Source organism: Canis lupus, chromosome 7, assembly GCF_048164855.1.
Source record: "Canis lupus baileyi chromosome 7, mCanLup2.hap1, whole genome shotgun sequence".
Classification (NCBI taxonomy): Eukaryota; Metazoa; Chordata; class Mammalia; order Carnivora; family Canidae; genus Canis; species Canis lupus.
Genome location: NC_132844.1, coordinates 71,817,234 through 71,956,733, shown reverse-complemented (window position 1 = coordinate 71,956,733; position 139,500 = coordinate 71,817,234). Strand labels below are relative to the sequence as shown.

General features: G+C 46.8%; 6 protein-coding genes, 2 long non-coding RNA genes, 1 other non-coding gene and 1 pseudogene across 31 annotated transcripts; 5 read left to right on the top strand and 5 right to left on the bottom strand.

Moving 5' to 3' along the window:
* Positions 1-7,488: 7,488 nt before the first annotated feature.
* On the bottom strand, positions 7,489-7,623 carry LOC140637444 (small nucleolar RNA SNORA42/SNORA80 family). The gene has a single exon (XR_012034558.1). It is a non-coding gene; the product is annotated as a small nucleolar RNA SNORA42/SNORA80 family (small nucleolar RNA).
* Positions 7,624-22,898: 15,275 nt separating this feature from the next.
* On the bottom strand, positions 22,899-25,686 carry LOC140637353 (uncharacterized). Its single transcript, XR_012034522.1, has 3 exons — positions 25,255-25,686; positions 23,746-23,894; positions 22,899-23,261 (listed from the first exon to the last, which is right to left on the bottom strand). It is a non-coding gene; the product is annotated as an uncharacterized lncRNA (long non-coding RNA).
* Positions 25,687-25,725: 39 nt separating this feature from the next.
* Positions 25,726-42,974, top strand: DDR1 (discoidin domain receptor tyrosine kinase 1). 11 transcript variants are annotated; one of them, XM_072833818.1, is made up of 20 exons: positions 28,836-28,992; positions 30,720-30,875; positions 31,601-31,739; positions 31,828-31,930; positions 32,124-32,352; positions 33,261-33,422; positions 33,746-33,893; positions 34,116-34,224; positions 34,637-34,823; positions 34,928-35,174; positions 35,693-35,788; positions 35,906-36,057; positions 36,930-37,095; positions 38,180-38,290; positions 39,413-39,657; positions 39,829-39,956; positions 40,219-40,437; positions 40,929-41,163; positions 41,712-41,861; positions 41,974-42,974. In XM_072833818.1, the coding sequence occupies exons 3-20, from the start codon at positions 31,643-31,645 to the stop codon at positions 42,112-42,114; spliced, it is 2,925 nt and encodes a 974-aa protein (XP_072689919.1). In that variant the 5' UTR covers positions 28,836-28,992; positions 30,720-30,875; positions 31,601-31,642; the 3' UTR covers positions 42,115-42,974. The 11 variants fall into 11 exon arrangements, with proteins under 11 accessions (XP_072689914.1, XP_072689917.1, XP_072689916.1 ...); XM_072833817.1 differs by lacking the exon at positions 28,836-28,992 and adding an exon at positions 30,246-30,597; XM_072833813.1 differs by lacking the exons at positions 28,836-28,992; positions 30,720-30,875 and adding an exon at positions 25,726-25,879.
* Positions 42,078-53,642, bottom strand: LOC140637352 (uncharacterized). 4 transcript variants are annotated; one of them, XR_012034519.1, is made up of 3 exons: positions 47,458-53,642; positions 47,193-47,361; positions 42,078-43,646 (listed from the first exon to the last, which is right to left on the bottom strand). It is a non-coding gene; the product is annotated as an uncharacterized lncRNA (long non-coding RNA). The 4 variants fall into 4 exon arrangements; XR_012034518.1 differs by having other exon boundaries at positions 47,467-53,642; XR_012034520.1 differs by having other exon boundaries at positions 47,695-53,641.
* GTF2H4 (general transcription factor IIH subunit 4) lies at positions 47,925-53,522 on the top strand. 3 transcript variants are annotated; one of them, XM_072833826.1, is made up of 14 exons: positions 47,925-48,145; positions 48,684-48,826; positions 49,069-49,173; positions 49,527-49,658; positions 49,944-50,040; positions 50,132-50,220; positions 50,413-50,524; positions 50,711-50,734; positions 50,933-51,016; positions 51,394-51,526; positions 51,730-51,860; positions 52,494-52,541; positions 52,694-52,772; positions 53,250-53,522. In XM_072833826.1, exons 2-14 carry the CDS (start codon positions 48,687-48,689, stop codon positions 53,420-53,422), a joined length of 1,347 nt encoding a protein of 448 aa, XP_072689927.1. In that variant the 5' UTR covers positions 47,925-48,145; positions 48,684-48,686; the 3' UTR covers positions 53,423-53,522. The 3 variants fall into 3 exon arrangements, with proteins under 3 accessions (XP_072689927.1, XP_072689925.1, XP_072689926.1); XM_072833824.1 differs by having other exon boundaries at positions 47,926-48,145; positions 50,666-50,734; XM_072833825.1 differs by lacking the exon at positions 47,925-48,145 and adding an exon at positions 48,254-48,400 and having other exon boundaries at positions 50,666-50,734.
* Positions 53,643-53,655: 13 nt separating the features above from the next.
* VARS2 (valyl-tRNA synthetase 2, mitochondrial) lies at positions 53,656-66,106 on the top strand. 8 transcript variants are annotated; one of them, XM_072833807.1, is made up of 30 exons: positions 53,656-53,773; positions 54,022-54,231; positions 54,323-54,404; positions 54,525-54,625; positions 54,917-55,038; positions 55,154-55,220; positions 55,317-55,414; positions 56,122-56,203; positions 56,340-56,459; positions 56,870-56,981; positions 57,801-57,889; positions 58,397-58,487; positions 58,705-58,832; positions 58,957-59,060; positions 59,303-59,384; positions 59,652-59,776; positions 59,865-59,940; positions 60,225-60,330; positions 60,537-60,607; positions 60,759-60,884; positions 61,105-61,209; positions 61,362-61,430; positions 61,514-61,634; positions 61,756-61,883; positions 62,004-62,156; positions 64,067-64,273; positions 64,901-65,012; positions 65,171-65,346; positions 65,533-65,661; positions 65,756-66,106. In XM_072833807.1, the coding sequence occupies exons 2-30, from the start codon at positions 54,031-54,033 to the stop codon at positions 65,849-65,851; spliced, it is 3,279 nt and encodes a 1,092-aa protein (XP_072689908.1). In that variant the 5' UTR covers positions 53,656-53,773; positions 54,022-54,030; the 3' UTR covers positions 65,852-66,106. The 8 variants fall into 8 exon arrangements, with proteins under 8 accessions (XP_072689908.1, XP_072689912.1, XP_072689913.1 ...); XM_072833811.1 differs by having other exon boundaries at positions 53,674-53,773; positions 59,700-59,776; positions 61,556-61,634; XM_072833805.1 differs by lacking the exon at positions 53,656-53,773 and having other exon boundaries at positions 53,859-54,231.
* Positions 66,107-69,655: 3,549 nt separating this feature from the next.
* On the bottom strand, positions 69,656-70,693 carry SFTA2 (surfactant associated 2). Its single transcript, XM_072831610.1, has 3 exons — positions 70,329-70,693; positions 69,991-70,079; positions 69,656-69,844 (listed from the first exon to the last, which is right to left on the bottom strand). The coding sequence occupies exons 1-3, from the start codon at positions 70,387-70,389 to the stop codon at positions 69,758-69,760; spliced, it is 237 nt and encodes a 78-aa protein (XP_072687711.1). The 5' UTR covers positions 70,390-70,693; the 3' UTR covers positions 69,656-69,757.
* Positions 70,694-75,351: 4,658 nt separating this feature from the next.
* Positions 75,352-89,136, top strand: MUCL3 (mucin like 3). Its single transcript, XM_072833804.1, has 4 exons — positions 75,352-75,441; positions 76,226-77,389; positions 84,302-86,547; positions 87,035-89,136. Exons 2-4 carry the CDS (start codon positions 77,308-77,310, stop codon positions 87,179-87,181), a joined length of 2,475 nt encoding a protein of 824 aa, XP_072689905.1. The 5' UTR covers positions 75,352-75,441; positions 76,226-77,307; the 3' UTR covers positions 87,182-89,136.
* A 5,443-nt stretch (positions 89,137-94,579) lies between these two features.
* LOC140636433 (gamma-soluble NSF attachment protein pseudogene) lies at positions 94,580-97,660 on the bottom strand (annotated as a pseudogene).
* A 14,993-nt stretch (positions 97,661-112,653) lies between these two features.
* On the top strand, positions 112,654-116,419 carry MUC21 (mucin 21, cell surface associated). Its single transcript, XM_072831609.1, has 4 exons — positions 112,654-112,728; positions 112,821-112,941; positions 114,335-115,428; positions 116,009-116,419. Exons 2-4 carry the CDS (start codon positions 112,878-112,880, stop codon positions 116,195-116,197), a joined length of 1,347 nt encoding a protein of 448 aa, XP_072687710.1. The 5' UTR covers positions 112,654-112,728; positions 112,821-112,877; the 3' UTR covers positions 116,198-116,419.
* The last annotated feature ends 23,081 nt before the right edge of the window (positions 116,420-139,500 follow it).

Below are 139,500 nucleotides of genomic sequence, written 5' to 3'. Positions count from 1 at the left end.
CAAATAAAGATTGTAACTGAATCAATGGGTTCAGCAGTTGGGGTGCATCAAATTGAATGTAGCCCAAGGAAGTGTTGAAAGCAAAGAACTTTGTATTACTTGTTACACATGAGGAGACTGAGAGAGCTCTCTAAGCACTATGTCCTTGTTGGGTTAGTATAGGAAGCTTTAATTCAGCATATTAGGGAGCAGGGAGCTTGCATATACATTGTTGGGGAGGAAGAATTTCCTCTGCCCTTCACAATTCTTCTAGCTAAACTAAGAATCAAATTGACATGTGACTGATTAACAGGAGAAAGTCAAATTTAATAGGTGTACCTATGGGGATTCCACATAGAAATTCCAAAGACAGTGAAGTAACATGAAGCTTATGTGAACAAAGGAGAGGAGTAGTGTCTGAGAATACAAAGGGAGGAAGGCCATTAGCAGGAAGGTGAAAAGGCGATGTTTGAAAAAATAAGATTGCCCTATTATGTAGATAAGTTTCTAAGATAAAGAGGAATCTCTGTTAATAGCTCTCTATGATGAAACGTCAGGCTGATGAAAAGCAAGCAGGCCATTAAGGGGAAGGTAAGGAGCTTCTCTTGAATGGGCTGTGTTTTGATTGCTTTAAACTCAAAATAATGTTCATGCCAATGTGGCTTATCTTTAGGAGGCCTACCCCCACAACATTAATGCACTCATATATATTCTATTATTTATACACTTGAGTTCAATTGCACAGGCTTAGCATGTCAGCACACTAGGGCATACATCGTATGTTCAAAAAATGGTGGAAAATTCCACCCATAGGAGAAGATCATTATAATGAGCTAAGGGTATCTTCAGGATATCTCGGGGGGGTTCTGTGCAGGTCTGCAGTAAGAGGCTATCAGGTGAGACACACCTAGCAAGGGGCTATCAGGTGAAATACCTAGCTAGGTGTTTCCTTGGTTGAAACTGCTGGTTCTGCAAAATAAAATACATTCTTTCACTGCTTTTGCCCCTCCCCTTCTTCCCTTCTGAGAGCTTTTAACCCTTGGATTTGAATAACTTCCTATTGCATCCTGGGTAAGAGTCAAATAAAAAGACATGTAGGGTGAAATCTAGGAGAGTACCAAATACTGAGCTTTTACATCCTCTCCATGTAGAACTTAGGTGCCTCACCTTCCTGGTACATGGATATGGTCACCAACCTGGATGTCCACCAAACTTCATTTAATTATGTAGGCAAAATTGATTGAATCTTGGCTGTATGATTGAACTCAATTTCCAGCCACCCTCCTCTGCTGGGAGGTTGGCCTGACTCAAAGCCCCAAACCTAAATCACATGGTTAGTCTTTCTGGTGACCAACCCCTGGTCCTGTTATCTCATTAGCACAAATTCAGGTGTGACCAAGGGACTCATGAGTTACAAAGATACTCCTATTATTCAGGAAATGCCAAGGATATGGAGTCTCCTTCCCAGAAGCCGGGGACAAAGAGCAGTCTTTATTGTACAACAGGGACACATAATATAAAATAAAAGAGAGTTGAGAAATGTTGACTTGTCTTAAGCCTATCACAAGAATTTTAAGGAATTCACACTTAAATATTTAGCAAGTGCATGAAAGAAATCATCCAAGTATAGTCCCTTTTTACAATGGAATCACTGTAAAAGAAATCAAGCTCCTAGTTATTGCAGGAGTTGAAATGTGGATGTACTAAAGCCCAGGGCACTATAAAGGAATTGGTAGTCCAGAAGATGATGGAGGTTGAGGAATATGTCAATATACAAACATGGAAGATCTGTCACAGTTTATGTACTCTCTGCTTTCCCTTAAGAATGGAACAAAATTAAAGGTTAACCCAGAGAGTATTATGGAACAATTTATCACAGCTGCTAATGCAGGAAATGAAGGAGTAAGCCCTGGTGCAGTGCCATGGCCAACCACCCCTCCTTGCATCCAGAATCCAGAGGGAGCAGGTAAAAGCAAAAGTATAGCTCTTGGCTGGGTTTGCCAACAATGTTGCCAAACAGACTCAGATAAACTCATTGCAAAAGAAGCCAATAACTCAAAGACTCATAAGGGTTTGGAAAAGAGAAAGGGAGGAATTTGTTTTGGGTGCCAACGACCAGCAAGATGGCAGGCTCATACCTTAACAACCGACCTCTGTCAGGAAAATGGACATCTAGAGTCTTATAGGGAGAGGTTGGGGGGATATGTGCAAGAGAGCAGAGACCATGATCATGGGTGAGATCAGTATGTGTCCAGCCCATGACCATGGCAGGGAAGGGGACCTATGGGATGTGATCTTCTAGGCATTCTGTTGCAATCAGAATTTTTCTCATCCAGTGCTTAGAATGTTCTGGTCATTGCCAATGCCTCAAGAAAGTGTGATAACAAATAACTGTTGGATCTATAGTGAGCCAAAGGACTCACCGAGAGAAGCATATAGTAATGCAATCTCATGCTTTCATTTTCCACATTAAAATGTTTCTACATTTATATTCATATGGAATTGATTTTGCTTATAGAGAGACAATTCTTTTCTTTTTTAAAGATTTTATTTATTTATTTATTTATTTATTTATTTATTTATTTATTCATGATAGACATAGGGAGAGAGAGAGAGGCAGAGACACAGGCAGAGGGAGAAGCAGGCTTCATGCCGGGAGCCCAAAGCGGGACTCGATCCCGGGACTCCAGGATTGAGCCCTGGGCCAAAGGCGCTAAACCGCTGAGGCACCCAGGGATCCCCAGAGAGACAATTCTAATAATTATTGTAGTACTGTATTTGAAATGGGTAGAACCAAAACCATTCTTTTCCCACTGGCCTGAATTGCACGTCTTACTGTATATCAATTTATATATATTTAGACTTCTTTGGGGGCTTTGCATTCTGTTTCACTGTCTTGCACTGCAACACTTCATTTTAACTACTGGGACTTTTTTGTTTTTTTAAGATTTTATTTATTTATTTGAGAGAGACAGAGGCAGAGAATGAGTGTGAGCAGTGGGGCGAGATAAACTGGCTCCTTCCTGAGCAGGGAGCCTGCTGTAGGACTTGATCCTAGGACCTTGAGGTCAGGACCTGAGCCAAAGGCGGATGCCCAACTAACTGAGCCATCCAGGCCCCCCACTATTGGAACTTTCTAACATATTTGAATATCTAGTAGGTTCTGACACCCGTTCTCTATTCTTATTTTTCAAACATTTCTTGACATTTTATTATATTAAAAATCATATTATTATTATTATAATCAATGCAGGGTCATTAAGCACAGCAGTCAAAAAAGAATTCTTGAGATGGTTTTTTTTTTTAATTTTTATTTATTTATGATAGTCACAGAGATAGAGAGAGAGAGGGGCAGAGACATAGGCAGAGGGAGAAGCAGGCTCCATGCACTGGGAGCCCGATGTGGGATTCGATCCCGGGTCTCCAGGATCGCGCCCTGGGCCAAAGGCAGGCGCCAAACCGCTGCGCCACCCAAGGATCCCTCTTGAGATGTTTTTAACGCAACTTAGTAAGTTTATTTAAGTGGCATGGAGATAGGACCCATGAGCAGAAAAAGCTATACTGCTTGCGATGTGAGGCTGGTGGTTACATACAATCAAAGGGAAGGGGGCTTGCAGGAAGTATCAGATTATGAAAGTTTCTTTCAATTTCTACTTCTAAAACTACTTTTGCAAGATTTTTCTGGTGTTTATCATTCAATATTAACTATCTGTGAGATATACAGGCAGTCATGAGACCCTTAAAGAATGTAGCCATCAGCACATATTTGATCCTTACTGAAACTATGTAGGCTTTAGGTCAGCCTTCCAGGCTAGGGGTAAACACCTTTCTGCTTCTGTCCCTCATCATAATGACCTTATATTCATAGATAACTTGGGAGAAATTGAGGTTCTCCCAATATTGAAGGTTCACATTCAAGTACTTGGGGTATTTGCATTAGTGTTTATGGGCCTTCAAAAACACTTGTAATCTTCCCAAGGTTGTGAATGTTTCTTTTCAGTTTGTTTCAAATATTTTATATATTGATATTGTAAATGATAATTTTTTGAATTATATTTTCCAACAGGCTCTTCTGTTAAATGGAAAATCTATTACTTTTATATATAATTTTGCAATTATTCGGATTTCTGAATTTAATGTTTTTTTAGTTTACTCTCCAATTTTTAAGGAAGATAATCAAGTCTACAAATAAGAATACCTTAATCTCTTCTTTTCCAATGTATATTTCGGTTCTTTATATTATTACACTGGATATGACTGTCTAGGAAATATAAATATAAATAATAGTTCATAATAGTGGTTATAAAGAGAAAAAAATAATAGTGGTTATAGTAGGAAATTTATCTAATTCTTGATATCATAGGAATATCTCAGTAAGTATTATGGTGGTGGTTGATTTGCAATAGACATTCTTAGCATAAAGATCTTTCCAGAGCAGCCCCGGTGGCGCAGCGGTTTAGCGCCGCCTGCAACCCAGGGCGTGATCCTGGAGACCCTGGATCGGGTCCCGCGTCGGGCTCTCTGCGTGGAGCCTGCTTCTCCCTCTGCCTGTGTCTCTGCCTCTCTCTCTCTCTGTGTGTGTCTCTCATGAATAAATAAATAAAATCTTTAAAAAAAAAAAAGATCTTTCCATGCCTAGGTTCTAATGATTCTTTTGTTTTTTATCTATACAGTATTGTTTAATTTTAGCAAATGCCAATAATAAAAATGATCATATGGTTTATTTCCTCTGGCCTATAAGTGTGACAAATTTTGTTGTTGTTGTTTTTTAAGGATTTTATTTATTTATTCATTAAAGAGACAGAGAGAGAGAGAGAGAGAGAGGCAGAGACACACGCAGAGAGAGAAGCAGGCTCCCTGCAGGGAGCCTGATGTGGGACTTGATCCAGGGACTCCAGGACCACGCCCTGGGCTGAAGGCAGGCACTAAACCGCTGAGCCATCCAGGGATCCCCAAGTGTGACAAATTTGAATGTATTTTAAAATATTAAGCTGTCTTTGCATTCTTGGCTGGTCATAGTGTATTATTCTTTTACTGTTTCAGACTAAGTTTTTACATTCTGGATTAAGACTCTGGTAGTCTTAAAAAAAAAAAAAAAAAAAAAAGACTCTGGTAGTCTTGAGACACCTGGGTGGCTCAGTGGTTGAGTGTCTGCCTTTGGCTCAGGTCATGATTCCAGGGTCCTATGATCGAGCCCCACATCAGGCTCACTGCAGGGAGCCTGCTTCTTCTGCCTAAGTCTCTGTCTCTCTCTGTGTGTCTTTCACGAATAAATAAATAAAATCTTAAAAAAAAAAAAAAACTCTTGAAGTCTTAAAATTTCTTTCAGAAACTCTTCCTATATCCAATATACTCCAAAACTAATCTCACAGAAGGAAAACATTTTTTTGTTGTTGTTGTTCTTTGTCCAATATCAAAGGAGACCTCCAAATTCTAGGTAGGTCGGGGTACTAACACCTGCAAATCAACTCTGATAGAACAATTTTACAATCACTGTTGCTAAACGATTATGTTCTATGAGGCATTGGAGTAAGATAAACATTATTTTCTTTAAGCCCTAAATTTAGCCTTCGTTTCTTACCAAAAGTATACTGTAGTGCTAAGTTGACAAAATCTTAAACAATATCCCTGTGACAAAGACCTTTACAGCTATTCAAAAAACACTCTGCTTGGGGCCGCTGGTAGTCTCAGTCAGTAGCATGCAACTCTTTTTTTAATTAATTAATTTATTTTTTATTTTTATTTTTTTTATGATAGTCACACACACAGAGAGAGAGAGGCAGAGACACAGGCAGAGGGAGAAGCAGGCTCCATGCACCGGAAGCCTGACGTGGGACTCCATCCCAGGTCTCCAGGATCGCGCCCTGGGCCAAAGGCAGGCACTAAACCGCTGCGCCACCCAGGGATCCCGAGAGCATGCAACTCTTGATCTCAGGGTTGTAGGTTCAAGTCTCATGCTGGGTATAGAGATTACTTTGAAAAATCACTGTGTGGGCTGCTGGCCACTCTGCTTCTGGCTGCTGTGTGTCAGAAAGGGCCTTCCCCACACCACAGCAATGCAAGTCTGAATAAGAAAAACCATTTCTTGGGATCCCTGGGTGGTTCAGTGGTTTTGCGCCTGCCTTCGGCCCAGGGCATGGTCCTGGAGTCCCGGGATCAAGTCCCACATTGGGCTCCCTGTGAGGAGCCTGCTTTTCCCTCTGCCTGTGTCTTTGCCTCTCTCTCTCTCTTTGTCTCTCATGAATAAATAAATAAAATGTTAAAAAAAAAAAAAGGAAGAAGAAAAAAGAAAAATTAAAAATAAAAAAAAAAGAAAAACCATTTCTTCTTCCTAAGCCATGGGCTATCAATTATATAGAAACACCACTCTGGGTAACAGTCTCCAGGAGAGCATTGATGAGCTCATACAGTCTCAACAGACCACCCCAACTTGCCCTCCAAGTTCTACTTCAGTTTGATAAAGCTAGAAATTCAGAGGGCCAGGAGCAGAGTCAATTTTGGGGGCTCTCTAAATATGTACAGATTCTGCAATAACACGTGGCTTTGGCATTGAATGAAAATTCCTGAAAAAATTCATTTTAAAACAAACAAACCCCCCAAACCCCCACCCTGCTTATGATGATGATTTTCATACACACACAAAAACAGTAAGAAAAGTATAACAAATCTTCCTATGTCCACCACAAAGCTTCAACAACTGCCAAAGTTTGGCCATACTCAGTCTCCTTCTCCCACTTTTATTTATTTTTTTCTGGAGATCTTCTTTTAAAATAATTTTTAAAAAGATTTTTTTTTAAATTAATTTGAGTGAGAGTGAAGGGGCAGAGAGAGAGAATATCCAAGCAGACATCCACTGAGTGCAGAGCCTGATGCAGGGCTTGATCTCATGACCCAATTCGTGAGGACCTGGACCAAAACCAAGAGTCAGATGCTTAACTGACTGAGCCACAGACACCTCTGGAGATCTTTTAAGACAAATTCTAGACATCATACCATTTCATCTATAAATTCTTCAGCATCATACTCAATTCTTATTTGAGACCACGCAAGCTGAGAGCATACTTATGAAGCACAATTCATCATAAGAGATTATATAAAGGTTTAAAACAGTGTGATTAAAATTCATAGTGTTGTGAATGTCTGGAATTACATAATCCACAGAACTGGAGGTACTGCATATCCTTCAAGGAATCCTACCCGGACTATGTTTCACTTAACTGAGTTTTTGGTAAGAATTGGGGGGAAGGAACAATGTTTAAAGTTATATGTTTTGGCAAAAACTTACGAGTGCAAACGTTTCTTGTTGCTGATTAAGAGAGACCCATTAATCAGAACGTAGATTTGGCATCCTTGTAGAAAAATTATTTAGCCTAACCAGAATTTATGACACCTAATTGCTTCACAGGCAAATGACATGAGCTCTTGGTAGTATTTATTAAGCTGAATCGGCTTTCATTAGAATAGAGTCTCTTATTTTTTTTCTTCTTTTTTTTTTTTTTTTTCTTTTTCCACTGTGCGACCCGCTTCAGTGCCCGCAGCCAACGGCACAGAGGCCGGGCAATGGTTCAGGGCCACTGTTTGCTCTGGTATGGGACACTATGAGAGGCCCAGGGGGACAAGCCTGCCATAAATCCAAACCCATGCATAGAATAGTGTCTCTTAAAAGTGGACAGCCAGAGTGGAAGAAGCCAGATAAAGAAGAGCACGTCCTTTATGATGTCACTTTATGAAAGTCTAGAAAATGCAAATTAATCTACAGTGTCAAAGAGGATCAGTGTTTGCCTGGGAAAGGGGGCATGGTGGGGCAGAAGGAAAGGAATTATATAAGGGAATGAAAAATTTGGGGATGTTCTCTCATTGATTGTGGTGATGGTTTCACAGATATTTACAACTGACAAAACTTGTCAAAGTGCATACTTTAGTCACACCTGGGTGGCTCAGTGGTTGAATGTCTGCCTTTGGCTCAGGTCGTGATCCCAGGGTCCAGCGATGGAGTCCCGCATCAGGCTCCCCTTAGGGAACCTGCTTCTCTCTCTGCCTATGTCTCTGTCTCTCTCTCTCTATGTCTCTCATGAATAAATAAATAAAATCTTAAGAAAAAGTTCATACTTTAAATCTGTCCAGTTTGTTGTTTGTCAATTATACCTTCATAAATATGTTTTTTCAAAAAGCCTAACTAAAGGGCAGAGTGGTAGAAAGCCTGCAGATGCCTTCCACAGGTTTGTGCCTTTAGGTCCAGGCCGAGGTCACAAGTGGAACTTGAAACAAGAAGAGATAGGAGCCTGCAAGCTGACAACTATGAGCCTACAAGTTAAGGAAACCACCCTCTGGGTACATAATCTACTTTTTGGGTGGAGTCCTAATGAATCAGTTGGTGGAGACCTGAGCCCTGTTGGTTCAAAAGGTTGCCCTGGAGATATAGCTCTTGCCTCTGTGGCTTTCCTGGGGTTTTATTCAGGCAGCCTGATAAAGCTCCCAGCTTCTTAGTACATTAGGACAATTTTTGTGTACCTGGATCTTGTCATGCTCAGGTAAAGCTGAGAACATGGTGTTTGTTTCTGGTCTTATGTCTAAATATAAAAGCTAAGGAGGAACAAAAATGAGTATGGGAATTATAGGTACTAGATAATTATAATTATCTATTATTCCCAGAACTGGGTTGGGTAGAATTTAGCTGTCAGGCAGGAGAAGGTGCCAATCTGTCACTAGGATCTAGAATTTTGCCTGTCAGCTTGGATTCCAACCTGGACAACTAAAATTTCAGGAAGAATTGACCAACTTTATATGAAAAATTGGTTCAAGTGGTGGCCCACTGCATTTGGGGAGAGAGAAGGCTGTCCTTGCTGGTTTCTGTCTGCCTACCTAGCAGACTGCTTTGGAGGAAGCACACCCTATAGACAAGGCCAGGCATGTCCATTATTGGGAACAGCTTTACTTATACCATAAGAGTCTTGACCCTTCAAGCTTTGGAGTCCTATATAGAGTTCGTTGTATCTCCTACTGGAAAATATTGAGGGTGCTCCAGGTTGATGTAGGAGACCATATAAGCCCTATCCTATCTGCTTTGAGCTTTTTTTCTCATGCCTAAAGCTCCTTTGGTTGCCCTAAGAAATGCAGGAGATCAGTGCCTGAATCCTCCCCTTTGGAAGATGGTTGAGGTACCAGCTTAGATTTGAACCAAGCTCTAGGTCTTCAGGGGCTGACTAGAACAGAGCATCTTACCCAAGACAGCTGAAGTTGGGAGAGTGAGGAGAGTGGGCCCCCGATAAGGCCTGCAGAGAGCTGAGCACCAAGCCAGGGAGCCTGATGTCCCAGGTAAGTCTAAGATAGGAGAGGGAACTCAGTCAGGAGCAACCAGAAATGGGAACAGGTGGGAACAAAATGTTGGGAGATGAGTGCTTTGAACAGACTCCAAGAGTCTGTGGCTCTGCCAGTATCTCTATAGGCCATGGGAGCATCATTCGTGAAGCTCCATTGGCTTGGAGCTATAGTGGTAGGGCAAGCGCCACTCACATTCCTACTACAGGCTTTAGAGTCTATACTAAGACTCCCTTTGAGTCACCAGTGGAAGATTCTGAAGTGTTCTGGGACATCTGGTGTAGGACACTATTTCATAAAACTATACTGTTGGACCATACTAAAGATCCTGATGGTTTATGCTAGTGGCCACTTGGTGTTTCCTGGCACCTCTCAGCAGATCCTATTTTCTCAGTCTGCAGTAGTTGTTCAGAGCACCGTTACACTTTGCTACGAAATGGCCCTCCTGATTACAACAGTAGATAGACAGTGAGTGCAAGGGGTGCTCCTCTTGTGGGGCTGGACAGGGTCCCAGTTAGTCTTGGCAGCCTTCAAGTCACTGCCTGGGTATGGATCCCTGGTGCTGGCTCTTCAAGCCTTATTGAGCACTACACCCATGGCCTGAGTTCCTGATGGTTCTTGCACATGCTTTAGTTTCTTCTTTTCGTTTTGTCTTTCTGTATTGGTGTTGCTAATCATGGGAGATGGGTGGGCCACTCCTACCCACCATCCCTGACTTCATGGGGTGAGTCAGAATTGCCTCTTTCATGTGAGAGTCCCTTTCTTTTCTACTTTTTGTGAAGAGGTATCTAACAGCTACACATGGAGATTCTCCCTTGTGTTCTAACATCTGCTGTGAAATTTAATGGCATGGTCCTGTGGCTCTTCACAATTCTAACCCTGTGTACATGCCACTCTAAGCATTCTGCCCCAGAGCCTGGTCAGTACTGACTCCAGGGACATTTCTGGAGCTTCTGGCACCTAGAAGCTTTATACCAGCCTCATTCCTTCTCTTTCCTCCTTTATGACTCTTTAACTCCTCCAGTGTCTTAGAGGAAAGTTCCAGCCAACATATTAAATGTCTCATTCTCTGGACCTGACACAAGACTGACATTTTTTCATCTTCGGTCCAAAGACTTTGTATTTTTGATAAGTCATTGTTATAACCATTATATTGGGTAAGCAAAAATCATGAGGCGTAGGATGGAGACTTCCAGCTACATACCAAAATGCCCCTTTCTTCTTCTTGCCCAGACTACATTTCCCAGCCTCCCTGGCCAACAAATTGGTTATATGACCAAGCTCTCTCCAGTGGAATGTGAACAGAAGTATATCTGCCAAATTCCAGGTCTGGCCTATTAAAAAAACCTCCCACATTCCTTCTCCCTTCTCTTTCCCCCTTCTGGCTGACTGAGAATTTGATACCCAAGGTGACCTTGGAAGTCACAGTTGAAAATGGTAGAGCCACTGTTGGTTTAAGTTCCTAACTGACCACGACGAGGAGATCTGCCCTTGGAATCCAAACCTGCTCAGGGGTGTTATATATGAGAAATGATGTTGCATAATGTTAAGCACTTTAACTTTAAAGTCTTCTTGTTACTACAGGCTATTGTACCTACCTAATATAAGGTAAGATCAGGAAGTAACTTTATTTTCATTTATTTCTATGTAAACCCATTTTGTGGGATTCAGTCTCCTGCTCCTAGATAAAATTTGAGACAGGTTCTATAAGCTTTCTGGTCATGTGAAGGTAGTTGAAAGTCATGTGGCCACTCTAATACCCCAAAGAGTTCAGTAGTTAAATGGTCCAATCTCATAATGGTAAAAACTTCAAGCTTTATTTAAATTCTAGGCTTCTTGGGATCCCCTGGGTGGCAGTTTAGTGCCTGCCTTCAGCCCAGGGCGTGATCCTGGAGTCCTGGGATCGAGTCCCTCATCGGGCTCCCTGCATGGAGCCTGCTTCTCCCTCTGCCTGTGTCTCTGCCTCTCTCTCTCACTCTCTCTCTCTCTCTCTCTCTCAGTCTGTGTCTCTCATGAATAAATAAATAAAATCTTAAAAAAAAATTATAGGCTTCTTGGGGCACCTGCCTGGCTCAGTGGTTGAGCACCTGCCTTCAGCCCAGGGTGTGATCCTGGAGACCCGGGATCTAGTCCCACGTCAGGCTCCCAGCATGGAGCCTGCTTCTCCCTCTGCCTGTGTCTCTGATTCTCTCTCTGTGTGTCTCTCATGAATAAATAAATAAATTTAAAAAATCAATAAATAAAGGCTTCTCCCCTTTCTTTGAAATCAGCTGCCCTCACTAGGAATCAAGGTGTGCAGAGATCTCTCACTTGCCACTTTGTGGCAGAAACTGCTATTGTCCCTCAGTGCCCATTTTCTTCCTCTTCCTTATTTTTTTAGAGCAAGAGTAAAAGTGTGTGAGTGTGTATGGAGGGAGGGAGAGCAGAGGGAGAGGGAGAGAGCAAATCTTAAGGGGCTTCCATGCTCTGAGCGGAGCCCAACTAGGGGTTTGATCTCATGACCTTGAGATCATGACCTGATCCAAAATCAAGCATTGGACGCTTAGCTGACTGAGCCACCCAGGCACCCCTCTCCTCTTCCTTATTAATATAACTCCCAAATTTTTGTGGATATGTGGCTACTCCAAATAAAGGCTACATTTCCCAGTATCCCCTGAAGCTAAGTGTGGCCATGTGACTAATTTGGCAACAGGGTATGAATAAAGCAAGTGAGCAATCTTTTGGTAATGTACTCAATAGCAGGAATAGTGCTCCCTTTCCCCTATCCTTCTCCCCTACTCTCCGCTGGAAGAGACTCTGTAGATGTGATGATGGCTCATTCCAACCTCGCAGCTGAAAGCAGTATTCTAGGCAATGACAGATCAGCAAGACGGAGGAGCTGGATCCCCAAGCAGTGGACTTACTATCCAGCCCAGGAGTCTTTATGCTGGAACTATTCCATGAGAAATAAATTAACTTTTGTTCTTTTGTCTTTTTGCATGCTTGTCCCTCATCTTGCTAACTTAGACGTTGGATCCCTCTAGAGTTGGAGTGGTGAGAGGGGGAGGCTTAACGGGACCAGGAGAGGTCTGATTTGGCTAGAGATACTATGTGGCACAAGTGCTTCCTGGATCATTAGGCATAGCTGATTCTTCCTTCAATTAGACACTTGGTGAATTTCTTGGAGATAAATCCTTGACTTTGCTAGGATTTCTCATTCGATCCTTTAATGAGGGCAAGGCCTTAGGCTGGTCAACTATACTTTCTGTAGCCTCCAAGTGTCTAGCAACTCATCCCTTTATTAGGATCACCAAATCTCTCTGACTGACCATTTTGGACAGGATCTAATACAATCCTGTGTCAGCTTTCTCTTTTTCTGGCCCCATAGCCGGTCCATAGGAAACATCATGAATCCAGTGTCCCTGGAATCTGGGAAGGTTGGTAGCCCTCAACCTAGTAACCTCTCTTACACCACCATCAGGGCAGCTAGACAGCCTTTTGTTTTTTGGTTTTCAGATATGAGTCAGCCACTAGCTCACCCTGTGCTCAAACTGCAGGGGACACATATTAAACTCTCTGAAAGGGTTTACCAAAGCCCTTTTCCCTGGGCTTAAATGAGGGCAATACCTTAGTTCCCTCAGGAGGCTGAATTGTTAATTTCTTCTCCTTCCTACTCCAGACTATGGTCACCTTCACAGGGACACTCTCAGGCTCAGGACTCCAGAAGTGTTCTTTCACGTAGGGACTCTGGCCCCTTTTGTCATGATTTCCCTCTTTTATTTAGGAAGAGTTTCAAAATTTTAGAAGCTCGTTGTCTTTTTTTTTTTTTTTTTTTAATGTAGGTTCCATGCTCAATGTGTGGCTTGAACTTACAACCCTGAGATCAAGAGTCACAATCTCTACCAAATGAGCCAGTTAGGCACCCAAAGAAGCACATTGTCTTGAGCAAGAGCCACTGTTTGCTTTCCAAATATCAAGTCCACTCACTTACCTCATACATTCCACGGCATCACACAAGAATTATTCCTGGGAGCTCTAGTGGCACTGCATTCACATTCTTCTTCTGTTTGAACTTCCAGACCACCTTACCCAGAGCCACTTGCAGCAGTACTCCATCAGTGCTGATGCCATTGCTACCATACCCAACAGGTTTGGGGCTCTTATTCCAGGGATGGTGCAAGTAGTGTTTCAAGATTGAACTCCAAAAAAGTAACCTGAGTTTCCAGTTCTCACTAGCCTACACAGATATGTAAGTGAGGCTACTACCTTAAGGTAATAATCAAAATTTCAGTGTCTTTTCCCAACCTCTGAAAAGTCCCCTTCTCTGCCCAAGTACTTCTGGGCTCTGAGGGGAATCTCACAAGAGCTCACAAATCCAGTCATCCAGGTATATTGTCATTCTGTATCCAGCACCTGCTTGAGCATCACCTTGAATGAATTGAAGCCCTTAAGGCACCAAATCTACATTAGGTGATGTCTATGCCTAGAGAGGAAATTTCTTTTTTATATTCTTTTTCTTTTTAAAAAGATTTTATTTATTTATTCATGAGAGACACAGACAGAGAGGCAGAGACACAGGCAGAGGGAGAAGCAGGCTCCCTGCAGGGAGCCCGATGTGGGACTCGACTCCAGGACCTGGGATCATGCCCTGAGCCAAAGGCAGACGTCAACTGCTGAGCCACCCAGGAGTCCCTTCTTTTTCATATTCTATTTCATTAGAGGACTGCCCAAACAATACCTGTGTGCTTCAGGGTCTTGCAGAGCTTCCAGAACCAGATACATGTTGACAGTCTTCTTTTTTTTTGCCTGGGATGGAGGACTGGAGGTGGTGACAAATCACATCCACTTACTCTTTAATTCAACAAATATCTCCTGAATTCCTCTTCTATGCTAGCCATGAGGTAAACAAGATACATATGGTCTCTGCATCCATGGAGTTTATAGCCCATTGCAAGACCAAAACAAAACAAAACACACAATGACAAAAAAAAGCCATTTAAAATTTTACCTTCAGGACTTTGTTATTGGGTGCAGTTAATTGTGTTTGGCTGCTGCTCCTGTTTGGGTGAGTTTTGTGCACAAAGCCTGCCAACTCTCAGGCAAATAGATGCTGACAGCATGTCTCACCATGTGGAGCAATATCCTTCTTAATCCATGGCTACACTGATCTACTGGGGCCTAGTACAGGAGATTATTCTATGCTATGCTAAAATTGTGTGATTTTTCCCCACATTTAGTGACAGCCAAAGAAAAACATGCACTTATTTCTCCAAGTGCTTCTTCCTTCCATTCCACACCATGGTTCCCAAACTCTGTGGCAAGACTGGATAGTGAGGAGAATGGCTTCTTGGCTGTGATAACTTCAAAACCATGAGAAGACCAGGGTTTTGCTAATCCTGTTAGAAGGAGGCAGGCCAGTGCAGACATGGGGAGATGGGAAAATTTGACAGAAGTTGAAAGGAAGGACAATTTGCAGAGGGGGAAGTAGAAGGTTCCAGAGGAACAGAGAAGGGTCTTGGAGGCACATTCTCCTTCGGCCTAGGGAACCCCATGCGGAGATAGACTAAAGGTCTGAGCAGCAGGTGCATGGCAGGGAACAACTGGTACATCCCCCTGAGACTCCATACTGTTTGGATTTTGGCCTTGTAAACCTTGAGTACCAATATTTCTTAGAGTTTTCTGTGAGAGTGAAAAGACTCCTGAATTACCAAATGGTATACAAAGGAGGTGTATTCTTGCCTCATTTTCTACAGAAGGGAAAGGATCTCATGAAGAACATCCAGTGAACAAATAGTAAGACTAAGCCCCATTGCCTACTTGCCATCCTGCCCTTGCTGCACATCTGCCTCCAGCTGTGCAGCCCACAGAAACCAAGCTCAGTTTGATGGTCATCCAGGATTGTAAACAAGCCTGGAATTTTAGCTTCCTGTCTAAGAAAATCCAAATATATAACTTTTTTTTTACACTACTAGAATTTCAGATTTCCTTTTTTTTTTTTTTTTTTTTTTTAATTTTCTTACTTTCTGGTTCTGTGGCTTAGAATACAGAAACTTTCAATCCCTCCTTTTGTTAAGTGTCTATTGGTCAGGAAACATGCCCTATAATAACATTAAGAGAAAATACTACCTAATGGGTTCATGTGATTACTTCATCAAGTGAGAGATTCTTTCATAATATGAATAATTTCATTATATGAGTAGAGTGTTTTGGAAATTATGTTATAAAGTAAGTTTAATAACTTAAAAAGCCTATCCCATTAATAGGGAGGGTAGATCTCTGCAGAGAAGTTTCCTTCTCCACTTTGTAACTCCAACCCCTCACTGTTCAGTGCAGTTTTCATGGAGCACATGGGCCAAGCCTCAGTCAAGGTGGACACCCTGCCATGGTTGAATGCCTCCAGGAGGTTGCTATACTGCTATTCAGAACCTGGCCCCTGCTGTGGGTAATGGCAAATGGACAGGCAACTCTTCCAGCAGAGAAGTTTGAACACTCTTTTCCAGAGACACGATATGAACTTTAAGCCTCAGCTGATGATCTGCCAGTAGTGGTGGCAGACTATTTCTATGATGAATGGAGGGGCTTTGGCAGTACAGAGAAGGAGGCGTAGCACTTGGTTTGTATCACTATTGCTCTCAGGTCAGGGGACAGGTCTTTATGAAGTTCTTGAGTGATGCATGAGATGGCTTTTGGGCACTTCCCTCAGATGAATGTATCATAGATGGCAGTATAGTTTATAGCATAATGCCTAAAATTAAGTAAAAGTCTCAGGTTGTCACTTTTGGTGCCTTGAATGGGGCATGGTGGTCTCTCCTTGGAGCAGAGCAGCAGAACTTAGCACTTATGTCAGCCCTTTTTGATTCAAACATTATCAGCCCCCTCCTACCCTGACCACTGGGGCCTTTAGGGCCCCCTGCCCCCCACCCCCACCAGCTGCCATCACAGTGCATCCTAGTGAGGCATTAGGTCTTCTGTTTGTACTTAGGTTAACTCTACCCAAGGGTGAAGAGCAATGAAGTTCATGGGGAGGATCCAAGAAGAACACCTTTTGTGGCCTGCAATCCAGCAGGCATCATAGGTTATCTATCCACCTGCCAGCTTTGGTTTACTGATATATAACTGATTTAGAATTAGAAGCACATAAAAAACACCTGTATTACTGGCACCCCTGCCTCTTAATTTCATTTCCCTTCATAGCATTCTTTATAACATTATGCAAATCTGATCATGCCCAAGCTCAATTTCAAAAGGTCTTTCCAGAGTCTATTGGATTAGATCCGAACCTCTTGTCATGGCAGGTAAATCCCTTTAAGAAAGCCTGTCTAATCTCATGAAAGCTTTTCGCAGAGGACACTTCTGGCACTCACAAAACAGTCATCCCTACTTCCTTGATGGCAAAGCTTTTACAAATTTTATTTATTGTTTCAGTGCTGCCCTCTCATAAATTCAGATAAGGAGGTCCTCTCACAGCCCAAAGAGATATAAGTATTACTATGGTTCGTCTAATGCCTCTTCCATCACTCTTGCTATGGTTGATTTAGTAGTAGGGCTCTGGGCCCAGTGAGAAGTGAGGGAAAGTCGGCTGGGGCACTTCTGGGAAAACCTTTCTGCTTCTGAACATGGTTGTTTAAGATATTGTATCTGCTGCTTTAGCAGCCAACCACAGTCCATAAGAATGAATTCTAAAACATTGACCATGAGGGAACAGAGAGATGGAAAGAAGCTGGGTCCTTGATGATATCATCAAGCCACCAAATTAACCCAGATCTTTGTCTGGAAACTTTTTAAACCCAAAAACTTTTCATTTGCAGCCACCAACATTCTGACTGATAAACTTGCATAATATAATCTTTTACAATTCACCTCTTCTTTCCTCTACTTCATGCCTACAGTGGTCTCTCTCACACCTTCAAGCTGTTGCATACAGTATTACCCTCTGCCTGGAGTGCTTCCTCCCTGTTTTTTGGCCTGTAAACACCATTCATCCTTCCTGTCTAGCTTGGGTGTGATCTCCTGTGAGATCTTTACAGCTCCCCAAAACAGACTCAGGGGAGTCTGTGGTGCCACTGCTTTTCATTGCTCCAAACTCTATAGGAGCAATGCTTCCATTTGTGGAGCAGATAAGAACTTCCCCATCTTCTCTTACCAAAAAAAATTTTATGAGAAACATCTCCAAACCTTTTACTAATCTATCTGATGGAAAAATTCAAGCATCCCATCAAAACCCATTGTTCTGAGGAGCAAATAGTTTGTAAAACACTTAAAAATTTAAATTAAAATATCCTTTTTATTATGGAAAGTTTAAATCATATTTAAAAGGAGAGGCAATGTGGGGTGCCTGGGTGGCACAGTCTGTTAAGCGCCGGACTCCTGGTTTCCACTCAGGTTGTGACATTGGGCTCTCTGGTCAGTGTGGAACCTGCTTGAGATTCTCTCTCCCTCTCCCTCTGCCCCTTTTGCTCCTGCTCTCTCTCTCAAATAAATAAATAAATCTTAAAAAAAAAAAAAGGAGAGGCAATGCTATAATAGACTCCACTGCCTGCCTGTGGCATATAAACCAAAAACCAATCTTGATTCATCCAGCCCCAACTGCACCATTGTTTTGAGGCACTCTCAAACATTACATCATTTCCCCTCATTAATATTTTCTCTGATCTCCAAGAGTAACAGCTCTCTTTTTAAAAAATATAATCACAATATCATTATCACACTTCAAATATCAACAATGATTCTTTTATGATATCATTAAATACCAAGTCAGGGATAAAGGATTAACTTTCTTAGAATGTGTGTTTTATGCACACACACATATAATTTCTTGGAAAATCAGGATCCAAATAAGATTCCTATATCGTAATTGGTTGATATGTTTCCAGACCTTTTAAAAAATTATTTAAATTTTATTTATGCCTGTATTTTACTTTACACTATGCTTTTCTTTCTTTCTTTTTTTATTTATTTATTTTTTAATTTATGATAGTCACAGAGAGAGAGAGAGGCAGAGACACAGGCAGAGGGAGAAGCAGGCTCCATGCACCGGGAGCCTGATGTGGGACTCAATCCCGGGTCTCCAGGATCGCGCCCTGGGCCAAAGGCAGGCGCCAAACCGCTGCGCCACCCAGGGATCCCCTACACTATGCTTTTCTAACTTAGCTAGGATTTTTTCTTTTTAACATTTCTAATAGAACTAGCATTTGAATGGCAGGGCCACTTGTCCAAACAAGGGGATAGAGAGGACAGGTTTCAGTGGTCAGTAAAGCTGTAGGCTGCAGTTAGCAAAACCTCTGTCAAAGAGAAAGTGCTAAAGAGTTTCAAAAGCTCTTCTGAACACAAAAGAGAAGATTCTTTCTTTCCTTTTGTTTTTAAATTACAGTGCCTTTAATTATATTTTGGTTTCCTCAACTTCTTTTTTTTTTTTTTTTAAGATTTTATTTATTTATTCATGAGAGAGAGAGAGAGAGAGAGAGAGAGACAGGCAGAGGGAGAAGCAGGCTCCACGCAGGGAGCCCGACATGGGACTCAATCCTGAGTCTCCAGGATCAGGCCGTGGGCTGAAGGCAGCACTAAACTGCTGAGCCACCCGGGCTGCCCTCCTCGACTTCTTAATTTTGTCAGTTCATGTATGGGAGCAAATCTCTATCAAAATCTATATTAAGAAGACCCTCCTACATTTGTGGTATGAGTATAAAATGGTTCAATTTCTAATGGAGGCAACCGGCCAAGTCAATCAAAATCCCAAATTCCTGGGGTGCCTGGGTGGCTCAGTGGTTGGGCATCTGCCTTTGGCTCAGGTCCTGGTTCCAGGGTCCTGGGATCGAGTCCCAGATCGGGGTCCCCGTGGGGAGCCTGCTTCTCCCTCTGCCTCTCTCTCTCTCTCTCTCTCTCTCTGTGTGTGTCTCTCATGGAGATTTTATTTATTTATTCATGAGAGACACAGAAAGAGAGAGGTAGAGACATAGGCAGAGGGAGAAGCAGGCTCCATGCAGGGAACCCAATGCGGGACTGGATCCCGGGATCCAGGATCACGCCCTGAGCTGAAGGCAGACACACTTAACTGCTGAGCCACCCAGACGTCCCAATAAATAAAATCTTTAAGAAAAAAAAAAATCACAAAGTCCCTTTCACTCAGCAAGGCCACTTCTATAAATCTTCCCTACAAACATAGCCATTCATGTGTGACATGACAAGGTAGTTTGTGGCAGAATTGTTTGTGCAAAAGGTTATAAATAACAAATGGTAAAAAAAAACAAAACAAATGGTCATGAATAGGAGGCCAGTTTTTAAAACTGTGGTAGTTCCATACCACAGAATGCTATGCAATTGTAAGAACTATATGCAAGTCCTTGATATATTGATATCAAACGTTGATAAGTGAAAAAAAGTGGGAAACTGAGTAGTACACACACACAGAACATGATTCTTTTTGTTTAAAAAACAAAAATGTGTGTAGTGTGTATATTATGATTTTGCTTCCATATGTATAGAAGGATATAAAGAGTACCAGAAAGATATAACTCATTTGCAGCATTGCTGCTGAGGAAACGAACAGGATGGCCTGGGAGTCAAGTGAGAGGTAAGCTTCACTTGTAGGTACTTTCAGAGCTTTTAAATTTTGAACTGTAAGAGTATATTACCTACTCAGTACAAATTAAGATAATCTAAATATAAAATTTAATATTTACGGTGGCCCTGGTGGCGCAGCAGCTTAGCGCTGCCTGCAGCCTGAGGTGTGATCCTGGGGACCCGGGATCGAGTCCTGTGTCGAGCTCCCTGCATGGAGCCTGCTTCTCCCTCTGCCTGTGTCTCTGCCTCTCTTTCTCTCTGTGTCTCTCATGAATAAATAAAATCTTTTTTAAAAAATTTAATACTTAAAGTGTACCTGGGTGGCTCAGTCAGTTAAGCATCTGATCTCAGCTCAGGTCTTGATCTCAGGGTACTGAGTTCAAGCCCTGCATTGGGCTAAAAAACAAAAAACAAAAAACAACCCACAAAGAAGCCAAAACAAAACAAATTTAATGCTTAAAAGGCTCAGCCAAGGGATTAGGAGTGATCTCTTGCAAGTCTCACATGCTCTTGTTGGTCATGACCTCCTTACATTGCTCCTTCTATTGGCCTCTAGGAACATTGCTCCCTCAGCTCCTTCCTATTAGCTCAGCACCTATGCTGGCAACTCTTGCCCTGTGCATCCTTACATGTGGATGCTCCTCAGGGCTAGAGGACCTCATGGCACATTGTTTTTGTGTGTCTGTTCAAAGCCACTATTTTGTCTCGACTGCTGGGGCTAGTAGGGACTCTAGATTATGGTGGGGAATTTTAACTTCTTTCTAGAACAAAGGGAATCACTGAAGAGTTTTAGTCAGGGGATAACATGATCAGAGGTTCATTTTGAAAAGATTCTTGTCTGCAGTGTGGATTGATTGTAGTAGTCCAGGGTGAAGGCCAGGGGGGCCTGGATTATTCTGGCAAGATGTGAATTAGGAGGGCTAATAGAGGAGATGGAAAGACATTGTCAGGTTTGAGAAATATTTAAGGAGTAAAATCCTGATGATGGGTTGAATATGGGTATAAAAGAAAGAGGCACCAACGTGGATTCTAAGAAACTGGCCTTTTCTGGGTAGACAGTGACAGGCAACTTTCTGAGAGAAGGAACACCAGCTGAGGTCTAGTGTGGGTGGCAAGGCAAGGAGAGAGTTTTTTTTTTTTTTTTTTTTTTTTTAAGGAGAGAGGTTTTTGACGTGCAAATTATTTTTGAAAACTTCAATAATAACAGATTACTACATGTGGAAGTGTGAATTGTTTATTGTTGTTTGAAGCTATTAACTTTTGGGTTTTTTTTTTTAAGATTTTATTTATTTATTCATGAGAGACACAGAGAGAGAGAGAGAGAGAGACAGGCAGAGACACCGGCAGAGGGAGAAGCAGGCTCTCCACAAGGAGACTGATGTGGGACTCGATCCCAGGACTCCAGGATCACGCCCTGGGCCAAAGGCCGACGCTCAACTCAACTGCTGAGCCACCCAGCCATCCCAGGGTGGTTTGTGTTAGAAGATTAACACAGTGGATTTTCCAATTTGAAAGTTTTGTCTGATGAAGTATGACTTAAAATATATGCTATGTGGCATACACTGTATCTAATTTAGCAGACTTGTGATGTCACCTTAAAGAAATTGGCAGTCACCCACCAGAGTAGATTAAATTTATGTATAAGGAGAGGCCTGGAAAGATGTTCCAAGCCTACTAAGATGCTGTGGACAAAGAAAACAAACAGTAATCACAGGCAAGAACCTCACATAGGAAACTATAACTGTGAATGTTTCAAATCATAGTGACTAATTGGCCATCCAGCTGCTTCTTACACAGGCATCTCCATGGAATCATGCTGCAGGTGGCATAGGAATTTATTTAATGTCAATTAAAATGGAGACAAAAAGACAAAAGTCAACTTTTACACAAGTTCTTTTCTCAGAGCATGCTAATAGGAAATTATCAACTAAAACCACCATCATTGGGGTGCCTGTGGGGGCTCAGTCGGTGAAACGTCTGCCTTTGGCTCAGGTCATGATCCGGGGATCCTGAGATGGAGCCTCCCCCCGCACCCCCACCCCCGCCCTGGTTAGTGAGCAGAGAGCCTGCTTCTCCCTCTCCTCATTTGTGCTATCTCACTTGCTATCTCTGTCTTTCTCAAATAAATAAATAAAATCTTAAAAAATAATTAAACCACTATCATTTTCATGGCTCTTCACAAGTATTAATGACCATTTCACTGTCTTATCTTTCTTTTGTTTGCTATTCTTTCTTTCATTTCAAACAAGGTAATGGAAGCCCATCCACATCTTTGTGCATCTGTACAACTATATCTATCTAGTACAAATTCCTAGGGGTAGAATTGCCGGGGAAATTATGCACACTTCACTTTTTCATAGACACTTTTTCTTTAAAAATCTGTGTACATGTATTTGGGGAAAATTCTACACATTCTCACCTCATTTCCTGGTTCTGTCATATAAACACTGCGTGGGGGTTTCCCTAAGTACCTGCTCTAAGACCTCTTCACTCTGACCTACCCTCATCTCAGTAATCCAGAGGTCTCAAGTTTCCACCTCCTTACACTGATCTTGAAGATGAGATTTCTGTCCTTAGCAGGAGTTCCATCACTACAGGTTGCCTTTGGAGGCTCCTGAAGGCCCAGGTTTAGTTTGGCCCTGCTTTAAAACTTGAGGAATGTGTGGACACTTTTGGAAGAACTGCAATTATCATGGACTTGATTTAAATTATTTTTATAATTTAAATGTGTGCAAACCCAGCCAACCATGAATTTTGATGCTTCAATACTTGAGCAGATATAAAGCCCTAGAAACAAAGGAGAAATAAAACACACAAAAGTAAAAGACAATTTAAACTAATCGATGTGATGAATAGCTGTTTCTCTGAAACGAAGCTGCCTCTGGCAACATGAACACATACTGCCTAAGGCAGGTTTTCTTGAAATTGACACAATATTCCACTGTGTGTGTGCCTGGTGATGACTCAGTTCTCCCCATACTTGTGTCTATTCAAATTGCTAAGAAATCTTTGTCAGTACATGTTCCCTGGACTTCACTTGGTACACATGTAACTCAGGCAATTACAGAAGTGCTAAGTTGACCCTAAGGGGGTAAACACAAACATGAACAAACACAAGTACTAACACACAGGGCGGAGATCAGTTATATGTGATCCAGAAAATGCTTACAATTCTTTTTAAAAATTACCAGTCAAATGAAAACATGGAGTTTAATCATTTTCATGGGGCATTTTGGGTTCTCAGGAGTCCAGGGACCTTGGTTTGAGAATTGCTATCTCAGTACTGACCTTGACTTCTAGTGTGACCTTGAGCAAAGCTTTTGGCGCTGTTGGATCCCCTCTGTATGTTCTTCATACACAAATAAGAAAGATTTGGGCCACCGGTATTCTCGGGAGATGAAGAAAGTTAAGAGTATTTTCAAGGTCTAAAAGGAAAGCATAAGGCTTTTTACAGACTCTGGATTTGGGAAAATCATGATGGCTAAGACCCTCCAGTGTAGCTTTGGCTTTGGAGTCAGAAGGACTTGGGTTTGAATTCCAGATCTGCCAGTTGCTGTGCATATCTGTGGGCAAGTTATTTGACTTTTTTTTTTTTTTTTACTTTTCTTGTCAAAAGTGGGCATATATCAAAATGCCACATCACAGAGCTGTGATAAGAGGACTCAGGAAAGTGCTGAAGGCAGAGCCTGGCCCTAGCAAGGCTCAGTAATCAGCAGCGCCAGCAGAAAGAGGCCAGGGGCTGCTGAGAGTACCACAGGCTCTTGGCAAAGGACAACAGAGGAGAGAAAGTGAAGATTCTGAGATTCTGTCTATAAACAACAATATTTCTGATACAGGACTATCAGGATATTTCACCCCAGTGAGACCCGCATCAACCCTAAGCTTGTGCTCAGCCTTTCTCTCTCCTACCTTCTTCCCTCTCTGGCCTCCAGGCCCAGGCTGGAATTTCTTTCCCTCCAGGCCTTCACTTCTTTCTCCAATAGCAGTGTTGGTTGTTGGTCACTTGTGAAGCATGCGCCTCCCTGTTCATCGCAGGAAACGTAAGCCTCCGCAGTTGGCTGAAAGGTGAAGTTTCCAGGGAGAGCAGGACTCAGAGGCTGAGATGAGTGTCTAGTCTGGCCTCACAGGGGCTGTTCTGGATCCCCTCCTTCTACCCTCCCCCTTTTGGAAGACAGGCGGAGGAATTTAGGAGAGGTCCTGGGCAGGAAGCAGTAACTTGCCTCAGAACCTCTCCAGCCCTGGTTCTCCTTTTATGAAGAGCTCTGTGCCACCCACCTCAAAGGCTCCAGTGGAGAGGGCCAAATGATAGGTGTAAATACCAGGAAAATATCTAGCCTGTGCACCACTTCCCTACAGGATCTCAGCATTTCCTCATGGCATTCCTGGCTGGGGGTGGAAGGTCAAACACTGGCTAGATGTGGACAGAATAAAGTTGAGATCAACAGTCAACACGCCCTCCCACCCGCACCCCTCAGCTGTTGCTCTCAGATGCTGCCAACACACTGCCACCAGGAACCACCTTTAAAAATCTATTCATGCCGTTTCCCTGCTCAATATCCCAAGGCCCTTCTCACCAACAGAATGAGGCAAACTACTAATGAGATCACCTCACCTCACCTCACCTCACCTCACGCTGCCTCTCTGGGTTTACTCACTTGGGCAGACCCTGACTTCCTGTCACAGCTGCATTTTCACATAACCATGTTCATGCCTCCCTTCCTCAGCCAGGAGCGGCCCTGCCTCATCTCTGCAAATCTCCATCTCACTTAAGGCCTAGTCCAAACTCCGACTCTTCCATGAAGTCTTCCTTGACCTTGACTCAGGACTGGCCTGCTCCTCCCCTGGGTTTCCCTAGCCCCTTCCAGCTCCAGCGCAGGTGATGCTACCTTCTGCGATTATAGACATATACGTATATATATATGCATATACATGTCTGGCTCCCCCTCTTGACTGTAAATGCCTGGGGAGGGTGGCACGGAGTGGGTTGTGTTCCTCAATGTATGTCTTACAGTGCTTGCTTTCAGAGCCCTGCCCGCACAAACCCTTAGGAACTATGGAATCAACTGGGAGGTGGAACTCAGAGACCTGAGTGACACATGAGGGAGCCACAGAGGGAGATCGTGTTAGTGGAGTGTGGCTGGTTGCTTCCATGAAAGGGCCTGCCTGTGCTTTACAGATGCCATCTCACATTATCACAACAGACTCCAGGGACAGGTGTTATGTCAGTCTACTGGTGAGGGAACTGATGCAGTAGGATGCAGCACAAGAAGCTAGATGGTGAGTGGCAAGCTCAGCCCTCACCTCGGAGGGGCCAAGCCTTGCTTTCCCCTCTCCCCACTTGGTACTCTGCTTTCTCTCCCCTCTGTGAGAGGTGTGGTCACTACCTCCCTCCCTGCGCCACCCCCTCCTATCAGTCACCTTCTGCTCTGAGGATCAAATTTTCCAAACTAAGAACTGGCGGACACTGTCTGACAAGGACATTTGATTTCAGAGGTGACAGGTCAGCGTATGTTTGAAGCTGGGGCTGTTCTTGAAAACAGGGTGTCTTTTTCAAAATCCTGAGTGGAGGGAGTGGATTGTTAGGGACCCAGAAGGAGGCCTCCAAGGGCCTGCAGCCAGGCGACGTCTGGATTCTCCCCCCTTGGGAGGACTGGACATCCCCTGCCCGAGTAAGGCCTCAGCCACAGCCAGCCAGTGCAGCCGGCCCGACGCTGCCGCCGTCATCTCCCTTTGTCTGGGGTCTCTTTGTCTGGGGTCTCCCCCTGGTTCAGTTTTGAAGTCCTCTGCCCCCTCCCCTCCTTCCCAGTGGCCGGCCGCTCCCTCCCTCTCCGCGGGGCCGCGCAGCTCGGTCGGCTGGGGGAGGGGCTGAGGGAGGGGAGCGGGCCGGGTTGCCATGGTCACGGCGAAGCCGGCTGCAGCTGGCCGGGGCAGCTGCTCTCAGCCCCGGGAGAGGCGGACAAAGCCCGGCGCCTGGGCCACCCCAGGCCTGGAACCCGGAGGGCTGAGCCGGGGAACTGGGACTCAGGAGAACCCCGAGCTGGAGGTGAGGGGGCAGCGGTGGGGGCTGGAGCTGGGCCCACCCGTCCTGGGGAGGTGGTGTGGGAGGAGGGCGGGGCGTCAAGGATGCCCAGTGGAGTTGGGGGCCACGCCGCTGCAGATGGCTAGGCTCCTCCCAAGGAAAGGTCGGGGCCTCTGTCCTCTGGTCCGTCCCACCGTTGCCCCCTCCTTTCCTGGCCCCTTTCTTGTCATCTCACTCTGTCCCTTCGTTTCAACCCCTGTGCCTCAGTCTCCCTCCTCTTCTCCCATCTCTTGGTTTCACTACAACCCCTTTTCTCCTTTGCCTTGTTGATCGTCCCCCCTGGGCTGTGGGCCACTTCTTAGGGCTCCTCACTTTCCAGCCCTACTTTCTGAGTGCCCACTGCCACTTGGGTCAGCTGCTCAGTCCAGCCCTCTTCTCCTCACATCTCCACCTCCTGCCTTCTGCTGTGTGTGCCTTCATCTCCATCCCCCTTTCCTTTTTGTGACCCCCATTCCCTCCCTCTGAGTTCCAGCCCTCCCACCTCCCATCCCCTCCCACCCTCTGGGCTGCTGCCTCTGAGCAGCCTCATTTTTCTCCCCATACAAGGTCATCTCTCCCTCCTGCTTCCACTTCTGGGCCTCAGTTTCCCATTTGTACTTAGTGGTATCGAGGCCTGACTCATGGCCGTGGCCTTGCCACCCCCTGGCCCCATCAGTTCTCATCGTCCCCAGCTGCTGGCCCAGGAGGCAGCTGCGTCTCCTGGGGAGGGACTGCCACTAGTGTGTGTGGGGCCCTTGTGGTCCATCCTTCTCACTCTGCCCTGCAGGCCTTCCCTGCAGCGGCGGGTGGTCTGCTGGCCCCTATGTGCCTTTCCTCACATTTTTTTTTAGCTGTTTCCCCTCCTCTCCTTCCTGGGCGGCTAGAGGCCATTGGCTTGGGGGGTGGGTAACCTGGGAGGGACGGCATGGTGTAGGAGATGTTGACCGCCCTTTGGGGGCTGGAGTTGGGAACGATGCGGTAGATGTGGGATGGGCTCGAGGGCCATGAAAGACTGTGTGGACACTCTCAGTCTTTGGCATCGCTCTAGGGGCCCCTGGATAGCTGGGATTTCCCTCTCTGGCCCCTGGGAATCTCGGCTCCGAGCCCCGCATTCCAGCCAGCTCCAGCCCCCTTTCCGCTGTCACTTGACTCCGCTGGGCCCCAGCCCTGCATCCCTCCCACTCTTCCAGCTTCAGGCTGGGTGGAGGTGGCTATCACCGACTAGGAATTTCTCCTGGGGGAGATCAGGGACAAGAGTTTCAGGGTTCTATGGTCTCGTCTTCTCTCCCCAGCGGGCCCTTTTGTCTGGCCCTGCCATGCCACCAGGCTCAGGAGCGTGGGCCTGGGGTGTGGAAGGTCCCAGCCGCGGGTGAGGGGCTTCCCTGGGGCTCTGGCTGCAGCCCAGCCGGGCCTGCCCGCCCAGGGTTCCTCCCAGCTCAGTCCCTGGGAGGAGGGGTCGGGAGTTGGCCCAGGTGAGGTAACTGGGGGAACCTTGGCCCCACCCCCGGCCTGGCTCCACCCCTGGCTCAGCCTCTCCTGGGCCCAGATTCCCCAGCGGCCGTCTTCAGAGGGGTATGTGTCCCTGGGAACCTCTAGGTTTGGTCAGAGGGGACAGTGGGGAGAGGCAAATCTCCGAGTGGCCATGGGGCTGTTCGTTAGTGAGCCCCTTAGCAGCTGGACGTGCTGGGATTGGTGTGTCCCGGGTGGTTTGGAGCTCTTGCCCACACTGAGGGCCAACTTCTTCCTGGTAGTACTTTTGTGTACTTGTCTGGTTGGGACTCGGTGTTTCTTTCTTGGGGCTGTTGTCTGGGACTGCACGTACGGTGTGAGTTGCTATCTGTTGTGAGGTGTGGTGGGGTGGAGATCTGCAGTGGACTCAGATCTTTCTGAGCCGGTGACATTGATGTGGGGCTGACAGGTGTGGGTGTGGAGGGATGGTGGCCTGAGGCAGTGCCCAGTGGGGTGCAGCACCTCCCACCACAGGTCCTCCATCCTGCCCACCTCACCCAGCCTCCTTGCCCATCTCTGGGACTCCTGTTTCCGGTGCCTTTAGGTTGTGTCCGATTCTCTCTCTGTCCCCCACAACCTCCTCACCTCGTCCAGGTGTGTCGCTGCCAGTGGTCAGAGCCTCGACCTTACCAGGGCCAGAGCTGGCTGGGCGGGAGGGAGGCTTGCCTGAGGACTCCTGGGCCTTGAGCAGGGAGCCAAAGGGGCCTAGGGCCTAGGAGTCTGGGCCAAAGGGTCCTGAGAGAACTGGGAGTGAGGGGGCGGCAGCGAGGGGGGGCGGTGAGTGTAGAAGGTGCAAGTAGAGAGAGAATGGGGCTAGGAGAGAGTGGGGGCCCTCAGGCTCTGGGGCAGTCTGGATCAGGGTGTAGAGGCCAGAAGGCCAGAGGGGGCCGGAGAGAAGCAAAGGTCGGTGGTGTGAGAAGTGTGGGTCTGGGGACCTGCTTGGACAGGTGAGCCCTGCTCCCTTCCTCCATCCAAACTGCTGCTGCTGGGCTGGCAGCGGGCCTGTGGGAACCTGCTCCTTCCCTGCGCCCTGGGGCTGCCCCCTTCACCTCCCTCTCCAGGAACTGAGCCCAGAAACGGGGAGTAGGGAGGGGGCCCTCCTCTCGCGGGGCCTGGATGTGTGGGAGGCCCCAAGTGGGGCCTGGGCTTCGGCTCTTGCCTTTAGTGGGGACCCTGGGGCCTGGGGGTTGGGCCGCGGGTAGGCGGAGGGGGCTGGGCGCTGGGCGGCGCGGGCCGCAGGGCGGCTACCTGGGGGGGCCCGGGCGAGCCGGGGAATGCTGGGGGGCGGCGTGGGAGCGGCGGGCCCGGCGCGGCCCGGGAGGGGGGGGAGGGGAGGGGAGGGGAGGGGAGGGGAGGGGCGCTGGGGGAGGCGGCGCCTGGGCCCGAGCCGCCGCAGCCCCGGCTCCTCTCCCCGGAACAGGCCCCCGACAGCTGCTCGCGGGAGCCGCCTCCCGACACCCGAGCCCCGCCGGCGCCTCCCGCTCCCGCTCCCGGCTCCTGGCTCCCTGCGCCTCCCCGCCCCTGCCCCGCCGCCAGGAGGCCCCGCTCCGGGGTCGGCCGCCTGGGTCTGCCGGGAAGAGCGAGGAGAGGTAGGGCGCGCGGCCCGAGGCCCCGTGCGGGGCGGGGGGCGGGGGGCGGGGGGCAGGGGCGGGGCGGGGCGCGGCGGCCGCGGGGGCCTGGTGGCGGAGGCCGGACGTGCCCGGCGCCTCTGGCTGTGCAGCTCGGCCAGGTGGGTCCCGGCCCGCCTTCCCAGTGTGCTGGCTTCCTGTCTGAGAATGGGGGGAACCCCTGCCCCCCGAGAAAGTGAGTTCCAGCTGTGAGGAAGGACCCCTTTCTTTCCTCAGTGTGAAGGGACGCTCCCCCAGGGCCACAGTTGCTCTGAGCGGCCCCGTGAATCATCCCCTCAGCCCGCAGTCCTCCCACCGGGCAGTCCCTTCCCGCACCTACCGCTGAGCGATAACCCCCCACCGTCAGCTCCCAGGGGGCAGCCTGCCCTCAGCCCAGCAGAGAGGCCCTGACACCCTAACCGGCCGGTGACGGCCTCTAGATGGCCATTTGGTTCTGTTGTGAGACTGTGCCACTGCCCAGTGGGTACCATCCTCAGTGTCCCATCCCCCGCTCCCTTCCACACCCCCCGGGCCCAGCCTTCGCGGGCTGGTCCCCTGCTGACTGGACCTTCCTCCCCACCCCCTCTACCCCCGGCCAGTGTCTGGTGTTCAGACTCACTGCAGACACAGGTGAGAGCTGAGAGAATAGGAGAAGGAGCAATGCCTCTTTTTCTCATTACGGTTCCTGCCACCGCCTTGACTTCCCTCTGGCTTGATCATGGTGTGTATTTGGGAGTGGGCCCCAGTCCTCTTGGGATCCTGTGCCTGAGCCTGAGACTGTGTGTCCCGGTGTCCTCTAATGGTAGGAGCTTGTGGTTTCTATCATTTCACGTTCACAGATGTCTGAGGATGGCTATTCACTAAGTGATGGCACAGGACTTTAGAGAAGGCCGACCTGTGGATGGATTTGATGTGTGCGTGAGCGTCTGTATTTGCCCCGCTGAAAGTCTGTGTGGGTAACAGATTTAAGAGAATGTCACATGCGAGTGTTTGTCTCTGAAAGTCTGTGAAGAGTTGTCTGTGACAGAGGGGTGCGTGTGCGCTCCTGTGCGCCTGTACATGTGTGGGTGTGCGCGCTGCATCTAGCTCCAGTGTTTACAGTCAGCTCTGTAAGTTTGCCTGGCTGACGTTTGTGTGTAGGTGGGTGCACAGAGCTGTGTGGGTGTTGTTTGTGGTGGGGATGGGGTCGGGGGGTGGGGCTGGGGGAGGTCTTCTCCACCTGTCCTTGGTTTTTCTGACCCAGTGGAGAGAAATAGGGTTATTGGAGTGTTGGAGGGATGGCCCCAGACATCTTTGTGTTTCTCTGCTTGGCTCTGTGCCCTGTGCTTCTGAGCCTGCTGTATTTACCTCTTGCTTTGTATTTCTCACCCTGCCTCCCCCTGCCTCCTATCCTCTGCCTGTCTTTGTATCTTTGCCCGGGGCTCCTCGAGCTCCATCTGGCTCCGATGACTCATCTGGGATAGGCATGAAGGTTACCCAGGGGAACAAGGGCCCCGCTGTTCTCGAGAGAAGTGGGGGTGGAGGCCAGCCGGCTGGGACCCTGCAGCCTGCTCCCTGCACGTGGCTCCTGGACCTCCAAGGGACCAGGTGTGATGCCTCTGGTTCTAGCTCTTCTTTGATCCCTGGGTGCCCTCTGCAACTCAGTCAGCTCCCTCAGCTGCTGCTTCAGAGCTGTGGGGTCTCAGCTGCCTCTTACATTCCTGCCCTAGAGCATCATGGGAGCAACTGGAAGAGGACAAAGGGATGGGGGAATATCCCCCCACTCTTCCTACCTCCTGGGGTGACCTGGCCTCCCAGTCTTTAGACCCGCCCTCATCTCCAAGGCAACTCAGGCTTTTCCTCAGCGCTGAGCTTTTCCTTCAGAGGTAGCCACCTTCAGAAATGGGAACTCCAGGGGACAGGATGTCTGACTCTTAGGGATGGAAGGCAGAGTGAGGAGAGCTGGGATAGGATGCTTTGGATCTGATGGCAGAGGTGGGCTAAGGGTATGAGGACTGGCCCTAGGGGCTCCTCAGGATTCCAGGGCCTGGAGAAGAGAGATCAGGAAGAGGAGAGGTCAGAGCAGCTTTCCTGCTGGGGCTGTGGGGCAAAGGTCTCACGGATAGGGAGATACCTGGGTTCACAAGGAGATGACAGCTGGGGTGGTTTTAGGTAGTGCATGCTGCTTGGGTGCCAGTGAAGAGCAGGGATTCTCAAACTTTCATGGGAAGATTCTGATTCAGCAGATCCAGGGTAGGGATGAGGTTCTGCGTGTCTCCCAAGCACCTGTGTGCTGCTGAGGCTGCTGGTCCGGGGATCACACTGGGCTTGGTGGGGCTACAGAGGATAGTGAGACTGGAAAGCCCTGGGGTCCCCCACTTCTCCTAGAATTCTGGGATCCTGGGTGGGGAGGGGACCAGAGGTTAGCCCAGTGTCTGGCACACAGGGAGCATTCTAACAACATAGCTGATGCTATTCAGCAGCTATTGCTGTTGTTGCTTTATTTCTGTTATTCCCCATGTGGCCCCTTCTGCCAGTCTACTGTTGGCTGTGAGGCGGGCCCCTTGACTGCCCTTTCACTAACCTTCCCACTTGTTTGCCCCCCCTGCAGAGATGCTGCCTCCACCCCCTTAGGCCTGAAGAGTCAGGAACTATGGGGCCAGGGGCCCTCTCATCTCTACTGCTGCTGCTGCTGCTGCTACTCTTAGTGGCAACTGGAGATGCTGATATGAAGGGACATTTTGACCCTGGTGAGGAGGCTGGCTCTGGGGTCCCTGAGGATGGGGCTTGGGAGACAGAGTCAGGGCCTTGACCCTCCGTATGCCTGTGTTCACCCAGCCAAGTGCCGCTATGCCCTGGGCATGCAGGACAGGACCATTCCAGATGGGGACATATCTGCCTCCAGCTCTTGGTCAGACTCCACTGCTGCGCGCCACAGCAGGTAACTGGCACACCCGGGGGACTGCTCTGGAGGGAGTTCCTGGGGCCTCTCTTGCCCTTCCAACTCCTCTGCCCAAGCCAAGAGGCTTCTGGGAGGGCCAGTGCCAATGAAACTCCACCCTTCATCGTGAGGGGCTTTAAATACTAGAGACAGGCAGACCAGATGTTCATTGTGACCCCTTGCCCTCTCCCAGGCTGGAGAGTAGCGACGGGGATGGGGCATGGTGCCCCGCAGGGCCAGTCTTTCCAAAGGAGGAGGAGTACCTGCAGGTGGATCTGCGGCGGCTGCACCTGGTGGCTTTGGTGGGCACCCAGGGGCGGCATGCTGGAGGCCTGGGCAAGGAGTTCTCCCCCAGCTACCGGTTGCGTTACTCCCGGGACGGCCACCGCTGGATGGACTGGAGGGACCGCTGGGGTCAGGAGGTGAGGCTGGCAGGGACAGCCCCCACAGAAGGTTGGCTCCTCTCTCCCCCAGCTACACTTTAAATGCCACCCGGCTGCAGGTGACTCTCCCAATTTATACCTTCTTTAGTCCAAGCCTGGCTCTTGAGCTCCATCTCGTGTTGCAAACCTGACCACCTTCCGGGCCTTTCCACCTGGAGGTCTAAGAGGTGTCTCAAACCTACCATAAACTTCCCGAGCTGAATTTGAATCCCATTCCTACCCCAAACCCGTTCTTCTTCCAGCTCAGGCCAGTTGCTCAGGCCATAAGCCGAGGTAATAGCGCTGATTCCTCTGGTCTCTCACCCCCTACTTCCAAAGAACCAGCAAGACCAGTCCGTATTTCCAGAAACCAGCCACTTCTCACCACCACCACCTCTACCACCCTAGGCCATGCCCCCACCACCTCCAGCTTCGACAGACACAGTGGCCTCCAAACCATTCTCCATGCTCCTGTCTCTTCCCACCTGAAATCATGTCCACGTAGAGGCTACAGCCACTTTACCCAAAAAAGTGCAAATCAGATGAGGCACACCTGGCTTGTAACCCTCCACTGGCTTTCCATTCTGCAGATTAAAAGCTCAGCTCCTTCCTGGGTGCAGAAGCTTAGTCTGCCCTGGCTCTTGCCCACCTCCCTTAGGAAGAAGATGAGTCTTCCCTATATTCTCGCTCCACTCAGGCCCACCGACTTTCTGGCTGTCCCTGGAACAAGCCAGGGTGGTCCCACAGTTTTAGGACACTTTCGGTTGTCGTTCTCTCTGTGCCTGGAGAGCTTCTCCCCCAGATGTCCTCAGGTTCTCCTTCCACTCGCTTTTCCTCTAGATATTGTCTCCTCGGAGAGTCCACCTCCCCCTGCTTCAGCCCCACAGCCTGCCTCCTATTCTTCACAGCTGTTTTTCCTACTGGAATCTCAGTACTGCAGGGGCAGAGGGGAGGGATGGATGTTTGCCACTGAGAATGTGCAGAGCTGGCACAGAGTGGGCCCTCAACCAATGTCTGCTGAAGGAACAGAGAGGATGGCGTGCAGGAGGAGAGAGAAAGCCAGAGCAGAGGTGCAGAGCTGTGAGGGAATGGGGAGAACCTGTGCATGGCAGGATGGGTGGCTTAGAGACAAATGGAGATGGGTCCGGGGTCGAGGCTGACACTGGAGGTTGGGGACAGACCTTCAGGCTGAGAGATGTGTCAGAGATCTTTCTTTGCTGCACCCCCTCATTTTCCACATCCCCGCTGTATCCCATAGTCCTGTAGGCTCAACACCACCCTTCATGAGTCTCTTGGTGGCCAGTGTGCGCTGGGCCAGGAACAGCAGGTGACTGGGAAGTTAGATCCAACCTGGAGCCTTTCCCACTCATCCACCCTGTTTCCTGGGCCGCAGGTGATTTTAGGTAATGAGGACCCTGGGGGAGTGGTGCTGAAGGACCTCGGACCCCCCATGGTGGCCCGGCTGGTTCGCTTTTACCCCCGGGCTGACCGGGTCATGAGTGTCTGTCTGCGGGTGGAGCTCTATGGCTGCCTCTGGAAGGGTGAGTCATTCATACCCCCGAGAATTCGTTTCCAGGCCTGGGGCCTGGGGAGGAGGGCATCCAGGGTCCTCTTTTTTTTCTGTTGGGAAGCTGTCATTCTGAGTGAGGAGGGGCCTGGCCAACATTGTGGCCTATGTAGGGATACAAGAGGGGGAGGAGACTGGGGCAAGGGAGGGGTAGGAGGCTTCCTGCTTCAGACAGCCACCCCCTGCCCCGCCCCAGATGGACTCCTGTCTTACACGGCCCCCGTGGGGCAGACGATGTACTTGTCCCAGGCAGTACACCTCAACGACTCCACCTATGATGGGCACACCACACACACTGTTGGCGGGTAAGAGAGGCAGGCCCTGCAGGGCCTGAGCCTGCGGTGGGTGGGAGGACTTGGGTGGGGTCAGGAGTCCCGGCATTGAGATGCAAGATGGGTCAGGTAAGGCCTTGGGGACGCAGGATCCAGGATTGAAGGGTAACCAGGCAGACTACTAGCTCATGTGACCCTGCAAATTAGAAAAAGACGACTGTTGGAAACTGTCCAAGAGGTTGCATAGTGCCCCCTAGAGGCGGTGCCACCGTGCAGCTTGCAGCAGCCGTGTACCAGGACAGTCTAGGGGGTGGGAAACTGAGAGCCTCAGGATGTTGGGGCAAGAGGTCCAGGCTGGACCTCCACCACCTGGTTGCAGAGCACATGGGTGGGTGGCACTCTCTTCTCTCCCACTTTCCGCTTCCTCTGCTCCCCTGCTCTGTAGGTTGCTGTACGGAGGTCTGGGGCAGCTGGCAGATGGTGTGGTGGGGCTGGATGACTTTAGGAAGAGCCAGGAACTGCGGGTCTGGCCAGGCTATGACTATGTGGGATGGAGCAACCACAGCTTCCTGGGTGGCTACGTGGAGATGGAGTTTGAGTTTGACCGGCTCAGGGCTTTCCAGGCCATGCAGGTAAGTGCATCCCATTCTTCTGAGACCAGGGTGGTTGCTCCTGGGGTGCTCATCTGGGCTCTCTCCTGGCCTTGACCCTCTGTCCCTCCTCCCTTCCCCCCCAGGTCCACTGTAACAACATGCACACCCTGGGAGCCCGCCTGCCTGGTGGGGTGGAATGTCGCTTCAAGCGGGGCCCTGCCATGGCCTGGGAGGGGGAGCCTGTGCGCCATGCCCTGGGGGGCAGCCTGGGGGACCCCAGAGCCCGGGCTGTGTCAGTGCCCCTGGGCGGCCGTGTGGGCCGCTTTCTGCAGTGCCGCTTCCTCTTTGCTGGGCCTTGGTTACTCTTCAGTGAAATCTCCTTCATCTCTGGTAAGCGCCTGGTCTATGCCCAGTCCTCAGTCTCTGGGACTGCCAACCCACAGTATGCCAAAATAGCCGCTCCTGGTACCCTACCTACCTATTGCTCATGAGACTTCCCAGGCAGAGATGCCCTAAATCATTGGAGCACCTCCCTATTCCTAACCCCCTGTCTCTGTCTTTACTTCATGAGCCCTTCACTCATGACTGACATTGAGCCAGTAGGACAGCGTTGGCCATAAAATACAGAAATACTCTGTGCTGGTTGAGGAACTCTTCTCCAGGCCTCCTGATACCCAAGACCCCACGTGGGGCTCTCTCTCTGGGAGTCCTGTATCTCTCCACAATCCAGCAACTAAAACATTGCCATCCACAGCAGCTAGGGCCCTCCCCATTCAGATTGGTTGGTACACATCCTGAGTATTGCCCCTGCTCCTAGTAGTAGAACTCCATAGGTCTCATGCAAGTAGCTTCCCTTTGGTGCCTCTTCCCTACCTGATTCCCTTCTTTCTTCTCATCCTTCTCTACAGATGTTGTAAATGATTCCTCTCCAGCTCTGGTGGGCACTTTCCCACCAGCTCCCTGGTGGCCACCTGGTCCACCTCCCACCAACTTCAGCAGTTTGGGTGAGTAGCCCAGGGCCTCCTCCTGGACAACTGGGTCCTGTGCTGCCATTCTTCCCTGGGCCCCCCTCTGCTTGGGTGGGAAGCCTCCTGTGGTTCTGACTCTCCTGTCTCTGCCAGAGCTGGAGCCTAGAGGCCAGCAGCCTGTGGCCAAGGCTGAGGGGAGCCCAACTGCCATCCTCATTGGCTGTCTGGTGGCCATCATCTTGTTGCTGCTGCTCATCATTGCCCTCATGCTCTGGCGGCTGCACTGGCGCCGGCTCCTCAGCAAGGTAAGCAGAGTGGGCGGGGTGGGGGGTGTTGGGGCAGTGGGTGGGGAATGGGGGAGTGGTGGTGGCAGGCAATAGCCTGGAGAGGACAGACAGGGTGTGGGTGTGGAGAATGAGGCCAGGCTGAGACCAATATATGTGGGGACTACTGTATTCTTTTGGATCCGGTGGGGACCACAGAACCTCTAATCAGAGGTGGGCTTAGTAAAGTGACAGGTTGCAAAGGAGTGGGAGGGATTTTGGAAATCAGAAGGAGTAGTGCAGTTCCCACAGAGCTGTGACCTGATGTGGGCCTGCAAGATGAGAGGAGGGAAGTTACCAGAACCTGTTGCAGTGATGCTGGGGAAAGGCTCCTTGAGAAGGGCAGTGGAGTTTGCTTCAGGGATACAGCTAACCTGAGTCTACCTCTCAGGGAGGGGTAGGAGACTAATCACCCTGATCTTACTTGCTGCCTGCCCAACAAACTCCTCTCCGGCCAGCCCAAACCAAGCCTGTCCATATAGTCCATCCTGGTCAACCTCTTGGGGCAGAAGCCAGATAGGAAAGGTGGAGAGTGGAGCAAGAGGGGCAGGGAGGAGCTAGAGGAAGAAGCCTGGCAAACTCTGAGCCCATGTTTTCCTGCAGGAGTTCAGTGGTGGTGGTATGTGTGAAGCTTGATGATTCTGTAATTATCTGGTCAGATTTGGGTTTGAATCCCATTGTGGGACACCAGGAGACTCACTTACATGCTCTTGAGCCTCTGTTTCTTTTTACCTGTGAAATGGAGTTAATAGTAGAAACCACTATGGGACTGCTGTGAGGATCAGAAAGGAGAGGGGAGCTTGGCATTTAACGAGCTAGAATCACACAGTTAATGTTCCCATTCCCATGACAAGGCCGAGCGCCGGGTGTTAGAAGAGGAACTGACAGTTCATCTCTCTGTCCCGGGAGACACCATCCTAATCAACAACCGCCCAGGCCCTCTTGAGCCACCCCCCTACCAAGAGCCCCGACCTCGTGGGAATCCACCCCACTCTGCTCCCAGTGTCCCCAATGGCTCTGGTAAGACCTGCCTTGTTCTAGTCCCACCTCCATCCTCTGCCTGTTTTCTTATTGTATCCCTTTTTCTCTCTGTCCATTCCTTTCTTTTCCTATCTTTCTAGTTTTAACTCATATTCTCATTTCTGTGCCCCTGGTCACCACACTCTATATAGAGTCCCATGTCCCTACCACATAATCTCCCTCAATAATTTTACATGTATTACCCATAATCCCTAGTGGTTTCATCCTGTCTCTGTGTCCCATATACATCTCTGTCTCTTCTTTTTTGTGCCCTCTCATTGTGTCTTCTGGGCCCCTCTCCTTTCTCCTAGACTTGCCATGTTTGCTCCATCCATCCATCCATCCATCATCTATCCTATCTATGTTTATCCATCCATTCATCCATCTGTTCATCCATTTGTCTGCCCACCATCTGACCATTTATGGATCATCCATCTATCCATATATCCCTGCATCCATCTATCATCCATTCATCCAACTACCCATCCATCTTCCATCTATCTGTCCATCAATCCATCCATCCACCATCTGTCCTCTGTCTATCCATCCATCCATTCATCCATACATCCATTCACCATTCATCCATCTGTACATCCATCTATCCACCATCCAACCACTCATCCATCATCCATCCATCCATATATATTCACACACCCATTTGTTCATCTCTCCATCCATCCATCCATCCATCCACCATCCAACCATTCATATATCATCTATCTATCCATCCATACATACATATTCAAACATCCATTTATTCATCTCTCCACTCATCCACCATCCAACCATTCATCTGTCATCCATCCATCTACCCGTATATATTCATCCATCCATTTGTCTATCTGTCCATCCATCCATTCAACCATTTGTTTATCATCCATGCATCTACCCATCCATCTGTCTATCCCTCCATTCATTATTCATCCAGCTATCCAGCACTCTCCAGATCCTTGTTTTATCCTGTCCCTGTTTCTCAGTACATTCATTCCCATCAGCCCTGGTCTTGCCCTACTCCGGGTCTCCCTGTCTGTCTAGCCTTGAGTCTCATTCCTTCCCCGTGTCTCTCCCCTCCTTCTCCCGACAGCGTTGCTGCTCTCCAATCCAGCCTACCGCCTCCTTCTGGCCACTTACGCCCGTCCCCCTCGGGGCCCTGGCCCCCCCACACCCGCCTGGGCCAAACCCACCAACACCCAGGGTAAGCCCCTTTGCCTCTGGGCTCCTCCAGGCTCCCCATACCTCTACTGGGGCAGGGAAAAGTCCTCACACTTTGCATTGCATTCCCTCCTCTCCCTGCTGTGGCCTCTTTTGCTCTCCTGAGCTCTCAAGGAGGAAGCTCTTATGCCCTGAAATCTCCTCTGCTGTACTTGTTCTTTCTTGAGGCCTTTCCCTTGAGCAGAGGAGCAGAAAGTTCACTGGTTCAAAGCTCTATCCTCCTCTTCCTCTTCCACCCCATCTTTTCTGCTTTCTAGAGCCAGAGAGGAGGTTGCTGTGCTGACCTAGGTTCTTTTATAACTCCTCCTTTGTTTCCCCTCTCTCTAGAGCTGTGAGGAGGAGGGCCTCTCACCCTGGGTGCTTGCCCTCTCCCCCCATGTGTTCTCTTTCTGCAGTCCCAGAGGTGAAGGCTCACACCCCACCCTTCTTGTCTGCTCCTCTGTTCCTTGGTGTTGCCTTCTCTCGTTGTCGCTCCCTCCCCAGGGCTAAGAGGGGATGGCTCTGCTTCCTCTCCTCTATCTGTAGATTCCTCATTGTGCTGGCTGTGAGGAACTGTTCCTTCTCCCCCATCTGTGTGCCCCTGTCTCTGCTTATCTCTGAGCTTGGGGTGTTGGGTCAGGGAGGGTTTGGGTAACCACGATGGGGAGGAACTAAGGCTGAAAGCGGGGGTGGGGGAGGTAGATAGAACAGCTAAGTGAACAGGAGGGACCAGCAGTGAGTGGGACAAGGGTTTGGAAAGTAGGGGGTGACTAGATGACTAGCACCATCCTCCTTCTGATGGTGGACAGAGGAATTCCTCTTCCAGTCAAGACTTGGGTCCTGGTCTCTTGGGCTATGCTGGGATCCCTAGAGAATGGACCTTACATCATTCTTTGTTCAGCCATTTCCATTGCCTTAAACTCTGAAACAACTCACTCTCATCTCATGCCAGCGACTCCGCTGGTTTGAGGTCGGTGGGTAGAATACCAAGAAGATGAAGGATAGCCCCAGTCTCTCACCCAGCTGGGAGACGAGGGTTCTCTGGGAGGCAGGGGTATGGAGAACCATGGCTCTCAGGTGCTGCTCCTGATGCCTCGTCTTGTCTTCTTTCCCCTCACCTTTCCAGCCTGCAGTGGGGACTATATGGAGCCTGAGAAGCCGGGTGCCCCACTTCTGCCCCCACCTCCCCAGAACAGCGTCCCCCATTATGCCGAGGCTGACATTGTCACCCTGCAGGGCGTCACAGGGGGCAACACCTATGCTGTGCCCGCGCTGCCCCCAGGGGCTGCCGGGGATGGGCCTCCCAGAGTGGATTTCCCTCGATCTCGGCTCCGCTTCAAGGAGAAGCTTGGCGAGGGCCAGTTTGGGGAGGTAAGGAGGATCCCTGGCTAGCTATCAGTAGTGTCTTGGCTGTCTGGGGCTCTGATGCCATGCCCATATGTCCCCATTGGTCAGACCTGTCATCTATGTCTGTGTTATCCCAGTTGACCCTGTGACTCAGTGAACCATGTGACCTCCTAACAAACGAACTTCTTTCCCCAGGTGCACCTGTGTGAGGTAGAGAACCCGCAAGATCTGGTCAGTCTTGATTTTCCCCTTAATGTGTGCAAGGGACACCCTTTACTGGTAGCTGTCAAGATCCTACGGCCAGATGCCACCAAGAATGCCAGGTGAGGACCAGGGAATGATATCTGGCGATGGAGAAGGGAGGCAGTGAAGAGCGGGGAATCATCTAGAGAGAAATATGGTAGCGACCAACAGAGGGGGCTTGGCCAGGGAAGGAAATTGCCATCTCAGGCTGATCTCAGGCCAAGTCTCAGTGTCACTAGTGAGTCAGCTTATCTGCTGGGGTTAGGGCGCTGGTCTATATGAGCAGGAGAGAATGTATAGGTCAGCCCCTCAGTGTCCCTGCCGTTTCCCTGCCTTCTCTAGGAATGATTTCCTGAAGGAGGTGAAGATCATGTCAAGGCTGAAGGACCCAAACATCATCCGGCTCCTGGGCGTGTGTGTGCAGGATGACCCCCTCTGCATGATTACTGATTATATGGAGAATGGTGACCTTAACCAGTTCCTCAGTGCCCACCAGCTAGAAGACAAGGCGGCTGAGGGGGCCCCCAGGGACAGGGAGGCTGCCCAGGGGCCCACCATCAGGTACCCCCCTCATCCAGGCTGGCCCTCCCCTGAGAGCTCCCCGGCAGGAGGGGGTCTCCTCTCCCTTCACTCCAATGTGGAGGAGGGAGGGGAGCACAGGATGGAGAGGCAGGCTAAGGTTCAGGGAGGTGGGGACTGGGATGAGGAATATATGGCCATCCATCTGGGCATTAAGGAGCAAAAGGCCAGAAGTTACTATGGTGGGGGTGCTAAGGGATGTGAACTCTGTTGAGAATCTCCCTCTGCTCTCTCTCACTTTCACTGCCTGAGTCCAGACAATAAAGCAGTAGCTCCCTGGGTCAGATGAGCCAAACAGATGTTGAATGGGCACCTACCCCTGGGCCCTCAACATGGGCATTCCAACTCTGCACCAGGAGTAGATGTGACCCAGTCCCAGGGTATGGGCCCCCCCTTCCTCTCCTAGGGATCTGTGACTGGGGATGGGTCTGAGGCTGCCTCCATGACCCCCTGTTGTTGGCTCCCTTCCTCAGCTACCCCATGCTGCTACATGTGGCGGCTCAGATTGCCTCAGGCATGCGCTATCTGGCCACACTCAACTTTGTGCATCGGGACCTGGCCACAAGGAACTGCCTGGTTGGGGAAAATTTCACCATCAAAATTGCTGATTTTGGCATGAGCCGGAACCTCTACGCTGGGGACTATTACCGCGTGCAAGGCCGGGCGGTGCTGCCCATCCGGTGGATGGCCTGGGAGTGCATCCTCATGGTGAGAGACCCTGAGGGAGGTAGGCAGGGGAGGGCAGCGGCAGGCAGGGGAGCACTGGCTGCTGTGTGGTCTCAGTCAGTCACTTGCATTCCCTGGACTGCAGTTCCCTCATCTATGAAGTGAGGGTTTGGGCCAGTGCTCTGGAAGTTGCTTCTGGCTCTAGGGACCAGAGAAAGCAGGGAGGAGTGGTACAATGGGAAAGGGTCCAGGAGCCAAGAGTGGGTACAAGAGCTGGAGTCAGGGTGGCAGAGGGCAAAAGAGGTAAGGGGGGACAGGAGGCTAGAGATAGAAGGGCATGAGTTGGAAGAGAATCACGACCAGAAAATGAAGGGCAAGGTGAAGAGTAAGGGTGGGTAGAAGAGGGAAGAGGTCAAGGAGAGGACTAGAGCCTGAGAATGAAGGGAGAGCCCAAAGGAGAGAGGAGCAGGCTTGCTGGGAGGGGGCCAGCCTGGGAAGTGCTGAGTGGACGTGCAGCTCCCTGCGGGAGGGGAGGAGGGTCTGTTTGCCTGATGCCTTTCTCTGTCTTTGTTGCTTTATCCATACACCAGGGGAAGTTCACAACTGCAAGTGACGTGTGGGCCTTTGGGGTGACCCTGTGGGAGGTGCTGATGCTCTGCCGTGCCCAGCCCTTTGGACAGCTCACTGATGAGCAAGTCATTGAGAATGCAGGGGAGTTCTTCCGGGACCAGGGCCGTCAGGTCAGAGCAGAGGAGAGGGAAGATTGGGCTGTGGGTCTGGGAGGGCCAGAGTCTATCTCAGGGACTAAAGAACATTTGTTCCCTGCCTTTCATCCACCCTGCCATGATGCAGGTGTACCTGTCTCGGCCCCCTTCCTGCCCGCTGGGCCTGTATGAGCTGATGCTCCACTGCTGGAGCCGGGAGCCTGAGCAGCGACCATCCTTTTCCCAGCTACATCGGTTCCTGGCGGAAGATGCGCTCAACACGGTGTGAATCACACCCAGCTGCCCCTTCCTCAGGGAGAATTAAGGCAAAACCAGAGGCGATAAGCAAGGGAATTGAATGGTACCCCCACTCTGTTCTCTGTCCTGACCACCCTTCACCTCTAAGAGAGAGGCAGGGTGACCAGGGGTGGGCTGGGCCTGCCAGGGAGCTGATGCCTTCCCTTCCCGGGACATACTCTCATGCCCCCTCCCTGCTCCTCTCTTGGAAGCCTCTGCTGCCCACCCAGCTGGCCCTGTGGATGGGATCCTCTCTGACCTCTTCTAGCCATCCCTGGGGAGGGGGGAGATGGGGGCACATATAGGACAGACACTGGATAAGGCCTATTGGAGCACCTGGGCCCCAATGGACAACACTGGTTCCTAGAGAGAAGGCTGTGGCTCACCTAGCCTCTCTCTTTCCATCGCACACTGGATCCCATTGGCTGAGAATCTGAGGAATGAGGACAAGAAAGGGAGAAACATGTTCCCTTGTGCTAACTCCTGGAATTGTCCTTGTCTTTGGCTTCTCCCTCCAACATCCTCTAAAACACTGGACCTAGGGGTGATCCCTGTCCCCTACCCCTAGCCATCCCCACTTCCCACCTGCTGTGTTGTAGCTAGAACTTCTCTAAGCCTGTATGTTTCTGTGGATTAAATACTGGGGTTAGGGGGAAAGAGGGAGCAATGGCCTGCAGCCTTGGGGTTGGACATCTCTGTTGTAGCTGCCATATTGGTTTTTCTATACTCACTTGGGGTTTGTACATTTTTGGGGGGAGAGACACAGATTTTTACACTAATATATGGTTCTAGCTCAATGCAATTTTAATATCCTGCACTAGGCAGGTAATAATAAAGGTTGAATTTTCCACAGCTGTGAGTGGGTTTCTTAGCATTTTGGTAAAATCTGCTTCCTGTGTCTGCCCCCAACTCCTTTCCATTTCGTTTCTTCCTTTTTCTCCTTCTCTTCATTCCATTTCCTATCATGTATCTTACCCAGCACAGTGTCTGTTAGCCAGGCCCTTGCCTGTGGGACCTCACATCCTATAGGAATGTATGCTCCTTGTTAATTCTAGTGCAAGCTCTTCAGGAGGCTTGGAAGGGGCCGAATTAGGCAAGGGTCTTAACCTTGTTTGACCCATCAATCCCTTTGGCAGACTAGAGAGGTAGGTCTACTAGTGCCTCCTCAGAATTGTTTTAAAACCCATTACACATACACACAAAAATGTGTGTATCTCATATATGATCACAGAAGAGATCAGTTGAGTTTACTAAAATGTTTAAATAGTGTATGATACAGTAACCTATGTGTTTTTAAAATATATTTGGTAACAATTATCTAGCAGCAGGTGTAATAACTACTAACATTTCCAAATAGTCATAAGCATAAAAGATACTCAACACTTGGGCAGCCCCGATGGCGCAGCGGTTCAGCGCCACCTGCAGCCCAGGGCGTGATCCTGGAGACCTCGGATAGAGTCCCTCGTCAGGCTCTCTTGTATGGTGCCTGCTTCTCCCTCTGCCTGTGTCTCTGCCTCTCTGTCTCTATGAATAAATAAATAAAATCTTAAAAAAAAAAAACAACTCAACATTTGGAGATTTCTACAAAGGTAGTGGGATACAAAAAGAGCTGTGGTGTCTCAGTGACAAGTCCCAGGTCCTGCTAATACTGCTGGGGGCTTTGCTCATATTCATACTTGGAAGAAATGCTAAATTTCTGTTAGAGGGTAATAAAAATAGACGTGTAAGTTTTTTTGGCCCTAATTCTAGGACCCCCTTCAAGGGTTTGGAAGTCCTGGGCAGAGAATTGTTGGATTAGGCTGTTCAGATGTACAGATGACTCAATAGATGTGATCTGTTTGGATGGGAGCCAGAATCAAGAGCCTAGATTATTTCAGAGGTTTGGAAGGATGAGCCACAACCACGAAGAGAGCATTTAACAGAATTTAAGTTGGTCAGGGAAAAAAGAAAGATCACTTGCAAGTATTGGAAAAGGCAGACCTATCTTGGTGGAAGTTTATGTGAAATAAAGACCCTGGGGTCTTCGTTGATGATATTCACAAAGTGAGCCAACTAGATAATGAAGATGCCAATAGAGATAATTTAATCTTCTGTTGAATTAAAAGCCCCTTGGGGTCCAGGTCACCAATCCTGCTGAAACCTATGTAGGTCCAACCACTGTGACCCCATGTTTTAAGACACAAGTTGACAGGTCAGAAGTTTATTTATTTATTTTACTTTAAAAAAAAATTTTTTTTTTAATTCTATTTGCCAAAATAGAGTATAACATCCAGTGCTCATCAGGTCAGGAGGTTAGAGGCCAGAACCCAGAATGGTGAATAACAGAAGCCATGGCAGTGAGTTGAGAACTCCCAAAGCTCTAGACCTACACAACCACTTGGAGTTCATTTGAACTTGTCTCAGTGTTCAAACCTGCTCCTTCCTCCATGGTTTCCTGAGTCAGTGGATAGCAGCCTCATCCACTCAGCTGCACATGCCAAAAACCTGGGGAACATCCTTGATACACCTTCTCCCCTCTCCCAAGGTCAGCCTATCATGAAGTTCTGTTGATCTTGCTTCCCAGATTTTCCTTAAATTTGTCATTTCTCTCCACCTCTATCACCGTCCTGCATACACTACCTCCATCCTGCCGAGGCCACCATAGTAGTCTCCCAGGATCTGTTCCTGCTCTTCTATGGTTGGTTTTGACTGCAGTCAGTCAGATATAAATCTCACCCTGCTACTTTATTTCAAATCCTTTCATGGCTTCCTGTTGATTTTACAATAAAGAACAAAACCTTCCTGACCAAGTTGCTCCCCACCCCCTTCTTTCAGCATTCTTCTCCACGCTGTCCTTTATACAGCATTGGCCTGCTTTCAGTTCCCACAACTGGGCCAGTCCCTCTTGCCATGGCCTCTGGAGTATATTGTTCCCCTCCCAGGAACATAGTTCACTGCGGTCTTTGCCTTGTTACGTCCTGCTTGTCCTTCAGCAATCTTCCCCGAGTTGGCCCGTCAGATCAAATCCCCTCTTGATGCTCTCAAAGCACTTGACTTTCTTTATAGTACTTAATACAGGTGTGATTTTACTTTTTTTTTTTTTTAAAGAAAATAATAATGATAATGTTTACTGGGTACCTCCAGTGTGCCAGGACCATGCTTATTACATATTATACCTTATTTAATACAGATGAAACAGTTGCTGCCATTTCACAGAAAAGACTATTTTAAGCAACTTGCTCAAGGCCACACAGCCAGGAAACTGCAAAGCTAGTGTGAAGCAGCCCATAGGTTCCTGGCTGTTCTTTTTCTCCAGGGTGCTGCCTGAGGGGAGAAGGTTATGATCTCTCCATCACAGGTTGGATAATCCTATGCTGGGAAGCTCCAAGGAGTGCAGGCTGATTATCCAGCTCCAGAAACTCAACCTGTACTCAGTTCCTGACATCAGATAACTTGCCCCCATTCACTGCATCCCTTTAAGCAGGACTCTCCAAGACAACCTGTGATCATAGAACTGGTCTGTATCTGCACCATGCAATAGGTAGCCACTAGCCACCTGTGGCTATTGAGAACTGGAAATGGGGCTGATGTGACTGAGGAACTGAATTTAAATTTTTGGTTAATTTAAATAGCCACAGGTGGCTAGTGGCTCCTGTTCTGGACAGGGCAGCCTTTTATTTATTTTTATTTTTATTAATTTGACAGAGCATGAGTGGGGTGTGGAGCAGAGAGAGAAGCAGACTCCCTGCTAAGCAGGGAGCCCAATGTGGAGCTCCAACCTGGGACTCTGGGATCATGACCTGAGCTGAAGGCAGATGCCCAACCGACTGAGCCACCCAGGCACCCCTGGACAGAGCCTTAAAGGGTTTTCTCTTTTTAAAGCTGGTCTGCACGACTTCCCCTTGCTTGCTCCTGTCAAAATGAAGCACATGACCTATTTCAGTTTTACACACAGATAAAAGTTCTGCATGCCACTTTGCAATCTGCTCTTCTTCCCCTCCTGATAGGCTGTACACAGCTCAGCCACTATGCATACAGTGCTCTAAGTGTTGCCCACTACTCTACATTGTTGCAATGACCCACATTTTATCTAACCAACTCCCCATGATGGACATTTGGGCTGTTTCCATTGCTTTCTTTCTTTCTTTCTTTCTTTCTTTCTTTCTTTCTTTCTTTTTTTTTTTTAAGATTTCATTTATTTATTTGAGAGCACAAGCAGAGGGAGGGGAGAAAGGAGAAACAGGCTCCCCTCTGAGCAGGGAGCCTGATGTGGGTGGGGCTCCATCCCAGGACCCTGAGATCATGACCTGGGCTTAAGGCAGATGCTTAACCATCTGTGCCACTCAAGGGCCCCGGTTTCCATTGCTTTCATAACAGTAACAGACACACTTCAGTAGTTTTGCATGTGTATCTGTGTCCATGTGGGAGGATTTCGGTGTGATAGATTTCTAAAGGTGGAGTTGGTCAAATGGCAGTTGCGGTAAAATAATTGGTAGGTACTGCCAAAGCCGCCTTTAAAAGGTGTGACTACGTAAACTTTCAACAAAAGTATCTGACTACTGTATGCTCCCTTTTTTTTTTTTTTTTTTAAATTTTTTTTTTTAATTTTTATTTATTTATGATAGTCACAGAGAGACAGAGAGAGAGAGAGAGAGGCAGAGACATAGGCAGAGGGAGAAGCAGGCTCCATGCACCGGGAGCCTGATGTGGGATTCGATCCCGGGTCTCCAGGATCGCGCCCTGGGCCAAAGGCAGGCGCCAAACCGCTGCGCCACCCAGGGATCCCCTGTATGCTCCCTTTGCAGTGACAACATCGAGGCTGCCAATCCTTTTTTTTTTTTTTTTTGCTAATCAGATATTTTATTGTTTCTTTAATTTACTTTTATTTATTTTTTAAATTTACTTTTAATTACTGATGAGAGCTTTTTCATTTGATCATAAACAATTTATATTTTTTCTGTTTGTTGCCTGCTACGTCTTTGTACAATCTTTCTATTCTGTTCTTTTCCTTATTGCTTTGTAAAAGCTCGTTGTATTGTCTATTTTGTCAAATATTTCTTCCCAGACTAATTTGTCTCTTATTTTACGTACCGTTAGCCATTGTCAGTTTCGTGTCATTTTTGCGGATGTGATGCACCGACCGCCACGGAAAGAGCCAGAGGCGGGGGAGCGGCCGGGCGGGCCGGGTGCGCTGTGCGGGCTCCGCAACCCCAGCCGCGGGGCGTCGGGCCGACGGTCTGTGGGGCCTCCGTCTCGTCGTCTGTAACGGGAACGATACAGTCCTAAGGCCGCTGTACTGCAGCCCTGGCTCTGGCTTAGGACGTTCCCCAGCCCTGCCCCAGCCTCATCGACCAACCAGACCAACCACTGGTTTCTTTACAGCAACTGTGTTTATTGGCACGTTCTACAGAAGCGGGGCGGTGGGAGCCCGGGGAAGTGGCACTAGGGCTGTTCTGAGCGCGGGGAGCAGCGCCAACCCTAACTCGCTCTAGATACAGAGTGCTTTGCTCCGACTTGACGAGAGCAAAGGGCTCAAGGAGCGCGGTTCGCCGCGTCTCTCCACTAAGCGTGTCGCCAAGAGCCAGGTCCGCACCTCTGCCAGGGAGCCCCGGGGCCCTTCCCCTCCCGGCATCCGCCCGCTGTCCAGGTCGGTTAAACTAGCCGTTGGCGGCGAGAGCGGAACCCGACGCGGAACCAAGTTGCGCGGCCTCGGGTTTCCTCGGCTCTCTCGATTAAAGGCCAGCCTCCCTCCCGGCGGCGGTGCCTTTTGGGAATTGTAGTCAGCCACGCTTCGGCCCATCCCGGGGCGAGCCAGGACAGGACTCCAATTCCCAGAATACGCCGCGGCGGGCGAGCGGGTGCCGCGCCTGTTCTTACCTCCCTACTTTTCCACTCTTTCCCCTCCTTTCCTTCTCGCCGCAGTCCTCCCGTCTGGTCTCCTGTGCGGTTCTTTGTCCCTCTCTCCATCCCCCTCGTCCATTCTCCTATTCCTGGGAGGCACGGCGGGACCGTAGCTCCGGCTAAGCGACGCCTCGCGACTCCGGGTACACGAGGGGTGGCGACTCAGGCGGGAGGGAGGAAGGGGGCCGGGGGCGGGGGACAGGAGCCGGGGCTGTGTGGGGCCGGGTGCTCGGGTGCGGTCCTTCGGGGCCAGGAGGACAGGCGGGCAGGCAGCGCAGGACCCACGGGGCGGGAAGTAGGTGCGAAGGACTGGCCAACGCGAGCTCATGCCCTGAGCTGACGGGAGCCGGGAGCCCGGGGAGGGCTGGTCTGAAACTAGTTTCCGCGTCACTGCTTAGGTAAACATTGAAATAAAAACTGATTCTGCAAATGTGGGACAATGAACAATTCTCTATTTGGAAACAGAGAGAAAACTGGAGTTGAGGCCAGAAGTGGCAAGGAAGCAAGAGAGGAGAGGAGGTTGGTCAGGTCTGGGAGAAAGGAAAGGAGATGAGTGACATAGAAAGGAAATCATAGAAAGTACAGGTTATTGTGGGGGCCAGTGGGTCTGGAACGGGAATGAGCTGAGGGATGACACTGGCGTGGACTGTGGGGGTGCATTTCTAACCTTGCATCTCTCAGGTGATGGAGAGCACCCCTGCAAGGGGAGGACTGAACCGAGTACACCTACAATGCAGGAATCTGCAGGAATTCCTAGGGGGCCTGAGCCCTGGCGTCTTGGACCGATTGTATGGGCATCCTGCCACCTGTCTGGCTGTCTTCAGGTGAGGACCTCCTTCATGGTAGGGACCAAATGTAATGGGGCCTTCAGGCTGGAATAAGTTATCATGACTTGAAGCTTAGCCCTGCTGGGGCTTGAAGATTGAAGTGTGTCAAGCCAAAACAGAGTGGGAACAGCAAGACTGGTAAAGCTGTGGGCGGGATGAGATGTTTGAGAGGCTGTTGAGGGCAGAGATACAGGTAAGGCAGTTTCTGATATTAACAGTTTACCTCTACCTCCTTACAGGGAGCTCCCATTTTTGGCTAAGAACTGGGTGATGCGGATGCTCTTTCTGGAGCAGCCTTTGCCACAAGCTGCTGTAGCCCTGTGGGTGAAGAAGGAATTCAGCAAGTGAGTCTTTGCAGCATGCTCAGCCAGATACAGATTTCTCAACAACTAGATCTTCCAGGTGTTCCTTGGAACATTTCCAAGAAATATTAATGGATATACCACAACACTTACATTTAAACAAGTCTGGGAAACTCTGCATACTCTATTTTCCCTCCCGGAAAGTTGTGATGTCTTCAACAAAGTTCTGGTAGGCGTGGCAGTAAAGAAATCTGCCTTAAGAAGACACTGTTTTCTCTGTGTGAAATGGTGTTCCAAGGGATGATCAGTTCAGAAAAGGCAGAAATGGAGGCCTTTATGGGCCTCCTTCTTTTTATTCTCCAGACACCCCCTTAACCTCTCTGCTTCTGTTTCAGAGCTCAGGAGGAAAGTACAGGACTGCTGAGTGGTCTCCGTATCTGGCACACCCAGCTGCTCCCTGGTGGTCTCCAGGGCCTCATCCTCAACCCCATCTTCCGCCAGAACCTCCGCATTGCCCTTCTGGGTGGGTATGTCACTTCCATCTTCCTAAGCTAGGCCAGGGGAACTAGTATTTAACCTGTCAGCAGTGGGGTTGGCAGCGATGGGGCAGAGAGCCCTTGAGGAGCCTCTCTGGAACCTTGTGGGCTCCACTGTTGGGAGCTCCTTTAGGGATAAATTGGACAAGATGGAGCTGCATGATGTAGGAAAGAAGTGTCTCCTACTCAGAGCCCGTGGGGATGAAGAGGGAAAGAGCAGAGGGGCAGGCAGGGAACACAGCCAGGGTCCCTTATTCTTGGCCCATTCTGGCATAGGGGCAAGGCCTGGTCTGATGACACAAGTCAGCTGGGTCCAGACAAGCACGCCCGGGATGTTCCCTCACTTGACAAGTACGCCGAGGAGCGATGGGAGGTGAGGACTTGGGACTCTGTGTCTCTGCTTGTACTCCTACATCCCATGGCCCTTAAAGGCATCGTTCTCTCTGTCTACTTCTGTTCCTCAGGTGGTCCTGCACTTCATGGTGGGCTCCCCCAGTGCAGCCGTCAGCCAGGACTTGGCTCAGCTCCTCAGCCAGGCTGGGCTCATGAAGAGGTGAGGAAACCAGAGGTGCATCAGATCCCTGCTAAACTGTGTGTCCAGGGTGGGTTAGGATTGCAGGCAGTTAACTAAAAAAGGAGAGCTGCGTGGAGTATGGCCAGAGAGAAACCAAGGTAAAATGCGAGGACAAATGGGGACGATGGCCTCTCTTCGCATACCTCTGCCATGGTCCCTCTCTGCCTCCAGCACTGAACCCGGAGAGCCACCCTGCATTACTTCAGCCGGCTTCCAGTTCCTGTTGCTGGACACTCCTGCCCAGCTATGGTACTTTATGTTGCAATATCTGCAGACAGCCCAGGTGAGGAGGTGACTTGCTGGCATGCTCTGATCTTCGCGAGAACCATTGAGAGACTACCCTCACAGACTGTTTCCTGATGTTCTGTCCCCTCATTTTCTCCCTTCCATCCCTGCCCCTTTGTCACTGACCATTCATCCCTAGAGTCGGGGCATGGACCTAGTGGAGATTCTATCCTTCCTCTTCCAGCTCAGCTTCTCTACTCTGGGCAAGGTAAGCAAGGGGGATGGAGCTGGAGGCTTGGGTGGGCAGGCTGGTAGGTAGATGAGGGGGGACGTCAGGTTATGGGCAAAAGTGTGAAAGATAAAAATGACCAAAGCATAGATGGGAAAAGAGGGAATGAGTGTATGGGGTTGGGAAGGGGGAGAATGGGATGTGTTTGGACCCCAACTGGCCACTTCTTTTCCCCAGGATTACTCTGTGGAAGGTATGAGTGATTCGTTGTTGAATTTCCTGCAACATCTGCGTGAGTTTGGGCTTGTTTTCCAGAGGAAGGTATGAGCACCCAGATACATGGCTTCTAGGAAAGGCAAGGTGGTCTGTTGCCTTGGCTTTTAAAAAGGGGGTGGGGTCTCAGATGGTAGCTACACTGGCAGTGAGTATAGCATAAGTAGATGTAGAGTTCTTGAATCACTATTTTGTGTACCTGAAACTAATGTTACATTGTATCATCTATACTCAAAAACAAAAAAGAATGGGATCTCAGGAGGCAGTACCAGGAAGAAGTCGCCAGACTGAGTACTTGGGTTCCTTGGAGTCGATAAATTGGGTGTTGAGGCTCTTGCTTTGGGAGGGGTCTGATATCTCAGGCAGGAATATGGTTAGTGACACCTGAGAGGGGGCCCTCTGCCTTTCCCTTCTGTCTTTTCTAGAGGAAATCTCGGCGTTACTACCCCACACGCCTGGCTATCAATCTCTCATCAGGTGTTTCTGGAGCTGGGGGTACTGCCCATCAGCCAGGCTTCATTATCGTGGAAACTAATTACCGACTATATGCCTACACTGGTGAGGCCAGAGAGGGCTGGGAGGACAGCAGCCTGGGAATGGGAGTGGGGAGAGGGAAGGACGCAGGAGGGAGTGCCGATTCATGTTCATGTTTACCTGCCAGTTTACAGAGTTCTCTGACATTTTGGGTCACACTTCAAGGTCTGGAGGGAGTCTAGGTATGGGGATAGCCTCCTCATCTTGTCTTCCTACCCCTGAGCCAGAGTCGGAGTTGCAGATCGCCCTCATTGCCCTCTTCTCAGAGATGCTCTATCGCTTCCCCAATATGGTGGTGGCACAGGTGACCCGGGAGAGCGTGCAGCAGGCCATCGCCAGTGGCATCACAGCCCAGCAGGTATCCCCACTTGGGGAAGGTGGGTGCAGGAAGATAGGCTGCACTTGGGCTGTGGGATACAGCTCATCTTACAGAAGGCTACTATCAGCTGGCGAGTTGTGTTTGAGCATAGACCATGCACATAAAGAGAAGTCAAGGCTCTGAGCGTGGGAAAAAACACAAGGGGAGGAGATATAGATTTGTGTCTCCACCGCCAACCCCTTCCTAGCTGCATTAATGGCCTGGTTGCTTCACTTCTTTGAGCCTCACTCTTGTCATCTGGAAAATGGAAATAATAACAGTTCTCCCCTCACAGGCTTTGGGAAGGATTCAATGAGAGAATAGCAGTAAAGCCTTTGGCTCAGAGCCTGCTATGCAGTAAGTGCTCAAAAAATAATAGTTGCTGCTATTTTAAAGAAAGAAGAATAAAACAAGACTATGCAAAGGGCAGATGTGCTAGAGAAGGAATAGCAGACATGACCAGTGGGAGCAGCAGCTTAGAATGACAGCTGAATGGGGATAGGTTAATGATAGGCACATGGCTGCAGGTTTTTAAACAGCAAGCTGGTATTCTGGTGACATTAGGTGACAGCTTAGGTAGCTTTCCTGCCTTCTTACTTGAGCGCCTGATCCCATTCTTGTCTGTTTTCCCAGATCATCCATTTCCTAAGGACAAGGGCCCACCCGGTGATGCTCAAACAGGTACCAAGCTGCTGGAGGCTGGAAACCCCTGGCATCTGGCGATGAAGTGATGGAAAAGAGAAAGGGACATCCAAATCTGGGGAATGAGTAGATGGCTAGGGATGTCTGGGACAGTATTCCTGAATCTTCAGAGCAACTGCTTGCCCCTGCAGACGCCTGTGCTGCCACCCACCATCACAGACCAGATTCGGCTATGGGAGCTGGAAAGGGACAGACTCCGGTTCACTGAGGGTGAGTGGCTTCTGGTGGTTGATTCTTGTCACCGGCCGGAAGAAGGACACTTGAGCCTTGATGAACAGAAAAAGCTATTCATGCATTTTGGTTTGTTTATTACATGGGCTGGGAGAGGAAAGCTGGCAGGACACTTTATTTGGGGAGTGAGTCTGTAGTAGTAAATTGTCTCAAATCAGTGCTGTTGGGATTTAGCTAGAAGAGGGAAATTGGGAGGGATAATTCACAGTAGTTTCTCTGGTTTGGTGAGCATTAGTGGGTTTTCTTACCCACCCGTGTTATATTGCCTTACTGAATGTGGCTGGATCAACTACTGTCAGGATGAGCTTTGGAACAGACAAGCATAGAGGATTAGCTTTGAAATGGAGGTGGCTGGCAAGCGCAGACCCCTGCCCCGAGGCTGCCACGCAGGGGCCTCATGTTCTTGGCTTTTCTCTCTACGCTGGCCCTCCGCTGCCCCTGCCCTGCGGACTGCAGGTGTCCTGTATAACCAGTTCCTGTCGCAAGTGGACTTTGAGCTGCTGCTGGCCCATGCTCGGGAGCTGGGTGTGCTGGTGTTCGAGAACTCGGCCAAGCGGCTGATGGTGGTGACCCCGGCTGGTCACAGCGACGTCAAGCGCTTCTGGAAGCGGCAGAAGCACAGCTCCTGAGGGCGGCTGGGACCGGGGCGGGGCGGGGCGGGGCGGCCTCAGAACTCTGGTGTTTTCTATTTACGTGTTGGGCTCTGGTTTAATAAAGTTGTGGAAACGAGCCACGCGGCCCCCAGCGCCTGCCCTAGAGGCTGCTTCTCTCCTCGGAGGCCCCGCCTCCTGCAGCCGTAACCGTCGTCGGACCCGAGGGAGAGCGCGCGGGGCGGGTCCTGCTACCGCGCATGCCCCGGACGGGGCCCCGCCCCTGCTCCGCGCCGCTCGCGGGCCCAGTCGGCGGCCGGATTCGCTGCTTCCCCAGCGCCTGCGGCTCGGCGGCCGCGGGGCGCCCTGGGATAGCGGCGGGCGGGCGCGGTGAGCGCGCGGGTCGGCCTGCGGGGCGGGTGGGGGGGTGGGGGTGGGGCCGAGGGGGCGGGGGGGGGCACCCTGAGGTCCGCCCGAGTCCCTACCCCGGCCGACCGAGCCGGACCCCGCGCCCTCGGGCCCTCACGGGGAGGCGCTGTGTGGGAGCGAGGGGCCCGGGCGTGAGGACTAGGCGTGCCGCGCCCGCCCACCCACGGGTCGCAATGCTGCGGGTCTGGAGCGCCTCTCCGCCTTTGCAGACACTCCTGATGCCTCGTTCGCCCTTGGCCTCGCTTCCATCACGGTGCTGGGGGCTCGGGCCCTCTCAGGCCCTCCGCAGGCCCCACCCTCTCTCTACCCAGTCAGAGCCGTGCCGGTCCTCCCTCTCCCGGAGGAACCATGAAGCCAAACAGAAGCGCCAGCGGGAGAAGCAGATGGCGCTGGAGGCTGGGATCACCCCGAAGGGCAAGGTCAGGGGGTCACGCAGCTTGTCCTTGGTTCTCTGCCCGGGGTACGCTGGACCTGGCATCCCACACCCTCGCTTCTGCTGTTCCTCTCCAGGCACCTGCAGGATCCAGTAAGGCCTGGACTCCTAAGGAGGTAGTGTTGTATGAAGTCCCCACGGAACCGGGTGAAAAGAAAGGTACGTAGGGTACTTGAAGGCCTCTGCACCCACATTTTTGTTGCGGGCTTGGGCTGCTGAAGTGCCGCCTGGGAACGAAGTTCAGGACTTAGTGGAGCTCTCCTTCCGCCACTGCTGCAGATGTGTACCGCCTCCTGCCTCCTGCATACAGTCCTCGCTACGTTGAGGCGGCCTGGTACTCCTGGTGGGTGCGAGAGGGCTTCTTCAAACCGGAGTATCAGGTTAGTACCTGGGAGGGAGGGGTGCTGAGCGGTTCCCACGACAGAATGGCCACTGAGCTTGCTGGTCACAGCTGAGCCTCACAGTCGAGCTTCCAGCCAGCCTGCCCAAGGAAACTGGCAGGGCTTGTCCTCTGCCCTTCCTGTCCAAAAGGTTTTCTCCTTTCCTGTTTGCAGAACTGTTCCTCCTTCTCTCTCCCCCCCCAGTTTTTTCTGTCTTAGAGACACCATAGGGTGCTATTCCCCCAGGTAACATCCCATTATCTTTTGCTCACTGACTTTTCCACTTTCTAGACCAGGCTGCCCCAGGCCACAGGGGAGACGTTTTCCATGTGTATCCCACCTCCCAATGTCACTGGCTCCCTACATATCGGTCATGCACTGACAGTAGCCATACAGGATGCCCTGGTGCGCTGGTGAGAGGGGAATGGGGCTACTTGCATCCTTGGAGGGGAAGGAGGAAGTGTGGTAGTATGGAAGGAGTGTAAACGTGTAAGCTCAGGGGTTCACGTAATGGTATTTGTTTTGTAGGCACCGGATGCGTGGGGATCAGGTGCTATGGATCCCTGGCTCAGATCATGCAGGAATTGCTACACAAGTATGCATTTTGCCATTTTTCCCGTTTCTTGGGTAGAGGAGAGTACCCCCAAAGTGACCTGATTCTCTGTCCCTTTGCCTCTTGATCTTACCCTAGGCTGTGGTGGAGAAGCAACTGTGGAAGGAGCGAGGAATGAGGAGACATGAACTGAGCCGGGAAAAATTCCTTAGGGAGGTGTGGAAGTGGAAGGACGAGTGAGTAATGACCAGTGGAAGTGGAGGGGCCGAGATTGCCCCAGCTGTTCTCCCTAACTTGATGGGCTCTCCCTCAGAGAGGGGAGCTCTGGATTCCTTTAGCATTCAGCAGGGTCTCCGTGTGTGTGTATTACACGTACTTTAAAATGCACATGTTTGTGTGTGTGGGCATTTTGTGTATTTTTTTCTCTGCTTATTTCATGATACCTTGCCTAGATTTCACTAAGTCTTCTACTTATCTGTTCCTACCTTCCATTTGCTTGAAATTACCCTCATTCTTACAGGTCTGTTATCACATGCCATTTTCTCTGTAAAGCTTCTTTGGGGTTTTCCCAGATGAGCTGCCCCCTCTGTAATTGTAGAATTACATTTTGTAATTGTAGAATTACTGTCTATCTACCTTCCTTCTCTCCTTCCTGCTTCCTTCCTTCCAAGAAAACTCCACACCTAACGTGGGGCTTGAACTCACAACCTCAAGATCCAGAGTCGCGTGCTCCACCAACTGAACCATTCAGGCGCCCCAGAACTTTATACTTCTTTTAATGCCATGGAAGGCCCATGCTGAGTTTGTATGTCTGTCTCCATTGGCTTCGAGAAGCTAGATCAATGCCATATTCCAATTTCCAGCGTTATTGGGAGTATCACTGGGCCTGGCACGTAGTTGGTGCTCAGGACACGTTTGCTGATAACAGTCTCTCTGGGCACAGGAAAGGTGGAGAGATCAGTGAGCAGCTCCAAGCTCTGGGGGCCTCCCTGGACTGGGACCGAGAGTGCTTCACTATGGATGCTGTGAGTGCTCCATGCTTGGTACCTGAGGGTGTTGAGGCAGTGTCAAGAGTTGCGTGTAGGCAGGTGGGATGTAGTGTATGTTGGGGGTGGCAGGATGGGAATGCCTGGGTCCCTGGACACTGAAGTCATTCCCTAGGGCTTCTCAGTGGCCGTGACCGAAGCTTTTGTGCGACTCTACGAGGCAGGATTGTTGTACCGGAGCCAGCAGCTTGTCAACTGGTCCTGCACTTTAAGATCAGCCATCTCGGATATTGAGGTGAGGCAGAGGAGGAGAAAGCTCAGACTCTGGAACCAGACTGCCAGGATTCACTGAGTCTGGCCACCTACCAGCTAGCTGTGTGACTTCTGGCAGGCCTCTGGAAGCCCCTGGAAGCCTCAGTTTCCCCAGTCTGTAGATCAGGGATGATGGAAATGCCTGTGTCAAGGGGGCATTGTGAGAATTTAATGGGAATTCATGGAAGGTGTTCAGCACAATACCTGTGCATGGTGTAAGTGCTTGGTGAATATTTCTGTAACTGTGACTGACTTAAGGGAGGGGAAGGTGAGTCCTCAATCCTCTGAATGTCTATAGATGCCTGTAGGGAGCCCAGGGCGGTGGGTGAGTGGAGGTGGGAAGCCTGCAGAAAGGCTACTCTCAGCAGCACCCTGCTGCTTTGATTCCTCCAGGTGGAGAGCCGGCCCCTGCCTGGCCACACGGAGCTTCAACTGCCTGGCTGCCCCACTCCTGTGTCTTTTGGCCTCCTTGTGTCTGTGGCCTTCCCTGTGGATGGAGAGCCTGGTGAGGATAGTCCTTGGGAAAGTTGCCTGTTTCTCTCTGCTTTTTTTTATTTATTTTTTCTTTCTTTAAGATTTTAATTATTTATTCATGAGAGACACACGCACACAACGAGAGAGGCAGAGAGAGAAGCAGGCTCCATGCAGGGAAGGCGGCACTAAACTGCTGAGCCACCTGGGCTGCCCTTTCCCTCTGCTTTCTTGAGCCTGTGTTGGGTTGATGGGAGGGAACCCACCAGCCTGTTTCCCACATGACCTGGTGGGAGGCACATAAGGAGCCTTGGTAGTGTTTGTGTTCTTATGGGCACTTATTCTGGGTGTTCTGGGCCGTGAAAGAAAAGTACACATGGTGGCTGCCCTCCAGGAGCTTTACATAATTCTACAGGAGGCTGGTACCGCTGAAAGAGATAAAAGATCAGTTCCAAAGTGTGTTTGAACAGTAAGTGTCTGGAAGAGTTCAGAGAAAGTGAAGAAAGATTAGCTGGAAAAGACAGAGGAAGTTTCTCAAGGAGGGCCTGGTGCTGACCCCTAAGAATGCATAGCATTTATGATTAGGGCACCGAGAAACCTCTGTATTATCTGGGCGCCAAGTAAATGTTCTGGTTGCTTTTATTAATGCTCCGTCTCCCCCATGCAAGTTATCGAGAAATTCCTTAGCACCAGACAGCTTTCCAGGCTTCTGGTCATCAGCTCACAGGGAAATTCTAGTCTCCTAATTTTCTCTAGTTGCTTCTGGGAGCCTGCTCAACCTTGGCTGCTTCCAGCCCTGGGAGTGGGAGACCAGGGTGATGACTGGTGTCAAGTGCTTAAATTTTGTCTTTAGATGCAGAGGTCGTGGTAGGAACTACAAGGCCAGAGACGTTGCCTGGAGACGTTGCTGTGGCTGTTCATCCCGACGACTCCCGATACACAGTAATGCACAGCGTGCTGTCTGCCACCTGCCTTTCCTACCGCATAACTTATTCTTCCCTTCTTTTCTGTTGGTAGTGCCTTCTTTTCTTCAATTTTCTTTTCCTAAGACTTCTCTCATCTCAGCTCTCCGGTGTCTCTTTCTTTTCATGATGCCTTTTCTTTTCTCTAGCTCAGAGGTTGACAAATTATGCGGCCTGCAAGCCGGGTCCATTCCATTGCCTATTTTTGTATGATCCACACTTGCACCTTTAGATATTACCTGCAGCTGGGTGTCAATACCCAACTTTGCTGCAGTGGCAGAGCAGAGTAAGTGTGCAGAGACTGAATTTGCCTCTTGGCCTGCAAAGGCTAAAATACACTCTGGCCCCATAAGAAAAAGTTCACAGACCACTGCTCTGGCTTTTTACTTTTTGGTTTCACCTTCTGATTCCCAGGGTTCTCAGACTCGGCCCAGACCTTTGTACCCCACATGCATGCCTGTCCTTGACCTTGCTCCTTTCCTTTAAGCACCTGCATGGGCGACAGCTTCGTCACCCCTTGACTGGGCAGCTTCTCCCCCTCATCACAGACTCCACTGTTCAGCCACATGTGGGCACAGGTGGGTGGAAGCCATGGGAAGGAGAGCAGGCCGGGGATCCTAGAGGAGTGAGGAAGGAAGGAGGGGAGGGAAAGCCTCTTTTAGGGCAGCTTCCGTGGGTAGTGGGACGAAAAGGAGGCAGAGACTGAGAAGAGGGAGGAGGGACGGGGATGTGGGCGATGACGGAACCTCTGGAAAAGGCCAGGAGCCAGTGCTCACTGTGGTTCTGCTCCCCCAGGGGCAGTGAAGGTGACTCCAGCGCATAGCCCTGCTGATGCTGAGCTGGGGGCCCGACACGGCTTGAGCCCTCTGAGTGTCATCGCGGAGGATGGCACCATGACCTCTCTCTGTGGGGACTGGCTACAGGTGATACTGGCCTCACTGTCACCCTGTCCTTGGGGGGCACTCTGCCTTTCCTCACCTCTTCCCCTCTCTTGCGTTCTTGTTTTTTAGTGACCTCTAACTGTGACTGTTGCCATTCTCTCCCTAGGGTCTTCACCGATTTGTGGCCCGGGAAAAAATTATATCTGCGCTGCGGGAGCGGGGCCTGTTCCGGGGCCTCCAGAACCACCCCATGGTGCTTCCTATTTGCAGGTAACCTCATTTTAACCCTTTTACTTAGGGGTTCCCGAGGAAGGGAGTGGAAGGGAGTGGAAGAAGCTTAAGAGTACAATAGGGTGGGCTCTGTACCCCTTGCAAGGGAACAGAGGCTCTGTGTCAGTTTTACTGGCTGCTGTAGCCTCAGTTCTGAGGGCCTGGCATGTAGCAGGGTCCCGTGTCCCCTGGGGGGAAAGCACAGAAGCTGAGGAGCAGCAGATTCCTCCTTTTTCTTTCAGCCGTTCTGGGGACGTGATAGAATATCTACTGAAGAGCCAGTGGTTTGTCCGCTGCCGGGAGATGGGGGACCGAGCTGCCCAGGTGAGGCTGAAGTGCAGGGAAGGCCGGAGCCTCAGGTACTGGGAAGGCCCTGAAAATTGGAATGAAGACATAGGGAGGCTGAGGCCCTCCTGCCCCACAGACTTCTGGCCCTGGCATTTGAGAGGAGAGCTGTGGGGGTGGAGGCAAGATGGCCCAGAAAGGGCTGGCTCATCTCCCGCTTGACCTCAGAATCTTCTTGGGAGCCTTGGGAGGTCCTTTCTGAGTCACAGCACTGCCTCAGAGGCTACTTGTTCCATCTCGGGACAGATGCAAGTGAGGTGCAGGAAGGGAAGCTCTAACGGCCTTTCTGTTCAGGCCGTGGAGTCAGGGGCTCTGGAGCTCAGTCCATCCTTCCACCAGAAGAACTGGCAGCACTGGTTTTCCCACATCGGGTAAGGGCGAGGGGAGCTCTGGAGGTGGGGCAGGGTGATACACTGCTTATTCTGAGAAGTCACTGATGCCCTCTCGTTCTCTGGGCAGGGACTGGTGTGTCTCCCGGCAGCTGTGGTGGGGCCATCGGATTCCCGCCTACCTGGTTGTAGAGGAGCACATGAAGGTCGGTAGGACGAAGAGGATGGGAGGGTTGGGCATAGCAGAAAGAGAAGTAGCCACAGCTCAGGAGTCAGAGAGGGCTTCCAGTGTCAGTCCCAGCTCCCTGCCTGTCCTGGGCAGGGACCCCACTGTGGGATCGGCGCTTCCGAGCTGGCACTTCTTCATCTCACCGCCAGAGGGGGCTGGCAATTCCCAGGCCACAAGGGAGACTGTGCAAACTCCGTGACGTTTCACACCTGGTGGCTGCTGTTCTTCCTTATTCTTCTTGATCCCTTACTTTCTCTGTAGGGTGATGGAGAAGACTGTTGGGTGGTTGGGCGGACAGAGACCGAGGCCAGAAAAATAGCTGCAGAACTGACTGGGAGATCAGAGGCAGAGCTGACCCTGCAGAGGGGTGAGTGTCAGGGTTGTGGAGGGCAAAGGAGGGCAGTTGGGCCTCAGGGGGAGCAGACTCTGGGGTGGAGGAGGTGAGGTCAGGGAGGTTGGGAATGGGGTTAGGGCCTGACCGTGGTCTTTCTGCCTGGAGTTGGGCTGGAAAGGTGCACAGCAGTACGCTCGACGTTCCAGTTAACTGTCTCCATTCCCCACTCTGTTTCCCAGATCCTGATGTCCTGGACACATGGTTCTCTTCGGCTCTTTTCCCCTTTGCTGCCTTGGGCTGGCCCCAAGAGGTGAGGCGGGTTGAGAGGAAGAGGGTGAAGATGGGGATGATGAAGGAGATGAAGGAGGCAGTAGCGCCCCCCTACCCCCACCCCTGCAGTGAGCCTCAAGAGCTGCAGGTATAGGGCTTAGGCTTCTCACTGCTTCTCTTTTTCCTCCTAGACCCCAGACCTTGCTCGTTTCTACCCCCTGTCACTTTTGGAAACAGGCAGTGATCTCCTGTTGTTCTGGGTGGGCCGCATGGTCATGTTGGGGACACAGCTCACAGGGCAGCTCCCCTTCACCAAGGTAATGGCCCTTAGGTGCCTAGCCCATCTTTGACTCCCCAGTTTTCCCTAAATCTTGGTCTCTGTTCGAACCCCTAATGTGCTATTGTCTGTGGTCCCAATTCCTTTTTCCTGATTCATTTCCTGTCCTAACCCCTGACACATGGAGGCCAGAGAGCCCCTGGGCACCTCCTAGGATAGGCTCCCCTAACCCCTCTACCAACTCCCTCTGTGCCCCCCAGGTGCTTCTTCATTCCATGGTTCGGGACGGGCAGGGCCGGAAGATGAGCAAGTCCCTGGGGAATGTATTGGACCCACGAGACATCATCAGTGGGGTGGAACTGCAGGTCAGGATGAAGAGTCTGGCGAAGGATGGGGTTTGTGGGGCAGAAGAAGGGAGCCTGAGCAGAGGAGCCGGCTGGGAGGGAGAGTGAGCGGGTAGGACCCTTGAAGGGGCAGGGTCTTTGACCGAGGCCACTGAAGTGCTTACCCATCCCAGGTGCTGCAGGAAAAGCTGAAGGACGGGAACTTGGACTCCACAGAGCTGGCGATTGCGGCTGCGGCACAGGTGAGTCCCCAGCATCTGCCTCTCTCAGCCTCAAGCTGGCGGCTGCTGGGTTTCCTTTGCAGCCCAGGCTTCTGTCCCTGCAGCTGTGTAGGCATCTGCCACCCCTCTTATCCCTCTGGTTGCAGAGGAAGGACTTCCCTCATGGGATCCCTGAGTGTGGGACAGATGCCCTGCGATTTGCCCTGTGCTCCCACAGGGCCTTGGGTAAGCCTGGGCAAGGGAGGGGCTGGCATTGTAGGCACCCCTGTAGAGGGGTGGGGCAGGGTCAAGGGCTCCCTGTGCTCCTGCCACCGATGTGCACACTCCTCCTCCCACTCCCTACCAGGGGGCGATGTACACTTGTCCGTCTCTGAGGTCTTGAGTTCCCGGCATTTCTGCAACAAAATCTGGAATGCCCTGCGTTTTATCCTCAATGCCTTAGGAGAGGGATTTGTACCGCAGCCTGCAGAGGAGGTAAGAGAATAAGAAAAGAGGCTTGGGAGGCAGAATCATTAGTTCTCTGAGGGTTGAAGATGACATTTGGAGGAGGAGGAGGAGGAGTGATCCTGTCCTGAAGCCGTCTTCCCCCCGCAGCTATCCCCCTCATCCCCCACGGACGCCTGGATCCTGAGCCGTCTGGCCCACACTGCCCAGGAGTGTGAGCGAGCCTTCCTTGCTCGGGAGCTGCCACTCATCACCCATGCCCTCCACCACTTCTGGCTCCACAGCCTCTGTGATGTCTACTTGGTGAGTTAGACTGGAATATGGCATTCCACTCCTGCATGCCTGCCTCCTCTTCCCCTTGAGATTGGATTTTCTGGCAGAGAGTTCAGTCTCTTTTTGTTTTAAATGTTAAATAGCATTACAGAATCATTATTTTTTTTAAAGATTTTTTATTTATTTATTTGAGAGAGACATGTGCAAGGGGAGGGGCAGAGGGAGAGGGGGCAGCATGCTCCTGAGCAGGGATCCCATGTGAGGCTCCATCCCAGGACCCTGGGATCATGACCTGAGTTACCCAGGAGCCGCTCTTTTTTTTTTTTTTTTAAGACACATTTATTCAGCGTCATGATCAGACTATTACATTTAGCAATCAACAGCATGGGTGCGAAAAAAGAAAACTACATTAAAACTCTTTACACTTTAGAACAGAAACTAAGATAATGTGTTATGCAATTAGTCACAAATACGATCCTCAAGTTTTTTGCCCATACCCACAAGTATGTCTAAAACGTGTCTTCTTTGTAGCAACCAGGCCCTGCCACTGCTGTGCTCGGCTGAGTTCACAAATGTGCTGTAAACTGTAGCTCCCTGTCACTTCTCTGGCTCTCCTCCCTTGCTAAGCTTTGTTTCCTGGCAGTAATTAAAACCTTCTACCACTGCCATAGCTGTTGCTGCTGGAACAGGCATAGATAGCCACCTTGGTTTCGTGGTTTGGCAAAGTATTGGCCTCCACCACCATAAGGGCCAGAGCTTCTGCCTCCAAAATTTCCTCCTTTCATGGGTCCAAAATTTGAGGATTGATTGTTGTAATTGCCAAAATCATTATAGCTTCTGCCACCTCCGAAGTTGCTTCTGTCATTACCAAATCCGTTATAGCCATTCCCACTGCCACCGTATCCACCACCACCTCGACTGCCACCGAAGCCACTGAAGTTCCCTCCACGACCAAAGTTGTCATTCCTACCAAAACCACCTTCACGGCCACCACTGAAGTTTCCAGAACCACTTCGGCCTCTTTGGCTGGATGAAGCACTAGCCATCTCTTGCTTCGATAGGGCTTTCCTTCACAGTTGTGGCCATTCACAATATGGTGTTTTTGAGTGACAGTCTTGTGTACAGAGTCATGATTATCCAATGTCACAAAAGCAAAACCTCTGTTGTTGCCACTGCCTCGGTCAGTCATGATCTCAATCACTTCAATTTTCCCATACTGTTTAAAATAATCTTAGATGATGTTCTTCAGTGTCTTCTCTACTGCCACCAATAGAAATCTTTTTCACAGTTACGTGGGCACCAGGTCTTTGAGAATCTCTTGAGACAGCCCTCTTTGGTTCCACAACTCTTCCATCCACCTTGTGTGGCCTTGCATTCATGGCTGCATCCACCTCCTCCAGGGTGGCATATGTGACAAACCGAAAGCCTCTGGAGCACTGGTGTTTGGATCTCTCATTACCACACAGTCCGTAATCGTTCCCCATTGCTCAGAATGGCTCCTCAGACTCTCATCGGTTGTTTCAAAGCTCAAACCTCTGATGAAGAGCTTCTGCAGCTGCTCAGGCTCTTTGGGAGACTCTGACTTAGACATGATGGTGGTGGGAGGGGAGACTAACGATGCTTACTCAGCGGCGTCCGGGGGCGGAAAGGACTCTGTCTCTTTTTAATAGGCAAAAAATTCAGTGCTTTTTTTTCTTTCTAAAGTATACAAACCAGTTTTATTCCCTCTTCCCACCTCTGAGACTCCCTGCCATAGATTTCCATTTTTCATTTGCTCCAGAGTGTGTTCTGGGACCGCCAGTGGTTTCCAGGCTTCTGTGTGCTCCCGCCCTTGTTTACCCACAGCATTTTCCACTGGCAGGGCAGTGAATGTGTGGACAAAGGACATGGAGGGGGCCTGGGCCTGGGCCTGTCCCCTGACCCTATGGCTTCCTCCCTAGGAAGCTGTGAAGCCAGTGCTTTCGCACTCGCCCCATCCCCAAGGCCCGCCTCAGGTCCTGTTCTCCTGCGCTGATGTGGGTCTCCGCCTCCTCGCCCCACTGATGCCCTTCCTGGCTGAAGAGCTCTGGCAGAGGCTGCCACCCAGGCCTGGCAGCAACTCTGCCCCTAGCATCTCTGTTGCTCCCTACCCCACCACCCATAGCTTGGTGAGTGACATATCCCTGACGTCTGTGAATGGGACCGTTGGTGAACAGCTGGGGCGCCGGCTTCTCAAAGGGTGTGGTGCCCTGGGGTCATCAACAGTCTTGGTGTGGACTTTAATATAGAGTCTTCAGGGAGGTGAGTAGTTCTTGCAGGGATGTGTTGGGGGCAGCGTACAAGAGCAGAACTACATTGCTATGTGGCTGTGCCTCAGTTTGCCATCTTTAACCAGGGGTAGTAATAGTTCATGTCACAGTTATGATAAGGATAGGATGGCCCCCAAATATCTGCAATTTTAAGCTTTAATAATTTCAGAAGAATAAATGCTGACCAACTCACCCCCAAAATTATTTTAAAGTTGACCTGTTTAAATTTTCTTATGCTTGTTCGGTTTTGTGAGTAACACAGTTGAAATTCTAATTTCCTTTTGGTTGTTTGACATCTTTGATCAGAGCAGTTAACAGACATCAACCACAGATATCTGTTAAGATCTTAGATGTGCCCCAGGTTGTGCTTGAGGTGGTGAATTGTGTGTAGTGGAGACTGGGGTAGGCAGGTGTGGGCTGGAGCCAGGAGGGTTGATAGTGAGTTTCCCCGGATCCTGCTTGTCAGCTCTGGGTCTTTGTCTCTAGGAGCACTGGCGCCAGCCTGCGCTGGAACAACACTTCTCTCAGGTCCAGGAGGCTGTGCAGGTACTGAGGGCCCTCCGAGCCACGTACCAGCTCACCAAGGCCCGGCCCCGAGGTGAGATGGGCCCTAGGTTCCTGAGGCCCTGTGGCAAGAAGGGGTTGGCAGAGGCACGGTGCGAGCCTGGGGGGCAGAGCCCAGAGTTAGGAGGGGCAGGATGGGAAGAGAAGCAAGGTCTCATGCTTTGACCCTGACAGTGGCCCTTTCCTCCTCAGTACTGCTGCAGAGCTCAGAGCCTGGAGAGCTGAGCCTCTTCAAGCCCTTCCTGGAGCCCTTGGCCACACTGGGCCACTGTGGGGCCGTGGGCCTGTTACCCCCAGGTGTAGCGGCACCCTCCGGCTGGGCTCAGGCCCCCCTCAGTGACACCATTCAGGTGTACATGGAGCTACAGGTGCTGAGAGGAGATTGGAAGGGGAAGGGAGACATCGAACGGATGTCAGGAGGAGGGCAAGGGGCGGGTTCTGTAAAAGTGAGAAAGACTCCTGAAAATGGGGTGAGGGAGGTACTGGACGGGCTGTGGGTGAAGCAGAGATGCAGGTGGCACAGAGAAGGCTGAGCCCTCACTGTTCTTCCACAGGGCCTGGTGGACCCCCAGGCCCATCTGGCTCTGCTAGCTGCCCGAAGACGCAAGTTGCAGAAGCAGCTGGATGGCCTCATGGCCTGGACCCCATCAGGGGGAGAGGAAGAGACTAAGAGGCAGCAGAGGGTAAGGCTGGGGGAAGCCTGACTCCCTGAGGGAACGTGGGCTGGAGAGGGTGGGCCTTATATCAGAATCTTCACCTGCTTCTCTTCCCGTCTAGCTTTCTTCCCTCCAGCTGGAGTTGTCAAAGCTGGACAAGGCAGCCTCTCACCTCCGGCAGCTGACGGATGCATGTCCCAGCCCCAAGGAGCTCTGAGCACCAGTTCATTAACCCTGGGGGTTTTCTTCTCCCTCAGACCTGCCTTTGGGACAAACCGATCTGGCAGCGTCAGAGCATGATGGGTCCTCTGAGACCATGCGGCTCACCTCCCTCATTTTGTAAAATGAGGAAACAGACTGGCTTGGTCAGCATCACTGGGTGTCTTTAAGATGTTCACATTCCTGCCCAGCCTTCCTCCTAGGCAGTGCCACCTGGAAGTTTAGGAATGAGATAAACTTTTAAAATCTCAAACATTATGGCCTGTGGTCCTTTTATCCATCTTTCCCTTTGTGGTGACTTTCTTGCCTCTCAATTCTTTTTTTTTTTTTTTTAAAGATTTTGTTTATTTATTCATGAGAGACAGAGAGGCAGAGTCACAGGCAGAGGGAGGAGCAGGCTCCCCACGGGAGCCCGATGTGGAACTCAATCCTGGGACCCCAGGGTCACGCCCTGAGCTGAAGGCAGACACCTAACCGCTGGTCCTGCTTCTCAATTCTTCCCTGAGACTTTGGTCTTAGCCTTGGGCTCTGGGCTGCAGTGGGAGTGTAGGAGCTGGCGGTGCCTGCCTCATTGGAAGAAAGAGCTTCCAGTAGGGTCTGGCCGCAGTGACTCGGGTTCTACCTACTTCGAATTATTGACGGTGCCTTGGCTTCTGCAGGCCCTTCCTCCTCACCAAATGGAAGCTCCTCTGTTCCTTGGTCTTATCTTGGGGGGATGCTGGAGAAGAGCAGGTACTTCTCTAGCCCCGAGGAGCGACAAGGTACGCTGGGGCTTGAGTGCCACTCCCGTTCTGTGTCCCTGACACTAGAGAGCCAGGGACATGTTGCCCAGCCTCCGACGCATGCACATCCCCACTGATGCTTTGTCTTCCCCATGGAGTTCAGGGGCCTGCCTCTTACATGCCCAAGTTATATTCAGTCCAGCAGCTCTGAGTAGCTACTATTTATGGTGGACCTGTTAGAGTCTGGGTCTTCCATGATGCCACTGAGCACCTCAGGAAGCGACTTTTTGCTTCATTTTGGAAATGAAGAAATGTGCTCCGAGAATAAAAGCAACTTGTCTGAAGTATCAAGTGGGATTCAACCCATTAAACAGGTGCAGGTTCATTTGGGGTGCTGTAAGCAAGCTTCGAATATAATGGCGACTTAGGCAAGGAGGGCATTTCTGCTGGGCAGAGGCAGGGCTCTCCAGTAGTGGAGGCCCACACCCTGCTGAATCTTCTTTCTTGCCATTCTGATACATTCCTTCCAACTGTGTCTAAGAACTGTCGCAGCCTACCACCCCCTCATTCCACCCAGAGGGAAGAAGGAGAGAAGGAGGTGGGCAACAGTTTCTTTTCTGTCTCCCCAACCCCCTATTCAATAAGTACTTCTTGAGTACTTAACTACTCTGCGCTGGGCCCTATTCTGGGCCCTTTTAGATTCATTAATAAATGAAACAAAGATCTTGCCTCTTGTGGTACTTTCATTCAGAAAGAACACATATAAATAAACTGTGTAGCAGGTCTGAGAGTCATTAATGATATGGGGGTGGAGGATAGAACAAGGTAATATAAGTGGGGCTGGGGGCAGATTGTAGTATTAAATAGGGGGTCAGGGTAAAAATTGTAAAAGAGATTTAAGCAAGGACTTGCAGGAGATGCAGGAATTAGCCAAGTGGATGCTTGGGAGAAGAGTGTTCCAGGGAGAGGGAAGAGCCAGAGTAAAACTAAGACAGGAGCATCCCATGAGTACTCGGTAGCAAGGAGGCCAGTGTTGGGAAGAATGGGAGGTAAATTCCTATGTGGGGTAGGGGGTTGGGAAGGCTCAAGGCCAATCATCTAGAGCTGTGCTGTGGAAAATGGTTGCCATTCGACTAATTAAAATGAAATTCAACTAAACATTCAGCTACTCAGTCACACTAGTCATGTTTCAAGTGTTCAATAGCCACATGTGACTAGTGGCTACCCCATTGGTCAGGTTCTAAAACATTTCCATCATCATGGACAATTTATTGGAAAGCCCTGGTCTAGGACCCTGTAGGCTGCTTGAAGGACTTTTGTTTTCTCCCCTCTGAAATGAAAGCACCTTTCCTTTCAAAGATGTCATCAGGAAGTTGCATGCTTCCTTTCAACTTCTATCTCATTGCTAGTTGCAAGGGAGGCTGGGAAATGTTAATGACTGTGTGCTCAGCTAGTTGTAAGTGAGCCATGTGCTCAGCTAGAATTTACTTGACTACCCAAAAGAACTGTCTCGAGTCTTGGGAGAGAGTTTTTTGAGAAAAGAATCAGGAAATCAGCCTGGTGATCCCAGGCCCTGAGACCTAGGAATCAGATTGAGCAGCAGTTAGCTGTTTGTTCCTCCAGTCTTCTGGAAATCCAGACATCCAGTCTCCCAACTTGGTTAGGGCATACACACCTGGCCCACAGGTGCCACCTGCCCACTGGTGCGAGCTAGGAGCAAGCCATGAAACACTGGGGCCCTTTGCAACTCCCAGTTACTTCTCTTCTGGGCCGCTGGTCCCAGGACAATTGTAAAGGAAACCAGAGGAATTTTGTTTTGCAAGTGTTTCTTTTCACTCCCCCATTTCTTATTCTCCCCTCATCTTCAGGGATGCTCTATATGGAGCTATTGCCTTCGCCTCCCTCAGATGGAGTCAGCCTCTAATTTCGCATGATGGTGATGGTATGTAGGTGGGAAATATTAGGCAGGGATGAGGACTGTGGAGAATAGGAAATGATCATGTTAATACCCCCAAATGGTCAAGTTTGGGCTGCATGCTTGCATTTTGAGAAAGGTGGTAAGGAGTCAAGGTAATCTTAGGTGAAGAGTCAGATGAGTGCCTACCTCAAGAAAATCAGGAGAGGGAGGACCCTGGACTCGTGAGGGGACTAGGACTTATACGTTGGGCCCAGGGTTCTACCTTAACAATCCCTACTGCCCGTGCCCACTTGTCTGGCATGTGCCCTTGGTAGCTTATCCATGTAATCCTCACAAGAGTCCACAAGCAGCAGGTACTATCAATCATCCCCATTTTGCAGGTGAAAAGATGGAGGCTCCAAGAAGAAATTCACCTGGGGCTCAAGTGTGGGCCTGTAGGACTGAATGTCCTCATAGCCAGTACAAGCTCTGCTCCCCCCTTTTCCTCCCCACCTGCCCTCCTCCCTACCTCTTATGCCAGGCTGGCCATCCCTTCACAGGTGGAACTTCTCATTTCCTACTGGAGCTGCCTCCCACCCCCACCTTCTACTCTAACTGACCTGTGTGGGGCCCTGGGTCAGGGGGACCCATGTCTGGGGACTGTTCTGTCCACATTTGTCTCTGGGCTCCTGAGCTCCCAGCCCTAAAGCTTAAGCAAAGAGAGATGAAATGAAAACCTTGCTTAAGCCTAGGCATTTGTCTCATGTCCGACCTGTCTGCTGCTAATAACTTTCCCCCTGTTAGCCTCAGGCTTCATCTGTAAAACTGGATAGTGACACCTATTATGCTACGTTCAAGATTGCTGCAAGCATCGAAATGGGAAAGCATCAAGCCTGGAACAATGTAGGGATTCAGCACAGGTTTCTTTCCTTTATTCCTAGGTGTTCTGAAGATCTCAGCTTGAAGTGTGTGTTCATGCACATGCGGATGTGAAATGTGGTGTGTGTGTCCCCAAACAGTTCAGAAAAGTTCCCCATATTCTTCCTAGACCTTTTACACTGGTGTTGAGGGAGAGTGTCCATCCCAGAAGCCCTCTGCTTAATAAGGGAGAGAGTCAGAGATTTTGGTGTCCAATTCCATTTTCCTGCCACCCCTCTGCTCATTAACCCACAAAGGCAAGTCATTGAATTCAGCATATTTACTACCACTCAGGGTTAGGGCAGCCCTCTTGTACTTCGGTGGCCAAATGCCTGGGCCAAGAGGGGGACACAGTTTTCGATGGTTCTTAGACTCTGCAGGTGACATGGTGTGGGGATCCTGCATGATGTAGGGTGATGTTGGTCCCTGATGAGAGGTTGAGGAGGAGGCAGAGCTGGGGGAGAGAAAGAGTTAGGGGGAAGGTGTAAGATGGCTCTCACTCATCCATTGGAGTTGGCCAGACCCAGAAAAGAGGCCCACACTGAGTCAGAAACACACTTCGAGTTCACAAGCCCTGTCTTTCCCCTCCCAAAGAATTACCTTCTCAAGCAATTCCAGGAAGCTGGAATTGTAGGAGAAATTTGCTAGAAAGGAGTCCTTTAGTTTCAGCTGCAAAGTCATTCCTGGCCCTAGGGATCCAAAAATAGAGCTTAGGGCCCAGTAATTAGGGCCAAATTCCCTCAGAGACATGGGCACCCCCTCCTTCCCTGCTTCCCCCTCCCCCAGTTCCTCTTCCCTGACAATGCCCTTCCAGACCTTAGCCCTGTCGGAGTGTAGCCCCAGACCAAGAGCTCGGGACCAAGAGCTCTGACCCTCTCACTCCCCTCTTTGGCCTTTTCCTGAGATGAGCACCCAGCATCAAGCCCTCTGGCCCTCACCTGTTGCCTGTGAGGTGCCCAGGAAAGTCAGGAAGAGGAAGAAGGACATCCCGGCCGCCATTGTGGCCACCTCGATTCTTGCTTCCCTGATGGACAGGAGAGATGTCCGAATCTCTGGCTGGCCTCTCCTTACCAGGCTTGCCTTCTACACTCTACTAAATTCTTAGCCCAGGTATTTGGGGGGAAATGGGAGAGGGAAGCTGGGTAACTGGATCTTCCAGTTCTCCCAATAAGGCTTTGAGGACCCAGAAGAGGGCCATTCACTGGGCTGTTGGGGAAAATAGAATTCGATCCCCTTTCCTCAGTCCTGTGCCCCATCCCTCCCCTATGCCTGGAGATTTGAAGGGGAGGGTGCCCAGTCCTACAGAGAGGGAAGTTAAGGAGGTGTCCTTCCTGGAGGCCTCTGGGCCCCACCCAGGCCTGGGCCTCTCCTTGCTCTTTAGGGATTAATTATTAACTGCAATTAATATCATCTTTCATGCCACCAAAGGCCTCAGGAATGTAGGCCCAAAGGGAGGGGTAGATTATACCAAGTTTCTCCCCAAACCCAGGTATCCTGCTCCCCCAGGCACAGTGGCTTTCTAGGTGAGAAATCTGCATAAGGGGGAACTTTCGTATTTTAATGTTTTGTTTTAGTTTTTCTAAAACATCCCATATACTCAGGTGGAGACACAAGTTTCATCAAATATCATTCTGCCCCCTGCCTTATACACAGTTGTCCTCCCAATCAACGGTTGTAGATGCAGGCATTATAAGCACGGATGTGGAGAGTTTGGAGCCCATTCGCTTTACCATCTTTCATTACAAATTATGAAACCAGGGCCCAGAGAGGGCATATGACTCACAAAGGTCACATAGTAAGTCAGTAGCAGAGAGATTAGAACCCATCCCTCATTATGCCAGACACAGGGACAAGCTCAACAGATTGACATGAGTCACGTAATCCCCCGGAACACACAAAAGCACATGTCCTTTGTCTTCCTATTTGCATGCTTATGTATTATCGCCCTCCTCCCTCAAAAACCAGTGGGCCCAAGCACAGAGGGACAGAAGCAGTGAGACCACTGGGCAAAGTCAGGGAAAGAAGCCAAAAACAAAAGCAAGGAAATGGAGGGACGGAAGGAGACATTGTCTACACCATACATATTAAGTGAGGCATTCAAGGACACCTAGACTTGCACAGGACAGCAAGTAGACAAGAATGGAAAGAATAAATGGACTGAAACACGAGCAGACACTGGAGGTATAAGCAGAGGATAGAAAGAAGGAGCACAGAGAGATGCTTTGGGACATCTGAGTCGTCGTCGTCTTCTTTTTTTTTTTTTTAAAGATTTTATTTATTTATTCATGAGAGACACACAGAGAGAGAGAGAGAGAGGCAGAGACACAGGCAGAGGGAGAAGCAGGCTCCATGTACCGGAAGCCCGACGTGGGACTCAATCCCAGGTCTCCAGGATCAGGCCCTGGGCTGAAGGCGGCGCTAAACCACTGAGCCACCCAGGCTGCCCCACATCTGAGTCTTCTTAAGAGGACAGTTGGGGGCACCGTTATGACTTTCCCAGCTGGTGCTCCAACTCTTTCTATATAGTCATGGATGGCACTGCTGTTTGTTAGGAACATTAGAACCATGATTTCCTTTAATGTTCCTTTGTAATGACCCTTTGAAGTCAGTAGTAGATCACCCCATTTTAAGGATGAAGAAGCAAAAAAAAAAAAAAAAGGGATGAAGAAGCAAAGATTTAGGTCACATGACTTGCTGGAGGTTGCACAGGTTGGGAGGACTGGATTTCAGTGCAGTGGATTTAGAGCAGTCTGGCTTCAGAGCTAGGTTCTGAACTTCTGCATTACATGGTTTCTGAACACAATTCCGGTCTTCTCTGGTGCTGCTCTTCTCCCCTTGCCCCTGCTCTGCCAACTGGATCAGAGATGGCTCAGGTGTTTACCCTGCCTGAGGTCTCCCAAAGGTCAGATGCAGGCCCCAGGCCTTGACATTCTCTACCTCCATCTAGCTCTCAAATTCTGCTTCCCCAAGGGACCTGCATATCCTCAACCCCAATGGTTGTACTTCTAGGAGCAAGAGGACTCTTCCCTTTGAGGAAGTTCTGGGCTGGAGATTGACTTGGGCACAGAAGACTGGTCCCAAGTCTGGAGAGAGCCTGAGGGCCAGGTAGGGGAGTCTTCAGCCTCTCTCACTCACTCTCCTTGTTGCTCAGTGTTTCCTGGGATCGGGCTGGGGTAGGTTAATCCCCCGGGGACAGCTTGGTGACCTCTTCTTGGGGACAGAGATCATGGGCCTGATGGAGGCCCCGATATACCTGGCTCACTTGAGACTTGAAATCAGACTCAGACTCTTTAAAGAGCCAGGGAGATGGACCTGGAAGGGCACACACCAACAGACACAGTGGATGCTGCACTCGTGCTGTTCCTCTGCGTGCAGGAACACCAACCTCTGGAAAGGGGTGTTGGCATGAAGATGTGGGCTCTGGACCCAGGGAGATGGTCAACTCTTCTAACCCCATTATTTCATTTTTCTTTTTCTTCCAACAGTTCAGCTGCTCATGGGGAAACACAGTACCTGCAGGCATCTTGACTACCTCTGAGAGTCCCTCAGGATGTTTTGTTTTAGTTGTTCTAAAACATCCCGTATACTCAGGTGGAGACACAAGTTTCTTTGCCAGTCTCCTAACTATTTTGGGGGATATCTCTGCTGGTCTCCCCACTGTCTCTGCCAGTCTCTCCACCATCTCTGGGAAGATCTCTGCCAGTCTCCCCACTGTGTTCACAAGTCTCCCTACCATCTCTGTTGCTCTCCCCACTGTCTCTGCCAGTCTCCCTACCGTCTCTAGGGAGATCTCTGACGGTCTCTGCACTATCTTTGTGTTTCTCACCAGGTTCTTCAACTTCTGGGCGTTTTCTCATTAGTCCTCAGACTTCAGATACGACCATTTCTGAGAGCACTGCGGTAACAGTCTCGGCTCCACCAGGTGATATTTCTGTTGCTCAATCCAGCTCTGAAGGGCTCTGTGGCTCGGGGCGGCGGCGGGGGGCCGGGGGTGGGGGGGCGGTGTTGTGCTTGGCCATGTGTAAGTTGACAGTTCCCCAGAACCTCACTGAAGCAGTGCTATGGCCTTGGTTGCTATACAAAGGCCCCCCCCTTCTGCATTTTAGTTTACAAATTTTTTCTCTTACAGTTAGTGTCTTTTGTATCCTACCTAAGACTTTTTTTGCCTACATCCAGATCATAAAAATATTCTCCTATGTATTCTCTGGAAGCTTTATTATTTAGGCTCTGAAATTTAAACCTATTAAATTAAATTAAAGCCTATTAAATTAAATTACATTATTAAGTTAAATTAAGCCTATGATCTATCTTCAATTAATTTCTGTGTATGGAGTGCAATAGAGGTTGGTTCATCTATTCCCTTACGGATAATTGGTTGCCCCAGAACCATTTATTTCAAAGACCCTCCCTCTCTGCCCGCCATCGAATTGTGTGAGTGCCTTTATCAAAAGTCCAGTGAGCATGCAGGTGTGGATCTATTTCCGGATTCTATTCCATCCTGTCTGTTATTATGTCAGTGCCACAGTACTACATGACTGCAATTCTGTAGCAAGTTTCAAGATCTGGTAGGATAAGACTTCTTTTTGTTTTCTTTTTTTTTTTAATTTTTATTTATTTATGATAGTCACACAGAGAGAGAGAGAGAGAGGCAGAGACACAGGCAGAGGGAGAAGCAGGCTCCATGCACCGGGAGCCCGACGTGGGATTCGATCCCGGGTCTCCAGGATCGCGCCCTGGGCCAAAGGCAGGCGCCAAACCGCTGCGCCACCCAGGGATCCCTGGATAAGACTTCTACTTCTCTTTTGCTTTAGGATTTCTTGGCCATTCTCAGTCTTCATTTTCATAGAATCAGTTCATCAACTTGTACCAACAACTTGCTAGGATTTTGACTGAGGGGGCACTGGACATAGTTTCTGCTTCTGCTCTTACTTTGATCTCTTCTGGCCTTCGAGGACCTGTCTCCCTCACAGCAGCCCCTGGAACTGCTCCCACTGTGCCTGGCCTTCCACACCCAGCCTGGCTATCTCCAGAGGTTCTACTTCCATAATAGCTGGAGTGGCCACCACGTGCTCTGAGCTCAGCCTCCAGACCAGTAAGTGCCCTTATTTGCATTGGATCATTTACCAGTAAAGATGTTGGTTGGGCCTATTCTCTCTTATTCTTCTGCAGCCAGTCCTGGCTCTGGGACAGGAATGCAGGGACAGGCATGAGTGCTTGCTTTCAACTGTGTTTTGAGCATGTCTGAGGATGTCCACAATTCTTAAAGGGGTTTTGGTATTCCCTCGAGCTTCTGGTCACACCAACAGCCAGATATTTGTTACCTGACTACTTCCTTAAAAAGTTTCCAACTTCCTTCCTCATGGCCTGATCTGTCTTTCTGGTGCAAGAAACATCCCCTCCAAGGATCCTGTTCCCCCTCCTCCCTCTGTTGCATCTTCTTCTCTCCTATGTTCCTATCAGAGGAGACATGGCCAGGCTCCCCCCAGGTAGCTGAGAGCAGGAAATGAGGGGAGAGCACACAGGGCAACAAGCTCTGGCTCCCCTTGATAGCTAGCATCAGGCCAGGGTGGTGGGAAGTACCAGAGTTCAGAAGGAGAGAGGCTTACCTGGATATCCTCATAGCAGACACATTGCTGATTGAGAGAGACATAGACAACAAAGCCAGAGGTATTGGAGGAAAGTTCAAAAAGATGGAAAGATGTGGATGTCAGCAAGGAGTTTAGAGACCAACAGAATGCATCCACAGCTGCTGGGGAAGAGGTGGCTGCAACTTGGAAGGAAGCCCTTAAAAAAACCCTCCATTGAGATTCTCTTTTCAAGATTATAGGAGAGAACTCCACAGAGAGTTGTGGTCTCTGAGTTGTATAGACATCAGAGTCCCAGAGGAAAAGAGAAGGAGGGCAATGGGAAGCTGGGGGGTGAGGTCTCAGCAGCCTTGGTCGCTATTCCTCTCTTCTTCAGGAGAAGAGTTCCATCCCAGACTGGGCCATCCTACTGATCACTCTCACTGTGATGACAGCAATGGTCAGCCTACCGCATGGTGTCAAGAAGGTGAGTGAAGCTGTGGCCCAAATGTGTGGGTCCCAAAGGCCAGTGGGGCTGGGACCTGGCATTCCAGGACTTTGAGAAGAACAAGAGTTCAAGGGAGGAGGATGACAGCTTGTCACACTTTGGGAGAGGTGAGGGGGGATAAGGGAACCTTGTCTGGGTGGCTAAAACACTGACCAGGCAGGGATGAGGACTTGGGGCCACCGAAAGAGAGGCTGGGAAGGGCTGGAGGCTGCCACGGAGACACTAAATTCAACTCTAGGTAGTGCAGATCTGTCTGCTCTCTGGATCACATTAACCTGGGTGTTGAATCCTAGCTCTACCAATATAGCTGTGACCTTGTGCCATCTTGCAGGGTGCATTGCCTGGGAGGCAGGCTGCCCAGTTCTGAGGAGTCAGTCTTTGGCCTGATGCCATGGAGCCTCATCAATTTCCCATTAATTGCATTAATGAGCAGGTGACCTGTTCTCTTCTCACTCATTCCATTCTGCCTAGGGCTTAGGGACAAATCATACCAAATGACGAGAGAAATTCAGATGTCTAGTCCTCAGATCTGCCATGAGCCTCACTGCCCTGAGGCCCAGTAGATCTTGACCCTCTCCCCTCTCTCTGCCTGCTGTACTTCCTCCAGAAAGGCGTTAGGCCATCCAGGCACCCACTGCATACAGCGCAATAGTTGACTACTTACTGATTGTCTACTGTGTACCAAGCACTGTTTCAGGTGATAGGGAAGCAGCAGTGATCAGGGCAAAGACCTTGCCTACAGGGTGCTTACTTTACATGACAGGAGACCCACTGCAAACAAATGAAGCAAGTCATAGAGGGGTGATGACTTGGACACCTGGACCTATGGCTTTCCCTCTCCTTGATCTTGGTAGTTTGTCCACCACTGCAACTCCAGCCTCAGAGACTGTCATTTGGGACTCCAGTGAATGAAGTTTGACAGTCTTCTGAACTAATGCTTGCTTTAGGCAAGAAATCAAGAGGAAGGAAAGAGGGAGACTCCAGGAGATCCTAGAAATGAGATGCATTTCTATAGGGGTAGATGGTGGCTTGGAGGCAAAGAGATGGCTGCTGGGCTGATGTGGGAGGGGGAAAGGAGAGGTAGGCTGAAGTCAGAGCCCCTGCTCACCAAGCATCTCCACCAAAGATAAATCTCAACCTCTGTGTCCTGTCTGCATCCTTGGTGAAGTGTGTGATGTCATATCCTGGGCTTCTTTATCTGTCTTGTTACTTGTCTCTCACTGTCTCCACTGCTTCCACATCTTATTGTGTCATCTCTGAACATCTAGAAGCATCTGTCTCTGCAGTAGTGGGTCACGTGAGGGCTTTCCTCTTTGCTCTTTCACCTGATACTCATGGACAGCTCCACCCAGGGAAAAAAGAGTGACCATGTATGAGTAAGGGGTGTGGAGAGCCAGGCTGACGTGAGAGAGGTGGGAGGGCAAATGTGAAGCTGGAGAAGAAGCAGGATTTGGATCTCCTCCCAGAACCTGAGCACCCAGTGATCCCCTCTGTCCCACTCATCAAAGCTCAGTCCCTCTAGAGCCAAGCCATTTGCTTTCTACCTCCTCAGAGCCCTGGAGGCCGCCCCTACCCAGTCCCCTCTCCCTTCACGGGGCTGGGTCAAGAGTCTGCCCCCTCTGTGTCCCTTTTCCCAGATCCCACCCATTCAGCAGGCACCCAGATGCTTGGCTCCATGACGCAGCAGCTGCGGTCTCCCGTTATCAGGGCACCCCTGTGGGGTGGGGTGGTTCCATTTGTTTAAGGTTTAGGCTGAGGAGCCCCAGCCCCCATGACGTCAAATATGGACCCATATAAGCTGAGGGGACCCCAGCCCATGGTCCCAAGCAGCTGTCCAACTCCAACATGGCCCAGGCAGCCCTCTGCATCCGCTCCACCTTCGGCCTCCAGTGCTACCTCCTCTTCCTTCTAGGTTCTTGGGAGTCAGGTAAGTTGCCTTTAGAGGCAAATGGGTCACCATAATACAGGGAGACAGAAGACAGAGAGGGATTATTTCTTAGAAGAAATAGGGTTGAATGAACAATCATAGAAATGAACAACAGGTGAATGTGTGATGGGAAGGGGTATGGGTACAGGGTTGTTGCAAAAATTGCCTAGGGTGTTCATTGCTCAAATTTGCTGGCTAACGGGCAGGTAGAAGATGAAACCCAGCCTGTGCTCTGCTTCTCAAGACATGGCCTGAAAGCCTGCCTCCACCCAGAAAGGGGCTTCTTCCAGTTTACATAAAGACACTGTACAGGCTGGCAGTCCTGGGTAGATAGCAGTGGGGACCTGACATTCGCTGAGCATCTGCTATGTGCAAGAAACTCACAGGTGCTCACAATACTTCATCTCATTTGATCTCCTCAAATCCCCTGAGGTGATTAATAATATCCCACTTGATAGTGAGGAGAGTGTGACCTAGAGAGATAAAGGGACTTGTCCAAAGTCGTGCAGCTAGAGGGTAGTGAACAAGGAGTCTGACACTCCACACTGCCTGCTGCCCTCAAGAGGCACAGGGTGCATTTCTTTCCAGAAGCCTTGCTCTATGCTGACCTTGGTTCTACTCTGAAGTCTGGCCCATTTAACTATTCTGTACTTCCTCACACCTGGCTAATGCCAATAGATGATGCTTACTGAGCACTTCCTGTGTGGTAGTAGGCATTATTCTAGGCACTTCATCCACATTCATTTATTTAATCCAATAGCAGCTCCATAAGGCATGTATGGTTTTGTCCCCCTACAAATAGTTGAGAAACAACCCAGGGCTTTGGTGAAAAAATGTATATGGAAAAGTTTAGAGGATCCCTGGGTGGCTCAGCAGTTAAGCGTCTACCTTTGGCCCAGGGCGTGATCCTGGAGTCCCGGGATGGAGTCCCACATCAGGCTCCCTGCATGGAGCCTGCTTCTCCCTCTGCCTGTGTCTCTGCCTCTCTATCTCTCTTTTTCTCTCATGAATAAATAAATAAAATCTTTAAAAAAAGAAAGAAAAATTTAATGAGCAAAACAGAGCCTACAAGTTAAATCATCAAATTAGTTCACTTAGTTAAGAAAGAGTTCTGTGACTGACCCCAGGGAGTGGAGAGGCCAACACAGGGGCAGCTTGGAGGGGACCTGGATGATTCAAAGAAGGGTCTTCATAAGGGAGACACACACAAATAGATTCAGAAAAACTAAGTACTGGATACCGTTATCCATGGCAATGATGTTGATGATTGCAAGCCAGGGCCCAGAAAGTTGTGAGTCTGGATGCTCCAGATAATATTCGGGGCAGGGCAGGTAGAAGGTGCTTCTTCTAATAGTGTTTGACTGAGGGTGATATTGGAGGAAGTTTCTCCTTCCCTGAGCTCAGGTCACATTGGGGCTCAGCTCAGATAGGGGTGTGGGGACCAAACATATGGTGGATGGTAGGGCTGAGAAATCTTCAAGCTGCCTCTGCTAGGTCTTAGTGGTCCCTTCTATTTGTGCCCTGACTTGATGTCCTTCCCCTACCTCAAGGGTCTGGGGACAGAGGCACCAGAGCCATCCTCAGCCCCCCAATCTTCAGGCTTCCTGTCAGGCTGCTATCCCACCTGCTGCTCTCCAACACCTTCCTTTGTGCTGCTGCACAGGAAGAGGAATCTACTCATGCCCAGAGTAGAAGGGCATGAGTCATGAATCAACTCCATACACATTCACTTTTTTTTAATATATTTTTTAAAGATTTTATTTATTTATTCATAGAGACAGAGAGAGAGAGGCAGAGACACAAGCAGGCACCATACAGAGACCTGATGTGGGACTCGATCCCGGGTCTCCAGGATCACGCCCTGGGCTGCAGGCGGCACTAAACCGCTGCGCCACTGGGGCTGCCCCACACATTCACTTTTGAGGGAGATTTGCTCTAGGGCACAGACAGGTACAGGGAAGACTTGAGATCCAAATTCCAGTCCAGGAGATTCTGGACTCTCTGCATGTTGCCTGGGTGGGAGGGAGGGGAGGGCTGAGGGAAGGGCCATGGCAGTGGACGCTCAGATCCTGTAGAGAAGAGCAAGTGGATGATAGGTCAGGAGGGCTTGAGACTGGGATAAGGCTGGGATGGGGTCAAGTTGGAGCTGGAATGTGGGTCCCACTGGGCACATGACTATGTCCAGCAGGGAGTAAGGCCAGGGTAGAGAGAGGAGGGGTGACTGGGTTGCATATAGACCATTAGCCCACAGTTCTGGACCTTCTCTCCCATTTATCCACAGGACTAGTCAATACCCAGACTCAGATAACTGAATCTTAGAACCCCAGGGTCTGCAGTCATAGAACCAGAGGTGCAGAAACTAGATTAAATTATCTCTGAGGGGAGCACAAATGGGGCTGAGGTCTTGGAGAGAATCTAAAAAGGTTGTTTTCCTACACTAAATGTTATTTAGTTTAGGACGCCTGGGTGGCTCCGTGGTTGAGCGTCGGCCTTTAGCTCAGGTCATGATCCTGGGGTCCCACAACAGGCTCTTAGTGGGGAGCCTACTTCTCCCTCTGCCTGTGTCTCTGCCTTTGTGTATGTCTGTGTGTCTCTCATGAATAAATAAATGAGATCTTTAAAAATAAATAAATAAATGTTACTTGGTTTAATTTATATGACAGAAATAATATATGCTCACTATAGAAACTGGAAAATTGAAAAAATGAGAAAGAAAAATAAAATCTCTCCTAATACCCTCCAGTTCCCCACTCAGGCAACCATTTGAGTATATTTCTCTTTACTCTTTTTGCTCTGAGTTTTAGGTCACATAATGAGCTTATGCTCTATAGACATTTCAAGCATTTATCCATATTATTACATATGAAGTAAGCCATTTTTTTAGGGACAGGACACCAAGAAACATTAGATATCCTCTTTTGGGCAAGGCTGCTCTGATAGAGACCCTGTATCATGAGTCACCTACCTGGATATCCACCGTCTTTTCAAATAATATAATGAAACAGATTGAACAGACCTTTGGAATTGCACAGTTTTGATGCTGTGGGATTTGTTTTCATTCTCTCTCTCTCTCTCTCTTTTTTGGTATATTTTTTTATTGGAGTTCGATTTACCAACATATAGCATAACATCCAGTGCTCATCCCGTCAAGTGCCCCCCTCAGTGCCCGTCCCCCAGTCACCCAATCCCCCCGTCCATCTCCCTTTCTACTACCCCTTGTTCATTTCCCAGAGTTAGGAGTCTCTCATGTTCTGTCACCCTCACTGATATTTCCCACTCATTTTCTCTCCTTTCCCCTTTATTCCCTTTCACTATTTTTTATATTCCCCAAATGAATGAGACCATATAATGTTTGTCCTTCTCCAATTGACTTACTTCACTCAGCATCATACATACCCTCTAGTTCCATCCACGTCGAAGCAAATGGTGGGTATTTGTCGTTTCCAATGGCTGAGGAATATTCCATTGTATACATAGACCACAGCTTCTTTATCCATTCATCTTTCGATGGACACTGAGGCTCCTTCCACAGTTCATTCTTTAATCCAGGCTGAGCATCCACCTCCAGTATCTTGTGCTAAAGCCAGATTTTCCTGTGCCTATCAGTGACCAAAAAAAGTTATTTTCAGACCATTATTGTGGTCAGTGAAATGAATATCTCATGGTGAAAACTTCCTAGGGAACTAAAACTGCTACTAGATAGATCTACTGGGGAGAAGAGATAGTCACCTCATGGTTGGGGGCGGGGAGTATTAGTCACTGATTTGCCTTATGGTTAAGCTCAGAACCAAGGAATTGTTTGAGTTTTGATTCCAGATTTTATAATCGATGGTTCAACAATTGTGTGATGTAGGTCTGGAATTTTAAGATCTAGTTATCTGAGTCTAGTTATTGACTATGTGGCACCTGGGGTTATATGACAACCAATATCCCAGAACCGGTATGCTTCAGGACTTCTTTTAATATCTCAGGGGCTCAATCATTTCACATGACAAAAATTACCCTTTGGTTTTCCAAACTTTGGAGGTCACAGTTATGTTTGCTTTTTTTTTTTTTAACTTAAATGTGCATAGGAAAGGTTGTTTCTGAAGAGTTTTCATCAGTCTTAAAATATTCTGTCAATCACCTATTCAACAAATATGTATAAAGTGCTTCCTTTAGGCTGGGGACCTAGCAATGAATAAAACAAATATAAATCCCTGCCATTGTAGGAAGTATTCATTATGTACTAGAGAATGATGAGTGTCACACTGATAAAACACAGCAAGGAGAAGTGGCCCAGGAATGTGGGCTGCCTTTTGGAAGAGGTGGTCAAGGCAGGCCTCAGGGGCATATGGTCAGGAGAGATAGCAGGGGCTGCAGAAGATCACGGGATCAGGCTCCCCTTACCAGGAGAAAAGGGCAAAGTATGAGACTGTTTCAAAGACTACAATTTGGATTCAAGAAACACTTTAAAGAATCGTCTATGCTCAAGCTGATGTAGTCGACATCATTGTCATTTACAGTTAAGGACGTGGAGTTCATGAATATTTAAGTGACCTAAGCAAGGATGCAAATCTGGTGAGGGACAAAGCCTAAACTCTAATCCTGTCCTCTGATTCTTTAAGACCAGTGGAATTTGCCACTGTGCTGCTACTGCTCATTTATTCACTCTATGGATATTTATTCATCCCTTATCACATTTAAAAGCATCTGGGATGGGGATGCATGGGTGGCTCAGTCAGTTAAACAACCAACTCTTGATTTCAGCTCAGTGCATGATCAGAGAGAGGGTCATGAGACTGAGCCCTGTGTGTGCTGAGTGTAGAGCTTCATGCTGACTGTGGAGCCTGCTTCAGATTCTCTCTCTCCCTCTCTCCTCACCCAACTCTCTCTAACATAAATAAATAAAAAATAAAAGCATCTGAGGTTTAGTGAGAAGACTGACTTTTCCAACTATTTAATCTCTTTGAACTTCCTTTCCTTATCTATAAAACTATAAGGTCATATACTTGTCCTTATAGGTTTGTGGTGAAGATTAAATAAACAAATATAGAAACAGCATTCTTTAGGGGTTCCACAGATGCCAGTGTTCTTCCTTTCCCAACAGTTGGGCTGACCTATAGTTTGTATAATATAGTCTTAACCAGTCTGGGCCTGGGGACCCAGGACTTTGGCTCAACTTCTTACTTGGGGGATGTCCTTGGGGAGATTACTCAACCTCTCTGAATCTTGTATACTTATCTATAAAAAGGGAAGAATAGTGAATAGTTCTCAACTTCAAAGGGCTGTTTTCAGAAGCAAATGAGTTAATACATGTCCTCATTCATATGACCTGCCTGTCTCACAGTAAGTATGCAAGAGAGGTTGGCCATGGCTATAGCTATGGAGTTGTGTGCAAGGCACCATTCTTCCAGTGTAAAACTTGAAACTCAATTTTCTTGGCTGTAAAATAGGGAGACTGATAGCTTCAAAGGCACCTTTTGGGAGGTTGTGAGATCAGTCACTCTAGAAGAAAATCCAGAAATGTCTATGAGGCAAATCAGAATCAGAATGTCTATGAGGCAACCACCTGAGATCTTGGCCCAGAGAATGTGGCCAATGAACAGCAGCTATAACTGGGATTGTTGCTGAGGGAATCAAAGAATAGAACTAACACAGTAGAGTAAGAGCCTGATAATTCAGTCCTCCTTTATCTCCCTAACATTGAATCCCTTCAGAGACTTGGGCTTCTGTAGTACCCTCACCCTCTTCTTTTCCCTCCTATATTTCTTTCAAGGGGTTCCCCAGCCTCCTACTCTCTTTGGCAGCAGGGAGGTGGGTGGATCATGGTTTTCTGTGATTGGGAATGGGTCCAGGTTCTGGTTTCCACCTTGAGCTAACAGAGACTGGAAATCTCAGTTATGTAACAACAGTCTCTCACTCTTTGGCGATCTCCTGGCTAGGTATCAGAGACATCTCCTCTGTCCCCATTGGTTGTTTTTCCACATAATTAAGGCCCATATCTGTTCACTGATAGAAGTGTTTTCTCTCACACCCTGTCCTTAAATATAGTCAGTCCCTTCCAGAATTCAGCTGCCTCATTCACTCCTCTCAAGACCCCCAAGCAGATATCTTTTTCTCTTAGGAGGGTGATCTTTATTCCAGATGGCATTAGGTATGTGAAGGGCTGGGGGGAACCATAGGGATTGAGTCATCTCATTTACTTCTCTGCATTCAGACCAAACTTTAACACCAAAATGAAAATTTCCCATCTCCCTCCTATACCCACCCTCCATCTCACTTCTTATCTTTCTCTCATTCACCATCTGTATCTACTTATTAATACCCATGGGAAGCTCTGCCAGAAATCTTACTCAGTCTCTCACAGTTACATTTGGGATGGAGCTGGAATGTTAAGGAAAGATGGAAATTCTGATATTTGCTCTTTCCTCTCAGCTCTGTAATGTAAAGGGAACTCCATTCCATAAGTATATAAATTCTAAAGGAGCATTTGTGGAGCAAAATGACAGTTAATACCTGATCTCAAAATCTTATGATTTGATAGGCAGGGCAGGAGGTAGAGGTTGATAGGCACACAAATAACTGTAATGTGAAGTTGAAAGTAGCAGGAAAGGGTATTAACAAAGAATTTTTTGAGCACTCAGATGAAGCTAGATCATATGTGCTTGGAGGGATCTGGAAAGATGCCAGAAAACCAGAAAGGTCTGAAATTGAGAACTGAAGAGTAGAGGTGGCATTTTTGCTGAAGGCACCACCTGAACAAAGGTCCAGAGACTAGAGGAGACAGTGGGGATTATATATCATAGTATTATGAGGATACTGGCTGGGAGATATACCTAAGGTAATAAAGGGATCCTTAGAGATAGAGGTGGGCAGAGAAGCAAGAAAGAACATAATGGAAGTTTCTTATTTGCTTTTCTTGCTTCACAGGTGCTACCGCATTTCGAGAACTTCAGAAAACTGGTGTTTCCCCAGCATCTGATCATTTGTTACCTCCTACTTCAGGCCTTGTTTATAGTACACTCTCTGATTATACTGCTCTTCATTTAGGCCACAACCCTCTAGACCTCACTAAATCTACAGAAATCCATAAGCGAAAAAGTCATTGCAATACTACACACCATATCAAGCCAACTTACAAACCGATAGATAACCCTCAAAATTCTACAAGTGATTATGAAGTTTCTCCTTCTTCTGAAAAAAAACCCAGCAATCAAGGAAAAAACCCAAATATCCAGAATAGACGCCCTATTGATCCTAATGACTCTACTAACACACATAAAGGACTGTCTGGTGCAAAATATTCAACCCTAGCACCCAAGAGAAAACCATTTTGCAATAAGCCCAATGTAAGCAAAATAGGTACAGGAAACATACATAAAACTGCAACATCGTTTGGAAACACCATCACTACTTTAGACAGTAAAAGCACTACTTCACACAAGACCATAATTCCTGTCCACACCTCAGTCAATACAGAGATCAACAAAATACCTACATCTTCCTCAGGCAAAAGCACAGCAGTCACAAAGTCTACAAGAATCCCAGAAAGGTCAGAAGGAGCTGAAGATGGTAAAATAGTTGCTAGTTCCGGAACTACGGTTGCCTCAGGCAAGACTGTGAGGAAGACTACAGAACACATAAACAGGATCACATCACCCATTGAAAAGATTACACAAATACTAACAACACTTACAGAACACAAACAAAGGACTGCGTCAGCTCATATAAATACCACAAGATCACTAGAAAGCCCACTGGGACATGGGAAAGAGGCCCCATTGGCTAATAAGACAACCCCAAGAATCCAAGCAGAGTCTACAAAACATGGAGAAGAGACTAAATCAGCCAATGGGAAGACCACAACAACCCAAGAAAAGTCCAAGAAACATGGACAGAACACCACTCCAGCCAGCAGTAAGACAATGAAAGCCCCAGAAGATCCCAAATACCATGGAAAGAAGACCACAAGAGCCCTAGAAGGGCCCAAGGATGATGGAAAGAAGACCACTCCAGCCAACACTACGAGAGCCCTTGGAGGACTAAAGAATCCTAGGGAGAAGACCACCACCGTCAGCGGGAAGACCACCAGTACCGCAGAAGGGGCCCCAGACCATGGAAGGAAGACCGCTGCAGCGAGTGGGAAGACCACGAGAGCCCTGGGAGGACTCAAGAATCCTGGGGAGAAGACCACCACAGTCATTGGGAAGACCACCAGTACCGCAGAAGGGCCCCCAGACCATGGAAGGAAGACCGCTGCAGCGAGTGGGAAGACCACGAGAGCCCTGGGAGGACTCAAGAATCCTGGGGAGAAGACCACCACAGTCATTGGGAAGACCACCAGTACCGCAGAAGGGCCCCCAGACCATGGAAGGAAGACCGCTGCAGCGAGCGGGAAGACCACGAGAGCCCTGGGAGGACTCAAGAATCCTGGGGAGAAGACCACCACCGTCAGCGGGAAGACCACCAGTACCGCAGAAGGGCCCCCAGACCATGGAAGGAAGACCGCTGCAGCGAGCGGGAAGACCACGAGAGCCCTGGGAGGACTCAAGAATCCTGGGGAGAAGACCACCACAGTCATTGGGAAGACCACCAGTACCGCAGAAGGGCCCCCAGACCATGGAAGGAAGACCGCTGCAGCGAGTGGGAAGACCACGAGAGCCCTGGGAGGACTCAAGAATCCTGGGGAGAAGACCACCACAGTCATTGGGAAGACCACCAGTACCGCAGAAGGGCCCCCAGACCATGGAAGGAAGACCGCTGCAGCGAGCGGGAAGACCACGAGAGCCCTGGGAGGACTCAAGAATCCTGGGGAGAAGACCACCACCGTCAGCGGGAAGACCACCAGTACCGCAGAAGGGCCCCCAGACCATGGAAGGAAGACCGCTGCAGCGAGCGGGAAGACCACGAGAGCCCTGGGAGGACTCAAGAATCCTGGGGAGAAGACCACCACCGTCAGCGGGAAGACCACCAGTACCTCTCACATGAAGCTGAGTTCCACCATGTCAGAGATCCCAGACAATGAAAGCCATCCATATCAGAATGAAGATGGCTCACACAGAGGTGTTCATGCTGGAGGAAGGAGGGAGAATGATTCATTCCCTGCCTGGGCCATAGTTATTGTGATCCTGGTGGCTGTGATTCTCTTCCTGATGTTCCTTAGCCTTATCTTCTTGGTAAGGGACAGGGATGCTACAAGGAAGTGAATCTATCAGATAGGAAGTTGATGAGAGATTATGGATCTGAACCAGCGGGTGTAATAAGCTCAGAAAAAGAGACATTGTGGTGTTGAGGGGATGGTAATATAGGGGTAGTGGTGGCGAAAACGATGGGGAAAGACAGTGATGCATGGGGCATGAATAGTGGCATGAGAATAAAGGATGTAGAATAGGGAAAAACTGTGTATTGGTGATAGAATCTGGGATGTGAGAATAGGGGATATAAAGGTAAGGAAAATTGGACAGAAGAGGGAATTGGAGATGAAATCTGGAGCTTAGCCCATGGGATCTGGGGCTGGAATAAGGATCAAGGTTTGGATGGAATCTTGGGAAAGGAGGAAGCTAAAGGTCGAGGATCAGGAATAATAGAATCAAAGGGTTGTGGGTGTGGAGGAAGCAAGTGACATAGCAGATGGAGCCCATTTCTCCTTTCTCCTAATCACAGGTCTCCTATATGACAAAAACACGCCAGGCACTGATCCAGAACAAGGAGGACAATGACCCAGAAGATGATGGAGGCCCTAACTCCTACCCAGTCCACCTGATGGAGCAGCAGACTCTTGGCATGGGCCAGATCACTTCCCCACGGTGATCTCTCAGAAAGTGCCCAGCTCTTCCATGCTCTTCCATGAGGAGTTAGACTCACCGTTTGTAATTCCTAGACTCCGGGAAGGGCAAAGTATGGAAAGTTAACGGCATTCACCCTTCATCTGCTGTGTTCTTATTGAAACTGGTCTAGGGATGAGATGATAAGCAAGAAGATGTGAGTCTGGGAGATATAAAAGAAGGAATGAATAATATGAGCATGTGTAGAAGATGATGGTTTCAGAATGAAAAGCTGTTTGATGGACATATGGGATGGGCACCAAAATAGGACACCAAGTCTTGGGAAGAGCAGCATAGCTAAAGGAAGTTTGGGGGCAATGCCCCAGATCTGACTGGAAGTTGGGTTTCAGGACCAATCTATATTTCCATCTACTATTACTCAGACTGTGTGTGTAGTAAGCAGACTTGTCTTTCAGTTCCCAGGACACTTAATCCCCTCCTTTTTAAAATGAATAAGTAAAAAAAAAAAGTAAAAAAAAAAAATAAAATGAATAAGTAAGATCTGAGAAAAAAAGAGGACTTATTTCTTTTTATCTTTTTTTTTTTAATTTAAATTCAATTTGCCAACCTATAACACCCAGTGCTCATCCCATCAAGTGCCTAAGTGGACTTATTTCCTTCACCATCTTCCATACCTGGGAGAAAGGAAAAATCCAGAAAATATCATAAATATCTCTCATCTAGATAATTCTTCCCTCATCCCCCTGAATCCTTTTGCTTTTCTAAATGTCTACAGTAGGCATCTTGCCTGTTTGGCTTGATGGGTTGTAGTGGCATGCAGGGAGGGATTTTTGTTTGGCCTACAGTCTTACCCATTTATCCCCATCAGGACTTCCATGATGGTGTTCCCCACTCATCATTTATTTTCCTATTTGTTTTACCAAAAGCCAGTCCAGGCTTTTCCCTTTCCCTTTTCACCTTCTCCATTGCCCCCATTCTCTCTCTTCCTCACACAGTCACCCCAGATTCTGATTTTCCTCTTTGTAGGTATCTCATCTGGATTTTCTCTCCTACTCATTAAAGCCCTTTTACCTATTAGTGTTTGGCAGAGGGGGAAAGAATAGACAGATAATAGAGAGCTTCCTATTTATTGGTCTTTTTATAATAAGGTATAAAATATTTGTAAAGTAAGGACATCATAATTTCTGGACTATCAGTTGGGAGAAGTCCTGACTGGTGTTCCTGACTCTGGCTGTGACCTTACAGATGATCTTAAGCAGGAGGGGCTAGAGAACAGGAATTCTTTAGAGGGTCATGGAAGAGGAGGCTGAATTTCTATTGCTTCTAAGACGAGTCACTCCTGAGTTCCTGCTGGGCTTAATTGCATGGTGACAAAACAGGGAGAAAATGTGTTAATTAATTAGCAAGTATTTCTAAGCACCTATTATAAATTCTGTTGAGGATTGTAAAGAAGTATAAGACAAGGTTGCCAATCAGGATACTAATATAGGAAAATTAAAATTAAATACATAATAAGAGACATCACAAGGCAATACTACACAGAATAAAACAGCACTCTAATGAATTAAACCCGATATTTATGGGCAACTACTATATCCCAAGTTTATGTTAGGACACTAGCCCTGCTCTAAAACCATTCCATGCCCAAATGTCAGTCCCAGCAGAACCATCGCTCATCATCCACGTAGCCTTGGCTCTCACTTATACCAAAGGAGGATCAGCAACCTCCCTGACCAGAAAGACATTTCAGTTTGCCACAGGCCTTCCAGTTTGAACTTCATTTGGAATCAAAACATAGTGGTTGGGATGCCTGGGTAGCTCAGTGGTTGAGCATCTGCCTTGGGCTCAGGGCATGATCCCGGGAAGGGGATCGAATCCCACATTGGGCTCCCTGCATGGAGCCTGCTTCTCCCTCTGCCTCTGTCTCTACCTCTCTTTGTGTGTCTCTCATAAATACAATAAAAACTTTTTTAAAATGCAGTGCTTTTTGCTACTTTTGGCATTCTCATTTGCAGGAAGCTAGAAGTCTACCATGAACAGTGGTCCTAACATGGACACTCCTTGTCACTGAGTTATTTACCAGGGTCCACTCCAGGTTGGGTGGATACCTCTGAATCTCCCACCAGAGTTCTGCTCTGCTAAAGGCAGAATTATATCTTGAATCAGAATGGTGGCATTCCAGATGTCAGAGGGGCCCCAGACTTAGGTCCCTGGAAGGAGCCTTGAGGCAGAGGGGGACACCTGGTTCTGGAAGAGGGCTGGGGTGCCTGAGAAAAAAAGGACAAGGATGCCAGGTTTTTAGTCATCTGGGCAAATGGTGACTGAGCATGTGTCAGCTGCCAGGACAGGAGTGTCACTGGTTCTCAGAAGAAAGCAGATACCGCCTATCCCTAGCTTCTAATCATTGAATTTCTGCAGCCTGGACCTAATTTAAAAAACAAAACCAAACTAAGCAAGAACATCTCTGAGCGCCCCCCACCAGAGTGTCAAACATCCAACCTAATGCCTTTCCACCAAGGCACCCAACTGGAGCATTGGGGGTCAAGGGGTATATGTTCTGGGAGTGTGGAAGTTTCTCCAAATGTAACAGGAACTATGAGCCCGAACACAGTGGCTAACAGTCTCCCTTCTCCCTTCTTTCTCCCTGATGCTCACTTGGAAATCTAGGGAGAAACCCTCTGACAAGCTCCAGGGATGGGCTCTCATTAGAGAAAAGTGAATGATGAGGGGTAAGGAGGGAATGGCTCCTTCCTTACAAGCTAAACACCACACCCCACCCAGACCCCCTCAGGAGAGATCAATGCCCAAGACCCCTGGAGCTGAGGTGGGCGCCCAGCGTGAGGGCAGAGAGGTGAGGAGGTGAGCTCCGGGGCCTCGAAGCCTCGGCCCTCCCTTCCCTCTAGGCTCCACTTGGCCTAGGGGAGCCCCCAGCACTGCCCCGGGTGCCCCCCGCTGCTCCAGCACCGGAAGGAGCCTGGGCGCACCTGCCCAAGCTGGCACAGCCTCAGACTCTGGCGGTGCGCTCCCCCCACCCGCAAACCTCCGGACTAAAGGGAAGTTTTCACCGCAGCATGGGTTTCAATCCTCCAAGAACTCTCCTTTAGTACACTTGTGTACAGGTGGCAAAACCAAGACTCAGGGAAGTACCTTGTTCAAACCCATACGGCTCTGGGATCAGAGTTCTTCTCCCAACTCAATTTCACTTCACTTTCAATTACACTTTGTTCCTTAGTGTAACGTGGCAGCGGGACCTGGATGGGTGGGATGTTATAGGGACCATCTAAGGAACAAAGTGTATTGAGGTTTGTGCAAGACAGCATCCAGCTCCTTCTTCCAGAGGCCAGGTCTCCCCTTTCAGCCCCTTGGACTTCCCAGAGTTCCGTTCTTCTGACCCCACTGGGCCAGGGTCTGTCCTGACAGCCTCTGTTACCTTCTGAGACTCATTCACTGGACTCAGTCACAGTGCTCTGCCCTCTGTGCCAGCACCAGTGCCCCTTGCAGCTGACTGTGCCAGCACACCTGTTTCTGGACAGTGACTGCTGGTGTGGTAAGAAGATCCAATGACCTGGGGCCCAGTCATCCTCATTTTTCTCACTTCTGCCTCCTACAAAGGCCTCTGTTCCAGAAATAAGACATCCCCAGAGAAAACAGGTTTTTGCTGACTTCTGGTCCCAGTGATGGGTCTCCTTTCCTCTGACATGTTGAGTCTCTTGCTCTCTCTCCTTCCCTGTTCCTACCTGTCTAAATTGTCAGAGATGCCTCTCCCTGGAGAGAAGGGGCCCAAAAGTTATGTACCTCCCCTGCCCCCAGCCGCCCCCAGCAGCAACTATAAAGCCCACAGCAATGGCCAAGTGAGACAGCAAAGTGAGCCGGGCATATTGTACAGAAAGTGTTGGAACCCAAGAGTTCAGCTGTTCCAGTCCTTGGCTTCCTTCTACCATGTAACTTATCCCAACTGATCTTACTGATCCCACAACCCTGGCCCTAGTAAGCTTTTAATTCTTCTTGAAACTTCATGTCCTAATGAGAGTCCAGACATCAACTTGCCCTCTGCAGCCCACTCCTGCTGTAGAACCCAGGCATTCTGATTTTATTTAAGATTTTATTTTTAAGATTTTAAGATTTTATTTTTTAATTCATGAGAGGCACACAGAGAGGCAGAGACATAGGCAGAGGGAGAAGCAGGCTTCCTGCGAAGAGCCCAATGCGGGACTCAATCCCAGGACCCAGGACCCCGGGATCACGCCCTGAGCCGAAGGCAGACACTCAACCACTGAGCCGCCCAGGTGCCTAATCATTTAATTTTAATGATTAAAACCAATGCCAGAGGCACCTGGGCGGCTCAGTGGTTGAGTGTCTGCCTTTGGCTCAGGGCGTGATCCTGGGGTGCTGGGATCGAGTCCCATATCGGGCTCCCTGCAGGGAGCCTGCTTCTCCCTCTGCCTGTGTCTCTGCCTCTCTCTGTGTGTCTTCATGAATAAATGAATAAAATCTTAAAAAAATAAAATAAGAAATAAAACCAATGCCAAATAACTTATAAAGGCTCTTCATTTCCACTGTAGGATGGAATGCCTGAAAAGGGAGTAGGCCAGGTAGGTGTGGATTTGATAGGAACAGGCCTGGGTTAAATGAACAAAAGGACTTTTGGATGGTGTTTTTTTCTTTTTCCTTTGATATTTGTTTCTTTTTTAAAATTTAAATTCGATTAGCCAACATAAAGTACATACTTAGTTTCATATGTAGTGTGCAATCATTGATATTTTATTTTTCTTGTGCCCTCTCTCTGGTGTCTCCCAGTGACTCTGCCCTGGAGACTGTTGTCTTGCACATTCTCTTCTCTTCCTCCTCCCGGTCTCTCTGCGAACTCCTTCAGCTTGAACCATTATTACTGCAGATAGCTTCCAGACTCATCTCTAGCCTGTATTTGCTCTGAAATCCAGTCCTGTATTTCCAGGCTTATTTTTCCCATAACAACTTCACTTAGATGTCATGTCATATTGAACATGTTTGTCCAGCAAACATTTTTGGAGCATTTCTTCCATGCTAGATCTGAAGATACATCAGTGAACAAAGCAACAACAGGCCCTGCCTTAGGGATCTCACAGTCCACTGGGAAAGGCAGATATCACACAAGGAATGACACATAAATACAGAAGAGTTACAAGTGTGCAAAAAATGCTAACAGGCACCGCCTCATCTTCCCACCATCAGGTCTCTACAATTTCCCTCATCTGCATCCATTCTCTCCCTCCCTGATCCCTCTTAACATTGGAGGAGTCCTTCTAACCTGTCTTGCCTTTCCGTAGGTTTCTTTTTTTTTTATTTATTTATGATAGGCACGCAGTGAGAGAGAGAGAGAGGCAGAGACACAGGCAGAGGGAGAAGCAGGCTCCATGCACTGGGAGCCTGACGTGGGATTTGATCCCGGGTCTCCAGGATCGCGCCCTGGGCCAAAGGCAAGCGCCAAACCGCTGCGCCACCCAAGGATCCCCTTTCCGTAGGTTTCTTTTTTTTTTTTTTTTTTTTTAATTTATTTATTTACGATAGTCACACTCAGAGAGAGAGAGAGAGAGAGGCAGAGACACAGGCAGAGAGAGAAGCAGGCTCCATGCACCGGGAGCCTGACGTGGGATTCGATCCCGGGTCTCCAGGATCGCGCCCTGAGCCAAAGGCAGGCGCCAAACCGCTGCGCCACCCAGGGATCCCACCTTTCCGTAGGTTTCTAACCCCCTCCCCAACACTCTGTCTACTTCCCCTTCTTCTCCAGGTCCTTCCCATTGGCATCCACGCTCTAGAACAGTGTGCACAAGAATCAGCAGTAAGAGATTCTATTTGTCTACTTATTTATTTATTAAAAAATCTTTTTTATTGAGGTACAATTGATATACAACATTATATTAGTTTCAAGTGTATAACAAAATGATTAGATATTTGTATATATTGAGACATGATCACCACAATAAGCCTAGTTAACATCCATCACCACATATAATTGCAATTTTTGCATGTGTGTGTTGAAAACTTAAGATCTACACTCTGTGTAACTTTGAAATATACAACACGGTATTATTAACTATAGTCACCATGCAGTACATTACATCCCCAAGACTTACTTATCTTATAACTGGAAGTTGTACCTTATGATCCTTTTTACTCATTTTGCCCACTCCCACCCCCTGCCTCTGGTAACCACCAATCTGTTCTCTGTATCTATGAGCTGTTTTGTTATAGCATCCACATATAAGTGAGATCATTCAGTATTTGTCTTTCTCTTTGACTTACTTCCCTTAGCATAATGCCTTCAAGGTCCATCCATGTTGTCACAAATGGCAGGATTTCCTTTTTTATGGCTAAATAATATTTCATTGCATATATGCGATATTATTTCTAAAATGTAGGTTTTGGCCCCTGTCCCTTGGGGTTCCTGAGTCAGTAAGTTTGGGGTTGGGGCTGGGATCTGCATTTTAACAAGCTCCCAACCAATCTTGAAGCCTCTGGGCCAGGGGCCACACTTTGAAAAGTTCTGTTCTTCCAGCATCCATCTTAACAAGCCCATATTTTTCCCAGCTCTGCCCTCTGTCATTGCCAAGTTTCTTGAAATCATTCCTAAAAACACAATCTCTATTTTCTCATCTTCTATTCACTGTATATATATTTCCTTTGCAAATTTTATCAGAGTAATTCATGTGAATAGTTTTAAAGTCCAGTTGTCCTATAGATTCATTACAAAAAATAGCTATCTCTGTTGCACCTGCCCCCTTCACATCTGATGTTTGCTATCCAGAGGTGGCAACTCTTAACTTTAAGTTTTTCTCCTGTTATTTACACCTACAGACTTAAACATCACACATTCATATTATATTGTTATTTATAGATTTTTTTTTATATTTATAGATTTTTAACAAAGACCTTAAATGCATCTTTTATTGGGCTAAGTAATATTACAAGACTCAAAATAGTTTCCTGTCCCAATTTTGCCTCTGAAAAGACTTAATAATGTATATGTATCCAATATCATGTGGAATTAATATCCTTTTCAAAACAAAACACAATTTTAAATTTCTAATTTTCTTATCAGTTAACCTCATTTTCAGCAGCAATTACTAAATAAAACGAAAAATAAATTCTCTGATAGCAAATTACACAAGCCCAAGAGAGAATAATCCAAGCATATTACCTTAGTTTCTCAGAACATAATTTATCTAGCATTTGGCTCACAAATTTAAAAATCAGCTGTGTTAAAACATGACAGCACATTTGCTGTTAACTCCTGCTTGTGTCTTAAGAAAGCTCTTACGGAAAGAATTTTAAAAATGTTTCACAGGTAGCAGGTGCAGACCAGCGATTTGGGAAATGGGCAACTAAAAATTGCAGTCCTTGTTAGCATTGCCAGGCACAGCCACAGGGAAGTATGGAATGCTCTTCAGTAGGTTCCCAGTCCAGGAGATGGCATTCCAGAATTCTTCCTTTTCTTTTTGCAAAGCAGAATGCTAGCAGAGTTTTCTGAATATGCACCTTCCTCTTCATCAGCTCTGTGGTGGGGACACCGTCAGGCTGGGCCTCTGGTGATGTGGCTGATTTCCTCTTCCTCCTCCTCCTTTCTCTTTCTCAAAACTTGTATTGTAGTAAAATATACATAACATAAATTTACCATTTTAACCATTTTTAAAGTGTACAGTTCAGTGGCATTAAGTACACGCACATGGTTGTGCAACCATTGCTGGTGACTTCTTCCTGATTCCGCCTCCTGGAATCACCACGCTCAGGCCCGGTTTCACCTTGTTGCTGTCCAGGTACTTGAAATATGGGTAGGGACCTCCGATGGTGCAGCTTGGCCTTTCTGGTCATATCCTTCCAGAAGCTGTGCTAGGGCAACACAGCTGTGACCTCCATGGGCACCTGGTGTGCTAGACCTCTCCCTGAAGCCCCTTTCTGTGGCCATTTCTGAATATGTGAACTAAGACTTGAGCAACCGTTTTCTTATAACCAGGCGAATAGTTCTTAATGTCCTTATAAATGTTTTTCTTTTCTGAATACACTGCTCCCTGGTCAATTCTTGTGCCAGCAGTCTAGAGCCCTGCCCTAAGCCTTCAACTGCCTGTGGAACTGGTCCTCATTTTCAAATATGTTGGCTGCTGATGGAATTGTGCAGACTTTTCCGGATCTACATTTTCTATGAGCTTTCCAGCTAGTTCTAGTGCCTATAGTTCCAATGCCTACAGGGATGCTGTGTAGAGCGCTTTTCTCGTGAGTGGGGGGAGGGGCAGAGGGTGAGAATCTTTAAGCAGACTCCTTACTAAGCAAGGAGCCCGACATGGGCTCACGACCCATGAGATCATGACCCGAGCTGAAACCAAAAGTCAGACACTTAACCAACGGAGCCACCCAAGCACCTGCATTAGTTCGTAGTTTCTGCATCTCCTTCAACATTATGCCTGTTGCTCAGAAGATTTTCTTTTCCATATTCAGAAGTGGTACTGTCATAATCTGGCTTGCATTTTTTTTTAAAAGCAGTTTTCAGGTATTTCTCTCCTTTGGTAAGATGTTCTAGCTCTTCATTTCTCTTTTGACCCACCATTCCACAGTCTCTCCCTCACGTTAAGATCAAGAGGGCCTCTTCCTTTTGGGCCCTGAAAGAGCCCTAGTTAGAGTTTTACAGATTTTTGTTTCTTTGTTTCTGATGTTACCTATTTACTTATTCATTGCCTTTCTCCCTTACTTGGGAGAGCTTCCTACCTAATTTTTTACCACTATGTCCCATGCCTGAAATACCACATGCCTTATGGAAGCTTCTTAAGGAATATTTTCGAATGAATGAATGAGAAGTTCTAGACACAGAGAATGCCTATCAGAGAGGAACTTAGAGCAATCAAGAATCTCCTAGATTCTTCTCTAATCCATTCCCACTGCTACTACTTGTTCTAGCACTTTATACTTTTTAAAAAGTAAATAAAGGAAAGAAAGAAATCATCCCAAGTATCTCCCCCTACCATTTTCTCGTGTCTCTTTACTGAGAGAACTTTTTACTACTGCCTAACACATCATCAGTTCTGACCTTGACTGCCTCAAGAGACCCAGCAACATCTGGCCTTATCCAATTTACAGCCTGACTGCCTTCCTTTCATGCATAACAACCCATAAGCTCTCCTCAGGCAGGGACAGTATGAGAGTCCCAGAGAGTGAAGGGGGTCTCTGCTCAAGTGCCCTCCCTTTTTGGTGTGACGTCTCCTTACTTCCACCTAGCTTAGGGAGTGCTTCTGAGATCTGTCCACATGACCTCTATGTTTTTGAACAACACATTTTCTCCTTTATCTGAGCTCCAACAATCCTTAGTGTTAGAGAGATGATATGCAGTTTCTGTTTGTGTTGCCTCCTTAGCATGTGTTAAATGAGATGATTCACCTAGGCACATAGAGTGAGAAAAAAACCCACAAAAACCAAAACCTGAGGATTCTGATTAGTAAAATTCTTGAGGAAAGAGGAAAGCACAGAGATCAAATGATTCATTCATTCAACAGCATAGTTGAGTCAGTAGTCATGCCCATGACATCTGCATAAAAATAAAATTAAAAAAAAGGAAGAGGAAAGAACTATCATAGCTTCACCCTATAAGGTGCATGCTTCCACATGCATGGGTAACATAGTTCTGCTGACTCAACAGACACAGGAATGACAAAGATGGGCAATGCTCCCAATTAAATTTAAAAAATGCACAAATTGGGGTGCCTGGGTGGCTTGGTCGGTCCAGCAGTCAGTGGAGAGTGCAACTTTTTTTTTTTTTTAAGATTTTATTTATTTATATGAGAGACACAGAGAGAAGGCACAAGCAAGAGGAGGGGCAGAGGGAGAGGGAGAAGCAGACTCCCTGTTGAGCACAGAGCCCACACGGGGCTCCATCCCAGGACTCTGAGGTCATGACCTGAGCTGAAGTCAGATGCTTAACCCACTGAGCCACCCAGGTGCCCCAAGCATACGACTCTTGATCTCGGTGTTGTGAGTTCAAGCCCTACATCAGGCATAGATATTACTTTTTTAAAAAAATCTTTAAAATAAATGCAAAAGTGAGAATGATTCCTGAATAAAAATTAATATACTTTAAGGAGGACTATAGCTCCTGGGCCCAGCACAGCCTCTGAGCCCTCCATGTCCCTTATCACAGCTTCTAGGCACACAACCAAGACCACTGCAGCCCCAGGGGCCACCACACAGTGGGTCTCCATGACGGACTCCTCCGTAGGCCTCAGAGCAACTCAGCCTGTCAGGCCATCGCTGTCTCCACCACAGCCTCTGTACCCACTATGACCTCTAACGCAGCCCCCGATACCACTACCGTTTCCATTAAAACCCTTGTGACAAACACTAAGTCCGTGCCCTCCTTAGTCACCCCAATAACTGCCAAGCCCATCACAGGCTCTGAGAGCACCTCTTCCTCCATGATGACATATGTGCCCACCACAGTCTTCACTATGACCTCGGAAATCACCACAAGCCCTAGGGCCACCATAGATTCCACTGCAGCTTCAAATGCCACTGCAGAGTCTCTCCAGCATAGGCTCTGAGATCACCATGCCCTCCACATCAATATGTGTGCCCACAATGGCATCCTCCTTCACCTCTGAAATCTCCATAAACTTGGATGCCACCATAGCTTCTACTACAGCCCCTGAGATCATCCCACCTTCCACTACCATGTCTGTGTCAACCACTTTCTCCAACACTGCCTTTGAGATCACCTCAGCCTCTGAATGCACTGTGCTCTTCATCATGGTCTCTGAGACTACCATACCATGTCTTCCATAATAATGCCTGGGCCCATGGATACCCTTAAAATAAGCTCTAAGACCACAACAGCCTCTAATACCACCATGGCCTCCACTACCAATGCTGAGAACACGTTGGTTTCCATGGAAGCTTCTGAGAGCACTCTGGCCTCTACCACAGCCTCAGAGATGACTAGGGTCTTCACTAAAGCCTCTGTCACAGCTTCAGAGTCTGTGCCTCCCACAAGTGTGGTAAGACCTGCTGAAACCACTACAGCATCCATGCCCACCACATTCTCTGCCATAGCCTCTGAAACTACCACAGCCTCTGAGACCACCAAAGATTCTGACTTCACCATGGTCCCTCCCACCACCTTTAATACCACCAGATCCTCCACCATAGCATCTCCAGCCATGATAGTCTCTACTACATGCTAGTAGCCCTACTAGCTTTTGAGTCCACTGTGGCCTTCAGCATAGTCTCTGAGACCACCACATCTTCCACAATAATATCTCTGCTCCCCATAGCTTCTACTACAGGTGCTAAGAACACAACAGTCTCTGAGACCACCATGGTCTCCAACATTACTTCTGAGACCACTCTGGGTTCTTCCATAACATCTATGCCCATCATACTTATCACCACAGACTCTGAGACCACCAGTGCTCCCAGCACAGCTTTCAAGATAATTACTCCTCCACCACAAGGTCCATTCTAACCACAGCCTTCAGCATAGCCTCTGAAATCAACATAAGTTCTTCAACTATCCTAGTCTCTCAAACAACTTCAGAGGCCCTCAGGTGCAGCATTACAGCATCCATGCCAATGACAGCCTCTATCCCAGACTTTGAGGCCTCTGGGGCCTCTACCAAGGTCTCTGAGACCACCATGGCCTCCACAATTATATGTGGGCCCATTACAGGCTCTAAGAACACAGTTTTTGAGATTACCATGGCCTCCACCACCACCACTGAGACCACTAAAGCATCAACTGATCTCTCTGACAACACCGTGGCCTCTACCATAGCCTCTGAGGCCCTGACAGTATCCACTAAAATTTTTGTGATGCTTGGAGAGTTTGTGCTCTCCACAACAATTCCGTCTGCAGAGACCCTGACTGTCTCAACCACAGAGCACCACACTTTCTGTCTCAGCATCTGGGCCCATCATATTTTCTTCCACAGATTCTGGGGACCAAAACTTCCATATCACCTTCTGGACCCACCACAACATCTTTCGCTTTGGCCTCATCACCCACCCTAGTCTCTACTTCTGCCTCTGGGGTCCCCACAGTCTCCACAGTCCCCACCAGTGTCTCTGAACCTTTCACAGACTCTTCCATCACCTCAGTGCTCACCAAAGCCATTGACTTTTCTATTCAGTCCATCACCAACACAGCTATATCAGGTACTGACCACCATCTCTTCTCTAAGCACACACATTTACCTCCAGTGTTAACCATCATCTTTTTGCCCGTTTCTGTCATTTCTGCTCTAGACTCTAGTCAAGCTACCACTCCTATACTTCTGCTCCCTCTTCTTGAATCCTATTCATTTCTACTCTGTCTCACCTTCTTTTGTTCATTGTCCATTTCTAACCCAACCAGAAACACTTCTTTGCAAGTATCCCCCCTACACACACACACACACACACACACACACACACACACACACACACACAAGCTCATTATATTCCATCACAGAAGTGATGAATGCCTAGGTTCTAGGCAGAACCTAGAGGGAACTCACCTCAACTCTGTGACAAACATCCCAATTTGTCAGATGCTGTCACTTCTGTGCCAAGCACAATCAGCTCTGTTCCATCCACCACCTGTGACACTGCCATCTCATCTTCAATATATTGAGCCCTGATCCAGGGACTGCAAACTACACTTCATGGGCCAAATCTGGCTGTTATCTGTTTTCCCAAATGAGATGTTATTGGAACACAGCCACTTGTACTCCTTTACGTCTATAGTTGCTTTCCAGCTACTTTGCATACTTGTGACAGAGACTTTGTGACCCAAACAACTTAAAAATTTGCCATATGATGACCCTTTACAGAAGGTGTTTGCCAACCTTTGCTCCAAGGTTGATTAAGACCAAAATTATTTTTTCATACTCTGGCACTTGCTCTGAATAAAAGCACCTCTGTGCTTGCCATCCGTACTCATGTTGGATGTGACTCTACCACTTTGTTCTGAGATACCCACTGCTGTTCCGGTGACTGACATGTTCTTGCATCAACACAACCCCTTCCAGTCTAAGCACAGCCCTTGCTGCTGATGCCACCTGCTGTATGTATTAGGTCCTCCTGTATTTTTTTTTTGTATTTTTTTTATTGAGGTTCGATTTGCCAACATATAGTATAACCCCCAGTGCTCATCCCGTCCAGTGCCCCCCTCAGTGCCCATCACCCAGTCACCCCAACCCTCACCCACCTCCCCTTCCACCACCCCTTGTTCATTTCCCAGAGTTAGGAGTCTTTCATCACCCTCACTGATATTTTCCACTCATTTTCCCTCCTTTCTCCTTTATTCAATTTCACTATTTTTTATATTCCCCAAATGAATGAGACCATATAAAGTTTGTCCTTTTCTGATTGACTTACTTCACTCAGCATCATACCCTCCAGTTCCATCCACGTTGAAGCAAATGGTGGGTATTTGTTGTTTCTAATGGCTGAGGAATATTCCAGTGTATACGTAGACCACAGCTTCTTTATCCATTCATCTTTCGATGGACACCGAGGCTCCTTCCACAGTTTGGCTATTGTGGACATCGCTGCTATAAACATCGGGGTGCAGGTGTCTCGGCATTTCACTGCATCTGTATCTTTGGGGTAAATCCCCAGCAGTGCAATTGCTGGGTCTAGGGCAGATCTATTTTGAACCCTTTGAGGAACCTCCACACAGTTTTCCAGAGTGGCTGCACCAGTTCACATTCCCACCAACAGCACAAGAGGGTTCCCCTTTCTCCACATCCTCCCCAACATTTGTTGTTTCATGTCTAGTTAATTTTCACCTTTCTCACTGGTGTGAGGTGGTATCTCATTGTGGTTTTGATTTGTATTTCCCTGATGGCCAGTGATGCGGAGCATTTTCTCATGTGCTTGTAGGCCATGTCTATGTCTTCTTTGGTGAAATTGCTGTTCATGTCTTTTGCCCATTTCATGATTGGATTGTTTATTTCTTTGCTATTGAGTTTAATAAGTTCTTTATAGATCTTGGATACTAGCCCTTTATCTGATAGGTCATTTGCAAATATCTTCTCCCATTCTGTAGGTTGTCTTTGAGTTTTGTTGACTGTTTCTTTGGCTGTGCAGAAGCTTCTTATCTTGATGAAGTCTCAATATTTCATTTTTGCTTTTGTTTCTCTTGCCTTCATGGATGTATCTTGCAAGAAGTTGCTGTGGCCAAGTTCAAAAAGGGTGTTGCCTGTGTTCTCCTCTAGGATTTTGATGGATTCTTGTCTCACATTTAGATCTTTCATCCATTTTGAGTTTATCTTTGTGTCTTGTGTAAGAGAGTGGTCTAGTTTCATTCTTCTGCACGTGGCTGTCCAGTTTTCCCAGCACCATTTATTAAAGAGACTGTCCTTTTCCAGTGGATAGTCTTTCCTGCTTTGTCGAATAGTAGTCGACCATAGAGTTGAGGGTCTATTTCTGGGTTCTCTATTCTGGTCCATTGACCTATATATCTGTTTTTGTGCCAGTACCACACCGTCTTGATGATCACAGCTTTGTAGTACAACCTGAAATCCGGCATTGTGATGCCCCCCGGCTCTGGTTTTTTTTTTTTTTTTTCAATATTCCCCTGGCTGTTCGGGGTCTTTTCTGATTCCACACAAATCTTAAGATGATTTGTTCCAACTCTGAAGAAAGTCCATGGTATTTTTTTTAAGATTTTATTTATTTTTCATGAGAGACACACAGAGAGAGAGAGAGGCAGAGACACAGGCAGAGGGAGAAGCAGGCTCCATGCAGGGAGCCCGATGTGGGACTCGATCCAGGGACTCCAGGATCAGGCCCTGGGCCAAAGGCAGGCGCTAAACCGCTGAGCCACCCGGGCTGCCCAAGTCCATGGTATTTTGATAGGGATTGCATTGAATGTGTACATTGCCCTGGGGAGCATTGACATTTTCATAATATTAATTCTTCCAATGCATGAGTATGAAATATTTTTCCATCTCTTTGTGTTTTCCTCAATTTTTTTCAGAAGTGTTCTGTAGTTTTTAGGGTATAGATCCTTTCCCTCTTTGGTTAGGTTTATTCCTAGGTATCTTATGCTTTTGGGTGCAATTGTAAATGGGATTGACTCCTTAATTTCTCTTTCTTCAGTCTCATTGTTAGTGTATAGAAATGCCACTGTATGTTCTGAGCACACTCACCTCACCTTTGTTGACAACCACGATTGTGGTGTCAGCTGTGCTCCCAGTGATGGCCCCTGTCTCATCCTGAGTAAATCTGAGTCCATCATTCCTTCCTCTAGCAACATCCTTATGCCCAGAGAGTACATCACAAGAATATCAGACCCTCTCCCTTTTATCCCAGCCCACACTCTCTATTTGGATGATTGCTGCATCAATCCCAGTCACATTTCCTCAGTTTTAGCCTCCACCATCACCAGCACCATTACCATCACCAGCACCACCAGTGGACATAGTATACCTCCTCTTCTGTAAGACACTCACCTCTACTCTGGGGACCTCATGGCTTCAGGTGAACCACTTTCTACCATCTCTTCTCCCACCATGCAGCTCTTCTCAAACAACCAACATGATTAGTGTGTTAGATCAACCCTTCTGCTCTCAGTACACCTGCCTCCTTTTAATTATTGTCAGTATAAATGCATCATATCATGTGACTTGCTTCCTAGGCACCAGGACCACTGGAACGAGACCAACTGCCCCATCTCTGTCACCATGGCCCCTGCAATGGACTCCATGTCCCCTGCTACCAGGAATATTGTACTTGAGGAAGCCCAGATACCTCTGACTGGGTACATCCACTGTTGAGCACCATCTATCAGCTCTGTTCCAGGTACCAGGAACACCAGGATGAGATCTACCCAGGAGCCAACCACCACTCCTGGAAGCAGCACCACTTCGCATAAAATAGGCCCACTCACCACGGGCACGGACCCAGTTACTATGAGCCAAATGCCAACACATGGGACTAAGCCAAACGGATATTTGCAGCCCTGGGACAGCGTCCTCATCTCTCTATTTGATGTTGTGGTAGGTGTTGGACCATTATCAGGACTGAGCTTTTGGCTGGTGAGTTACCATGGGTGGGGATGGAGGAACTACCTACATGATGGATCATGGGTGGGAAGAGAATAATGAGAATAGGACCACTAGGATGTTCAGGACAATAGAGCTGTGTGTGGAGAGTCACATACATCCTAGCGCAGTCAACATAAGAGCATCAGAAGCATACCTATTGGTCTCACAAATCAGCTTTATCAGCTCACTGCAACAAGAGAGACGGCACACTGGAGGGACTAAGGAGCTTTATACTAAACCAAGGGAAAGAGTCATTATAGTGTTGAGGGAGTGCAGAGTTTTGGTGAAAGTTAAATGCAGCAAAGTGTTAGTAAGCTCACAACAAAGTAGAATGAATACTAGGGTCAACAGTAGCTCCAGAATGTGAAGCGGACTCAGTTTCCTTGGAGACAACAAAGTTACAACAAATGGGGAATGCTGTGTAGTTGACCCTTGAACAACATGGGGGTTAGGGGTACTGACATCCTTTATAGTCAAAAATCTGTGTAACTTTTGTGTCCCCCAGAACTTAACTACTAATAGCCTACTGTTGACTGGAAGTCTTTTAAAAAAAAAAAAAGATTTTATTTATTTATTCATGAGAGACAGAGAGAGAGAGAGAGAGAGAGAGAGAGAGAGAGGCAGAGACACAGGCAGAGGGAGAAGCAGGATCCCTACAGGGAGCTGGATGTGGGACTCAACCCTGGGTCTCCAGGATCAGGCCCTGGGCTGAAAGCAGCGCTAAACTGCTGAGCCACCTGGGCTGCCCTGAAAGTCTCACCAACAACATAAACAGTTGGTTAACATATATTTTGAATGTTATACATATCATACTGAACTCTTACGGTAATATAAGCTAGAGAAAAGAAAATGTCATTAAGAAAGTTCTAGGGAGGGACACCTGGGTGGCTCAGCTGCTGAGTGTCTGCCTTTGCCTCCAGAGTTCTGGGATGGGTCCCGCATTGGGCTCCTGCATGGAAGCCTACTTCTCCTCCCTCTGCCTGTGTCTCTGCCTCTCTCTGTGTCTCTCATGAATAAATAAAAAAATAATTTTTTAAAAGAAAGTTCTAGGGAAAAACTGGGTGGCTCAGTTGGTTAAGAGTCTGCCTTCTGCTCAAATCATGATCCCATGGTCTTGGGATGGAGCCCCGCATCGGGATCCCTGCTCAGAAGCCAGCTGCTTCTCCTTCTCCCTGTCTATACCTCTTGCTTGTGCTCTTTTGCTTGTTGTATTTCTCTCTCAAATAAATAAAAAATTTTTAAAACTCTTTAAAAGGGGCACCTGGTGGCTCAGTGGTTGAGCATCTGCCTTTTGCTCAGGTCATGGTCCCAGGGTCCTGCGATCGAGTCCTACATTGGGCTCCCCACAGGGAGCCTGCTTCTCCTTCTGCCTGTCTCTGCCTGTCTCTGCCTCTCTCATGAATAAATAAATAAAATCTTTAAAAAATCAAAAATAAAAAGTCTTAAAAAAAGAAAATTCTAAGGAAGAGAAAATACATCTACAGTATTATATTGTATTTCTCAAAAAATTCAGTGTAAAAGTGAACCAGTGGAGTTTAAAGCCATATTGTTCAAGGGTCAACTGTATTCAGAAACTCTTCTCTGCCTCTGGGATGGAGATTGAAGCTGGTATTCTTTGTTAAAGTAACTTAGATTCTCCAGACAAGGGTAGGATGTTTGCTTCTTACAAATATAATTTCAAACAGGAAACTTGTGATAGTCTATGTATTTAGAGAACCACATTTTTCATTGACAAAATCACTGAAAGTGACTAAGTCACTGTTATGAAGGTTTACAACTGCAGTGTGTCCTTGGGGAAAACATTTTCCTGTGAACCTTGCAGCTGGCCTTACCCATATTGTCATCCCACCCTGAGGAATGGAAGTATGGACTGTTACTTTCTCAGTCTGGTTTTTACTTTCTCAGAGAGTATGATATAAAGACCATGAGAGAGAGAAAGACAGAAAAGGTAAATAACAGATGTAATGAGAGGTAGGAAAAAGGAGAAGAAAGGTGAAATGGGATTCACCTATAAGTATAGGAGTCAATGTGATGTGAATTGAAGACTGTTGAGAAAATAGGGACAAGCTTATTTTTTATAAAGTAGCTGAAAATAAGCACTAGAAAAAGGATCTCTAAAAAGTCCTAGAAAGATGAACATTTGAACTCCCAACAGGTTTTTCACCTTCATTATAGACATTGCTTCCAAGGGCAAAAGAGTGAAGGTGGGAAAACCTCCTTCTATAATTTTACCCAAGTGAAAAGAAATTCACTTTTCTAGGTACCTCTTAGCACAGTTTAAACAGGTTGGAAGTTTCAGAATACTTCACTAAATACTAAAAAGGCAGATAACAAGGAAATGATCTTCACAAGGACAGAAGCCACAGAAACACTCACCCTCCTATAGGGGAAGCTTCTGACGCTCTGAGAACTGACATGTGTAGAGGCCCAGAAGCCCCTGAAGCTCTCTGTGGTGGATGATAGCCATGTGCCAGGCAGCAAAATGCATCTCTGCTTTCCATTCTTTATCCTGGTCTTCATCTTCTATTCTAATGCATTTTTCTTGTTCTATCTTTTAAAAATATATTTATTATTTCCTGTTTGGGCTGTATGTGTTCCTGTAAGTGGTCTTCAACATTTATAGGGTGACCCACAAAAAATACATGAGAAATTTACACACTAGCCACAAATAGTTGGCATAATTTCCAATCAACTTACTTTAGTTTTTTACTTCAGAATCTTGAACCTTTCCCATGGCAGAAACAAAATGCAACTTTCTGGCCATGAGAAATTCTCTAAATGTTTAAGATAAAGATGTAATAATAAAAACTAGCACTTTATTCGTTGTTTACTAGGTGTGAGGTCCAGAGCCAAGAGTGTAAGAGAACCTTGTCTTTTTTTTACTCTGGATAACCACGTTGGGGGTACATACTCTTATGATCCCATTTCACAAACTACGGCATGAGAGAGACTAAAGTAACTTCCTGAAGATCACAGGGCAGGGCGCTAATCCAAGTTGGCTTGATTGAAGAGCCATGTTCTTAGCTGCAGTTTAAAGCCTGTTCTTCAACTTTTAGCTCTTTATGGGCTTTCTCTTGTCTTTTTAAAAATTGAAGTAAAATTTACAAGAGGTGCACAAATCTCAACTGTAAAATTTGATTAATTTTAAAATGTGCACACACCCCTATAATCACCACTCAGTTTAAAATATGAAACATTTCTATCATATGAGTAGTTTCTGGTGTGTCCCCTCCCAGTCATCCCAATACCTGCCCAACCAAAAGTAAATACTATTCTAACTTCTATTTTATGAACTTTCATTTATTTTGTACCTGTCTTCACAGATATACGAATTTTTAGTTGAATAGCACAACAAAAGACTCCCTATTTCTGGGAGACTCTACTTCTTAGGTACAGGATATGGATTTACCCTTGTCTCGAAAGTTTAGTGGCATATAATCATACCACGGTACAGAGAAAGATCACAATTTTCATATACAGAATATATAAGCACAATAACTAGAAGGCTGTTTTCACAGAGAAGTAAATAAATAAATAATAAGAAAACCAGTAATATCACACCTACCAAAAAAAAGGATAAAAACGGAAAATAGACAATATTGAAAAGTGAAAATTTGTGATTTTTCACAATTTAAGAGGGTTTAATGATCTGGAATGGAAAGAAGTTAACTCTAGTAATATATGTTTTTTATCTTTTAGAAGGACTTTTCTTTTCCTCTGATAAATAGAGGCATTTGTAACCTCCATGACCACAGAATTGACCTTGGTCCAGACCCGGACTCAGCACTGGGCTCTGGGATGTTCAACGGTCTGGAAAATAAACTGGTTCATGGAGGAGCACATCTTTGGACATGAAGTGGGCCATGGTATGGACTGTGAATTGAGCCACAGCCATAAGAGTGGTTATGTCATGAATCATGAGGGGAGTCATGGACATGGAAGAAGCCATAACAAGAGCCATGAAATGGATCAAAGAGGAGGTTGTCAAGGAAGTCATGGAGGATAAGGAGAGTATAGACAAAGACTGAACAATGGAAGATATTCTAGAAAAGAAAATATTGGGGAAGAAGGGAATCATGGAGGAGAAGGCAGTGACCATAAAATGGATCAGGATGAACTTCCAAAAGGATTTCAGGGGATTGGCCTTAAAGATAGTCATGCTCAAGCCAAGAAAATAGAGAAAAGATCACTAAGAGTTTGACTAACAGGCCAGCCGGGGGGGGGGGGGGGGGTGCGGGGCGGGGAGATTCTACAGGAGACTTGCAGATTTATCAGGTTTAGATGTGAGCTCAAGTAAAAATATTCCCTGAGCTTAACCATAGTTGAGAACCTCTTAGGAAGCCACAATCTCAGAATGGTTTCTTCTGATGTGCAAGTGATAGTGTATGTACCTTTGGTTTTGGATTTCTACTCTTTTGTTTCCTCAGGATGTCCCGTGACCAATAAGAAAAATAAAAGAATTATTACAGCTGAAAAAAATACCTCGTAATATTTGTGGTAGCCAGATCACTTGCTTATTTGTTTATCCATGTGGACATTCCTTTCTCTTTTTTCCTTTGTTATTGAGTGATTAGTATGTGCTAAGCATTGTACTAAGGGACTTTCAATGCACTATCATGTATGATTGTAAAATTGGTAATCTTAAAATAATCTTTTGAAAACTTTCACTTTTCTGGCAATATAGTGAGTAAGTGAGTGGTTACGTTAACCACTCCTCTTAACAAAAGCAACAAAAATTGCCAAAAAACAAATCTTTGTAACTGTATCAATTAGCTAGGTAGATAGTAGGTAGTATTTAGATCAGCAACTGAGAGAAGGAAGAGACTGACAAAGACTCAAAGAAGCTCTGAACCAGGATTTGTATTGAGGGCACCTGCCAAATCTGGTTAACATAAGCTTATTTTCTCATAGCTTCTTAGCAGTTAGGTTACAGGAGACAAAGTCCAGGACTTGAACAGGGAGTGGAGTCTAATAGGCAACCCTAAATAAAGCTGAGGCATTAAGGGTTAAAGCCTCAGTGTATGGTTAAACTAGAATAAAACTATATTGCCCGTCATGCGCATGGAGACTGAGAAAATGTCTATCTTGAAACTTAACACTGAACAGAGGGGGGTGAAAAAAAATCTCTGAGAATTTGTAATTGCATGACATTCTTCATTTGGTTTTATTTTCCTTTTAAGTCAGAGGAAGGCAAATTTATTGAATCATTTTGTAATGAAGCAAAGATTTAAAAAACGTTAATAGAAAGCAATACTTCTTAAATAGAGGAAAATGGCAATCCTTTCATAGTCTGCTTAATAAATCAGCAGCCTAAGAGGACAGAAACAACACAGAAGTTTAAAAATATGAATGAGTTAATTTCTAAGGCTTTCAAGAGAGGAAAAAAAAAGACATAATAACTATCATATTAGATGCTGAAAACAAGATTTTCACACCACGGACTTCTTCTTCATTGAAAGATGGGTTCAGGGATCCCGGGGTGGCGCAGTGATTTAGCGCCTGCCTTTGGCCCAGGGCGTGATCCTGGAGACCCGGGATCGAATCCCACGTCGGGCCCCTGGTGCATGGAGCCTGCTTCTCCCTCTGCCTGTGTCTCTGCCTCTCTCTCTCTCTCTCTCTCTCTCTCTCTGTGTGTGTGACTATCATAAAAAAAAAAAAAATTCTAAAAAAAAAAAAAAAAGAAAGATGGGTTCACATCAAGGATTATCTTGGCAAAACTCATGTGTTGTTCTTGTGTTACTGACTCCAGCTATGGAAATTTTTGTGGCTGTTTGAAAAGACAGATTCCAAAAGCAGTGGGAAGTCACCCTCTAATTTGATATAATTAGCCTAATATGGCTTGGATCCCCACTATGGAGTTGTTTGGTGAGAGATACACAGCAGGCATTCTGCAAGCGCAGGCTGGTAGCCTGATCTTCACTGATCTGATGTTTGTTCCTTCCTTCCTTCCTTCCTTCCTTCCTTCCTTCCTGCCTTCCTGCCTTCCTGCCTTCCTGCCTTCCTGCCTTCCTGCCTTCCTGCCTTCCTGCCTCCCTGCCTTCCTTGAAGTAAAATTGACATATAATATGATAGTAATTTCAAGTGTACAACATAAGGATTCAATATCTGTATACATTGGGAAACAATCACCACAGTAAGTGTAGTTAATATCTGTCTAGGTTTGTAGCATCAAATCATACAAACTAGGTGGACAGGAAGCTATTTTAGAACCATTCATTGTTTTCTAGATCTCCTTCATCTTTGGGAAGATTCTTCTTCCCTACTTCTTTGTCTCTTTCCAAGTGCCATGTGACAATGAGAAAACCACAGGAATGTGCTACAAATTGAAATCTTAAAATACACTGGCTACTACATATATATGTTTTTCTTTTTGTTTTTCCTTTGCCCTTTATAATTACATGTTTATTATGTGCCAAACACCATGCTAGTGCTTTTAAATACATTATCATTTTTTTCTTTCAAAACCGTCCAGTGAGAACTTAAATTTCTAACTCTGAAATGCTCTAGGTGCATTGACTTAAAATACCCCGAAAAACTTTAAATGGTGGGCTAAAATATCTCCTTAAACAAATCCGTGAATTGGCAGGAAAAGTAAGAAATGCTAGAATTAAAGACTAAGTTAAAGTAGGAACCCAAGGAGGTAAGGGGAGTAACTGAAGCCAACATCTCCCAAACCCAGTGAAGTAGTTAGTATTACCACAGCCTCAGTCAGACCAGCCTGGGTGGGCACTCTTGCATAAATCTGAAACCTTCAGGGAGAGTGTAAGCTAAAATAAATCCACTCTTCCTCTAAGGAAATATAAGCAAAATTACCTGTCTCTAAACTTGGTGTACGGGAAGGGAGGAGAGATCTCTTGAGAAATAGCTTGTAATAATTTGAGAAATAACTTTGCATGGTTTGCAGTTCCAAATCATGGGTTATTCAAAAGACCTCAAGCCTATCGCTTAATTTGTGAGAATTGTCAAATGGTAATGCATCCATATGCTTGGCCAAAACATGCAAATTCTCTGTGGAAGATCATGCCTCCATCTTAGGCTTCAAAGTACTTCTACAGATTTTTCCAAGAAAAATAAACTCAGTCATAACTCTCTAGTAAAACCATCTCAGTCATAAAGCATCAGTGAAAGCCAGCAAGAAACAAAACACAGAATAGCAGGATCAGGTATTGGAATAATTAAATACAGAATAGAAAGCAAGTAGGTTTAAATGTGTGTCATAGCATTATGACTGTCCACTAATATCTATGCTCCATCTTGAACAATCATATTCTTGTTGTATTTTTATTTATGTTTTGTGGTTTTATACCTTTTTTTCTGACAATCAGTGATTTTCTCATCTACATTAACTGTCTGTAGATTTTTTAAAGTGGTGATACGTACATAGGTAACCAGTGTGTAGAGCTTGTTTGGTGAATCTTCATCCTCGTTACATTTTCTGGACTATGGATACAGTATGGAACATTCCTTATTCCTTTGGCTCAGACAACTTTGTTGAGCCTGGTGTCAATGTGCACATCTAGAGTTCACATCCCCTTCATGGCAAATTTCCAGATCTCTTTGAATGCCCGAGGGGCATGCTTCTTGAAACCCACTCCACAGATGCGCTTGTGAGCGTTGGTGTATTCTCTGGTCACTACCTCGTTGATGGCAGAATGGCCCTTCTTCTTGCCACTCTTCTTTGGGGGAGCCATTCTACTGGGATTGGGAAGGAAAGCTCATAATCTCAAGTTTTAGTCAAGCACATACCCACTCTGCTACTCACCGTATTCTCCAGTCTCTCAGCTTACTGTAGCCGTATGGCTATGTTCTGGCTTACGGTGTGTAAGCAGATAACAATAATCTCTCATGAAGTTAAAAACCAAGACAGAATTAAAACACTTGATGACATTAGAATATGAGTTGGGAACTGGGTAGTAATAATTAAAGTTCCAGGATTCTTATATTGTTTTGAAGGAGATAAAGATACTAATTACATATAGAATCTGATAAGTATGCATGCAAAAAATTTTAGGGTTATGTCTAAAAGGTGGAATCTGGACTTGAATTCAGAACCTCTGCTTCCAAATAATTCTAGAAGAGAGAGGGAGAGAGAAAAAAAAAGGATTTCTTAGACAGCTATAGACTCTCAACCATAAAATGGGATTGCTAGGAGTCTCAACCCCAGCCAGTCATTAAATGGTTCCTCACACTTCAGCCTCAAGAAGTGCTTCAGCCTCACAGCTATGAGGCAGATCTGCATCAGTCTTTTCTAGTACACTCTGTCCCCTCCTGACTCTCAGACTCACTCATTCAAAGTTCTTCATGTCTCTGACCACCTCCTGCTCCTTTCAAACAGGTCTTGCATGTTGAAAATACTTGTTCACCTACAAATAAGCTATCTGAAATGTTGCTTCTTCCACAGAGCTTCTCATTAACAGTAATGAAGTCAGCTGACTTTGGTCACACAGACTGTGCACTGAAACTCCCATCTATCCACCCCCCTGGTCCAGGCCACAAGATGCTTTCCACATGAACTCCCAAAACCCTCTGCTCATTTAAGTCTGTTCAATTATACTCATTTAGCTGACTGTGTGTCCTTTGCTGCTACATCTGTGTCCAGATCAACATGAAATTTCTGGAGGACTCAGACTATGTATCTCCCTCCCCCGAAAGACTTGAAATCTCCTAATATGTTATCTGTGGTATACCCTACTGAGAGATGCTTCATTAGGTTGATGAGAAAGAATATCTGAAGGATTCCAGGGCAGAAAAGATCCTGCAGTTACCTCTGAAAACAAACAAGAGGGGAACTTCTTTGACAGAGGATGAGAAGCGGACCCTATACCACCCCTTCATCTGCTATGAGCCTGACAGATGGCTTGTTCCGTACATTCAGCACTCCCCATGCCCTCAGCCCTCATGCCCCAGAGACCCCAAAGATGCCTTCATCAACCCCTGGATCTCTTTCCTCCTGTTTATTCAATATGTGTTGTTGAGTGTCTACTGCATACCCTGCAATGCTCTGTCTTCTGCCTATAACCCAGACCCCTGGTTATTATTCTGAGTCTCATATTTCCATTTCTTTCAGAGATGTAGGGTACCACCCCTTAGCTCACTTCATTAGGGCACACAGAACTTCTTGACCAGGAAACAAGGTCTTTCAGTAGAACAGGTTTCTGGCCCCATCCCTACCTTAGAAGGTGGATCCCTTCTACTCTGGCGAATTTGATCTCCTCATACCATTCTACTTCCTGCTCTGACCCAGCCAGCCCAGTGCCCTGCCTAGTGTGATCATGTCATTCTCCTTTCTCACCTTCCTCTTGACCCCTAGTCTATTCCTTCTCAATCTCGGTATTGTTTTTTTAACTGCTCACAGCTGGCAGAAGAACAAATCAACTTCCCAACTCCTCCCCAACCCATATGAAGCTATAAAGGTCCTTGCAGCTCTTCTATAATAAAGAAAGAGGCAAGAACATTGCATGGAGGAAGCTTAAGGAACCCAGGCATCCAGTCTTCTACTCAAGTTCAAAGTTCTTCCCAAGAACAAGTACTTAGGAGACCCAAGCTCTTGGAAGCTCCAGCCTTCATCTCTTCACCTTGAACTCTCCTTTCTTAAGAATCCTGTTCTTTGCCTTCTAGATCTTGGCCACAGCTGGGACTCAGGCATCCTATTTTCCAACAACGAGACAGATCAAGATGCAGAAAGGAAACATTCTCCTTAAGTGTTGGTTACTACTGCATCTCCTACTTTTAGAAACTGGTGAGTGATTTCCTTTAAAAATGGGTAATCTGAGAAACTTTGAGGTGCTTTGGGAGATGCTGACCACTTCTAGGACTAGCTCTGGTTCTCTTCCATAGAATGGGGATCATCATTTTACCCCAATCACTTCAATCTAATTAGGTATCACTCAGGAGACCGAACAAGTGGTTAAAACTATAGACTCTAGTCTCAGATTGCCTGTGCATGGATGATGGCTTCATTGTTGTTACCTGTATACTTTGGATGAATTATTTAATTTCTTTGTCCTAAGTTTCTGCATCTATAAAATGGTAATAACCTGTGTGGTTCACTGGGGTTTCAACTACTAAGAACATGAAGAGTTGACTGTGGTATCATTCTTACTCTTGGTCATCTCAGTTTTTTTCTAGTTTTACTCAAGATTCGGATCTTAACCCCAATTTATAGCATGTTGCTGATACAGGGGGCCTTCCCAAAATAGAGCCCAAACTCTAATCCAATGTTAGTTCAATTAAGCCTGAGGAGAAAATTCACATGTGTGGAATGAAGTGATAGGCACCCATGTTCCAGTTAGTGGTAAAATGAGCCACTAATTAATTTTGGTTATCTGGGGGAGGTTGAGGGACAACCTCCAGTGTTGTGAGGGACAAAAAAAAAAAAAAAAAAAGAAACAACTTTAACTCTGAGTCTCCAAGAAAGTTGAAAAGATTTTCTATACTTTGCAGCCCTTAATCCTGGGAGATCATAAATTTTTAAGCTGTATATGTCTTGTGCTTCTCCAGCCTTCGCCATAGAGATCAGGAGCCCCTGGGAATTGATATATATATATATGTATATATATATATATATATCCTCACCCAGTCCCTTGTTGAAAGGCTACATCTCATTTAATCTAGAGTGGTTTGCCTATGAATCTTTATTATTAACAGGCTATTCAGACAATTATGATATAGATGTTTTCTTAGGAACACTGAAAAATATTTTCTCAGAAGGGAGCAATACTACTTTAAGAATGAATTAATCAATATGTGCTAGTTTCACAGGGCTTCTACAATTCCTTTATAATACTAATTTGTATTGGATCTTGTACAGTGGAATATGGAATAAGTTTACCACCAGTGGAACTAAGTTATGTAACCCTGGTTGAGGCTGGGTGGGGAGGGCAATTTAGCATGGTAGCTGAAAGTGCAGATCCAATGCCCTAAGTACAAATTCCTGCTCTACTACTTACTATCTGTATAAACATGGGCAAATGTTAACATTTCTAAGCTTCAATTTCTTCATCTTAGCTGTTGATAATAATGGTGTCTAGTTCATAGGGCTATAGTGAATTATCAATGTAATGAATTTAACCAGGCATTTAACAGAAAGTATTTACACTCAATATGTGTTTATCATCATTTACGATTATCAGCAGGTGCAACATCCACTGAGTTTAGCACACCAGGCAATACTGAAACCAGAATAACCTCTAATGGGACCAGTACAATCTCCAACACTAAATCCAGCACAATCTCTGGAGGAACCAGCACAGGTGTCAACATTGGATTCAGCACAACCTCTGGTAGAACAAGTATAGCCTCCAACACTGCGTCTAGTGTGACCTCTAATGGAACCAGTACAGCCTTCAGCACTGGATCCAGCACAACCTCTGGAGGGATTGGCATAGCTGCCAATCCTAGTTCCAGCACAACATCTGGTGGTACCAGTACAGCCTCCAACATTGAATCCAGTGTGATCTCCAGTGTGTTCAGCACAACCTCCAATACTGAATCTAGTACAATCTACAGTGACACACCTGTTAACACTGGATCTAGCACAACCTCTGACAAGACTGGTACAGCTGCCAAAACTGGAGCCAGCGTGACCTCCAGTGAGTCCAGCACAACCACCAGTACTCGATCCAGCATAACTTCCAGAGGGAGTAGCACACCTGTGATCACTAGATCCAATGAAGCCTCAGGTGAGACCAGTATAGCTTCCAGCACTAGACCCAGTATGACTTCTGGTGGGACCAGCATGCCTGCCAATAGTGGGTCTAGTACAGCCTCCAATGGGACCAGTACAGCTGCCAACCCTGGATCCAGTGTGACCTCTAGCAGGACCAGCGTAGCTTCCAACACTGGATCTAGTGTGACCTCCAGTGAGACCAGTACAGCCTCCAACACTGGATTCAACATGACCTCCAGTGGGGCCTGGACAGTTGCCAACACTGGATCCAGTGTGACCTCCAGAGGGACCAGTGTACCCTCTGACATTGGATCTAATGTGACTTCCAGTGGGACCAGCACAGCTGCCAACATTGCATCAGGTGCAACCACAGGAGCCTCTGGCACATTTTCTCCAACTGGAACACACACAACTTCCGATAAGATTGGCACAAGTGCTACTACTCCAGTGAATGAAGAGACACCCAGTGGGTCCCTGAAACCATGGGAAATATTCCTCATTACTTTGGTCTCAGTTGTAGTGGCTGTGGGATTCTTTGCTGGGCTCTTCTTCTGTGTGGTGAGTGCCTAATATGTAGGAAAGTGTCTGGGGGAAGGAGTAGTAGAAACATAAGGAAATGGGATGTGAATTGTAGGGCCACCAAGTTGGGGGGTGGGTTGGAAGGAAAGAAAGATCAGGAGAGTGTTACTAAAAAGAGGTAGCAAGTTAGAACTGGAAGAGCCGGGGATCCCTGGGTGGCTCAGAGGTTTAGCGCCTGCCTTTGGCCCGGGGCGCGATCCTGGAGTCCCGGGATGGAGTCCCGCGTGGGGCTCCCAGTGTGGAGCCTGCTTCTCCCTCCTCCTGTGTCTCTGCCTCTCTCTCTCTCTATGTCTATCATAAATAAATAAACAAACAAACAAACAAACAAACAAATAAATAAATAAATCTTAAAAAAAAAAAGAACTGGAAGAGCCAATCAATGTGCAGAGGGAACTATTGAGTTGTGGGAAGAGAAGGCCAAAAGAAAGAATAAAGTCTAGAGGAAGGAGTACTAGGTGAAGGAAATGATATGAAGGGGGGGAAGATTCCAGAAGGAGTCCATGGTTAAGGCTTGGATAAGGGGATACAGTTCTGAAATGATTCACCCTTATTTTTCTAGAGAAATTCCCTATCCCTGAGAAACGTCTTTGACACAGCTGTCTGCTGCCCTCATGGCCCCAACCTTGGCTCAAGTCCTGGAGGGAATCACGGAGTCCACCACAGGCCTAGTTGGAGCCCTAACTGGTTCTGGAGGAGACCAGTATCCTCAATAGCCATGGAGATGAGTAGGGGATACAATAGGCCCTGAATGGCCCCCTGAAGTTAGAGTGCCCCTTTCTCCAAGGTGGAAGATGACCTGGGAGACCAGAGACCAGAGTCCTTTCATTTATCCCCAGAAGTCCCCTCTCAGCTTTGTTTGGGTCTCTGACAGCCTTGGCGAAGACACTCCCTAGCTCTTGCTTTTACCAGACTGTGGAAAGAGGAGACTCTATTGGTCATTTAGCTAAAAAATAAACACATCCAAAATATGTAACAGAATCTGTGTGTGCACATGAGTGGATGTCTATAGCGCCGAGTTGATTTTCCCAGTTGTATGAGAGAATCTCCATGCCAGAACCCGCTTGGCATTCAAAACCTTCACAGTAAAATGTCATTTTTGCCTGTCCCCTTTCTCTAATCCTTCTTGTCCCAAGCAGGACCAGTGTGTTTCTGAGACTCTCCAAATTGACAGGAGAATTGAATTGGGAGAGATGAGAAGGAAGGCAGGTGCCAGGATTCTCTGAGCTCACTGATTAGGCCTATGGTACACAGAGGTTACGTCATGGCACATAGAGAACCCAGAGCAAAAAAAAAAAAAGAGAGAGAGAGAGAACCCAGAGCATGATGAGGTGGACAAGTGCAATTACATGTGCTGTGGAGCAGGGCATGTTCACTCAAAATCATAGTTTCTTGGGCATTTACATTTGCTCTATACCTGGTCTACTTGTCAAAATAAAGGTGCAAGTTGACACTTTTCTCTCTCACAGTGAAGCAGGGAAAAACCAAGGGAACCAAGGGAAAAACTTTCTGGCTTTAACCCTTCTGGACAAGGTCTAATCTTTCAAGAGGCTCATAGCAGAGGCACCTGTGATAAAGCCTATGATTCTCATGAGTCCCCTTCCAGAAGGGCTGAACATATCTCTTTCATGGGTGCAGGGGAGAAGCCTCCCTGTTCCTATAGGTCTTGGAGGACAGAGAGGAGCTATTTTGGAAGGCTGAGTTGCTCTAAATCCACAAGGCAACAAGAGAAATCCCATCTGGGACAGAACCCTCAGATAGAATTAGTAGTTTGTTGGGGGATTCACCCTGACTTGTAGCTGTGGAAACTGCTCTGCCTTCCAATATTTACTAGGTTTACGGAACACCTGGGTGGTTTAGCAGTTAAGCGCCTGCCTTCAGCCAATATTTACTGGGTTTCTCCAGTGTGAGCATACCAGTTGATCCTAATCAATGAAGCCATGCTAAGCCCTATGCAGGCCCATCACCATCATCATCATCATCATCATCATCATCATCACAATTTCACTTAAAAGGATCCAGCAGCAGAAGGAGAAGCTGTGTTAAGCGCCCTGAAAATGTACCTCCCACCAGTGTGAACAGTGGAAAGCATACTATGAAGGTCAGGCAAAGGAAGCCGTTTAGATCATTAAAAAATGTAAACATGAATTTTCAAGTTTAAAATTGTAATAGAAAAATGGGAAGAGGCTGGCCACTGTTGTGAACAAAATTAGAAACCTGGAAGAGGGGCAGCCCTGGTGGCGCAGCGGCTTGACGCCGCCTGCAGCCTGGGGTGTGATCCTGGAGACCCCGGATCGAGTCCCACATCGGGCTCCCTGCATGGATCCTGCTTCTCCCTCTCCCTCTGCCTGTGTCTCTGCCTCTCTCTCTGTGTCTATGAATAAATAAATAAAATCTTAAAAAAAAAAAAAAAAGAAACCTGGAAGAGCAAGTGGAAAAAACAGCTTAATTATACGCAACAATACAGAGATGAAAATCACCCAGAAAATAGAAGACACTTGCAGAATAGATTTAGGAAGACTAATATACAAGTAATAAGGTTCAAAACAGAAAAAAACAGAGGTGGAGGGACGCCTGGGTAGCTCAGTGGTTGAGCGTCTGCCTTTCGCTCAGGGCATGATCCCAGCGCCGAGATCGAGTCCCACATGGGGCTCTGTGCGAGGAGTCTGCTTCTCCTTGTCTGTCTCTGCCTCTCTCTCTCTGTGTCTCTCATGAATAAATAAAATCTAAAAAAACCAAAAAACAACCCCCCCAAAAAAAAACCAGAGGTGGATGAGAGGAAGTAAAAGAACAATAGGGAAGGTTTGAATCTGCATGGTGAAAGTGTTCACCAACTACAGCTCTGTAAATACAAAAATCATTGACATTTTTTAAAGATTTTATTTATTTATTTGAGAGAGAACAGAGTGAGAGAAAGAGCGTGGGTAGGAGGAGGGGCAGAGGGAGAGGGAGAAGCAGACTCCCTAATGAGCAGGGAGCCTGTTGGGGCATGGTTGGGGGCGGATCAAGGACCCTGGGATCATGACCTGAGCTGAAGGCAGGTGCTTACCTGACTGAGACACTCCCACTGACATCTATTTTAAACAAGTGAATCATATGGTATGTATATTCTATTTCAATAAAGTTATTAAAATATTATTACTAGGCATATAATTTAAATAAAATTTTTTATTTCCAAAGATAAACAACAAATAAAGCAGTAGGCATTTCAGCACAGAGGAAAATGGAAAGGCAACAAAGTACAGTAAGCAATTTAGCTTATGATTAATTCACATGGTTAAGCTGTATCTCACTTCTCCCAGCAACTGGAGCGTGCATGTAGTTTGGAAGCATCATTACTTAACTTTCATCATGGAATACACTTACATGGACTACACATGTTTTAACTTGACAAAGCCACAGCTCACCAAGCATGTTTGATCCAAGTAGAGTCTAAGAAGTGGAAAAAATTAGTGCTGCCCCTTCCAGATCTCATGTTTTTGCCCTATTGATCTAACACAATGATCTTTGAATGGAATCTCTCCCATACATTTGGAGGTACATGAAGACTTCTAAAGAATATTATGCACATATTGAATATTTTACAGAAATCATTTTTTAAGATCCTCATCTTTTCCCTAAACCTGATCTGTCTGAGAATACCTCAGGGTATCAGGCCAGTTAGATTTTTCTAACTCCCATTTTACAATCATCCACCTTTTTTCTTTCTAGCTCCCATATTATTATGGTGCATTTCTCTGGGGTGCAGAAAATTCTAGGGTGCAAATGAAGGTGCAAATAACTCAAAATTTCTAATTTAGGCATCATGTACACAAAGTAGGGCTTCATGCTTTCCCCTACCACATGTAAAATCCTGTTAGGGACTAAATGGAATATAACAAACCTGGGAATTTCGATACGTGTTAGGATGTTATTCATTTAGATATATTATAGAGTGAGAGAGAAGTAATAAGAATTTCTGTTTTAACAGTCTCTTTTCTTGAATCTCCTGTCAAAGAATGCATCCCTCTTGAGAAAGTATCTCATGGAAGCAGAGCAAAGACAGTATCAGTATGAAATAATAAAGGTGGCAGTCCCTTATTTAACCTAGGCAAAACCCTATGGCAAGTCAACCCACCTTATCTGTGCTTCTGCCTATTTTAAAACATTCAAGATTTACAAAAAATTTGCTAGGAAACAGCAAATTATGTGAAGAACATCTCCCAGGCTTGTACATCATTCTCTGTCAGGGGAAAAAGCACCCTGTTCACCAATTTCTTGCTTAAATCATAGCTGTATATTTTGTATGATTTCAAGGAAGAGGATGTCACAAGTTCCGTGTTTACTTCCAAATGATTCATGTTATTCCTGAAGATGAAAGAAACAGAGAGAGGCTTTATAGTATGTCATCTAAGAATGCAGATTGTGGAACTAGAATTTCTGATTTTTGGTTTGAGCTCAGTGTTACCTTGCACAAATTCCTTAACTCTTCTGGGTCTCAGTTTGTTCATCTGTAAAAAATGATGGTGGTATAGTCCCCATTTCATGAGGATGCATGCATTTCAAGAGTGTATTAGTAGCACTACAAATTTTGTTATTTTTTTATATTGGGTAGGTTAATGTTTCATATTTTCTTGAAAATATGGAAAATAATTGCATCAGAAAACCTTTTTCATTTACATTCCACCAAAGGATTATTGGGGACTGTGAAATTTAAACTTTGGAGTCTTACACACCACAGGAAAATATTTAAAGTGTTTATCAACATATCTTCTGGTATAATCAGCAACCACAGAAATACAAACAATTAATAGAGAATATTATTAAAGATTATATGCCTCAGATTGGACAGCCTAGAAAAAAATGGATAAATTCCCAGAAAAATATAATCTACCAAAACTAAAGCAGGAAGAAATAGAAAACTTGAACATGCTGTTTACCAGCAATAAATTGGATCAGTAATCAAAAATCTCCCAACAAACAAAAGTCTAGGACCAGACACTTCACAGGCAAATTCTACCAAACATTTAAAAAGTTAATACTCATTCTTCTCAAACTATTTCAAAAAATAGAAGAGGGAAAACTTCCAAATTCATTCTATGGGGCCACCATTACCCTGATTACAAAACCAGATAAAGACATCACAAAAAAAGAGGGAGAAAGAGAGAGAGAGAGAGAGAGAGAGAACTATAGGTCAATATCGCCATAGATGCAAAAGTCCTTAACAAAATACTAGCAAACCAAATCCAACAATACATTAAAAAAAATCATTCACCACAGTCAAGTGGGATTTTTCTCCCAGGATGTAAGGGTGGTTCAATTTTTGCAAATCAATCAACATGATACATCACATTAATAAGAGAGGATAAAAACTATATGAGCATTTCAATAAATGCCAAAAAAAAAAAAGCATTTGACAAAGTACAACATCCATTCATGTTAAAAAAAAAAAAAAAACCCTCAACAAAGTAGGCTTGGAGGGAACATACCTCAATATAATAACGGCCTTATATGAAAAATCCACAGTAAACATCATACGCAATGGGTAAAAACTGAGAGCTTTCCCCCCAAGATCAGGAACAAAACAGGGATGCCCACTCTCACTACTTTTATTCAACATAGTACTGGAAGTCCTAGCCACAATGATCAGAAAACAAAAAGAAATAAAAGGTATCAAAATCAGTAAGGAAGAAATAAAACTTTTGCTATTTGTGGATGACATGATACTATATGTAGAAAACTCTAAAGACTCCACCAAAAAGCTACTGGAACTGACAAATGAATTCAATAAAGTCACAGGATACAAAATCAGTGTGCAGAAATCTGTTGCATTTCTATACACTAAGAATGAAACAGCAGGAAGAGAAATTAAGAAAAGAATCCCATTTACAATTACACCAAAAATAATAAGATACCTAAGAATATAAACTTAACCAAACAGGTAAAAGACCTGTACTCTGAAAACCATAAAACATTGATGAGACAAACTGAAGATGACACAAAGAAATGGAAAGACATCTCATGCTTATGATTGGAAGAACAAATATTGTTAAGATGTCTATACTACCCAAAGCAATCTACACATTTAATGCAATCCCTATCAAAATACCAGTAACATTTTTCACAGAAATAGAATAAAGAATTCCAAAATCTTGTATGAAACCACAGAAGACCCTGAATAGCCAAAGCAACCTTGAAAAAGATATCAAAATTCCAGACTTCAAGTTATATTGCAAAGCTGCAATAATCAAAATGGTATGGCACTGGCACAAAAATAGACACATAGATCAATAGAACAGAGTAGAAAATCCAGAAATAAACCCACAATTACATGGTCAATTAATTTTCAACAAAGTAGGAAAGAATATCCAATGGGAAAAGGACAGTCTTTTCCACAAATTGTGCCAGGAAAACTGGTCAGCTACATGCAGAAGAATGAAACTAGACCGCTTTTTTATACCATATACAAAAATAAATTCAAAATGGATTAAAGACTTCAATGTGAGGCCTAAAACCACAAAAATCCTAGAACAAAGGAGACAGTAATTTCTTTGACATGGGCCATAGCAACATTTTTCTAGATATAGTCTCCTGAGGCAAGGGAACAAAAGCAAAAATAAACTTTTGGGACTGCATAAAAATAAAAAGCTTCTGCACAACGAAGGAAACAATCAACAAAAGTAAAAGGCAGCCTACTGAATGGGAGAAAATATTTGCAAATGACATATCTGATAAAGGGTCAGTATCCAAAATATATAAAGAAGGGATGCCTGGGTGGTTCAGCAGTGGAGTGTCTGCCTTTGGCTCAGATCATGATCCTGGGATCCAGGATCGAGTCTCACATTAGTCTCCCTGCATGGAACCTGCTTCTCCCTCTTCCTTTGTCTCTGCCTCTCTCTCTCTCTCTCTCTCTCTCTCTCTCTCTCTCTCTCTCTCTCTCTCTGTGTCTCTCATGAATAAATAAATAAAATCTTTAAAAAAATCCCCACAATATATAAAGAACTCATATACCTCCCAAAAAACAAATAATTCAACTTAAAAATGAGAAGACATGAGCAGACATCTCTCCAAAGAAGACATACAGATGGCCAACAGACACATGAAGAAATGTTCAACATCACTCATCATAAGATAAATGCAAATCCAAACTACAATGGGATATTGCCTCACATCTGTCAGGATGGCTAAAATCCAAAACACAAAAAAACAACAGGTGCTGGTGAGGATGTCAAGAAGGAACACTTAGCACTGTTGGTGGGATTGCAGATGATGCAGCCACTCTGGACAACAGTATGTTGGGTCCTCAAAAAGTTAAAAATAGAACTATCCTATGATCCAGTAATCATAGTACTCGGTATTTACCCCCAAAATACAAAAACTCTAATTCGAAGGGATAAATGCACCCCTATGTATATTGCAGCATTATTTACAATAGCCAAATTACGGAAACAACCCAGATGTCCACCAATAGATGAATGGATAGAGAAGAGACAATATACATATGCGATGGAATATTATTCAGCCATAAAAAAGAATGAAACCTTGCCATTTGCAACAACATGAGTGGAGCTAGAGAGAAATATGCTAAGGGAAATAAGCCAGTCAGAGAGAGAAATACCATGTAATTTCACTTGTATGTGGAATTTAAAAAACAAAACAAGTAAAGGGGAAAAGTAACAAACTGAGAGACTCTTAACTATAGAGAACAGCTAATGGTTACTAGAGGGGAGATGGGTAGGGGGATGCATGAAACAGGTGATAGAGATTAAGAGTACACTTGTGAGGAGCACAGGGTGTTGCATGAAAGTGGTTTTTTTAAAAAAACATTTTATTTATTTATTCATGAGAGACACACATAGAGAGAGAGAGAGTGCAGCAGAGACAAAGGCAGAGGGAGAGGCAGGCTCCATGCAGGGAGCCCAATGTGGGACTTGATCCCGGGACTCTAGGATCATGCCCCGGGCCGAAGGCAGGCTCTAAACCGCTGAGCCACCCAGGGATCCCCATGAAAGTGTTTAATAACTATATTATGTACCTGAGACTAATATAACACTATATGTTAACTATATTGGAATTAAAATAAAAGCTTAAAATAAAAAATGCTATGCTAGGGCTCCTGGGTGGCTAAGTTGGTTGAGTTAAGGAGAGTGAGTAAAGCAATAGAAGTTTATCAAGCAAGGATGCAGAAAAAGTTCTCAGGAGTGGCAACACGGTTGCCAATGGGGGCCTCCACTGACAGTCTTTTACTGGCCAGGGAGCTTGTGGCCTTATCATTCTTGTGCTGTCTTGGTTTGAGTAAGGACTGGTGATAACATCTTTAATGGCTTACTTCTTTTTAGGGTCTGGTTATTCTTTGTTTGTCACAGGTGACTGTCATAAAAAAGACACCCACCCCACCCACACCTAGGGCAGGGTGGTCGTTGTTCCCTTATCTCTGGTTTCCTTAGACTTCAGCATTTTTGGGATTTCTGTGAACCTGCTCCCAGAGCCCCCTCCCCATCTCTCCCTACCTAGCCCTGCCTGTCTCTTACTCAGAATGGCAGAGATCATAAACTGAGAATAGATAGAAAACAAACAGGACAATATGAGGAAAAAAAAAACACATAAAACATATCCTTTGGTGCATAGAAGCATGATAGCATGGCCAATAAAATCCCTTCAAGCAAAAAATATTACAATACAATAACGTGGGGCAAGGAAAATGTTCACAGTGCAGAAGGAACTATGTGAAATTTTGACTGTTGAGGAAGAACCTGCTTATCTGCTATTAAAAAGAATATTGGTGAGTATTGAGAGGCTGCAGAGTTGAGATGCTACTCAGAGCTGAAACATTTTAAAAAGTAGTGAAACTGTTTCAATGTTTATATTTACAATATGGTAGAAATTATATTCTTTGTAATTATTAAATTGTGATTTAAACATTAAATTACACATAAGCAGATGAGGGAATATACAGTTTTTCAAAATTCTTTTTCAAAGTATCTGAGTGAAAAACTTGAAGACCATTGCTCAAGCACATAAAAACTTTCTACACAAACAGTGATTCAAGGTACTCGATGAAGTCTAAACAACCCTATGAAAGAGCTTCACTTGCAAATCCGAGGATAACTGCTGCCATCAGGGGGCCAGCTTGTGGGAAGATGGGTCAGAGACATGGACCATCTAGGTCTGTATTTCACAAAAGATTGTGCTTCTCTTTATGTTATTTTCTGATAAGCAACATGTCATAGGAAAAGGCAGTTTTGTGACTCCTTATACAGACGAGAACTCTCCTGGAATCGAGGATTCAGAAAGAGAATGCAGACTCTTGTCCAGCCAGTTTGGAGAAGGGCACAGTGAGGTTGGGAGACAGGGAGTGAACTCAGGAATTTCCTAAATAAAACTTACAGCACAAGAGAAGGAAGGATTTCACATCTGTACTAGGTGTTTACAAATTGCCTATTTTACATAAGTGCTTGGTTATGAAATTCCTTACATTGTGATGATGTCTTACTCTGCAAAACAGACAAAAGTTCTAAGCCTTCAGCCTCTGTATGTTCTTTCCTTCATAGTCCTCAGAACTGACTCTCCAAAAGGCCACTCAAAAATGACCTCTGGGGACGCCTGGGTGGCTCAGTGGTTGAGCGCTTGCCTTTGGCTCAGGTCATGATCCCAAGGTCCAGGATCGAGTCCCACATCAGGCTGCCTCATTTATAAAATGGAGACAACAGTAGCACTGTGTATTAGGGTTGTTGGACACCAGCACAGGCTCCAACTGACCAGATGGGATAAGAGGTGTTGTGCCCAAGATTGCGAATCCAAGAAACCACCAAGGAGCTGACACCGATGCAAACACATGAGGGTTGATTTACAAGCTCGAGCTTGTACACCCGACACAGCGGAGCAGGGACTTGGACCCCGAGGTGGCTTACAGCTGGGTTTTTTATAGGCTGGTCTAGAGGATTTTCAGAAGGGGTGGAGGAATTTCTCAAGTTCTGTTTACATTTTGATATCACAAGGGCATTGAGCTCTGTTCTCATTCTAATATGGGACTTTCTACCACGGGGGTGGGACTTTCTACCACGGGGGTGGGCTCTGTTGTCTTTCTGATATGGGATTCCCTGCGAGGACATTGAGGACATTCACAGTTTTTCCTATAAAGTTCAGCTCTTATTCACAGGGGCCTAAGATGGCTGTACTTGTGCTAATGCTAAACTTTAGGTGGGATGGCTTTGATTTTTCTCTGCCTCCACAGAGGGAGCTCAAGAGAGACCTGCTTGAAGGACCTGAGTCCTTTCTCCACATGACCATTAGGAGATATGAATTCCCCTCAGAGAACAAATGGGAAAGAAGTAGAGGGGAGACTCCTTGAAATGAGAAAAATAGCACTGGGGGTGGGGAGCCACTGCACATCATATGGGCTGAATATTAACCTAAAAGAGTCTTCTGAGAGTTTTTCTTTTTTTTTTTTTTTAACTTTTAAATTAAGGCTAACATATATGCAGTAAAATGTGCAAAGTGGCACAAGTATTCAAATTGTTGAATTTCGGGATCTCTGGGTGGCTCAGTGGTTGACAGTCTGCCTTTGGCCTAGGGAGTGATCCTGGGGTCCCAGACTGAGTCCCACATCGGGCTGCCTGCATGGAGCCTGTTCTGCCTGTGTCTCTGTCTCTGTCTCTGTCTCTCTCTCTCTGTGTCTCTCATAAATAAATAAGTAAAATCTTTAAAAAAGACCCACAAATTGTTGAATTTTAACCAATACATGTACTTATATATCCTCCATCCAGACCCAGCTGTGAAGTATTCCCATTATCCCTAAATGTAGTCACCATCTGTCAGCATACAATGTTCTTATATTATTGATCATATTCTCTCTGCTGTACTTTTCATCTCTGTCACTTGTTTTATTACTAGAAATTTGTATCTCTGAATCTTCCTTATCTAATTTCCTCTCTGACAACCATCAGTTTATTCTCCGTATTCAAGAATGTTTTTGGGGTGCCTGGCTGGCTCAGTCAGTTGAGCATCTGACTCTTGATTTCGGCTTAGGTCATGATCTCAGGTTTGAAATATCAAGCCCTGCATCAGACTCTGTGCTCAATGCAGTCTGGTAAGATTCTCTCTCTCCCTCTCCCCCTGACCCTCCCCCACTTATATTCTCTCTCTCTCTCTCTCAATAAATAAATAAAATCTTAAAAGAAAAAGAATGTTTTTGTTTGTTCATTGGTTTGTTTGTTTGTTTTTTATATTCCACTTGAAATTGTATGGTATTTGTCTTTCTCTGTGTGACTTATTTTGCTTAGCATAATGCCCTCTAAGTCCATCCATGTTGTTATAAATGGCAAGATCTCATCGTTTATTACAGGTAAGTAATATTCATACACATATATACATATATATATATCTTCCTTATCCATTCATCTATGAATAGACACTTGGGTTGTTTCCATATCTTGGCTATTTTAAGTAATGCTGCAATAAACATAGGGGTTGCATGTATCTTTTCAAATTACTGTTTTCCTTTTCTTTGGATAAATATCCTGTATTGGAATTACTGGTAGTTCTATTTTTAAGTTTTTGAAGAAACTTCAAACTATTTTCCACAATGGCTGCACTAATTTACATTCCTACCAACAGTGCATGAGGGTTCCCTTTTCTCCACATCCTTGCCAACACTTGTTAGTTCTTAACTTTTTGATACCAACCATTCTGACTGGTGTGAGGTGATATCTCATTATGATTTTTTTAAAGGATTTTATGTATTTATTCATGAGAGACACAGAGAGAGGCAGAGACACAGGCAGAGGGAGAAGCAGGCTCCACGCAGGAAGCCCAACGTGGGACTCAATCCCTGGACCCCAGGATCACGCCCTGAGCCGAAGGCAGACGCTCAACCACAGAGCCCCCCAGGCGTCCCTAGAAATCAGTATTATGGAGAAAATCTCATCTTGAAGGTAAAGGCACCTTTATGCTTTCCAAACCCCCAGCTGTCATGCAACAGGGACTCACTGAGCTTAGACCAGGTAAGTTTCTTCCTCCTTCCTACTGCTCTAAAAATGAAACTTACCCAAGAAAACCATGATTCTGCTCCTCTCAGGCTCAGAGGACAGGTCTCCTCATATCTGAAATTTTTGCTGTCCCTGTTTTGCTTTCCTTCTTATCTCCTCCCGAAAGGAAGTGGGCCAACTATCCTCTTTCTTCCCCTAACACCACCACATGCCTTCCTCCAAGCAAAACTGCACTCTCCCACCTCTCTCAGTCCTAAATAACCACATTGATCCCCCAAACATTGCTCCTTCAAAGGGAGAAGAAGCCCAGAAACACTGGCCTCCTTTACCTAGTAGCAGCTATAAACGCCACAGCTATACTCAGGTGGAGAAAAAGAAGACAGAATGTGGTTCCCAGGAGTCCAGCTCTCCCAGCTCCTGGCTTTCCACCATCCACTGCTCTCCTCCCAAGACTGGCTCCTGGCCAGCTTTCACCTCTAACCGAGAAACTTCATTTCCCATTGAGACCTGAAGCATCTGATCCTTAACTGTCCCCATCTGCAGCTCATTTTTTGCTTTGGGCCCCAGAAAATCTCCCAGGTGATTATTTCAAGATAAGGAGAAGAAAGCGCTCTTCCATCTTCTGGTTCCTTTGACTTCCTGGCATCTAGTAGCTGAATTACTGGTTTATCAAAAAGAACAATATGCAGACCACAGAAAGTCTAAAGGAGTTGGGGTCTTGTGTATTAGGCATCATGTCCCCAAATTCTTATTCCTTTTCTAGAAGCAATGATGATTACATTTTTTGCCCATTTCTATGAAATTCATTACTGGTTCCACTCTTCAGACCACAATACTGATACCACGTTTCTCTTGAAGCAAATCCATTTCATCTCCCCCAGACAAGTGCTAGATCAGGGGGCAGAGACTGAGTCTCATCTCCCTGAGTATCCTGGATTGAAGAAACTGATTTTTTTTTTTAAATTTTATTTATGATAGGCACACAGTGAGAGAGAGAGAGAGAGGCAGAGACGCAGGCAGAGGGAGAAGCAGGCTCCATGCACCGGGAGCCCGATGTGGGATTCGATCCTGGGTCTCCAGGATCGCGCCCTGGGCCAAAGGCAGGCGCTAAACCGCTGCGCCACCCAGGGATCCCTGAAGAAACTGATTAATGCATGTTTTATAATGAACCAGAAGATCCTAGTTTTTTTTTTTTTAATTTTTATTTATTTATGATAGTCACACACAGAGAGAGAGAGAGGCAGAGACATAGGCAGAGGGAGAAGCAGGCTCCACGCACCGGGAACCCGACGTGGGATTCTATCCCGTGTCTCCAAGATCGCGCCCTGGGCCAAAGGCAGGCGCCAAACCGCTGCGCCACCCAGGGATCCCGATCCTAGTTTTAATTCATCCTCAAGTCCAAATCAGTACAAGGCCCACGTCTAAAGGTAATGCAAGTGATGATATTTCCTCCACAAATGCTGTCTAATTTCAAATTGTTAGCCTTAATAATCCCTGAGGATGCCTCTCGAGATCTTGTACTATTCCTGGTCTCTCTAACTCCAGACTCTTCCTCCTCCCACACTGGCACTGAGACTGACCCCCAACACTGCCACCATGGCAGGCCCTTCCTTCCCCCTCTCACACATTCTATGGTTAGAGTAGGAGCTACCACTGAAATGGAAACAACCACTTCTTCCCAAGGCATAGTCACCACTACCTCTGTTTTAGTTACCACTAACCCTAGAACAAAATCTAGTATTCCTGTGTCAGAGAAAATCAACACTGAAACAGAAACCATCTTGATTGGCCTACATGCCACTGCCACTGAAGTGGGCATTAGTACTTCTGTGCAAGGTACAAACACTTCTGAAACAGATACATCTACTCTCATCTCAGGTACCACTATCACTGGGATAGGCATCACTTCTTCCTTTGAAGTCTCACCCACTAAGGAAAAAGGCACAACCACTACTGTTCAAATTCAGCCCCCACTGAAATACCATTAATCTTGTCCATCTCAATCACCATCAGCTCTAGAACAGAATCAGACACTCCTATTTCAGATAAGGCCAGCACTAGGACAAAAATGATCACCTCTGACCGAGGCACAACTACCATGAAAAAAAGTATAACTTTTGCCCAAAGCATAAGCATTCAAGTCCCAAATGCACCCACCCTCATCACAGGCACCATCATCATTGGAAAAGGAACACCCACCTCTGCTCAAGGATCAGCAACCATGGAGACAGGTGTAGCAACTTCTGCTTCAGGTGCAAGTCACCCTTGGAATAGGCACAACAATCTTCACAGTCCTAAGCACAACCACTATGGAAGCTGGCACAACTTTCATCCAAGGCACACCCACTCGTGTATCAGGCACATCATCCTCATCCCATATACCACCATTCCATTCACATTATTTTCGAAACAGGTCACTTCTTCCCAAGAATCAGCTACTGCTGAAATAGGATCAGTCTCTCCAGTCCAATGTTTAACCATTACCAAAGTAGGCATAACTACCCCAATCCTGAACGTAACCATTGTGGGAGAAAGCATAACCACTTTGGTCCAGGACACAACCACCCTGGACTGGGCACCTCTCTCCTTACTGTATACAGCACTATGATCAGAACAGGAACCACGACCTTTGCCTTTTTAGCCTGTGATCATCTGGTACTGAACAAGGAACATCAGCCTCTGATTGAACAGACAACCATTGGAGCAAGCACATCCCTAAACCCAGATCCAACCATCATGAGAAAGGACAGCCTCCTCCAACTCAGTCACCACAAGCTCTGTCCCAGGTAATACCAGCTTTGGAAGATGAAAACCTTCCCTAGCTCAGGCAACAGCACCCATGGGAATAGTGTGAACACTGCTTCTTAAGGACAATCTGTACTAGAACAGAGACTGCCACCTATGTCTAGGCACCAACTGTATTCCTATGGCTGGAATATCATACTCTGCCCTGGGCACAACTCCCACTGAGATTGGCACAACCGTTCCTGCTTCAGGCACCACAGCCCAGGGACCTGCCTCTATCTGTCATGACAATTGTAGAATAGGATCTATCCTCAAAATAATCACCACTGTTGGATTCACTGAGAGCACTCATGAAGCAGACCAAGTCCTTTCCAGTATACACACAGTACGAACCACACTCCAGTGGCTGTGGTAAAACCAAGATATTTATAGTCTTGGGCACATCCTCATTTCTCTGACTTCAGCTGCAGCTGCTGTCATTCTGGTAGAACTTGGATTTTACCTAGTGAGTATTTGTCAGTGGTTAATGAGGAGGCTCTTGGTAACAACAGATCATGGGTTAGAAGATATGTGTGGAATGCATGGACATTTAAAGTCTTATAGTTAGGGGCGCCTGGGTGGCTCAGCGGTTTGGTGCCTGCCTTTGGCCCAGAGCATGATCCTGGAGTCCCAGGATCAGGTCCCGCATCGGGCTCCCTGCATGGAGCCTGCTTCTCCCTCTGCCTGTGTCTCTGCCTCTCTCTCTCCCTCTCTCTCTCTCTCTCTCTCTCTGTGTGTGTCTCTCATGAATAAATGAATAAAATCTTAAAAAAAAATAAGGTCTCATAGTTAGAAATAATAAATGGTAAAGATTGTTAGAACAAAAAAAAGAAGGACATTCAGAGACAGAAAGCATTGTTTTTGTAGAGACAGGGTGGGAAGAGTAAAGCAGAAAACAAAAAGAGAGATGGAGAAAGGAGATAAAAATAGGGGAGGGGAGGGTCACCTGAGTGGCTCAGTGGTTGAGCGCATGCCTTTGGCTCAGGTCATGATCCTGGGATCCTGGGATCGAGTCCCACATTGAGCTCCCCACGGAGCCTGCTTCTCTCTCTGCCTGTGTCTCTGCCTCTCTCTGTGTGTGTTCTCATGAATAAATAAATAAAATCTTTTTAAAAAATAGGAGAGAGGAGGTTGAAGGAGTCTAGGAGAATATAGAGACAAGGAATATAGAGACAAGGAATAGGGGGAACAAAACTCTAAAATTCCCAAAATTTAGCACCAAAAGGAGCCTTTTTCGATGCAAAGGAGAGGAGAATTAAGTGTTCTACACTGGCTTCCCTTTGGGTTCTACCCTTTAATCCAGTTGTGCTCTCCAAGAGCACAGTCCTTGCCCTTTAATGTTTCTATCCCACTGAGGGTGTATCTTCTTAACAGAGTTGAACTAGGTTGGCACACAAAAACCTATGGCCTTTATCAAGGCAGACTAACAGGAGTAATCCAGAGAGGACAGGAGACAAAACGCTAACAGTCTCCCTGATGAAGTGCTGAGTTTGCAGAGCTCAGCCAGGGCTCCCGGGCTCTCCAGCATTCCTCCTTAGGGCTGAGAGAGCTGCATTCAGTCCCAGATTGCATTCTGCATGCACATATTCATCAGGACTTTCTGTCTTGTTCCAGTGTATTTACTTCTCGTTTTGAATTTTTATGCCATATCTCTTGTTATAGAGAGATTATTTTCTACAACATGTGGAAAATAGCAGGGTGTAAATGATGAAGACAACTCAGACCATAAATGGTTTCTTTACTTTTAGACTCTTCCATCTGGACAGCATTATATACAGACTCACATCTACTAGTCTTCTCCTAAATGTGCTGGCACGCTCTTATTTAAGACCAAGACATAATATCAATAATAATGGCAGGTAATGTTTACCAAGCACTTACTCTGTTCCAGGGACTGTGTGAGTATTTTACATGTGCCATTTCATTTTCTTCTTTCAACAACTCTGTAGGGAAAAAATGTGCTATTATTATCTACATTTCATATACAAAGACACTATTCAAATCTCATATACAAGGAGGCATAGATGGTAAGTTACTTACTGAAGGGCACACAGCAGACTTAGATCTCAACCCAGGATTTTTAAAATTCAGGAACCCATGCTCTTAACTGCAAGGTCATATGATGAATTTCAAGACTGTAGGTTTTCCAGATCAGTTAGTCTCCCAAACATACATTTCTTTAGTTAATATGATGACTGATTTCTGCACTTTGATGGGTCCATCCCCTGAATTTGGGAGATTGATTGTTTTTGTTTTCAGAATTCTACTATATCAATATGGCACAATAAGTGAGAATTCGTAGGCACAGTAAAGTCGTTATTTTATGTTATTTTTGCTATCCAATTTTGCTAAAGAATAAAACAGCAGTGATATGAAGAGACACAGAGAAAGTAAAAAGAGATTTTTTTTAATGGTTTTCCTAAAAAGTTAAAGTGTGTGACTTTAGTCAACCAGGAGGCTATGAAATGGGAAAGAAAGATTAATTTCTTAAAGTATTTACATTTTTTCCTTTTAGAGGGACACTCTTCTGTCCCTGAGAAACATTAGCACATATTACATCCATGACCGAGGCCTGGGTTAATTGTCCTGCAGCTTCAACAATAAAATGAGCTATGGAGGGCCTTGGTTTTGACCATGAGGAAGCTATAACGCAGGCCATGAATGGAGCCACAATCATGAATGTGAACACAGAATAAATCGTGAAGTACTCACAGAGGAAGTCAGGGTGGAAGCCACAGATATGGGACCGTGATAGAAGTCATGTTAATGACAATCACATACAGACCTTAGAGGAAGTCTGTTAAGAGGGCATTGCCATAGCCACTGAAAATGAGAGACATTCTAAGGGGTCACCTTATGAAAGGAGAGGGTCATGGAGGAGAAGAAAAAGAGTTATAATGGGGGAGTAAGTCAAGATGTGGGACCAGAATGTTCCCAGGGAATGGCCTTAGGTCATGGCATAACTCAAGAACAGAACCAAGTAAAGTCAATATCTGACTGATGAGGCTACAGCTCAAGTAGAGTGTGCTTTTGAATGATGACATGGTTTACAAGGCTTCGAAACAACCTTAAGTAAATGCATTCTCTGCACTCTCCCCATAACTCAGAATCTCAAGATCAAAGAGGTTGCTGGCTCTTGACAGGGGTGAGAATGGGCACAGTGACTGCACAAACCACAGCTGCTTTCCCATTCTCCCTCCACTCAGGTCATTTCAGTACCCTTCAGAGCTTAACTTTGTCTTTGAGAAGTCTCCTTTTCTTCTTTTGTGTCTTCCTCAGATGTTATATGACTGAGAGAAAAATGACTAGACACTCTAAGGAATAAAAACTCATTAATGCATGTGGTATCCAGATGAAATGCTTAGCTTTTAGTTTTTGTCTGTTTTGCTCTTGTCCTTTGTTTCTGAGTGATTGCCTGTGCCATGCTGTGTGCTAAGTGGTTTTACATACACCTACATGTAGTCCTCACAACAACCTATGAAGTCCAGATTATAATCCCCATTAAGAAGATGAGATAATTGAAACTCAGAAAAAGAGCTAATAAGTGAGCAAGATTTCACTGTAAGACAAATTCTCTAACTCCAATTGGTTCCAGAGGGGAAAAAATTTTCTATTTAGAAGTTTTGTAAGGATTCTTACTCTTAGAGCAGAGTGCTGAGATTCCAGGAGCAACTTGTTACTGACCACACCACTCATCCATCCTCTACATGCAACGCTCCATTGCAGACAATAGGCAGATGAACTTCCAAGACATCCTAGAATCTAGATTCCTGACCCCTCCCTACTCAACACCTCATTTTCTACCACAGCTCATTCTCTTCCAGCTTCTAGGACATAGTCATTCACAGTTCTTTCATACCTTAGGGTATAAACTCTCAACACAAATTTATTTGTTTTGTTTACTGGAGTACAATGTCCAGTACATAGTGGGCAATCACTAAATATTTGTGGGATGAATCCCCAACCATCTCTTGCTTCTCAGCTCACTTCCATCAGGCTTCATATGCCATAATATTCTTTCACTCAAATGTCTAATGATCTGAAATGGTTCCTCTGCCAGGAAGCCTTGCCAGATTTTTGGAGGGAGTGGAGACAGCTTGTTTTGCTTACATAGAATATAAAGTTAAAATTTCCATAGGGTCTACTCCCAATTTGTTTGCCATGAACTGTGGATGAAGTAACTATCAATCCCCTTAGCTCACTACTGTCTTTGTTTTGTTCTCCTTGTTCAGCTGTCTTTGTGTCATTTCTGTTGGCCTCATCCAAGTGTCTAAACGAAATTGTACCACAAGGTCTCAGTTCTCCAGCATATTGGCAGTGTTTTCCTTTTTTTTTTTTTTTGGCAGTGTTTTCCTTGATCATTCAGGTTATCCAGCATATAGCATTGATGGGAAGAAGCAGCTGAAGTTCACTAGGGTGTAAAAGTTCCTATGAGCTCTTCAAAAATAGGGGAGGAAATCCCTATGAAGGGGGTTGGAAACAAGAACATTCTTCTCCAGTTGTCATTACCCCCTGTAAGTCCTATCCAGTGAAATTTAACAACCAGTTTTCTGTGGTACAAATGCTCTCACCATGGCTGATTTCAAGCTAATCAATGTGGCATCACTGAGCATGAGGTTGAGAAGAGATGTGCACACACCATACTATTATATATACAAATATGCTATTTCCACCAGACAGATACAATAAAGGTACATGACTTCATGAGCATAGTAATGTAGTATAATAATTGGGAAATAATGACTTTTGAGTATTTTTACCATTGCTTTAAATGTAATTTAGTTCATTGTAAGCTAATATAATGTTTAATGATGGCTGTGTTGCAAAAACTGCTGAAAATTTAACAATTTAGGGCCCTTGAAGACAGGTATGCACTGATGCCAGTATACTACTGGTCTCATCTCCCCAGCAGCCCACAGCCCTTCCACCCACTACCTCCCTTGCCCCAGACTTTCCAAGTCTATCCTTGAGTCTCTCATCCCCCGGGATTCAATGAATTTTACATGCCTACTATAGGCTCAGCAGCTCTCAGAGGTCCAGTCCCTAGTTTCCATTCACACTAAATCTCACTTTATGTGTCCCCTTCCTGCTAAGTGCTGTTCATGAAGGCTTCCTTCTAACAGCCGGCCTCACTTTTACCCAGCCACTCAGGACTTCTCATCCAGGCAATAAGGTCTTGAATTAGGATAGGTTTTCAGCCCCATCTCTGCCTCAGAGGGTGGGTCCCCTCCACTTTGACTACTTGATCCTCTTGAACTGTCCTACTTCCTGCTCTTCCCCAGGCCCTGCCTAATGGGATCATGTCATTCTCCACTTTTTTGTACCTCCTGACCTCTGCTTTGTACCCTCCTTTCTGAGTTCAAGTATTCTGCCTACAGCTGGAAAAACAACAAGCCACATACCCTGCCCTTGCCCAGCCCAGATGATACTATAAAGACTTTCTCTTAAAGATAAAGAGGCGATATCCTTTTTTTTTTTTTTTTTTTAAAGATTTTATGTATTTATCCATGAGAGACACACAGAAAGAGAGGCAGAGACGCAGGCAGAGGGAGAAGCAGGCTCCACGCCGGGAGCCGGATGCAGGACAGGATCCCGGAACTCCAAGATCATGCCCTGGGCTGAAGGCCGGCACTAAACTGCTGAGCCACCCAGGGATCCCCAAGAGGCAACATTCTTTTTTTTTTTTTTTTTAAGAGGCAACATTCTATGGAGGAAACCACCAGCAACTCCACTCTGCAACCCAGGTCCTCCTTCCTGTGGTTTTCTTCAGATTAAGGACCCATTCTTTGGAGACTCAAAGTCCCAGCACTCCAGCCTCAGATCTTCACCTTTCTCTCAAGATCCTCCATTGTTTTGTTTTTTTCCCCTTTTCCTTCTAGGTCTTAGTTATATCTGGGACTTGAGAGCCCTCCTCTCTAGGCTTCACAGGCAGATTATCTCAAGATGAAGGAAAAGTATTTTCCTTGCATGCTGGCTGTTGTTTCACCTTCTTCTACTTTTAGGAAATGGTGAGTGATTTTGTTTAAAAAAGGATATTCTTGGAGTTTGAATAGAATTTGGGGAGAATTTTGACAACTCTTGAGATGCACACTTTGTCTTGTTAGTTCCCATTTTCCAAAAAGGGGTAAAGGCCATTATTTTGCTCTATTCTCTCCAATTCAACTCAACATTTATTCTCTATTCTTTTCCCAGTAGCAGCTCTTCTGCACAGAAGCCTGGCCTATTTCCTCTGTCACAAGTTAATCTCAAATGGAGATACATTAGAGTTGGCAGAGATCTTAAAGTTAATATCTGACCACTCACAGTAGGCAGGGATCCATCTCCAATATCTATGACAGCAGTTGCCAAGCCTCTAAATGAATATGTCAGGAATAATGCTGTTCCACACTTGCATAGCTCTAATTTTTTCTAGAATTTGCTCCACCATAGCTTTGGCTCATTTGTTTTATGCCTTTGAATAACACAAAATAAATCTATTCTCTCTCCACAAGCCAGATTTGCATCTCAATGTCTCACTTAGTTTCTCTCTTAACTGGACATATAAGCATATGGGAGACCAAGTTGTTATTGGGATGGAAAATAAGAGATAGAGGTAGGCATGAGATGGGGGGGAATGCATGGCCTCATACTGACTTTAACTCACTAACCAAGGAGGTTTAGTCCCTTTCGCATCCTAGGATATCTTATCTATTTGAGCTACACGTGGCTAGTTCTTTGCTAGACTAAGTACTAAGTACATTTGGGAACCCTTAATGGGTGGGTCCCAAACTGTCATATGCATAAAAATTACCTGATAGTAGTAAAAATGCCCATTACTGTCCCTCCCCAAACTAATTACCTTTGACTATCTTTCTCCTAGAAAAAGGGTACAATTCTTTTTGGAGAGCACCTCAATATGTACACACAGTCCTACTTTCTCTTTTACATTCTTTATCTGGTGAGTATCATGAATAGTCAGAGGAGGAATAATACCAACCTCCTGGGACCCAGGTCACATGACTCCCCAATATCTTGGATGTGTAATAATATATGGGCTAAGGACTGACTCTGCGTCAAACTACCTTGGTTTTGTTTTGTTTTTTTTTTAAAGATTTTATTTATTTATTCATGAAAGACACAGAGAGAGAGGCAGAGACACAGGCAAAGGGAGAAGCAGACTCCTTGCAGGGAGCCAGATGCAGGACTCAATCCCAGGACCCTGGGATCACAACCTAAGCTGAAGGCAGACACTCAATCACTGAGCCACCCAGGCATCCCCTGCTAGCTATTTTAACCTGGGACTACTTGTTTAACTTCTCTAAACCTCAAATTCCCTATGTATAAATGTGAGTAATAACAGTCCCTATCTCATGGAAATACGGTAAGAATTTGAAATGCTAATTCATACATGGCACCTAACACAATGCCTGGATAAAATGCATTAGTGACCACTCAATAAGTGATAGCTATTATAACTACCATTATTATTAGTTGTAGGTACAGAATAAACGTTTCCAGAGTAACTAACAAGTCATCCTTCCTTAATGTGCTGTAGCTTCCAATGCTAACATTATAGTCATCCACACTGTATCAACCATGCCACCCAGTGGGACCATCACAACCACTCTCCCTGGAACAACCTCGCTATTCAGTGGGAGGACAAGTACAACCATCCATTCTAACAATTCCACCATCCAGCAGGACAGCTGTAACAACCACCCACCCTGGAACAACCCCACCATCCACTGGTATGATCATCAGAACCATCTGCCCTGGTACAATACCACCATCCAATGGGATGACAGTCACAACCACCCATCCTGGCACAACAACTATCACAACCACCCACCCTGGTACAATGCCACCATCTGGTGTAATGATTGCCACAACCACCCATTCCAGCACAACCGCACCATCCAATGGGATAGCTATAATAACCACATTACCTGGAACAACCCCACCATCCAGTGGGATGACTGTCACAACACCTTAGAACAACCTCACCATCCAGTAGGACAACCATCACAGCTACCCTTCCTGGCACAATCCCACCATCCACTGGGATGATTGCCACAACTATCTACTCCGAAACAACCCTACTATCCAATGGGATGACAGTCAGGGCCACCTATCCTGGCACAAACCTATCATCCAGTGGAAAGACTGTCACCACCACCCATCCCAGCACAACCTCACTATCCATTGGATGACAGTCATAACCACACATCCCAGCACAAATGCACTATCCAGTAGAGCAATTGTAACAACTACTCACCCCAGCACAACCCCACCATCCAGCGAGACCATCACAACCAACCCCCTGGAACTACCACACTATCCAGTGAGAACATCACAACCACCCAGCCTGGACCAACCACACTATCCAGTGGAACTAACACAATAGCCATGGCCTCTAATGTCACAAGTGCAAGCACTACCCCTCTGTGGAATGAGGAAAAATGTAATAGATACTTCAGGCCATGGGAAATTGCTCTAATCATTCTAGTCTCCATCGCAATGGCTGTGATTCTCTTCACTCGGCTCCTTTTCTGTCTTGTGAGTGTCTGGTGTACAGGAAATTATTTTTCTAAGAAAAAGAGAGCAGGAAAGTGATAAAGGAAGTACGGTAGAGAGAGCAGCGTCACTGTAGGGATAATAGAGAATGAGAAATCAGGAATTACAAAACAAGATCCAGAAATAGCATGTTAGAACCAGCAAGACAAACAGAAAAGTCAAGACATATTCAGAGGAAAATGATGAGAGGAAGATAGGATCTTTAAAAAAGCAATGGGAAGGAGGAGTGCTGACAGGGAAAGAGGATGCTTGGGACTGGAGAGCCCTGGAGGAGGGGGCATAACTCAAACAATTCATCCTTTTGTTTACTAGAGAAACTCTCTGGGCCTAAGAAACCTCTTCATCACATCTCCACCACCCTCATGGCTCCAACCTTAGTCTACACTTCACAGCTATTATGGAGTCCATGCAGATCTGTGACTGAGTTCAAAGGAGACTACTCTTCCCCTGCAGTCATGGAACTGACTGGGAGACACCAATGGATCTGAGTAGCCCTGAAGGCAGAAGCATCACCAGGTGGAGGGAGGGAGCTGATCTGGATGTATGGGGGTCTGAGTGTCTCCCATAAGTCCCCAGGCTACTCCTACCAGCCCTGACCATCCTCCCTCCCCCCTGGTTTTTCCTGACCATAAAACAGAGGCTGTAGATGTGACCGAATTATTAAATAAATGTGTCTAATACATGTGAAAGCCAGACTCTATGTGTTAGTGTTTATATGTTGCTGTGAATAGAGGTTCCCTGTATCTCAGAC

Coding starts and splice junctions, on each gene's coding strand:
- DDR1 (XM_072833813.1), top strand. CDS start 25,730: ATGGTCACGGCGAAGCCGGCTGCAGCTGGCCGGGGCAGCTGCTCTCAG. Junction 34,225..34,636: donor ACCACACACACTGTTGGCGG/GTAAGAGAGGCA, acceptor CCTGCTCTGTAG/GTTGCTGTACGGAGGTCTGG. Junction 36,058..36,929: donor GGCGCCGGCTCCTCAGCAAG/GTAAGCAGAGTG, acceptor TCCCATGACAAG/GCCGAGCGCCGGGTGTTAGA.
- GTF2H4 (XM_072833824.1), top strand. CDS start 48,687: ATGGAGAGCACCCCTGCAAGGGGAGGACTGAACCGAGTACACCTACAA. Junction 51,017..51,393: donor GGCTTGTTTTCCAGAGGAAG/GTATGAGCACCC, acceptor TGTCTTTTCTAG/AGGAAATCTCGGCGTTACTA. Junction 51,861..52,493: donor GTGGCATCACAGCCCAGCAG/GTATCCCCACTT, acceptor CTGTTTTCCCAG/ATCATCCATTTCCTAAGGAC.
- SFTA2 (XM_072831610.1), bottom strand. CDS start 70,389: ATGGCGGCCGGGATGTCCTTCTTCCTCTTCCTGACTTTCCTGGGCACC. Junction 70,080..70,328: donor GGGCACCTCACAGGCAACAG/GTGAGGGCCAGA, acceptor TTGGATCCCTAG/GGCCAGGAATGACTTTGCAG. Junction 69,845..69,990: donor TCCTGGAATTGCTTGAGAAG/GTAATTCTTTGG, acceptor TCTCTCCCCCAG/CTCTGCCTCCTCCTCAACCT.
- MUCL3 (XM_072833804.1), top strand. CDS start 77,308: ATGGCCCAGGCAGCCCTCTGCATCCGCTCCACCTTCGGCCTCCAGTGC. Junction 77,390..84,301: donor TCTAGGTTCTTGGGAGTCAG/GTAAGTTGCCTT, acceptor CTTGCTTCACAG/GTGCTACCGCATTTCGAGAA. Junction 86,548..87,034: donor TCCTTAGCCTTATCTTCTTG/GTAAGGGACAGG, acceptor TCCTAATCACAG/GTCTCCTATATGACAAAAAC.
- VARS2 (XM_072833805.1), top strand. CDS start 53,986: ATGCTGCGGGTCTGGAGCGCCTCTCCGCCTTTGCAGACACTCCTGATG. Junction 58,833..58,956: donor TCTGTGGGGACTGGCTACAG/GTGATACTGGCC, acceptor TTCTCTCCCTAG/GGTCTTCACCGATTTGTGGC. Junction 65,662..65,755: donor AGACTAAGAGGCAGCAGAGG/GTAAGGCTGGGG, acceptor CTTCCCGTCTAG/CTTTCTTCCCTCCAGCTGGA.
- MUC21 (XM_072831609.1), top strand. CDS start 112,878: ATGCAGAAAGGAAACATTCTCCTTAAGTGTTGGTTACTACTGCATCTC. Junction 112,942..114,334: donor TCTCCTACTTTTAGAAACTG/GTGAGTGATTTC, acceptor TACGATTATCAG/CAGGTGCAACATCCACTGAG. Junction 115,429..116,008: donor CTGGGCTCTTCTTCTGTGTG/GTGAGTGCCTAA, acceptor TTATTTTTCTAG/AGAAATTCCCTATCCCTGAG.